Source organism: Aptenodytes patagonicus, chromosome 16 (assembly GCF_965638725.1).
Source record: "Aptenodytes patagonicus chromosome 16, bAptPat1.pri.cur, whole genome shotgun sequence".
Classification (NCBI taxonomy): Eukaryota; Metazoa; Chordata; class Aves; order Sphenisciformes; family Spheniscidae; genus Aptenodytes; species Aptenodytes patagonicus.
Window position 1 is genome coordinate 4,857,690 of NC_134964.1, and position 110,807 is coordinate 4,968,496.

The following is a 110,807-nucleotide window of genomic DNA, read 5'->3' on the forward strand; positions in this document are numbered from 1 at the left end:
ATCTCTATCGTATCAGACCTGGCTTTTCTATCTCTTCTCCCTCTGCCTTTCCCTCTAGGTCTCCTAAACGCTCCTCTCCCATGTAACACAGTCAACCTTTACATGCAAAGGGAAATGTGCTATTCTGGTAACCCAGTGCAATAAAACCAGCAAGCCACCCAAGTGCAGGTTGAAAAGCCAGCTGAGCTGCGCCTTGCATGGCGCAGACACAGCTCACACTGGTGTCAGCCTGGAATCGCTGCACCGAAGCCAACGGCACTGAACCAGTGCAACCGCAGAGCAACAGCTGCTCCCGGACTGCATCTAGAGCCGCGTTTCCCTGGGGTTTGAGGGTGCTGCAAAGCCAGACGCAGCTACTGGAGAGGGGGCTAGACTTCTTAAAGCAGCATTTCGCTGAGTGGGGAACACACCATTGTGTGCGGTACGCGCGACGGCATTGTCGGGGGAAGCCAAGACCGGTTCCCAGCTCTCCACCAGCTGTGCAGGGAGTGCACAGTAAACACCTAGAGAAACAGGTGATTTTGTGGACTAGAGGATTTTCACTGATGAAAAACAGGCACTATCGACCTATTTATCCCACCTCATCTTCTGCATCCTTAATATACAAAAAATAGCATTTTCTCACGTTTCCAGCACTGCTCCAATGAGCCCCTCACAGAAGCTCTGCTACCTCCCCTCTGTTTAATTTCAGTATCATCTCCAAATCTGCTCCTTATTCCCTCTGAGAAATATTTAGGCACACACTGGTCCAACCTGCCCCTGCAATGCAATTTTACCAACAAATGGTCATCCTGTCAGTGACTATCTCCGTGCATTTCACCTCGCTCTGGAGCAAGGATGAGATGAGGTCCTGCTGCATGCAGATGTCCTCCCGCCTCTTGTGTGGGTGACCTGACCTCAGCCTGGGAAGCCTGTAGCAGTACAAAGTCCCCATCACTGTCCCCAGCTTTCCCTGGGCCTGGGCATGCACATGCTCCTCCCTCCTATGGGCACAGACTATGAAGTTTTGTAGCAGTAATGCAGGTAAGCAGCAAAAAAGGGGGGCTGAGCAGATTTCCCTTTGCAAGAAGGTCTCCCTCTCACCCCGCCTTTGCCAGGAGCTGTGGAGGGATCTGCTGATATTCAGCCTCTTTGAGGTTTTTCTTGGGGAAGGGCGGGGGGAAGCATTTGTTTCCCAGTTCCAGATTTTCTCCTGCACTTACATGTTTGTCCATGGAAAAAAAAAAAAGTCCTCTATTGTAAAACTTGTCAAATGAGACCACCCAAGTGGCTGAAGGGAGGGAATTGGGAAGGAGGAAGAAATGCCTTGAAAACCATTTTCTTTTTGATGGTTTAGAAAGGGAATTGAATGTTATTGTCTCACTTGAAATATGTTCTTTATGAGGAGGTCATGTAGCAGACACATCATTTTCTAATTATAACCATGCAGATAACACGGAAACAAAATATATGGAGATTTTCCAAAACAGAGGACGCATTTTCAAACAATATACTGTACAGTTCATCTTCCAAGTCTCAAAATAAAGCAAAGAGCTTTACTCAGAAGGAACTAGATATAGTTGTAAGCTGTTAATCACTTCCTTTTACCCACTGTTTCATTGTCAATGGGAAACCTAAACTCAGTCAGTCACTGGATAATAACTGGAAAATGTTGTCTAGGCTTTGACGGAGTTTTCTCAGGACATGCTGGTGCTGTCCATGGAAACAGCCCTGCTAAACCCACTTACAGGAAAGGAGGAATTCAGACCCACTGTAACACCACCAAGATCTGGAGAGTTTTCCCAGAAAAGCTTGCTCACAAATTGTGTATTAAGGGAACTGCATGATCAAATCCCATTAAATTGACAGGAAATGAGGCTTAAGTGAAAACTAGTGTTCATTTTTAAACAGCAAGTGCTGCAGAGAAACGAGGGGACCTGGGGCTTTTTTTCCCACACAGAGAGCAGTGGAGCCATGCAGAGAGATGCAGGGTGAGTGATGGAGCCCTGTCCCCCCCCGAGCCCCTCTGATGCTCCGGCTCACACTGCAATCACCAGGGCATGCACCACTTCATGCCAACCTTCACTTGGGCTTCGGGACCCCCTGTGTGGCACTAACAAAGGCAGGCTTCTCCCTGGGATGCTGTGTTTTCTATCCCTAGCTTGGGATGACATGAGACCCAGCGTCTTCGCAGCTGGCAGATGAAGTGAAGCGTGGATAAGGAGGGGTACCTGCAGGGAAACCTGCCCCCTGCACAGCACCCACCACTTTGCAGCAGGAGAACGAGGTCAGATACGCTTTCAGGATGGAAGGGATACAGCAGCATCCAGGGGTGACTGCTTTTCCACCAGAGTTGGTGGGGCTGATTTTCCCCACCACCTCTCTGGTGCTTCGGCTCCCCAACCCAGGTTTACCTGAGGTGTCCTGCACCATCCACATGCCCTGGAACACCTGCAGGATCACAACCATCAGGCTGGTCAGCAGGGTTAGACATGCTCTGGACAGGACCCATTAGTGCATGGGCCCATCGCAACGCCAGTCTCTCCACAGAGATGGAAAGCAGTGGGAAAGGGCTGGGAACATGTCCCCAGGATGCCCTTCTTGGTCTGTCCCACCTGCTGAGGTTGAAGGAGGGGATGCATTTGAGTACAAAATAGGGTCACAAATTATCTCTGCGGTTTTATCCCTCCCCAGATTTGCCTCCACTAGAAAAAGCATCCTGCGAGCTGCAGTATTGATAACAATTCTGTGCAAAACATCATCTCTGGTGCAAACAGGGAGAGTCACATCAAGGCACATCAGAAGGCCCTGGTGAGCACCAGGATGGAGCAGGACAACTGCCGACCCATCCAGGATTTCTTCAACAGGAAAAACCTTCTCCACACGAGATGGCACGGTGACTTTGTGTGTGTGTTTGTTCATACGCTCTCCAACGTGCATTTTCCCAGCAGACAAAAAACTTAAAGTGTCACTCTGGCTCCATCCAGCTGAATTTGACCATAATGAGTGATCAGGGTTTTCCAAAGATGGTAATTTAAATGTGTTTACACTGCCACTAACCCCCCTGCTTTGTTTGTCTAAGATGCTGAGCATTCTGATAAAGGGATGTGTCTCTGGTCTCTTTGTATCTGAAGTAAAACAGCAGCATGTAATTGAGTGGATCACTCTTAGGCTAAACTGTTCTGGTTACAATAATAAGTTATTGTGGAGCGAAAGGGAAGATGACAGCCTGGATTCTGAGCTCCGGTGCATCAGAGGAAAGCCTGATTTGGGAGAACCCAAAGATGCCTCTCAGGTTTCTTTACTCACAGCCCTCCCTGTGAAAAGTAAACCCATCCTTCTCCTCCACCACATCCATTCCTGATGCTCAGGATTGCAAACTTAATACACACAGCTTAAGTAGCTGGGAGCTTCTGACCAAGTACAGAATAACCCCTGAAGTAACCAACCTACCTGGTGCAACCAATACACCTACTGCTCTTGCTGGTTCCGGTTACAACCCCGAGTAAAGCTCAAGCAGCCTGACTTTCCTTATGGCCTTTTCTTTAGAAGCATGAACCAGGAATACAATTCCATAGATTTGCCCCAGGATGCAAAGAAGGAAAATGCATTGAATGAAGCAAGAGGAACCCGCATTGATTGAGGAAATAAGAAGAGCAGCAAAGGACAAAGGGAAGGCAGGAACACACTCCAGGCAAAGTAAACTGCTCTTTTTGTTTATCTGTTTTCTGTCCAAGCCTGCCCAGCATGAAAATCCCCCTTTTAATAGGGGACAGAGCTGGAATTCACACCTGTAAGCTGGACCTGCTGCTCCTGGCATCGGGATGGCCACAAAGACCCAAGTCAGCTCAGATCAGTGTCAGTGCAACGGGTGCATAAAGGGAGCTGGGCCCTTCCCTTTACACTGGATTACTCCAGAAGAAAGCTGCATTTGTTTGAGGTGGTCTGAATAGGCTTTGGGGTTTTTTCGGGGGGGGGGGGGGGTGCTTTTTGGTTTGGGTTTTGTTTTTTGTGGCTTTGTTTTGTTTGGGGTTTTTTTTGTTGTTGTGTTGTTTTGGTTTGTTGTTTTTTTTTTTTAAATATCCACTTTGTGTCTATTTCTATCCCCAAAAGGGAGAGCAGTTCTGTAAATCCACATTGAAGATTCCTTGGGCAGCAGCGAGGAGGCTGTGCTGTCAGTGGGTTCAGCCCCCTTGCACAGGAGCACAACCCACCACGATGCTCCAGTAAACCGCCCGTCCCCAAGAACCAGCTTCAACAGATTACAGTGGATCAGCTGCTGACTGACTTGATCCCAAACTCCATTCACTGGTATCGCACAAACACCACCCAATCCGTTCACTAGAAACTATTTCTAACCTGGAGATGGTACTGTGTCCAAGATTCCAGAAAAACTGCTGCTTTTCTAACACTTCACTGCCCGTTTTGGGCTCCATCCTGGTCCCCATCTCAGCCTGGCAGTGCAAGTTCAGCCCCTGGCGCACAGCAAAAATATATGCAATTAATACCACGTGATAATTGCAGGAAAGAGAAAGCAGTAATGCCCACGGTGCTGCACTGCTCTCCTGTAACACCCCCGTCAGAGCCGACCTGACGAGAACAGGGGTCCACCATGGGGAACTATCACCCCACATGTCACCCTGGCTCTGGGGAACAGGGTTTGAGCAGCCGGTGCATTTATAAAGCCTGCATTTGGGTGCCGATCCTAACCATTCTCATAGCCAGGAACCCACGAGACCAGTGCTCCTCTCGCACAGCCATGCAGCGACCGTGCCGGCTGCCGATGCTCACGCTGGGTAGAGGCTTTTCTTGCCCACGCACTCACCCACAGTGGGAAGAGGGCAGCAGGAGGCAGACGCTCCTTACACAGCTCCGTGGAAACACTTAGGAGGATCCACGTCAAAGCACTCACCAAGGTGTTTTGATATCTTGGCATTGTACATCTTCATGGATTTTGGCTGTCATGGGACTGTCAGGTACCCACAAGTCTGGTACCCCTCAAGGGCAAGTCATTGAGCATACGCTGTGCATGCACCCCCTCCCTCTGCAAGGGGGAGGGCTGGGCTCTTCCTTTGCTACCTCAACCTCCCACCCAAAGCCATGATGCATCTCAGGATGCATCGTTTCCTCCTGATACTTTACAGCAAACAACTAGACTCCCCCAAATCACATTCAAAGTCACTGTGAGTAGAGTCGCTTCTCCTCCCAGTCCTAACAAACCACCACAGGACTTAACGACCAATAGATCGATGCTGTAATTTCTGTCCTTAGTTTGGGACAATTTGAAGCCCAGCATCTTCCTCATTCTGCACATTTCTTTCACCAGGCAATTCTAATGAGGTCAAAATTATTTTCCTTCCTTTGCTCTAATCTCTTCAAAGAACAAAAAGAAGTATGAAAAGAAAACACAATATTTATTGTAAATCAGTGACTTCTGCATTAAAATGATCAAAGTGTGTTTGCTGCACACTTGAAGTTCAGATGCAAAGGGATTTCCAACTTAAATAAATAAAAGATTGTTTTTCTGTAATGCAAATTGAGAAGGAGCAATCCGTGCAAAGCAGTCAGACATGCTCTGCAGAAGGACTGTCCCGCTCCTGTACCCCACATATTTTGCATGGCTGATGCTCTTAATCTTTTCAAAAGAAACACCATTCCACCAGGGCATGCTAATGTGTGCCAAGGGGGGGGAAGTGGACTCTACTTGATGTATGATTACAATATGCAGCTTAATAATATAATTTCTCAGTTCAGATATTGATCCTTGGAAGCGAAGCAGTGTTGGGAATAGAGCGAAGCAGGGGGTGGAGAAATATCTGCCGCCTGTTTTCTCATCTAACAACTCCCCAGAGAGACAGAGCCTTACCCATCCCACATACCCAGGCGTGACAAGAGATCAAAACTCGCTGGGGACACGCACTGTGCCTTTCAGGTAAGTTATACTATTATTAATGATCATAAAAGAAGCTATCAAGGTATTTTGCATTTCTTTCATCTGGCAAGCCTGCGAGCACGTTTATTAATTGAGGAAGCCTCATTTTTCTGCAAGGTAGATTTTAGTATTTCCTTTCTACATCCAGGAAACCAAGGGACAGGGACCACGCTGCTTGCTGAGCACAGCCCGGGCAGGGGCACAGCACAGCCTGGCCCCGAGCCCAGCACCATCATGGTGCAGCATCAGCCTCCTGCAACGGGGAGTAAAGCAGCTGCCCTGCTCCCCCCAGATGGAGGGCAATACCCTGCAGTCTGCACCCAAAGCTCATGCACGACAGCAGACTTGAAGCCAACCTGCTCAGGTGCCAGGCTGGTGTAAGCTAAGCAGCACTGCTGAAATTTGGAAAATACTCCATATTCCTGAAAAAAACAGGTATCACTTGTCATCCAGCATTGCCTTCCTTCAGCCACCACCCTCTGCCCTGCTACCATGCTGCACAACATTAGCAGTCAATATATTGAGGTGCAGCACACCAGCACTGTTCTTTTTCCAAGGACAGACAGCTAAAGCTGGGAAACTTCTCATACGTGGCAGTGGCACTTTAGCAAACATGGTGCTTTCTCCCTTCATGTGTTTTCGGAACTTGTTCTGGTTAACCCCATGACCACCGCAGCTACTACCATCTCATGTGTCAGGAGCACTCATTCATCTCAAGGAGACATATAGAACGTGAAGTCACCGGAAAAAATCCCCACTGAAGATTAGGGACATGCTCACATCAATATGTCCAAAGGGCAGCAAGGAGATTAGCGTATCAAAGTGACTAATTAGGGTAGTGGGTTGTTTCTCAAACAAGACCAGCTCCAATTCGAGGGATGCGAAAAGGAAGTTGAAGCTGAAATACTTGTGGCAGACTCTTGGATCCTGTGAAAACCGGTACATATGTTTAACTGCATCTAAGTGAGTACTCCTGTTAAGTGTGTGAAGCAAAACATGTGCTTAAGTGTTTGCAGAATTCAGGACTAAATCTAAAACTGATGGGTAATAGGGGGATCAAAATTTGAGGACAATAAGTTCACTTGCCCTCCACAGCTTCAAGCAAACCATTTCCCAAGATCCACTAAGAAAGAGCAAAGTTCAACCACAGCATAGTCCAAGCTCACTTGTACAAGTCCAAACTTTGTGAAAACTACACTAGGTTTTTACAGTTTTTTCACAAAACCAGGACAAGCCCAGCACGGCTCCAGGCCCTGGCCAAGGATCATGCTGCAGAGCTTGGATCCAGACCAAAACTTCTCCAAAGTTCAGGACTCTTCTGTCCTCCATGGTTTATAGCCTCCAGCTCCACAACACCCTTGCAGAGACCTTGCTCAACCCAAGGACAGTCTGAGACAGCCTCGTGGTGTGTGCTCACTCTGTAGGTGACCACCACCACGAGCTGAGCACAGACACTGAATTTTTAAGTCAGCTACAGCATCATCTGCTGTATTCCAGCTGGCAGGAGCAGCGATGGACTCAGCTCAGCAGGATGCTGTTTGTTTAGCTGGAAGTCTAGAAGATGTCTTTTACTTATGCATCTGGGTGAATGACTATATTAACGTTTAATTTTTTTCAAATAGAATAAAAATAGACACTCGTATACAAATTAGACATTGCTCTATGTATATTGTGTACCCCATAATTAGCAGGTAATATTCACTCTTTAATTTTAAAAAATTGTTATGTTAAATAGAAGGATTTTTGCTTAATTACAGGCTAATCCTATTTCCTCAGAACATGGGATATTTTCTTATCTCCCAAAATGGAAAAGGCACATTTGAATGGGAAGTACATTTGTGTGTTATCCTATGACATACAGATTTACAGAGCGATCTCGATTTTCTGTAGAGCTGTTTACTGGAAAACAGCAAGGCAAGGTCTAAAGCATTACAGCCCAGGGGGCGAAGGAGGCACCTCGGTTTGGCCAGTCCTTGCTCGAGTCTCATGGGTCTGCCTTACATCCCCTTCAAGGCCTCCTACGTGACACTAACCATCAGCAAGCCTGGGGATGATGGCTCCTAAATTAGATGCTTTGACCATTATCTGAACGGCTGACGCACGGGCCCTCACGCTGCAAAATCTCAGTCCCTACCAGCAAGAAGGGGACAAAAGATTTCAGGGGAAGAAACGTGCTGAGGACCGTGCACTGCTGCAGCAGCGGAGATGAGGTGAACATCCCTCATCCCGGTGCTCACCGCAACCTTGCATCGGGTACCCGAGGTTGGCATCCTCGGCACTGTGTCCAGGCACGGACAGGGAGGTCGGGCAGCCTAGTAGGATTTTCATAGACACATTCATGACATCTTATATCTTGCAGCAAAGCGTTGGCTGCACTTGAAGACAGGCGCTGGGGCAGGTTACGTAAGACATCCTACTTAATGTCTGTTATTTCTCTAAAGGCCCAAGGAATTGAAAATTATAACCAACTTAACCTGACAAAGTCTTTTGGCTGTAAGAGTTATCCTGCCAAATTATAGATAAGAGAAACCAAGGTCCAGAGAAGTGAGGCAGCAAACCTCGTGTTGGATCAGCGGCGGAGCTGAAAACAACACCCAGGGACCGGCTGCCAGCGCCTTCCTCTAACCACTGGACTCGGTGGCTTTTGTGTTTCTCCTTTCCATTATGCATACCCTTCCCTTTTCCCTTAATGATTTAGTGATGTTTGTTCCCTCACACTGCGCGCAGACCTTGCAGATCAAAATAGCCAGTCATCTAAAAAAAATTCTTTATCCTTTGTTCTTCAAAGAAACCAAATAATCTCAATCCTTTGAGAAAACTCAAAGGGTGAAGGCAAAGCATCAGGACTGACGAGAACAATAGTGGTGTATCCCCCGATGAACGAGCATCTCTAGTGCTGTGTGGTTATTAAAAAAAATCCTTGTAGTGAAAATTCTTGGGTCAATTACTTGTTGCCACAGGGAGATTTCCTAGGAGTTTTATTGTTATTATCACTGTTCAATGATTATATGTAGCAACACAAAGGTGAATTTTTATGCGAAGAGATGCAGTGTTTGGTAAATCTTAAACAACAGAAAGTAGAAGGGGGTGGAGTGATGGGGGATCAAAGTCCCTGCAATTCTTATAATGTTTTGGAGCCAATGTTAGCCATTTACTGCTGCCTTCGGTGGTCTGAAGTATTTTTCCTCACTTTGGAAGGTTAAACAGTGGGACAACAGCAACCGGACATATAAGCACAACATTTCTGCAGCAAGCAGCATCCGTTTCGGCCAGCGCCAGTCTCGCTGCTCTGTCCCCCACTTCAAGAGGGTGGAGGAAAACCCTTCAGCTCCCAGGGGACAGAAAAAATCAAGCCACAGTTCTCCAAAGCACACACCATGTTGCCATTTTGAGAAGGACACAGATCTCTCTGGACCGAGGACGCCATTTCTAACCATCACTTGCCTCTGGCTTGGTTTTTGCCCATCACATTTCGGAGTGCTTCACATTCTCAGCAGCAGCATTGACAGGAGAGGCTGTGGTCCGCACCTCGGACCTCAGAGCCAGCTCCCGACCACACTAGTTACGCTCTAGTGGACAGGAAAAATGTGAAATGAAGCTGGACAATGCTCCTACGGATCGATCCCCTCTCAGCAGAAAGTGCCTTTTGGATCCAAATACAAATCACCTATAATTCCCTTTTTAATATGGGTTTGCACACAGGGAGCACTTTCTTTGCAGAAACTTCCTCCAGGATGCGGCGGGGCAAACGCTGGTTTGCCTTCTCTTTCTGACTAAAGACAAAAGGAAGTATCAGAAAGGGAAGAGGCTAAAGCATTTCCCCCACGCACCGTGGACCGGTGTCTTCCTTCGACAAAGTAAGGAGAACGTTAACTCTGTCTTTTTAAAAATGAAAAATAAAATACAATTTCTTTCTCCCTGTGATGTGAATTAACATGTGCTTCCCAACCAGCTACAGCAAAATGCTCTGATTCGCACCTGGAATTTGCATTGAGAGCAAAGTTTTGAGTCGAAGCACTTACTCCCTCAGGCTCCTCTGACAACCCCACTGAAGGATTTGCAGGTACCAACTCCTCCGGCGTAAGGGACGGCCAGGCACCAGCCTGCTTGAACACATGGCCTCCGTCTGCACAAGCCCTTTGCCAGGGCAGGTGGCTGCTCCCCCAGCACCGCACCATCACACAGGGACTGCACGCACAGAGATAGGATGGACGATTTGCGAGGCGTTTACCCCATCCTATTTTCCGCATGGCAGGAGATTTGGATTTTGCTCTGTTCACACTACCATGACGCAGGACTAACGCTTTTCCCAGTAACTGGATCCTAATCCCCCACTGCTGCTCGGAACAAAATTTGCACATCTGAATCGCGTCCCGGGGGACCCCGTGGGTGCCTAGAGTTACTCACAGAAGCAAAGGTACTTGCCATCGCAAGTCTGGCAGAAGCAGGGTCAGAAGAAGGAATGGCTCCCATTTAACTGGTTGCCTGAAGAGAATTAATCTGGTAAATACATGCTCTGAAAAAGATACGTTTGGATGCGAGGGCTGATACGAAATGCCATCTGGGTATCAAATAGGAAGCTGAAATATGTCTATCAAGCCAGTAGTCTTTGATCATCAGAAGTCACTCATCATTTGCACATCACAGGAGGATGCTCAACTCCAGAAGGCACACAACCAAAAAGGAAGAAGGATCAGCTGAGTATTTGTGTCTTAAGATGTGCAGCCATTAAATAAATACCAAAAAAATAACCTAGTCAGCCTCCCAAGGGCAGTGGCATCTTACACTCAGACAATTTATACGTTTTACGCAACTAATAACTCTACTGTTCACCAAAGAGTTAAGAGGTGTTTTTATTCCTAATGTCACAGAGTAATCTCACTTCTGATTCCTCTTACAAAACCATCCCGCAGGATCTCTCCTGCATTATTTACAGCCTCTCAAGAGCTGCTCTATAGCTGAATGGCAGGACAGTGCCGCAGAGACACATTTTGTGTCTAGGGACCTTATTCTCACCATTCAGACCATGCTTCAGCAGCACGACCGCCTGTAGCTCATGGGACAGCAGCACGCTGGTGCCAGGCTGGCACTGCAGCACACAAACCAGCTAGGGGCTGCAGAGAAAAGCTTTCTTACACCTCCTCAGCATCAGGAAAGCCAAGGAAGAGTGTAAAACACAGACTCGCTTTGCTTACACGATCAAAAGTGAGTGCCACGCGAGGGATTTTTAGACTGTGTGGTTAAAAACACCCTCAGACCAACATCTTTTAAGGTTAAATAGAGCAGCAGACAACTCAGAGGAGAGAGGAGTCCTCTGCCCGCTCTCACACAGGTACCAGGACACAACACACGCTCTGTACACGGCAGGGGCTAGGCTCTGCCTGCGCTCCCAGGGGTGTGAGTGGACGCCCACCCGAACACAAACCACTCATGCTCTGCCACAAGCCTTTGCAGCAAGCCCTCGCACACCTCCACGCGCACAGCTCACCTGCACGGCCATACGGTTGCTTTTAGCCTGACATCAGGCACCCACTGGTCCTGTCATCCTTTGGCTTCACAGAGGATGCTCATCGGAGCAGCGACAGCAAAGGACTCGCTACCACCATTGTCACAGCTGAGCAGTCAGGTGGAAGGCCGTGATATCGGGGTTCTCAGCCCCCCACATCCCAGGGAAGGAGCCAGGCAGTGCTGCAGCTGCTTTTAAGAGCAGGCTCCCTGGGAAAGGCTGGGGCACATGCTCGCAGCCCCGTCAAGGCAAAACAAGAGGCACCTGCGCTGCCCTCCCCTCCTCACCTAACGTGCCCACCTGAGCTCCCTTCCCCTCTCGCCTCCCCTCTGGGAAGGGAAGGGCATCCCTACCCACACCGTCCTCCTCACCCCCCACCGGGCATGAATCAGCTCCCAGCACCTCTTTGTTAAAAGCACACCCCTGGGAATTGTTCAGTACAAAACCCCACGCTCACTTGGCTCGTTGCAAGTTCAGTGTTCAGCCGAGCTTTGCCCAAAGCTTTTTGCTCAAGTTTGCAAACTCATTGAGCAAACCTGGTACCAATTTCAAGCTGGTTTGAACCCAATTTGAGCTGATTTATAGTTTGGCATTAAAAAACAACAACAACAACTGTTCTTTAAAATGGCAACTTTGACCATAATTTATGTGAGGCCAGATGGAACTTGGTGTTTTCAATTAAGTTTCAGCTGGATTTTGTAATTTTAGTTTTTTGTTCAGAGAGTTAGAGCAAAACACGGAAGAAGGAATGGAAAGCAGCAATTAATTCACATAAAACTTAATGGGAGGATAAGTATATAAATGTCTTGCAACACAGAGTGGTGTCCTTCCATGTGTGTCTAGCTGCAAATGAAAGACAACAGTGGAAGTGTTGCTTTGAGCTTGTCCCTGTACTGCTTGGACAGGGTTTCATTCCACACGCCAGACCTGACTTTGTAGCCCCCTCGGATCAAGTGTGCCATACACAACACTGTAGTCCAAGCCGTTTTGACACTGTCTTGCAGCTACTTTCCTTGAGATCCCAGTATTTTAATAGCTAGGATTAGATCACAGTAAAAGCTGAACCTTTGACATTTCTTCCTAGCAAGTAACTCACAAATTGATGCTAATATTTGACTGTACTCAGTGGAGACCGAATCAATACTTAAAAAATTCACTCCTCCATGAGGTACCGAGGCCGGGTATTTTGTTTTTGCAGGGGAATGTCTGGAACCTTTTAATCAATTAAAAATAAGTCGCAGTTGATCATTTGTTTGCGAGACAGAAAAGGCTTCAAAGATGCACAAGCGGATTAAACAGAAGTGTTCAGATGATTCACAAGCTGATACAGGCCACCAGTCAGGAAGCGTCTCAAATGACTTGCTCTTTTGTGCCCGCATCAAAGCACCACCGAATGACTGGCAGCCTCCCTTCTGGCCGGCCGCCTGGGGAGACCGAGGTGGCAGCAGTGTCACTTCAAGGAGCGAGGTGTACATGGTTTGGGGAGAAAGAAGAGAATTTGCCTCCTTGCTCAACCGGGTGCATTGTATCTGCAGTTTATAGGAGAAGCTAATGCTAAAGTGTGTTTTATAGCCGTAACCTTCTCCTCCCATTGTTTTTCTGCCCTGCTTGTTCTTTCTTTGTCTTCTCATCCCTGCTTTATCCTTTTTTTTTGTTTTGGCTGAGCAAGAGGAAGCCATGTGAATGTAAAAGTCTGCAGCTAGACCTACGGTTCCCTCTTTGTCCTTGCCTTGTAGCCAGGGCTCCTACGCCAAGAAATGCCATCCCAGAGGGCATGGTGGGGTGCCTGGCGCCGAGGCAGGGCGCAGCTGAGGGTCACCTTCAGGGAGCTGGATTTATGGCCCACTTGGAGACAATGGGAAGAACACCACTGACAGAACTGGGTTGTGGATGAAGCCTTGGGCTGACCGATTCGTGAAAATATAAGTGAAAGGTTGGAGAAGGCAATTATCTTAGTTGTAAAAGTGCTGCTGGCAGTCCTGAATCCATGATTGCTCTCTTCTTCTTTCTTTTTACCCTTATTCTGAAGCTTCTGGGGGGAGAAGGAGCTTTCTGCAACCTCAGTCCTCCAAACCTGGGCACAGATGAGCAATGGCAAAGGTGTGGGATAATTGCTAATTGCAGCTACTTGGGAGCGATGACAGCCTCGTCGACCCAAGCAGGCTGTGGTTCAGGGAGAGGGTCCTAAGCTGGCTGAGGGACACCTCCTGGTTCATTCACCTTGAGTTTCTAGGATTTTGCATTTCCCAAACTGGAGGAGGTCAAAATTTTGCTCAAAGGCTGCTGAGGAAAAGTTGGACCACAGGGTAAGAGGCAGAGACAGCTCACTGGAGGGGATTTGTGTGTCTCTGGGGCCTGATTCTGGAGGCGAAGGATTAAGCCCATTGATCTTTGCAAAAAGGCTGCAGGAGGTGAAGCCCGTCCGCGTTAATTCAAGGCAGATACACAAGCAGCAGCCACATGTACCATGTGGCAGCAAGAACCTCCAGAGTTCACGGCAAAGGATGGCGATTTAATGGAGTATACTGTGAAATTAGCTAGGAAACTCTACATAAAGGGAGGAGAGATATTGCATATACAGTGTGTGAGATCATTATATTACAGAGACCTTCAATGCCATCTCATAAGGAGACACTGAAAAAGACCTTACAAGAGACTAAAAAAATCCTGCACCTCTTAACATCCTGCACTTTTAACCAAAGGCTTAACTTGCACAGAGAGCAATGCTTTTCATATTTAAATCCTATCAGCATGATGGCAGGCCAGGAGGAAATATATCCAGGCTTTGGAGCCCAGCTATGAAGGGGGAACATATAAAAATGGGGTCAGCTGGGAAAAGAAGCTGACAGAAACCCCGGTGCGGCCACCAGTTCACTTTCTGGTTTTGAAAGGCAATAAGTTACTCTGTTCTACGAGGTCTCCTTCATCCTAATGTGGATCTGGTGCACCAGCTGCTCTGTGAAAGAGCAGGGGCTGCTCCTCCACCTGCCGTTAGCAGGGGAGACTTATGCCCCAGACCCCTGTGCTTCATGACAGTTTGTAACAGAACTGAGTGGAGCTGTAATGGTGGTGGGAGGTCGTGTAGGTCCATGACTGTTCCCTCCCGTGTCAACCAAAGTGACTTCTGCACTGGGCAGAGCAAACAAGGGTGGCCGTGGTCCCCTTAGCTGCCTCTGACTGTCAGTGCCTCTCCCCCCTGCAGCCTGCCACGTTGGTGATGGTGCTCATGCGAACCCAGCACAAGAGCTGGCAGGTTCTTCGCTTAGCAATCCCTCTGCCAAGCACCCCAGCCCTTCTCCTTTTGGATTCAGGCTCACAACGTTCTCTCCTATATTTTGGCACTCCAGCACACAGGCGGCTTCCAGCTACTGTAGCTGATACTCCTTTCATTTGCTGCCAGAGAAAACTCTCAGCCCGCAGCTCTGACCAACCATCGGGCTTGCAGCTTCCCAGCTCTTGGAGGTCTTTCAAAGTAGCTCTTTCTTCTGAGTTTGGTGAAACCACTGGCTTTGGTGAGATCTGCTGCTTCTCTTTGGATCTGGGGTATGTCTTCGAATAAGCATGACTCCCTCTGCTCATGCAGACGGTGCTCACAAATCAGCAAATCACCCATTAGCATGCAGGCAGCTGGGAGAAGGCTGTCCTACCTCCCAGTCCTGCACTTGGGCTCTCTTGTGCACCTTTATCCTGTGAATCACAGTAAGGATAAGGCACAGAATGAAGATGAACGCTTATTTGGTCCTCAGGTGGAGTCAAAGCTGGGAATCAGGTCTGGAACTCCACCTCCCTGAAGCTCTGCAAGTCCCAGTCCTGGCAGGTTTGGTTTGGATGTGAGTCCAGGTGTGCAGCGACCAGGGAGCTCCCAAAGTGCATGGACAGCAAGGGAGGCGGAAAAGGGCTCACAAAGGAAATTCCAGTTTATGGAATTATTCCATTTTAGTGTTTCTATACTAATTGTTAATTGAGCATTGTGAATAGACCCACCAGAGAAGTGACTGGGATAGGTACTATCCACCTGCAAACACTCCATGCGGGACAGAGTGTACAAGCAGAAAATATCAGTGATGGACATGGGACTGTGGTGACACAGCCTCCTCTAGCTTCAGGAACTGGGGAGCTCTTGAGAGAAACAAGCTTGCATATATTCATCAAGATCAATTTTCCTAGAGACAGTTTTGTTGTAAATCCCCAATACTGGGCTTTAGGAAGGCCAGCTCTGTCACTGCATGCCACAGCCATTACTCCTAAGGAAGACTAATGAACAAGCCCTAAAGAAGAGGTGTCCTGGTGAGGTAATCGCTCAGGTTACCATGCAAAACCAGCAGCACTCTGTACCTCAAATGTGAGGATTTGGGAACAGAGACCTCGTTCAGGTGACCAAAACTTTCAACTGTGGAAAGGAAGACTGACTCACTGAACAGAAAAGAACCGCATGGACTTTTTCTTGCCTGCTCTTCTCCTTTAGTCTCCCAGCTTCCCTGTGCATGGTGAGTATTGTACATCTTGCTTCAACTCTGTACACACAGAGACTTACAGACATCTTCCTTACCCACCCAGGGCGGCCATCCAGGAGGGTGCTGCCAGCTCACCAGAGTGCACAGTCAAGGGTCAGGTAAGGAACCTGTCTCTAATATGTCTCAAAAGTTTACTTTTCCTAACAAGGTTAAAAAGATGGCATCTTAATTAGATGGGAAAAGTACATCAAGCTCATTAACTAATTACGAGGGAAAATCCCTGCAGCAGATGCCTGGATTGCCTACAGTACTGCTTACTCTTAACTACTAACTTTGAAAAAGGATTCTGCTATTAAAGCATTATTTCGTTCCAAAAGCACAACAAAGTCATTTATTTTTTATCATGTCTATCCAAACTAACCCCTTACAGCTTTTATAAAGCATGTTTGTGTTAGGCACGGGGCTAGGGGCATGGGAAGACATCCTTACAGCTTCCTGGGACCATTCACAAATGGCACCAGCTGCCTTTTGAGAGACCATCCAGTACCTGACACACACTGTCTGGGCTTCAACTGGTGTCTCTACAGCTCTGTCAAGAGCAAAATATTAAATGACCTGAGGGATGAGGGCTGAAGCATAAAGTTATCAAGCAGCCAAGAATAAACTCAGCCAATAACCTCCCTATGATCAGCGGGAGACCTTCCCCCTTTCGTTTCTAGCGGGAGCTGATAAAGCAGGAGAAGGAAATTAATCTTGTGGCTACTCCTTGTTGCACCAGATAAGGACTTGAACTAGAAATATGATTTATACCACTGAGCACCTATCGTTGCTTCTGAACCAGCCTGTGAGGCACAGCTGTAATGTTAGGGCTTGACTGGAGACATTTGTCTACAAGGACTGAGACTTAGAGGTCATTTCAGGTAGTCCACTGAATGGTCATGCCATGGAAACAGCTGTTGATCACCAAGAAACCTTCACCAGGATCAAAATGGTGGCAGAGGGAGTAATTCCCAAATAGCACTGCAGGGAGATATAGGTGCGTATTTTAATACGTAGTTCCCTTTGTGCAGTACAGGTGCGTCCAGGCGAGTATTAGAAATTCAGTGGCTAAATTCAAGTGGAGGTAAAGCTGTACAGACTGGGAAGCCAACAGGACTTTTTCATTCACCTCGTGAGTCAATGCGAGAGTGTTGTGAAACCCATCCTTGCATGGCGGGGTTAAACTGTTCAGCAGTGTGATCTTGCAATGTGCTGACAAATTGAACTCAGCAGAAATGTATCGTGCTACGCAGAAATATTTGCAAGAGGTGGGCTCACTTCAGACATTGCCAATTATATTTTTGTTCTTTAACTGATAGTAATTGGCTTGCAACCTGCAGTAATACACTCTCCACTTTGCTTTGCAGGGGTATTTTCGTGTTCAGAGAGCTAGCACAGAAAGTAGGAAGAAATCTTGGCCAGCAACAAAACAGCAATTGTTACATAATCTCCAGAAAGTTGCACAAAGCCTGGGTAATGTGAGCATTTCTCACCTCTGTAAGAGGATATTTTGCTAATTTCAGCGGGATTTTTAACAGAGTAAAGGTGTGACTCAGAGAGAGCAGACATGGTAGAGTTTGGCCAAAGTGTTTAGCTGTAATGGTGATGGCTCCATCATGGAGCAGGTCCAGATCTAAATCCTGTTTACCATCCTATGTGGCACAGGGCTTTCGGGCACTTACAGACTAATTTCTTTCTCCCAGTGTGAGGGAACAACTGTGAGGGCTGCAGGGGTGACAGGGAACAGTAGCACCAGCAATGAACAACACGGCAGAGACGAAGGAGAGGCTGCTTGTGGAAAACGGAACTTTGAAGCCGGGATCAGCTCTTTGCTGTGGGGTTCCTGGGCACTACAGTCACCCCAATAACACTTCCTCCCCAGTAACTCCTAATGAGAATCGGGGAGGTTTCAGAGAACGGCAAAAAAGGACCCAAATTTTGCAACAGCCTGTCCTCCCAACCCAAACTTCCCAAAGCCTGAGGGACCTTGAATTCTCTGTCAGGAATGGCAGCTTGAGCTCACCACTGCCTCCCAGCTTCATCCCTGGAGAAAGAGGCAACACCCTCCACCATCACCCCTACGTAGGAGAGCTCTTCAGATGTTTGTTTCCTGAACTACAGACAGCAAACCCTAAATGTTTTCCCTCCTCCCCTCTTGAGGCTGAAGGAATGCCTTAAAACATTTCTAATCATGTAATCTCAGCTGTCATATGACCTCAGCGAGAGAAAACGGCCAAATTCAGAGGAAACTCTTTGCTTAAACCTATCATTAGCTCTTCCCCCCCCCCCCCCCCCCGTTTTAAATAAACAAACAAACAAATGAAAAAACCCACAGCCTGTACGGGTGTTGTTGTTTTCCTTTCCCTAGAAAGCCTGAGGAATTGCATGGTCAGGGAACTTCAGTTATTCGAAGTCGCCATGAAACCCACACTGCTGGCTAACAATCCATCCCTCTGCTTACGGGAGCATTATCAATAAGGAAAGTCATAAATCGCCCGCTGAACAGGAACTCAAAGACCAAAGTCATGTAACTCAAACAGGCTCAAAGCAAAAGAGTCCCTTTAGTGTGAGGGTGGTCTGTGTAAAGTTAGGAGACACCTGCTAGCGAGTCCTGAGACACTAGCATCTGTGTAAACTTGCCCCCTCCCTGTGCCCGCAGCCCTTATAAGGTGTTGAATGAAGCAGTTTCATGAAAAAGGCTCTGTTTGGGGCAGTTCTAAGGCTTACATATACCTAAGTAAAACAGAGCCAGTGCTGTGCAGTCCTGGGATGGATTACCAGGGACCACAGGGAGGCCTATTAATTATTGTGACAAGCTGATCTACTTGCTGACTGGTGGCTTGAGTTGCATGCGGAGAGGTGGGTGTACGTGCGATAACAGCCCTCTCTGTGCGAGGGTTTCGGGAGAGCACAATAAAGTCGAGAGGATCTGAGGAAACTGGAGCATGACGGGGGGAACCCGAAGCTGAACGAGCACGTCCACCTGGGGCTGAGGGGTGAGAGCCGGTGGGGTCAGCCCCAGCCTCCTGTGGATCCCTGGACTAGGAGCGGTACCCCTGGCCCCGCTGCAGCACCTCCCGGCTGCGGCACCGCGGGCAGCACGGCACCGTGGCAAGGGAGTGGGTTGGCAGAGCAGATCTTGGCCATCCAGATCGTGCTCCTTCGTCCCCTCAGATCAGCAGCAAGCAGGATTTGAACACTAATTTATTTTTAATTGGAAAGCAAAAGCTAAACAGTGAAACCTCTGTATACAAGGCCATCACACTTCCTTATGAATTACAGTGGAAATATTTTAGCGCTGGCAAAGCTGAAGTTTGGAAATACCAATATTTCACCAAACCAGTTTTGTAATATGCAGAAGTGTCATACATATTACTCTGAAGTTTCTAGCTGTAGGTGAAATCTTCTTATCATCAACTCTCAATATAATATGCGCTTATCTTAAAGGACATTTACTTTCCTGTGCTTACTGACTGTATTTGAATTGTCAAATGACACTTTGCTGAAATTATTAAAACCTAGAGGTCACAGAGAACCTGACTTGAAAGCGGGAACATACATTCTTTCGTCTGAGCAAAAGTGCATATTTGGAATTTTAAATGCAAATTTTTTGGAGGAAGAATCGCTTTTCTGGCAGTCAAGTACAGACGGAGCATTTGAAAGAAGGTTCTGCTTTAATTTTTGACAAGTGCTGTGAAAAGATACTCGGCTCTGCCGTTAGAGGGAAGGGACAGAGCAGAGCCCCGACCGCAGCGCAACGCGGAGCTGGGGAGCCCGGGGAGGGTGAGCAGGGGCCCTCACACGACCCTCTCTGCTTATGTTTCTGGTCGGTGTTTTACAGCAGGTCCTCCCAGCTCCACAGAGCAGATCGCAGGTGACCTGGCAGCCTGGTCCCTCGGGGAGGGTGGCAGGAGAGGGGAGGGCTGTGCTGGGCACTGTCATCCACCAGCCCTGCGACCTCTGGCTCTTGTCCTAAGCCCCAGCAGAGAGCCAGGCTCCGGCTGCTGTGATACCCGCATGGCTCGGGCTGAAGAAAGGCAGGGGGTATCTGGCTTATATACTCTGACTGCAGGAATGTTTTCTTTCTGAGGGATAAGGCTTATCTGTTCCCCTCATTCATACTTCCTTTTAGGGTGTTCGGCAAACGGATAGGAAGGGGAAAGTAAAGATGTTCGGCATCTTTCCCAAAAAAATCCTCGAGTAAAACCACCTCACAGGACATTTGCAGATTAGCTGTAACCTTCCTGTTCTGTGGTGGCTCTCCGCAGGACGTGCCGCAGTGCATCCCAGGACATGCCTAGCTGCGAGGCCAGATGGTGCCAAAAATGCTCAGGCAAGGAGCGGTGAGCCAGCAAGCTTGAAAGAGGATGAGAAGCAACCTTGCCCGGGTGCCGAGCCAGGTCTGTGCCTCTGATTGCGTGTTAGATTGCAGCGCGGGGAGCAAACCCTGCCCGAGCAGAGCACGGAGTTGAAAACAAAAGCCTCAGGGCTTTTGAGTGCAGAGTTTTCCCAACACCTCTCAGTTACCCCTGTGCTGAGCTGGTTTTAGGTCTGTACTGTATTGCACCAAAGCTTCAGAAGCTGCTTTTATTCTGACGAGGCTCCACTTGTTTGAGAGCTGCAGTGAAGAACAGGAGTAGTAACGTGGGGATATGTTTGTAATTGCCTCTTCACAAGCCTCACCGCTGATCGACGAGCTCACGTTTCACAGGTGGGGACACTGAGAGCTGGAGTCGAGAAAAGGTTTCACAGGGGAGTCCAGACAGGGTTTGGAACACGTGCCCTCTCACTGCCTGAGTGCAGCCGAGTCCGTAACCACCAAGAGCCACCAGCCCTTTCAAGCCTCCTGGAGTCACAGCAGGGCTGCTGACCTCCCCTCCCTGCCTGTCCTCTCCCACGTTACACCGCTCAAATGAAGGAGCAGAGAGATGCCAGAGTTCAGATGTTCAGTATTTTAGCTGTGCGTAGCTAAACATGAGACACTCGAGGCAAAGGATGGAGATTCCGCTTCCTACAGCCTTGAGATGAGTGTCTGGTGACTTCTGCTACTTCATCTACAGGCTCCATGAGAGGGACTCGGTGTCAAAAAAGTACTGCAGCCCCAACCCCAACACTTGAAGGTGAGTACCAACAACGTAGAGGTCACTGAAGAAGAGGGGATGGAGGAAACCTGCACGTGATGGCAGAGAGAGCTAGGAAGACATTTCCCACCATGAAAGGCCCTTCCCTTTCCTCCCCTTCCTCTACTACAAATAAAGCCGTGGTTTGAGGTATACAGACTCCAGCCCTACCTTGCTTCAGCTGGTAACAGAGGGCAGTGACATTATCATCACTACATTTACCAGTGCGCTTGCAAATATACTCCATTTTCTAGCCCACGCTGAAATCCAGGTTGTTCACCTCCTCCCAGGTATTTCACCTCCACAACCTGAATTATTTTGCATAGATGTGCTCACCCCTTCATTTCGCTGTGAATCCAGACCCATCTTCACTAACATAATGCAACCTGACTTAACTATGACACGCTTCATCCTAGCGCCTTCCCAGCGAGTAGGAAGGCAGTCACGCTGCCTGCCAGCTTCACACCCTCCTCGCAATCAGCAAAGCCTGCTCCTCGGCTCCATTTTCATGCCTCCTGGAGAGCTCCTCGGTGCTGATCTGAAGTTTGGATGCAGTGCTGTTTTTATATATAAATGACATTACGACAAATGATGAAGGATTAAATTACACTTCAATCAAATCAAGCCAAACCAGTAGGGATCGAGGTCCCAGTGGAAAGTATACATGGAGTTCCTTAGCTTCCTGATTTGAATGACTTTGTTCTTCTTCCAGAGAAAGAGGGGGGGGGGGGGGGGGGGATGAAGGAGAAGAGAGGGGAAAGGGAGAGGAGGGGGGAATTTGGCCTAAAATGAAACATTTTCCTTTTAAGTTGAACATTTGAAAATGGCTGGGAGGAAAGAACTGAAACACTGTAATGGCTGATACTGAAGAACAGCCTGGGACTTTTGCTTTTTGAGAACAGAAGCCAGGGAGAGAGCTGTGGTGTGAAAAAGGCAATGCTGTGTGCCTTGAAGGGGAAGGTGTTTGCAGCAGCCCATCTCCTGCAGACACTGAAAACCCCCTGCAAGGCACTAACCCAATTAGCTTTGCAAAGAGCTGTGCTGTGAAAAGGCAAAGGCACTGACAGTGGTTTTGGTAAAGGCTAAAGACAGCTTCACTCTGCCTTGCACTCCCATCAGAGTCACTTTATTATCTTTGTATTACCAGATCTTGCAAAGGTTGGCTCAAGAGCCTTTAGCTCTGCATCTCTGTCCAGCTAGAAAGCCTCTCTTAGCATCGCGCTGGCTCGCAGCACCATTTTGAACACGGGAGCATTTCTAAACACTGCAGAAATAGTCATTCCATGAATGAGTCTGCCTGAAGTAGGTAGGTAGATAGACAGACAGACAGATGGGCAGGCAGATACTGTGCTCTAGAATTTGCATTAGGTACTTTGCTCTAGAGGTTGTATTAAATACTACCCACTGTGTTCTGATTTCTGGGTGCAAATCTTGGATATTTTGTACAACAGATCCCATCGGTGAAAGTCCAAACAGGTGAAGCAGAATACATCAGGGTCTTCTTTGGCTTGATGGTTGTGTCTGAGAGACAACCCATCAGGTTGACTTAGCTGTGACACCCTTCACCCTCCCCGGATGGTGGCTGTTTGATGAGCTCAGACAAACCCAAAACCTTCCTGGCAGATGAGGCCAACATTTCAGAAAACATTTCTTAAAACTTTGGCACCATGTCTGCACGTGAATCACATGCTGTCAGAGCCAGAGCGGGTAGAAGACCTTTTCCCACTTCTTCATTTGATTATTACTGTCCTCAAACACCACGCACTACCAGCACGTGGTATCCGCAGGTCATCCATTAATCTGCAGGAGGAGTGATGGACAAGTTCCCCTCTGTTTACAGTGCAGTTTACGTTATTCTGGTCATAAGATGTGTGTCAGCCATGTGTGTACCTGCTAGAAGACCCTCTTCCATTTCAGAAATGAGAATTTTAGTCTCACCGAAATGAAAGGCAAGAAGAACACTTCAGCAGGGCTAGAATATCCCTCTCAGTGCATGGTAAAGCCACTTCCACTGAAAAAAGAACAAAGCCCACAAAAGCACACACATGCACAGATGTGTACACATGTGCTCAAGCACACGCTCCAGCCTGCAGCTTGACAGGATGAAAAGCAGAAGATAACCCCTTTCTGAAAGTCTTTTTGCTATGAATTTTCTCCCTGTAGTAATAGGCTTTGCAAAGTATTTTAAAGAATAACTTAAGCAATAATTCCCAGGAAACCATTTGTTACCTATGGTTAACGTCCAATCTGTTCACATTACATCTCAACTTTCTGACACAGAAATCAAGGAGAACACTTGCAGAAATCAAGATCCAAATTGGTTCAGCCTCTGAGGATAATAAAGACTTAGAAATATGTATAAATTTAAGTGGTTTTGAATAAGGACAGCATTTCAAAAAGCAGTCGAATTGTTACTTTGAAATAAGCCATTATTTTCTGCTTTTTTAAATTCCAGTCTTTAATAGGGGATGAGATCCAGACCGCCAAGAACCAAGGAGGGTTTTTGATGCAAATGAAAAGCAGCATTTAAGAAGTGCAAGTATCCCATAATAGAGCCCACACCAAATTGCCAGCTCCCAGACCTGCCTGGAACATCCAGGGGTCCATCCAGCCCAGGAGATCAGAGCAGGAGGGTTTAGAGGCCCCATCCTCTCAAGTGCTGACCTTGTGATTCACCTTGTTTCTCTTGGTGAGACCCTGGGGCTCACACCACACCCCGTATTCAAATGTCTCCAGCCAAAGAGTGCAGAAGGTCTAACCTGGAGTCAGACCCAGACATGCAACACGGGCAGATGTTGCCATGTCAGGGAAGGGATGGGAGGAGAGCTCCTGAAGTCCCCTTGGACTGTTTTTGCTGATCCTGTCCCTGTCCAATGTCCCAGGAAAAACATTGAGTTTTACTGGAATTTATGAAAGAAAGCCTTTCTCTCCCACAGTGCCATACTTGGTGACAAAACATCTGGCAAGGAAGCATCGCTGGCATGAGCATGAGTGATTCACACACCCCTGAACAAGCTTAGGATCTTCATGCTTGAGAACCTCCATGGACACCCACTCCTGGCACTGGCCAGATCTTTGCAAACCTTTCTGTGGTGGGTGAGAGGAGAAAGAAGCCATTCTCGGCTATGGTGCAGCCGGAGAAGGCAGCAGCAGGACAGCAGGTCCTCTCTTTCTTCCCCACGCAGAGGGAAGTGGAGCAGCATGGTGCCTCCTTCACTCCCAGCCACGCCAGAGGGTCTTCTTCAGTTGCAGGGACACACCTCTCCTGACCTGGGAGAGCAGAGCCTGCTCCACCGAGAGCATGGAGGAGCTGGAGTGGCGGGGATGAGATGGCAGGTGGGGGACGAAGGCACATCCAGCAGAGGATGAGGCTGCCCCACATGCTGGGGCAGGAGGAAGGTGGGGAGCAGGGAGGAGACCTGCTGCAGCGGAGCACGGCACAACGGGAGAGCGTCAGCGGAGCGAAAATAGGAGCTGGCCCTCGACAAAAGGCCCAATTAGCCGTCCTCCCGCAAACAAACAGCCCCTCATCCCAACTTTTTCAAAGATTGCTCAGAAAATAAAAGGGCCACAGGATTGGAGGGATCAACCTACAAGTCATGTACATCTATTTAACAAGAAAACTCATTGATAAGCAAACCACCTGATGCTTGCACAGCAGAAAAGAAAACACCTGGCTCTGCCTGTGGGTTGATAAGCCAATATCTTTAATCTTTTTTTTTTTTCTCTTGATGACTGAAGTACACACTCTGTGCGGCCCTATGCTCTAGCCACATTGGTAATAGTAACAAAGCTTTGATGTCCCCCTCATTCAACAGAATGTTGTTTAGTTCAAAGCGAAGAACAGAGGCAATTCTTTGCTTTTAAATTATTAGCTCCCTAAGTCTTCTGTAATGATATAGTTTGACTGAAGTGTGCAGTTTATTAACTACATAAAGACGATATTATTAGAGCGGAGAAAGGCAGCCGAAAGTTTTGCCTTTCAGCTCAGCAGCAGGGGTTTTTGATACTTTGATCTCAATCAATGCTAAATGTCTTTGTGAGATAGAGGGAGCAGCAGAAATTACCTTTGGCACCATGACTACATCAATTATTTAGTTCTTTTTCTTATAAATTAAAGTGTTCTTCAACTTTTACCCCAATTTTTTCTTCTTCTTCTTTTTTTTTTTCCCTTCAGTTGATTGGGGGAAAAAAAAAGCTGACTGGAAGAAGTCTGGCTGTGAACATTAATAAAAATCCCACTGACCTTTCCCAGTCCTGGTCTGGAAGGGTCTTCTCTAGGGCGAGGAGATGGATTCATGTGAACAACAACAGCAGAAGGGTAGCTTGGAGTAATGTGCTGTTTAACCAAACGACTGCGTAGGTTGTTATTGCAAATTTGTCTATGTCTAGCCTAATTTCTTTTTTTTTGGTCTTTTCTATTGCTAGCATGAATGTCGCCAGAAAAATGGGACACCCGATGGAAACAAAAGGATTGCTCTAAGCGGAATTTAAAGTGTTGGTGTTTATTAAATTTCCTTCCATTGCTCCCAGCACAATGTTACAGAGGGAAAGTTTAGGAGCAAGAATGAGGCAGCCCCATCTTGGGTAACAACAAGAATAAATGCAGGTCTCCTAAGGCTTACAGCAGAGCTTGCGAAGAGCCAAACCACTGTACCTGGGACTTGCAGCAGGTGCCTACACGCTCTATGTTGGGTGCACTGTCATTAAAGCCACTGGCGTCAGGTAATCCTACCCATATATAAGCTGTCACCAAATCCCACCCATATATAAGTTGTCACCAAATCCTACCCATATAGAAGTTGTGTCCGGTCTTGAGTTAGTCTCCTACAGCCAATGGAGGGAATAAGCCATTTCCAGAGTTGATTCGTCCCATCCTAAGCCTGGTGACCGACTCCTTCCCTGGGGACAGAGGGAACCCAGCATGATGGGACTAGAGGTGAGCGGGGATAATGCAGCCCAGTGCTTCTGCTGGATAACAACAAATGGATGGATATTTCAGGGGAATTTGTGCTCTTTTAGTATTCCAGGGAAGAGACTAGGCTGATGGCCAGAGAGCAGAGCCAAGGGAGGAGGGTATTCCTGCAATTTTGGGGACAGAAGTCGGTGGCTGGGCTTCAGTGCTGTGGTGTACCAGAGTGTGTTAGAAACCACTGGAACCAGAACCTCGTCCGGGAACATGAGCAGCAGGACCACAGAGATGCTGAGGAGCCTGCTTTACACCAAGACTGAGCCCGATGCAGCTCGAGGATTTAAAATACTGTCCTTTGGCCAGAGAAATTTTTTGTGAGCAAGAAATAAAAGAGGTCTTTGCAGAGATGTTGAAGCATAAACTATGGGAACTCCAATATATTTATATGTAAAACATGTTGGAGAACAACATAATTCTGTTTTCATGGTGATCAAAGTTTTGCAAGAAGGAGGACTTGAGACAGTGTGCTAAGCTGCTATGGCAACATGAATTTTAAAAAGTAAACTGACTTGCAAGAGCTTATCTTTTCCTCTTTAGTGTAGCGCAGAACAGATCTGGGAACCTCTACCCTAAAAGGGATCCTGCGAGGTGCTCACCTCTGCTTCTGGGCCAGGCGTATCGCAAAATGCATGAAACATATCTCTTGTGGCAAGGGGAAAATTCCCCTGGTGACTGGGTTTCTTCCTGCATCCCTGATGCTCCTGCACCCCAAAAAGCCAAGCCACGATGACTCTTTCATAATATATTTATCATAATTCAGATATTCAGGTGTTGGGGTGAATGTACCATGAACCACTTCAGTTCGACCAACATCCTATTCTGGGACCCCAGTAGGATGTAATGCGATGCAGCCCCTGCACAGAGGTGAATTCAACCCACAGAGCACTGTTTCCAAGAGCATCATGACGTGGGCTCGGCTTACATCTCGGCTTTCAAGCCACCCTCACAAGATGTAAAGGCAGCGGTGTCAGGAACGTTTCTGACGGCTCCTTTCACAAGGGGATGCTGTGAAGAGCTGTCATGCTCTGAGTCAGCTGTTCTGCCGCGGCTGGCATTTCAGGCAGGAAGAGCCTGCTCGCAGAGCTATCCCAACCATGCCGCCTGCCAAAACTACACTGGGAATCTCATGGGAACAAGCCCTCTCCTGAGCCAGCTGGTACTTCCTGCTCCTGAGGCCTGATCCTGCTGGATGCTGAGCATTCTTTGTTCCATTTTTAAATTAACGAGACTTGAGCAATGCGCAGTCCAAGACTTCAGAGAAAAAACAGGCCCTCAGTGTTTTTGGCACTTTGGCTGTACGTCCCAGCTGGAGAGGAGAGAGTGAAATGTCAGATTTAAAGGGAGATTTGAGAGATGCCGATAGCCTGGAAAACAGATCTCTAATTTTAATTAGGTTCACCGAGCTGGCCGTGCCCCCACATACGCCTCTCCTTCCACCCTGCAGGCCAGGCGCAGCGTGGCGTGTACCCCAGCACCACGGCACAGCCGCAGAGCAGCCCCAGCCGCAGTTCAGCAGCACAGCCGGAGCGGGGCTCGCCCCAAAGCTGGCAGCCCGCGCCGCAGGATCCACCTCCTGCCCATCGCTCCAGCAAAAGGCTGAGGTTCACGAGCACGGGACTCTCTCCCATCCTATCCCAACAGTGTCCCCTTGAGGTTGATGGCTGAGGCAGCCTGGGAAGAGCCTTCATGGAAGTTTGGGGGAACCCCAGAAGCTGCTCTTGCTTTTCAGGCTGGCCCACTGCTGCAGAGTGAGCATGCAAACAAATCCCAGCAGCCGTGGGTCAGCCTGAGCCCGAGCAAAGGATGCTGGAGGAGCCCACCCTAACACGGGGTGTGGGAACCCCACAGGTGGGAGTGGAGCACGTTGTAGAACCACACGGCTAATTAAGCATCTTCCTTCCAGGTTCATTCAAACAATATCTGAAGTCCGACCATTGCGTCCCCTCCTGCAGCGCGTCAGCTCAGACCTGGAGCATGGGGAGCTCTTCCAGCACCAACAAGCCGGAGCGGAGCCACGGCTACTCCATGGGTCTGTGCCAGCCATGAGCCCCCGCAGCCGCAGGAGGCAGGAGAGCGGAGCTGCTGCGGTGAGGGCACGGGGCTTCCTCACTGCTGCTGGAGTCTCCTTTCTTCTGTCAGCCAAGCAGCAGGGAGTTTTCTGAGAAACTGCCCACAGGGAGCGATCACTTTTTCCAGTCATTAACCTTACACATCCCTCACATTATCGGAATACCTTGGATGTCTAAGTTGCTGTAGCGAGCTAATTCTTCCAGGTGACTCCAGGCAGCATTAAATGGGCTCCTGCACAGCGAGGGGATTTGAACTGCGAGAGCTGAAAGCACTCCCGACTCCAGCATGCCAGGCCTCCAGCGGGGGCGAGATCGTCAGATGTCACCGTGCGAGCGCAGCGCAGTGGCAGGAGGGATCTGGGGCCTCCGGAGCAGCGGTTTTCAACCTGCTGCTAGCAGGCACCTGGGGGGTCCGCGGGTGAGGGGAGGAAGGAAGGCAAGCAAGGCACGGGCTTGAGATGCATGACATGGGGGCCTGTGCCCCCCAGGGGAAAAAATTATAGGAGTCCTCAGGTTGAAAGATATTGGGGAAAAAAAGCAGTGCCCTGAAGGGATAAATGTTGGAGATTCCCAGTGCTGACCTCTGGGACACGTACGTATCTGACTGACTGGATGGAATTGCATCAGGGTGTCCAAGCCCTGACAGAGCAGCCAGTTTTAGATCCTGAAGTCCTTTCTCTGGTTTAGAAGATGAGCATGAGGCCAAGGCACTATTTAATTCCTTGGCAAAGATGGGGACATCTTCACAGTCCATCCCCTAAGGAGCAGAACAGGTCACCAGAGAGCGTGAGCTTTCCGTCACCCGCGTGTGCACCACTGGAGAGCCAGCACAGCCGCATCCTGGTCTCCGCTCAGCAACCACAAAGCTGTGTCTGGAGATGAAATGCTGATTGCCCCGGGTCACTGGAAATAAACCCAGTGATATTTCCACAAATATTTCCCTCTGTGCCTCTTTGCAGCGGAGGAAGAGCCTCCCCTCACCAAGGCCAGCGTGGGTGAGACCCACCTCTTTGACAAGAGTTTCTTGGTGCGTCCCCTCTTCCCTGTGGCTAGCAGACTGTACACTGCTAAAAAGAGGTTCTCATGGTAGCTGGGTATCATATAGCACCAGCTACGTTACTCTTGCTAAGCACAAAATAAATAAGGGTAGTGCCCAAGTTCATCATGGAGAATGCATGTGTTTGTCAGCTTGTGAAACTGAGACAAGACGTGCGTCTTCCTCAGCAAGCTGAGGACTTGAGGAGCCGAGGTGGTGAGGAAGCCAGCCTGGGGAGCCGGTGTTGAGCGCCCACCCCGGCTCCATGCACATGGATCGTGACCCACGTCCGAGCCCCAGACACTGCTGACCCGCGGCTGCTGTTGGCTTCTGGAGTAGAAGGCAAGGAGGTGCACAAGAGGAACCGCAAACCAATGTAGAATAGCTCTTATAATATGTATATAATATTAAATATAATATTATTAACTCTTGCACATCACAATGTCTCCCTGTCTTGTTTCCTGGATTATACATTATCAGTGTCTCGTCAGGAGCAGCTGAGTAACAATATTAACAAAACCAATCACAAAAGACACCACGTTTGTCTCTCGTGAGTAATAGGAGGCCACCACTAGTGACGGCCAGAGCAGAACCAGATCCTTCCGACAAAGCAAAGCCAGTAAGAGCAAACACGCATTCATACTAGAGTAGCATCATGGGCAGTGTGGGGCGGCACCCTCCTGCTCGACCTTTGCTTTGGGGCAGTGCATCTTTCTGCTCCCCTGGGAAAGAGTCTTTGGGAACAGAAACAGCCTCTTGATTTTCCCAAACTGCCTGTGATTAGAAGTGTTGTCCCAGACCTGGGGGAAACGGGGACCACCGAGCATGTGTGAGGAGAGACTTTAAATCCAACAGTAGAAGTCAGCATGGTGAACCACCTCAGCCACACAGGCAAAGCTCCATTTACAATCAGAAATATAAAATAGAGACATCAAAAGTCACAGGCCACGTGGCCAAATTACAGAATAATGACCCACATCACACACATCAAGGAAACCCCTCCACACTTGAACAAAAAAACCGTCTTCAAACACAGACATGACGTAAGGAAAGCAACCTTCTAACGCTCTTGATAACAACACAGTTAAAGACTGTGGCAATGCATCAATCTAAGATTGGAGAGGCCCAAAACACCAACAGGGATTTGTTTTGGATCTTCCCAGGTGGTGTCGGGTGCAGTTCAAGTCATGGTTTCAAAACCCATCCTGGCACTGAGAGGCCACAAAAGGGAAACTGGAGCTAATGCAGCAGTGCTCTGGAGCCTTTGCTCTCCTCCTGCACTGCTTGCTCTTTGGGATCATTTTTGGCTTGGATTAAGGAATGATGCTATGCTATACAGTACACAGCTTCTCATGAGGGGTTTACTTTATTTTCCCCAGCAATCAGCTGTCTCTTAATGAACTTGCTTTAAAATTAAAAAATTGTTATTAATAATAAGAGGTGGACCCAAGCTGGGGACACAAACATGCCCCAATCTTGGCGTTGAAGTCTAAGTCCTACTCTGAAAAATGCCTGCAAGCTCTGCTCCAGCTGTGCTGTGTACAGTGTGCTGACACCTCATGGCCAAGCAAGTAATTCAGATAAGACACCATTTCCCAGGAGATATATATATATACACACACACATAAATTCTCCATCTGCTATAAGGCAAGAAATGAGGATCATTTATCAAGAAGTTTGTAATGAATAGATCTGAATATAGCAAAGATAGGAAAGAAAACCAGTCCAGAAATGCTCCAAATTCTTGAATTACAAACAGATGGGTACACCAGGGTCCGTTATTCATAGCTGTGGTAGTCTGAGCTTCCTTGATGCTGAACGATGACTCTAATGCACTTCTTCAACAGCATGGCCCACATACTGAACCATACATGGCAAACCTTGCGGTCTCAGGCCTGGAAAGAGAGGGTCCCTGTCTGGGCTGCTTGTTACCCAGCTCTCCCCTCTTCCGTGGGGTTCTCCCAAGGGCAGATCACCTCCTTCGCAGAGTCCTTACGAGCTCGGTGGCGGTTGTCTTCTCCCTCCTCAGAGTCTATGGGGTAGATTCTGCTCTCCAAAGGAGCATCCATTTTTATTTGGAAGAAGCTGCATTGTGAAATAAAAACTCATCACGCATACGGCACTTTTTGATGTGCTCTCTGAGACAGCGAACACGCAGCACAGAGTATGGCTTTGAGTTTTCCACTGTTCAAACCCCAAATCCCAAAGCAAAACTCCTGAGCACAAGCCCACAGAGATGGAAATCGAAGCAAATGTGCACTCCCACCCCTTTGAAGCAAAACTGCTGTGTGACACAGCGCCAGCACAGCCGGAGCGCAGAGCCAGGTGGAGAAGGAGCCCTCAGATTTGTGCTTTTGAATTTATAATGTGGACTCATCCACTTGGTCAGCAGCAGAGGTGGATTAAAAGAGGTTGAGGACACGTTACTCTTAGTGAGGGACATGGGCAGGATTTGGTTTCAACAGTGACAGCCTCTCCAGGCAAAAAATCCCCATTCTTACACATCCTGCTCCAGAATGACAAACGTTTCATGGCTCTCCCTCAAGATTTCTCCTCCCTTGTTACTTCTGGGTCTCCTCTGACTTTCAAATCATTAAACGAAACCTAAACCAATGCTCGAGAGCAAACACAAATACATGAGTGGTTTTCCAAATTCAGGGATCAAAAGTAAAACCTGGGGGCTTTACACCATGAACGGGAGGCGTAAGCGCAGCAGAGAGGAACTGCCAGCGTAGCCTCTTGCCTTGTTTCTCATCAGAAAACACATCCAATACAGAAAGCAAGTGCAAGGAGCCAAGGGGAAGAGACGCTTTTAGAGGCCTGGCCATGATTTGGGGCAGGCAGCACAAATACCAGTGGTGGTTTTTAGATGCAATTGCAGGAAAGGCAACCGTCAGCCGGGCTCGCAGCGCCGCACAGCCTTGCGGGGAGGATTCTCAGGGATATACGGGGTCCCTACCCCAGAGCACCTGAATGTCTCACTGTCTTTGCTGGTGCAAAGACCTTGAGCTCGTCTCCAAAGTCACCAAAATAACCGAATCGGACAAACAACAACTTCTGCTAACGCACATAGGGCAGCAAGGCCCCCGGCCCGTGAAGCCTCTTAATGTGGACAATTTACAAACGTAAATGTATCTTCACGCTGAGCTGGGGCTGTCTCGTGCAAGGGGGCCGCCACCTCCTCCGGCCTGCTCCAGCGTGTGGAGGCTCAGGGACACGGGGCAAGAGTTGACATGGCTGCAGGGGGACAGGCAGTGCAGGTGCCTGGTGTCCCCAGGGGGGAGGAGAGGCCACCGTCCCTGGCTGCGCCATGCCGCACCCCAGCAGCCTCATGGCCCGCTGCTCCCCGGGGCCAGCGGGAAGGTGCAGCGCCTCCATTTTCTTGCCTGAGGCCAGGGAGGAGCGAAGCCGGTGCCCACTTCTGGCAGCCACCATCACATGCGGCCCCACAGCAGGCAGACGTGGGGGTGAGATGGTGACAGCTGACTGGAATATGAAACACAAGGCCCACTTTAATGGGCTCAGCTGATACTATTTCAACCTTGGGCTTATTACAAACCCAGTTAGTCCCAGAGGCGAGCCCTTCATGAGGGCATCCAAGTGCCTGGACGGTCCTTACCTGCTCACCGCCTTGGTGTCCAGCTGGAGCCGCCGCTCCCGCCCGCCCAGCGGCTGCACCTTCCCATGGGGCATGGCTGGGCACTTGGGCGAGAGCGTGGCGAAGACGGGCGAGGTCCAGCAGCCCCTCTTCAGGAACCGGCCGAAGGACAGGGCGGCCGCACGGGATTTCCCGCCGCTGGAGGGGAAGGGGCCGGGGCCGGCCCCCTCGGGCTCCCGCTCCCTCTTGGTGCCCACGGTGCTGTCTAGGGCCACGCTGATGGGCGAGGGGCAGGCGGTGCTGTAGGGCAGGGCTGGGGGGCCGGAGGAGGCAGGAGGCAGGCTGCCGGGGCTGGGGGGCAGGCAGGCAGGCGGCGATGGCGGGGTGCCGGTGCCAGCGTAGACAGCCAGGCGAGGGGCTGGGGAGGCACGGTGGCACGGCTGCGGGGAGGAAAAGGAGAGAGGCTCAGTCAGGCCCGGGGGGGCGGCATGCTGGTGGCTGGCCTCCCCAGGCTTCGTCAGGAGGAGAAGGGCCGGATGCCGCCTGTGCTGCCAGGAGAGACAGGGCTCAGCTGGGAGGCAGCCGACAGTCACCCCAGCCAAGCCTGGGCTGGTGCCCCCCTGTCCTGCAGCTCTGGCCACCTCCCTGCCCTCTCACAGCAGGAGAGCAGAGGCATCATGATTTGCCCATGGAAAGCAACAGGGTCGTTGCTACCGGCCTCAGCGGGTGCTGAGGGATCCAGCTCCACACCCGCTGGGATGCTGTAGGAGACACCAGCTTGTCTCATTCCTTACAATGATTAGCTCCAGGCACAGAGGAGTCTGCTATCCCAAGAATGTGATCTTGGTTATAAACGGTGTAACCATGTCACACCCAAAGCACCAATGTGCTGGCTGCTGTGGTGGCCAAGAAACAGGACACTGAGCTCCAAACCCTGATGACTGATAATACAAGAAGCCACATCTTGTACTGAAGCCCCCACTGTCCCTGGCTGGTGCTGTGAAGCCTCCAGCTCAGCCAGTTCAGCCCCCAGGACAAGCCCAAGCGCAGATTCATCAGCAGAGGACATGCTGCATGCCGGGGTGTCCCCCTGCCATTTCCCAAGGACTCACTCCCAGCAGAAATGAAATGCAACTCAAGTGTCCAAAAAGAAGTGCTGAGAGCAGAGGCACATACAGAAAATGCATGCACGCATGGCAGAAAGATGACACAGCAAAGGATGAACACACTGAGACAAGACAGAGAAGAATGAACTCGGTTCTTTTTTCATTTTCTACATTTATTTTTATTAGACAGATGAATGCGTGAAAGCGATGGCCAAGAAATGAAACAACATATTGCTCTGATTTCCAATGGAAACAAACAATTTCTTGGCTGGCACAAAGTGAAGTTCAGTTTGTACCATGGTCACACTTTGTACGAGGCGACCTTCCTCTTCAGGGACTGAACAGCAAGGGACCAAGGAGCGGTACACTGGGTGGTGCCAGCTTATTCAGCCTATAAACAGAACAGAGCCAGCTTCTGCCTGCAAGTGTAGGACTGGTGTTTCACAAGCGCAGTGACTCCAGAGCATGCAGTATTAACCCATGTCAGGGGGACAGCAATGCGAAGCTGAGATGATGAAAAATCAGAGAAAGGAATGGATAGAAAGAACATAAAAAGCAAAGCTGCAGACAAAATAGAAGTAGAATCAGAGGGACTGACTGGAACACACTGATTTGTAATTTATTATTTATACCCTGACTTGATCTTCCACACGTTACTTCGTACTGGCAATCCCAACATGCTCAGTGCTCCATGTTATACAAACGCTGAAAAGACTTTAGAGCTCATCCCATCCAAGTAGCTTTGGACCAACCCTGCCAAGTTCTTGAGTATCTTTCAGTGCTCTTATGTCAAGGTAGGTTGACGGTGCTCAGTACCTGACGTAACAAAGTCTTGTGGTTTTAAGCAGAATTAAAAAAAAAATTACGGTCTGAGCCTGCTCACCCTTACAGCGTTGCAAAATTTGCCATTGCTTTCACTGGGAATAAGAGCAGAGACTTAGCAAGCAGACCTTGACATCAGAGCAAAAGACTCATGCAACTTGGTTTCAATTCCTCTAAGAAGGTTTATCACCATTAGGTTAACGGAGGTCACGACAACCTCCCTAGCTCAGCTGCGAAGCAAAGGAGACTAGTTCTGCAGTGATACCAGATCAGACCGTGTAGCCCTGATTCTGCCTCTGATAACACACACAGGGAGGGCAAGAATTGGTGTTCAAAGCTGTTCGGGACACAGCTATCGCCCACTACCTCCCTGTTCGCAAGGGGTTGGTCTTGCATGTACCCTGGTACCTGAGGGGTCCCACTCACATCCAGCTTTCTCCATCTCCCATTTCCTGTAAAATCACACCACTAGTAAAAACGGATGAACAATACAAACAGGAGTGAAGAAGCTTCCCGGACCTCAGTCCTTCCCACTCAGTCCCTCTACTTCCGCTAAATTCTAACAAACAAGGAAGCTTTTCTGTCCCCCCAATTCCCTTTACTGGGCTTTGCAGGAATCTTCCCACTTCTGGTAATCATTGGCCTGGTCCAGCCACACCGGGGTTTCCCAGCAAAGCCTGGAATCTCCCTGAGCTCTTTAGCACTAACGGAGTTGTTTAGGTTGCCTCATTCTAAAGAGCAAAAGAGACTGAGCAAATGAAAAGAACACTAAAGTTGAAATCAGCTCTTAACACCTCTGCCCTGGTTCTTCCTTGCCTCTGGGCTACAAGCCAATGACAACTGGAACTACCTCCTGTTAGGTTTTTTTAACAACAGAAAATAGAAGAGCAGGAAAAAGACAAGAAACACAAAGCCATGGCTGCATCTCTCAAGCCCTCCTGCAGGCTTTTGCGAGAGACGGCTCTCTATGCCTGCACACCTAGCTCGTCATGCAGGGGAGTCACGGGGGAGAGCAGAGCTTTCCGCTGATCATCTCCAACATGCCAGGGGGCACTTGGGAGCATCATTAAAATTCAAAGGGTCACCCAAACCTTCAGAAATGCTCATCCTACTGTTCTCACAAGAAGTCTACCCCGCTCTTCTGCCTGTGGCTCCTTTGCACTGGCTAGGAGGTGCAGGATACTTGAAGTGAAGGGTGCGCTCCTCTCAGGGGCTGCACAGGGTGCACCCCTTGGGAGGGTGCACATCCCCCCGAGAGGATGGACGCCAGCACAGATGTGCTCCAAGGTGGGCCACCTCACTGTACTCCCTGCGGGGTTGCCCACCCCTGCTCCGGGGAAGGCTAATTTGAACTCAAAGCATTGGGACTGCAGAGCTTTATTCTGCCTTGTGCCATCCCACCTCCTGGAGGAGCATGAGGCAGGGAGAGGTGGCCAGGCTGCCCAACCTCCGGAGGGGGCTCGGGGCAGCCAGAAGGCATCCCCCCTCTGAGATGTGCAGGGAGGGAGCCAGGGCCCTGCACCCCTAGTCCGGCACAGCCAGCAGCCTGGTTCCGGCAGCACTCCCATGCCTGACATGCCTGGGAAGTGACATCTGCTGCTCCAGAAGCCATAGCAACATGCAGGAAGCAGGGTGCTGGCAGAGCCGGCCTGGGAAACTTAAAGCAGCACTGACACCTTCAGGAAGGGGAGACGAAGCTCAACACCAGCCTCGGCTTGTCTCTTCCCTGCGCTGTGCCCTGCGGGGCTCAGAGCCTACTTGGGAGGTTCATTCTTGAGCTGGCTCCTGCGATCCAGCTTGCTCATGACCTGCGTGATGTCCACGGTCGTGGCGGCTTCTTTGGCTTTGGCCTCTTCCTCTTGCTGCCTCAGGATGACAGGGCTGGGGCTGGAGCGGAGGTGACGGCGTCCGAACGGGAAAGTGGAGCTGGGCAGAGAGTGAGAGAAAGAAGCAAGGCGTTACTGGAAAGTAGAAGGGCACCAAAAACTCACCCCTGGTAAGCAAACTTACCAGGGGGGCAAGCTCAGACACAGAGATGGATGTGCCGCTGTCACCCGCACAACAAGGAGGAAGCACAAATGCGTACGAGATGGTTTAAAGCAGGACTTGGTGACTCAGTGTCACACATCAGCTACAGAACTGCTAAAAGTGTAAAGTCAGTCCTGTTCCTGGTCCTTGTGAGGAACTCCAGGGCCAGGAGATAGAATGATAGAATGATAGAATCATTAAGGTTGGAAAAGACCTCTAAGATCATCGAGTCCAACCGTCGACCAGTACTCCTTTTCTTTCCTGTAAGCATTTGCACGTAACTAACCCTCAGTGTGAACCCAAACAACTGCCATTGGTGGAATTTTTTCTGTTCTCCTCAGTAAGATCATGATAGGGACCAGTATGTGTGTTTCTGGTGTCTGTGATACCCCAAAAAACACCTGCTACCTGCTTCAGCAAAGCCATTACCAGCAGCAGTGGAAACACGTGTTAAGCCACCTCTGGATGAGGTACTAGCTCTTTAGCTTACCCAGGATGCTGAGTATTGTGTCTCCAGAACAGGCACTGACAAACATGAAGGTAGTCACCAGGGGTCAACCAGGATCTGCCAGCGACCTTGTGATGTGTGGCTCAGGGAAAAAGTAACCAAATCCCAGGCAAGTCAGCAGGAGGGTTTTTTCCACTGACTTGAAATGGTCTTTAGATGAAACAATAGTGTGAAAGTCCGTGATTCCTCTTTCTTGCTTGCTAGGTTGACGAGTGGAAGAGGAACAAAGCAGCACACCACCCAGTCTGGCTCTGACATTGCACGCTCAGCTTTAAGAAGCAACTGCAGTTCAAATGGCCTAAATTTGCTATACAACCTTCATCTTGGTCAGGAAAAAGCCGTTTCAAGCCTGCTCCTTCTAAGTCTGTCTACCTTCTGCCAGCAGTCACTCGCAGGTAAGATGCTGTTTGCTCCCATGTGGCTGCCTGTCACCTTCACTTCGCAGGGGGTAAGCGGCTCTGTCCAGGCAGAGCTGAGCAGAACCCATGGAGGACCCTGCGGTGGCTCTGTCTTCTCTGGCAGCCAATGTTTCATGGGTGGGAGTTGTCCCATGCCCAGTACATGGTGCTCTCTCCTTCCAGGAAAGGAGCTATAAGTAACTCGACAATCATAGCCCTTCTAAACAGACCCATCGTCAAGTCAATTCTGACTGCACACAAGCCACTTCCAAAGGGCTCACAAACAAACAGCATAATCAGTCTCAAAGCAAGGCATCTTCTTAGAAAAATTTTATTTAATTAAGCAAACATCTAAATCATAGTAATTTTGCTGCAACTCAAGCTTTTTCTACCCTTGCTACAACAAGAAAAACAAACCGCACAATTACATCCCGTTTCACTTGCCTTTTTTTGACAGCCTCTTGTGGCACAACAGCCTTGGCCAGCATTTCCTTGTATACTGGAGACTTTAAGTAGCGACCATAGGAGTCCTACTAGGAGAAAAAAAAGAGAAACTGGTAGTTATGGGCTGCAAACACCCTTATTAAAATCACCACCAAATACAGCTGCTCAGGAGCCAGGGAGGCTGGGAACTGGATTATCTCCCCCAGCAGCCCAAGGGACTTTGCATCTTTCAGGCAAATGTAGCTATTTAAACCAATACCCTTTCATCTTGGTGTAAAATTCCCAGGATTTTCCATCTCACAATAAAGCTTCCCAGGTAAGATCCAGACCAAAAGGTCTGAACTGAGCTTAGCCCAGGCCAGTGGTGTCTCACAGTCATTGCAAGGTGAGGTGCTCATGTTTCAGGAGACGAACTTTTCAGCAACTGTTGAAAGTCAGCATAGTTCTGCTGCTTTCAGTGTCAATATGCATTAGAGGCTGCTCTGGCCCATAATGCTCCTTCCCGCTAAGTGTATTTTGTATCACTCATAAGGAGGAGTTACGGGTTGTTTGTCGTCACCGTGATCTGAGAAAGCCATGACGTACTGTACGGTGACATCAGCCCGCAGTCTGCTGCACCAGTCAGACCTAAAAAAGGGTGTCCATCAACATAACTGCAGAAAAATGTGTGAAAAACCTCAGTAAAATTTGAGATGGGCCACGTCTGGTTATGGTCTTGGTACAAAACTCATGCAGTTATATCACAATTGCTACTACCTTTCCCATCCACTGCTGAAATCCAGTTGGATAAAAGCATCCTACCATAGGGATACCTGATGTGGCACACAAAGTGGTACTAACTGAGTGAAGTTAAAAGATTTGTTCAAGCTTTGAATGAGCTGGTGACCAAGCTGGCATTAGAAAGTAGGACTTCCAGCAGACACCTGACCTCCACCACCTTGGGGACATGCTGCTTTAGAGGGAAGAAGCAGCAGCAAAATACAAAGGCCTGAACCAGTGCTTGCTTAAGTCAGCAAATTTGAGGGATTTTCAAACAAAGGCCACTTGAAAGTGACAGCTGATTGCACACAAAGGCATGGAAAGGCCCAGAGAACTGGAATCCCCCTAAGGCTTTGGAAACAAATAACAAACCTTTTTCATCAGCATGTAAATGTGGGTCTGAGCAGCATCTAAAACATAACGATGAGGGTGCTTGAGGCCTTTGACCGTGATGCCCATTGTTGTGCCATCAATGTTAATCCAGCGCCTTGCTCCTGGAGCCAGGAAGAGCCTGCAAGGAGGAGTAATCAACAGTGCCATTAACAACTGGAGAATTCCTGGAGACTCCTCTGCCTGTGCATGAAAGGGAAAGTTCCTTTAGCTCCCCACTACAATTTGCTGTCCTGATCTTGGGCAGTCAATCTCCTCTTCGACAGTACAACATGCAGTCACTTCCTCTTGCACTGTTAACACACAATATAAACCAAATTTTAGCCCACAGGAAGCAAAAAGGGTCTCTCCACTCTCCTCGTGGCAGCCCCAAGATCTTTGCTATTCCATACTTCTATTTAAATTACATGCTAAGGCCTAAATGTAATAGTGGAGAAGAGAGAGGAAAAGTAACTATATAACAAAACAATACCTACGGTTTCATCTTCACAAAAGCTCCTTTCCTACGTGGGGACATAGGACAGCCACGTTTGATGACAGCTTACAAAGAAAAGTCTCAGGAATAAATCATTTGGAGAATGACAACGTGTGGAAGAAGGTGATGGGACTCACGTACAAAGAGTTTAAGAATGTAAAATTATCACACTCACTTGTAAATTTCCTCTGCTTTTTCTTTGACCTTGGATTGGTCTCCATACTTGAGATCCTCACAGGCTTCCCAGAAACTCAGATTCTCTCCTGCGAAACAAGGACGCAGTCAGCAGAGAGCGAGACTGAGGAAAACGCAATCCCATTTATTAACTCCTAAACTGAGTTTGTTTGACTCAATATGTGTTGGCCCCAATTCAGTCTCTCCAATTCTTACAGCCACCTTGAAAATCCCCTTGGGACTGAAGGAGGAAAACGGGGAGAAACAACACCTGTAAGAGCTTGTGAATTCAGCCAGTTCCAGCTTGCCTGGGAGCCGTCCCCCAGCACAGGGAGTGCCCTGGACTGTATTTTGTGTCCTGTGCCACTAGATGGTGGCACTGGCTGCGCAGCCATTGCCTCCAAAGTCACTTCTACTGCCTTTACTTTGTGACTTTGTCATTGTCTCAGCCCAGCTCACAGCACCTACTGCAAAGGCATGGATTTCCACCACTGCTCTGTCTCAGCTGTGCAGCATCCTGCTGTATGGCCTAGGCAGGGACAAAGATAGAGACACAGCAGACCCACCGCTGAACTCCTTCTTCAGGAAGAGCTGGAAGTTCTGCCGACCTTTCGGGTCCTGTATCAGCTCACTGAAATTGAAGGCCCATCGCTCCACACGCATTCTGGTGGGGATTTCCACTCTGCACAGGTTGAAAACAAACAGCACTGCCAGTTTCATGTGGCCCATCTAATTGGCAGATTAATTAAAACCAAAATGCCCTCTGCTGGAACGCCAAGAGACCTCTCAGCACTCTCTGTTTTCCAGAGTGCTGTAATGATCTCCTGAAGTCAGCCCACTAAGTAAGCCATAATTAAACAACTTGGTACACAGTGGGATGAGGATTTATCTCGGATTTATGCTGCTCTCACAATGACAGCCCAGCTTTGCCGGAGGTTTGACTCAGTCCCGTTCTGGAGGAGGCACTGGTTGTTGCCCAAAGCTTTGCTTCTCATAAAGGCATTCTGTGAAGGTATCCTTTGGGGCTGTCTAATGGGTTATTATCACTCTAACAGGATTGCTGGTCTCAAATGAGAACCAGTAATATGTTGTATGCTTCAAGCCCAGAGATGCCACTGTATAATTAGCAAATACTATCTGAATGGAAAACCAAGGGAGACCTCAGAGAAGGGATGGACCACCAGTATGTGCCTCCAACTCAAACTCTCTCCTAAGAAAGCAGCCTGAGGTGTGTGCAAAGACCAAGGGCCAGTAGTTGAACCCTGAATTGCTACACCATTGGCAGCACCTAATTTAGCAAGGTGAACACTAAACCAAGTGCTATACCTGAGTGTAACTAGTCATGTTCCATTCCTGTGCTAGTAAAAGTAGACTTTACTCATCCAAGGGGAGGATTAGACCCATTCAGCAGTGGCTGAGTGCATACTCCCATCATCAGTTTAGGAATTTCTGTAATGTTAAGGAAGGCTCCACTTGAAGAAGATAATGCTGGAAGTTCAGCATGGAATATTCCCAAGAGACAGTTTCTTTAGCATGGCCAAGCTATGTCAGAAAGGGAACGCTTCCCTGCTCATGATCAGAGACCAGATATCATGACGAAAGCAATGGTTCCCTTTTCTGATTTCTATCAGCATAAAGGTCAGTGTAAACCACAAGCTGGCAAGAGAATACAAATACATACAGTTTTGCATTGAGATCCCAGAACTCAGGGTCATCTATTATCCAGGGGTTGCCTGGGAGACATCCAGACAGGATAGGATCATTGGAGAGGAACTGCTCAGAGTACTTCACAAGCCTGCAAGTAAATCCAACAAAATCAAAATATTAATTCGCAAACAGAATTGCGGCCAGCCCCATTGCAAATAAATGGTCGCACAGACTATGGATATCTTCAGAGATGCAGCCCTCTCAGCACGGGGATCTGGAATGTGGCCCCTGCCTTACTAGAAAAACTGATTCATTAGCACAGTTAACCTTTTCCATTTCCCAAACAGTAATCTCCCAGTTGTCTTCCAAAGCACTGATTTTGCCAGCTCAAGTGCTTGGAGAGACAAGACTTTCTTCCATCACCTCCTTTGCCTCTTCATTTCAAGGAAGTGGGACTAAGCTCCCAAATGGTTTCTGTCTCCTTCTCCAGCCAACTGGCAAAGGCCTGATCCTGCGCTGTTTAGTGCCACACATTACAGAGAGGAAAGTGCCAGAGAAGAGGAAAGCAAGCGCTGTATTCGCTCAGGGTGGGTTCTCCACAGCCTTCCTGTAGGGCGTGGGAGAGCACAGGGAGCTCTGGGAGAGGTGAAGGAGTGCTGAGGGCACATCCCAGCTTCTCCTTTCCTCTGCTCACCTACTGCACGGCTCATTTCTCTGCAAATGCGTTTGAGGGCTCAGCACAAAGCAAAAATGTCTCTATCCTAGCAGGAACCAGACAAACACTTCTCCTACCTTCTAAGTTGGCCAGACTTGTAATTACAACTGATTTCACTAATGTCCTGGAATTTTAGCTTTCTCCTCCCTTTTTCATTCTTGAAAAAAATCATCTGGTTTCTGTGTTTAAAATTCCTTCCAGGCCAAACTGCTTTCATGTGCTCAAAGCTGGGAGGACACTGTCCAAGGGCCCGTTGCTAACAGGCACCTTGGCATATATCCTGCAATTATACAATGCTACTGCACAAAGCATACCACAGGTTTGGCACAGAAGTGCTCGATCCTATCTTCTCACTGGAAATGCCAAGGCATTCAGCACCTGCATAATTCACTCCAATCCATATATTCTAATCGAGCTACAAATCTAAACCTGTCAACTCAGGTAACGTTACTCTGTCTTTTTAATGATTAGTGCTTTGCAGCACCTCCTAAATCAATACAATGCTCTGATGCATGCACACTATCTAGTTGCTGCTCTTATCCTCATCAATAATAATTTGATTTGGACCCAATCCTGCAGCTGAGATGGAGATCCAAATTTCCTGAGGATTTTTTGATCTAGGTGATACGCATTATCTGTCAGAAGACTAGGACTAATGTGTGAAAAGCTCCATTGCCAAACAGTTAAGCACCACAAAATTCCTGGAAGGTAGTCAGATGTCCCCAGCTCCAGCTCACAGTCTGGAAAATTGAGGCAGAAGAGTTTTAAGTGGCCTGGGAGTCAGTGACAGGTGAAATGAGCAGAACCGCTGGTGCCTTGCAAGTTGTGGTTCTCAGAAGACAGCACTACTTCCCAGACTCTTCCTCCCATTTAATTCATCCACAACTCTCTTCTCCCAGGGAACAGGCCTGAGCACCTTATTTATCTCAGATTCGATATGAATCTCTGGGTGGCAATGACTATGTAAAATAGGCTGGTGGTGTGGACTGCACCTCTAGGCAACTGGCCAGCACATAAGATTCCAGGTAAGAAATGCCTGTGGCAAATGCACTAATGGCTAATGCTAGGACTGGGAGCTTTGCACTTAATTGGCTACATCAAGAATCTGATCAGGAAACACTCCCACTGAGAAGAGGAATTGCTAATTAATTGCTCGGACATTCATGGAGAGGTGTGTGTTCCTTCATAATACAGAATAACCAGAGACTCCCCCAGCTCTGCTGCCTTCTGATGAGCATCACCATACAAGCAAGAACAGTCACTGGGGCTGAATCCAGCCCAGCAGGCTGGGGACCAGGGACAGGAGGGTCAGTCTGTCTCTGCTGCTTACTCATCCCGCACAGGAACAGGCACAGGACGGACATAGCATTGCATCCTCGCAAAGCAGCCTTCACACAGCTGCTTTTCCAGACTGCAGAGCTGTGCTGGGTCCCAAGCGCCACAGTCCGGTTCCGATCAGTCTGAACATCTCTTGATTTCAGAGGGAATCTCAACTGTGAGGCTGGCACTGCTCTACAGACATTCATAGCAAAGCTCCCCTTAGCTCTGAGGGAGACTCTTCATCATGACTGGGACTCTGACCCATCCTCCGCCTTACGCCTCCTGGCCCAGGCAACACACAGCCCAGACAGCACAAACACTGCGTGTGGCCACCACATCGATTGCCCTGACTGAGCCACCAGCTGCCAGAGCAGATAGCTTAATCATCTCATTAGGAGATGAGCACTGAAGACTAATTAATGTGTGGACAGAAGGAAATCAGAACTTACCCTCCGAGAGAGACAGAAGATTTCACTCTGGACTTCATGATGGCCTGCTGATAGTACATGATCTGAGAGGGATCAGACATGTCCATGGTTAGGAGCATGGAGATGTGAAGACAAGGCCACCTCTATCTGAACCTCAAACATGCCCTCTCCCAGGTAGTGAGGCTAACTACAACAAGGGCTGCCTCTTCCCTAATTATTGGATGTCCAAGGAATCAGAGAATCCCTAAACTGTCTTAGTAAAATGGCTGTTTTCACTGACCTTATTGCAAATGTCAGAAGAGCGTTTTGCAATGTGCAAGTAACTAAAAAGCACTCCCCATGCTATATAAAAATTGGATAATAGCTACCATTCTAGGCACCTACAAATGCTCTGGATGATTTAGCATGTAATTATCATTGATCCTTGGCTGTCTCTGCACTGGCACCGCTGGATGTATCTCCTATGATTTCCCCACCGCTAATTCTGATCTATTGGATTTTAGCCCTGGTGTCTGTCCTTGCTTGAGCCTTCCCGTCACTGGGAGAGCTGCTGGCTGCCTGCAGTGCAGAGGCAGGAAATGTCCTGAAAGCACACTGACCAAAAGCTCCATGGAGCAGAGACTCTGCCAGCCAAACCCAGGCGTTTTCGAAACTGCTCATTCCCTGTAAAGGGGGCTTTAAGCCTCCATGCAACACTGATGTAAGCAATACATACAGGATAAACGCCTAGAAGTGAGGGAAGGACCACTTACCTCTCTCCTATAAACGTCCATAGTTTTTTTCTGTAAAATAAAGAAACAAAACCCATTAAATTGGGGTGGGTGTTTTCACTTGCCTTTTTTGAGACATGAAAACACCGTTGCAGGGCTGCTGTTGTGCAGCGCTCTCCCATTAATTCTCATTACAATTAAAATCAAACACAGCAGCTCAGCTAATCAGGGTATCATCAAAGTTAAGAGCATCCACACACCGTAAATCGTTCCATTAGCTGTATTTACTGTTTAGCATTGCTTCTTCCATCAGAGGCTGCCTGTATGCCTTCAATTAAGGGGTTATTCTAATGGAGCTAAAATAGATTCGTTTACGAGACACAGATTAGATCATTCAATATAAGCTAAAGGAGACAGGAACCAACACATTGCAAAATATAAACACCACAATTAAAAGCCTCAGAAGCAGTATCTGCTGTGCAAAGGGTGCTTACGTTGTGATTTGAATAACTCAGACTATGTTACATGTCATCCACAAATGAGCAAGCAATTGAAGGCAAGAAATTAACTGCGGGGTGTTTATTCACACAGCTTCCTTTGAAGCACAGTTACTTTGTGTGAAATAAACTTGAGGAGGGAGAAGGAAAGACAGGCTAAGTCAGGGATGCTCTCAGCAAGCCTTTAAAGGCTTATGCAGCGTTTCAGTTCTTCATCTCCCGTTTTAGCCAACAAGATCTGCATCCCAGAATTATTCTATCAAACTAACCCTGTGGCAGACATGGGTCTGCAGAATGCCTTGGTGAAGTGCAGTTTGTGAGCGACGAGGGATGAAGCATCTTGTATCGAATGCCACGGGCAGCCTGCTTCTCCCATCTTCTCACCAGAGAACCTGCACCCTGAGGTGCCCCTATTTTGGGAAAGGCAAGACGCTCTCCCAGGGCTGCTTTGTGAGGGGACCATCGTGGGGACACTGGTGCAGATCTGCTTTTGTATTTTAACCATCATCACTAGTCCTGCTCAGGAGGGAGAAACTATTCTCTATATGGAAGAAAAATATGCACATTTTGCTGAAACTTGGTTGATTTTGAGAGGGCACACTCACCATTTCAGCAGCAGGAGCCAGATATGCAGCAGATCAGCCAATCTGTACAGCACTACCATGAAGCCAGCCCATCTGATCCTAACACAGACCTAGCCTGGCCAGTGTAGTACTAACAGAAATCCTTGCTGTCGCATTGCAAAGGGAGGAAGCTTTTTCTGCTGGAAATATCATGACCGGCTCTGAATGACTGCAGTGGGGACAAACTCTCAGCAGGGACAAACAGGAAAGCAAACAGTAGCTGCACCAGCAGCAATGCTCTGCTGGCCACACACAAGGAACTGCGTGCGAGGGGGTAAGGGCTGACACATCAGGGGGAGGAAGAAGCTCTTGGACAACAGGATCATTGGCCACAGGACTGTACAGCCTCACTTGCTGATTCAAAGCCTCCTGGAACATCTTATAAGTGATGGAGGACACACGGAGTAAAGAACAGCTTTTCACCCTGTAGCTGTACCCCTGATGCCAGGCCAGCTTCCATGCAGGCACCATTTCTTCCCCCCATTTCTACAGTGTCATCATTGTTTCAGATAGACTGTAGAAATGGGAGGGAAGAAAAAAAACAAATCACCTGCTTGTGCAGAGAAACTCGCTGCATTTACTGTCCTAGAAGTGCCCTCTTTAGAGAATTTTGTTTCTGTTTCAGGCCAGCTATTTCCTGCACAATAGGAGTTCGCTATCTCCTTGGGGAAACCTGAGATACAAACCAGGCCCCATCAGATTTATAAGTGCCAGCTGAACTGGCACTTCCATTTGATGGAACTTAAGTGTGGCTAGGGCATTTACTTTAGGTAAATCAACACGTTAAAAATCATTAGATGGTTTTAAAAGGCCCCTCATTTCTTCCTCTGTTTCGTCAAGTGGGTGCCTCAGACAGGCCTGGTACAGTGGGGCGAGGAGGGGTGGATGCTGGCATAATGGCTTGAAGGCAGCTCACGTGGCAGTAAAGTTGTGTTATCTTCTACAGGGGTCTTAGAGGCAGGCAGCACACCACACACACACGAGACAAACAGCTGGTGGGAAAGAGAAAAAGAACCCAGTAAGTTAAATGATATGTAGAGCAAGGAAGGCGTGAATTAAACTGCCATCACTACAGAAAAATTATATGTGGGCAAGTAAAAATCAAAGCTAATGCCATGTCTGCAAACAGGGAAAGATTTTTTTGAAAGTGCATCCTACACCCTGCCACAGCCTGAGCACGTAGGTCAGCGCTCTGGACAGCTTGTCCTGAGAAAGCCAAGGGGCTTTGCTGGGGTGCTCCAGGGTGGGGAGGGGATTTGCAAAGGCTCGCACAGAAAAGGGGGCTATGGCATGAGAAGGGCTGAGCATCACTGAGTAGTGGCACACACTGAACTGGAGTGGAATCAAAGAGGAGCCCAGCGCTGAACACCCTATTGAGGGCTGCAGGTGCTGGCTGTGTTCAGTCCTTTCCAGTTCTCAAATCCACAGTAACTGGGAAGGATCTCAGCTATTTCACCCCAGGGCCACACATCATTTAATTTCCCTTTCTCCCACAGTGCTCCCATGACCAGTTTCCAGCTTTGCTGCTGGTACAAGGGACCCTGAATACTCCCCGTGTCCTATTGAGCACTGCCAGTTGTCCCCGCCATCCTAGCCATCCTTACCCACTGCTACTGACAGCAGCAATGCCAAACTGCCCTGTACCACCCACCCACCCTCCCTCATTTGGAAGGAAATAATATTTGGAACAAGAGAGTCATTTCTTATAATGAGATTAATTTTGCAATGCCCTTAACGAGTGACTTATCACAATTACCGCGGATAAGCTCCCCAGCCCTGCAGGCTTCAAATCAAAATGGCAATTAGTGAGAGACCTCAGTCTGTCTCAGGCAAGTGCCGTGAGCTGTAAACATCCTCCTCCCCGAGACACACAACAGCACTTGGACACCCTGCACGGCCTCGTCACACCCCGCTGCCAGCAGCTGAGCACTCCCCATGCACACAGGCAGCGGCTGCAAAGCTCAGCTGGGAGCCAGCCAGGACCTGCTCAAGAGCCCCGTGTCTGGAGCCGATCCACATGGCTGAAGCCACGAGCTCCTACAAGAGCTGGGGCATCTGCTAATTTCCAGCTAACCATTTGCATGGACCTCCTCTGCTCTCAGTGTGGGTCTTCCTGACCACATTGTGGTCATTATGTTTTTGCCTGTCTGGCCACCATTCAGTGTTTACAGAGGCCATAAACAGCGGGATAACAGCTTTTGTGTGTATGCCTAGATGGAGCTTGGAGTGAAGAACAAGCACAGGCCACTGTTATCCAGAACTCATTTTGGACCAGGGCACTGCAAATCATGCCCACACTCTGCCCTGAATGCCACAGTGCTCTCTGTCTGTGCACACAGCTCGGCAAGCTGTGAGGATGACCACGGGGATCCTGCACAGAGCACCAGCCACCGAGCACGAGGCAGTGCCAGCACAGCTCGGCCTCCCTCTGCAGCTCCCTTTATTGCAAAAACCTGTGGGCATTGCCTCTCTGACACTGCAGTGGCAAACAGCACTCTGGCATGCACACAACTCTGTTTCTGTACACACGAACACCTCTTCTCGGGTGCAGGTGTGGGCCTTTCCCTACACACAGCCAGCTGGGAGCCCTGCACGCCAGAGGCAAATTCTAAGTCTAGCATAAGATCATCTCAACATGCATCTCTACTGTGCTGGTGCTTCCAGCCCAACAGCTGGAAATCAAATCTGTAACAGTCCATACGCCCAGTTTCATTCAAATTGCCGGTTTTCCCCTATCTTGTTTATCTGCTTCTGACCCTGTTATTTCAAAAGATGTGATGGATGCAGCAGAAGCTATGCATTTATCAGGCAGCCAAACTGACGGAGACTTATGAAATTAAAGGCCAGCAATGACTACGATGATCTGTGGCTGATTTGCTGCGTACAACAAGCCAGGGCATTTCATTCAGCAGTCCCTGAATCTAGCGCAGTGATTTTTGGCTAAGCTAAAGCACCTTTCAGAAAGACTCTCTGGTTACAGAAGGCGGCAAAAGCCGAGTGTGTACCTGCAGGCGAGTCAGCAGGCTCTGGCAGTTGCCTGGTAACTCTCTAAGCAGTGAGGCCCAATCATGAGCCTGAGACCTGGGTAACAAAAGGCTAAAGCATCCCTTAATTAGCTGTTCAAGGGATGGCTACTTCTGCCTTATTCCTCCTGCCCAACTACAACTCCTAACTCATTATAACCAGGAGGGATGCTCATGGGTCAGTAATAAAAGTCTCTTTCAAAGGAGTGCGATGTTTGGCTGAGCACCTGTTTATCCCCAGAGGACTCTATCAATTAAGGAGGGAGCAGCCCACCAAAGGGTCTGAGCCAAGTGAAAGAGAGATGTTCATGCCAATATCAGCTTCAAAGAAGTCATTCTGATGTCAGAAATTAATTATCACCGGGAATATTTTCTTTCTCAGCTGTCAAGATAAAAGAAAACTAATTGGCCAACAAAGTGAAGCTAGATTGAGCATGAACAGACAGAAATCAAATAAATGGGCACTGGATTCATGCACTCATTTTCTGCTCTCATCGTTTCACCTATGTCTGAGCCAGAGGCTGGGCCCACAGAAAACATCAATAAAACTCCACACTGCCTTCAGCAGGAGTAAAATACGGCCAACAAAGCACAGTCCAGCTCAGCATTTACCGGCAGAGCTTGGGCCATCCTTTCTGCTCACCAAAGGCTGTTGAGCCACAGGTGTTTGAGAGAGCAGCCTGCAGAAATAAAAAAAAAGCTCCTAGTCCAAAGGTGGCTCTACGTGGGCTTTTGGCTGTCTAGTGTATTGTTAATCGCTCTTTCAAAAGCAAAAAGAGGAGCAAGAAGAACCTTCCCTCTTCAGCTCAGCCTCCAGAGAGGAGGCATAACTCAGAGATCAGCTTAAAGGAGAAAGGCAGTGAAGTCACCCCAAAGCTGGTGTCCTTTGGCTCATGCCCTCCTTGGAGTCTCTGCTGACGGGAGGAATCGACCATCTCTCTATGTCCAGGGTGGGAACTGAACGGAGATCCCTCAGCTCACTTCCTCTTTGCTACCAAGCAGCTGGCAGATGGCTACGGGCTTTCAGACTGTTTGCAAACCTAAAATCTCCTTCCATGTCAGCTGTAAAACTGTGGGCGAGAAGTTGGCTTACTCCTCTTTTCCATCCCTCTCCCTTTCCTCCACTCCTTTTCTCTTAAAAAATAAAAAAAAAGAAAAAAAAGAAAAACAAAAGGCTTTCGGCAGCTGCTACTTACAACAAGAAAAAATAAAATACACCCCAACCCTACATTTTGCTCATTTTCAGTCTCTATAGCAACAGAACACAGTTGGCCAAAGCAATTATCCTGCCTCTGGCTGTTGAGATGTTTAAAGGCTGTTACAAAAATGAGAAGTTGTGGGAATACAGTGAGTGCGATTGCAGTAACATTTGCATTTAATTGCTGAGAGACACTGACTTCACTTCCAAGTGAACACCATTAAGTGCACAAATGCAGGATTGCTGAAAAGGATTGATGAAGAAAGAGACGAGCAGCTCCTCATCCACTGACTGCATGTCTTGTTGTGGACTCTGAACCAGTCCCACCCAGTTAACAGCCTCCACGGTCTCAGTTCATTAATTTTGTTTCTTTATGGTCTAGCTATACAATATGCATTTTTAGGCAACGTTTTGTGTCTCCTATCCACCACACCAACTTCTCCATCTTCTTGCCACACATTACCCTTTTGGAGGTATTCTGTTATTTTATTGTAAACCCGGATCTTTCCTCTGATCCTTTACACTCCACAACCCCCCACAGTCCGTTCACCACTAATAAAAAGGCAGCAACAAGCATCTGGAGGTAGAGGATTCCTTAATGCAGCTTCACCAGCAGAGAAAACATGTCCTGTAGCTAAACACTCACACTAACTGGTGTGGCAAGAAAGCTGACAAAGTACTTTCAAGCCAAAAGATGCTGCCAAAGCCTATTTCGAGGGCCCCACCCCCCGGACAATGAGACAGCTTCAACTTCTGGCCTGACTGGCTGTCACGGCTGAGCTGACTCGCTCAGCCTGCGGTGCCCAAAAAACCACAGTCCCAGGGACATTGTCTGGGTCCTCCCGAACAAATTCAGTAGGTGTGAAAAGAAAACCTGTCTCACCTGGTTTACCTTATTTTCATTGGGATCTGTTACGCGGTCTAATCCATACTCTAGGACATCTAGCATGCCGGGCTGTTATGAACAAGAAACATCAATAGCTTTGTAACTCATTTGTTTTAAAGTTTGTGGTTCACACAAATGCACGAGGAGACCCCTGAGCCCCGAAGGGCTCCACTGCCAGCAGCTCTCAGCCAGCAGTGCCCCGGGGGAACTCTGCCCTCCGAATCTGGCAACGCTCCCCTCCGAGCATGGGTGCTACAGCCGGACCTCCCTCCCTTGCACCTTTGAGAGCAACCAAGGAGAAAGGTGTGGACTCAGGGCAGGCCTGGGCTGACCCCTTCCCCGAGGAGAAGCGACAGGGTGCACAGCCCAGAGGCCATGTCCACAGCCATGCCCTTAGCGTGCGGGAGTTTGTCCCAGGTGGCTGCAGGGAGGCACTAAACCCACACGACAACATCCTCTACTTACAGGAGTTCGGTTCACAAGCCAGTAGGCTCTCTCCTGGCAGTCCAGAGCGTACCTGTCTGCCTTCTTCCGCTCCTTCCCTGCCCTGCAAAGCCAAGAACAGGATTTAACTCTACCAGGGGAATTCACCAATTTTCCTCTCCTAAAACCAGTGGGATGAGAAAGGGGGCACACCTCCAGTCTCCCCTGCCCCGTGGGTCCCAGCCTGACTGCACGATGCTCTGTTGCAGCCTCCTTACCACACCTTACCCCGGCTAATTCTGGACTGCAGATCATGCTGTTCACATGGCCACACATGACTGTAGCTTTTGAGAAATCATCGTCTTCCTGAGCTCAGCTGGGAGGAGACACATCCTCTTTTGATTAGACAGACAGCCCTTTGGTAGAGTTTTACACTAACAACGCACTACTTGTGGTCAGTCCTGCTGCCTCATGTTTATCCATCTCTGATGTCTCCGGGCAGTGTCTGAGAACTGCCACACAGAGATACATCCCGGACATGTCTTGTACCCGTCTTGCAGTAAAGGGGGGGCATTTCTCACAGAAATGATTTGGAAATGGGGCCAAGCAGTGTTCCCAGGCACTAAAACCCAAAGCACCTCTACTATTAAATAGAAGAAGCACCAGCATGGTTTGGGCTTGGACCAACTAATTCTTTCCCAGACAAGTCCGCAGCACAATTTGGGACTTAGCATGGGCAAGGGAGTATTCCCAAAAGGCTGTTTGCATGTGGCCACCCTGCTGTGGTTAACAGGGTGGATGCGGGCTGTTCTGCACCAGTCTGCCCCAGTATCATCATCAAACAGCCTCAGACGTGTTTAATCTACTAGTTCAGACAGTGTCTCGGTATCTAACTTTAAAACTGCATTTGGCATCTCTTAGCCCATGTCTGACCTCAATTTACAAGAACAACAGTCTCGTGTTTAATGAGACAGTTATCTGATGAGCTGTATTCTGACGACTTGGCTACCATCCCAGTGAAGACAGAAACACTGCTGACAGCAGAGGCAGTGCCTGCTGTGCTGGGAGGCAAAAAAAGGTAAAAGGAATCCACAGAAGTAGGAAAGATCCTATCTCCAAAGGAGTAATCCCATCTCACATGCACTAACTTTCCTGGGAATTTGAAGGATTCAGCTCCTAAAGTCAAGTAATTTTCACTGGGTGCCTAAGTATGCACTTCAGGGTTTTCTCCAGAAGTCCCTGCTGGGAACATTTACTGTTCTTGATTGCAGTAATTGAACCAGACCAATAACAGGTCCTAAGTCCAGTGGCCTGATCCACAAATGCTCATGGACAACCCTGAGCTAAAAGAAACTGTCTCTAATGAGGGCCTGCACGCTGCAGCATCAGACCTCGGTTTCTTCAGGGAGTGACATCAGGTGCAAAATCTAAACCTCCCCCTGCACACTTATGCATGTGCAAAAACCATTTGCAAAGAGGTATGCACATGTGTCGGCAGGAAAGGCACCCACCCCCGCCTGTGCTCTCACAAACCACACCGATTCCACGTCTTTGGCAGACAAATGCCAGGTGGGGAGAGAAATGCAGGTGCAGCAGGCGAGGGTGAGGCTTTGCAAGTGGGTGTCCAGTCATTTGAAAATGTCTGAAATCCTTCACTCGCAAAGTGTGAAGTGAACAAAGTTCACTTGGACGAACCCTAAGCTGATATGAAAGGCAGGTTTGTTTCACAATCTTGAGGGACACTTGCAAGTTATTTTAAAGCTGCAGTTTATGTTTTTAAACTGTTAATTTAACTGTGTACCAAGACACTGAAGCTCTGCCTCCTCATACCCTCCCCGATGATGCAAATAAGGGAATGCAAGTCAACTCACTTATACTGCTCTTTGGCCTGCATAATAACAAAATCCCACTTGTAGTTTATTTTTTGATTGAGCATGTTGTAATGTTCCTGGAATAAAAATAAAAAAGCTGTTAGTGTGAAAGTTCTGGACAAGGCGCTCCCATGCCAGGGTTTTCTTGACTCTCTATAGCTCAACTAGGCCAGGCTGGCAACCAAGCCAAGAAATCTGGATTGTTCTGAACGTAATTACATGAATTGCAACAGTTCAAAAATACCACTGCAAGGAGAGCAATTATCCCCGTTAAAATTATCAATGACTTCAGAGTATTTTCCTGTACTGGCCACTTTTTCACTTCCAAAATTTTGGCTTTTGACATTGCTGGAGTAACGCCTCATGCAATTGAAGAGGTGATTTTTTGCCACGCTCCATTCATTAGCAACAGAGGGCTAAAGCTATAGCAAACGAGTGGCTTGCAATGGAACAAGTACAACATCTCCTTACCTTTTCATATTCCTCTAAAATCCCTTTCCTCTTAATGTTCTTCTTTGCTAGGTAAATTGCTGTGGAGGGAGAAGCAAATAAGCAGTCAGTTATACTTAGACCAACAAATCCAAGAATAATTAAAAATTTACCCACAGGAATCTTCCTCTGTTACAGTATCTTCCCAGGCATGAGCTCCAAGATCACGAGAGCTCACTGAAGAAAAATGAACTTGGTGCTTTCACTTTGTCGCTGATGCTTCACAAGCCAGTGCCCAGGCTGGGAGCAGCCACACAGAACACACAGTGTGTGCCTTCTGCCAGCAGTCACTCCTCCTTTGGGAACTCAGCCAGGGTTTTACAGGTCAAAGGATACTGGACCAAATCTTTAAGATGTTGAGGTTCTTCAGAGTTTGACTTCCAAGTTTTCCAAATACAGGCCAATGTTTTGTTCCAAGTTCTATTAAAAACATTCTAATCTAAAATGGGCTGTTCTATTTCCCCAGAAGATCTACAGCATAATGTAGGTAAAAGCCACAGAGGACAATCTTGGTATAAACAAATCAGTCTGTGAACTGCACAGCCCACAGGAGCAAACCAAGCTGATCAGCCCAACTTTCATGACCAGCCTTATAATAAAAAGCATTATAAAGGCAACAGAAGATTGATATGGAAAAAGCCATCAGGAAATATTGGGAGCCACTGTGCATTATATAAAGAAAGAACTCTCTCTGAATGCAGGGCTTGATCCAAATATACAGGAAGACAGTCTTGGGCTCAGATCCAGGAATACACTTAACTATTCAGGGAAATCTAACCTTATGTTTAAAGTCTTGCATACCCAGCAGAGTATTTCAGATGGATCTTAGTGGAACGTAAGAGAAGCTTAAGCACTTTCTCTCATCAAGGCCACCACAAGGCGGTCACATCCAGAGCATTCCCTCAATTCAGCATTACCAGGAATTATTCACAAAATAATATGAAAGAAAATGCAAGGGCGGGTCATCGCATGTGGATACACAGCACAAAAAGATGAACGGCAAACGGTGCAGGACTGCATGAACACAAACTGCTTGCACTACGCCTCCTAAACACGTACAACGCTATCACTTACCATAGTCTGTGTCATCAGCAGGCCAGCTCTGCGTGGGCCAGAAATAGGGGGTCTGCAGAAAAACAAGCCTTTCGTTAGTGCACGGTAGCCTTGAACTCATGCCAAGAGGCGCACAGCACCACCTACACTGGAGGGAGATGAAAGTTCTCCTCTGCTATACTCAAAGCCTCAGCTCTGCATGTCAGCTCACACGATGGTGCAGGCCAGCTACAGCAGGAGAACTGAAGTCAGCAGACTGCCATTGTCAAATCCACTCCTGCTCTGCAGTTGGTTAATATGGCCAACCTCTCACTGCTGCCTGAGCATTCAGACTGAGATGCTGGAGCCTAATTTGGCACTATGTGGGAACCAGACTCCTCATTCAAAGTACGAACGAGGATACCCTAATTTGCCATCGTAGTGAAAACAGTCCAACCATGAATCTTGATAACATCCCGTTATTACTGTGCTTTTTGTATATTCATTATTCAGTCTCCCCAGATCATTCTATTTTCAACCAGCAATTCCATTTGCTACTTTAAGACCTGGAAGGGAACGCACATTTGGAAGAAAGCACAGCTATTTTGAAGTTGAACAAGTATGCTAATTTAGCTGAAGGAAGTATATTAGTTTGCCTGTAAACTGTAATCTGACACACAGAACTGGGGAAACTGGCCCGAGGCTTCTCTGTGGATCCCTTCCTCCTGCACATGGAACGATTAGCACGGTTACACAGCATGGCCTCACGACTACAGCTCCTGGGGAATTGCCCCAGCTGCCTGTTTTTAAAACTAGTGCTGAACTCCCTCTCAATGGCTTTAGACAAGGTGCAACTCACTTGAAACCTGTACAGGCTGCCGTCTGTCTTAAGGGTGAGATTCTTTGGCTCCTGAAGAGGGTAGATGTATCCATATTTGACAAACAGGTCTCCCAGGTGGAGTGCCTCTGAAAATGAAGAAGGCAGACGTTTTGATTGCACAGAAACACTGCACTGGAATTTAAAAGTGAGCTGCTACTCAGGAGAGAAGAATTCATCTAAAAGGTTTTATCTATGGAGACCTTAAAGTTTTACAACTCAAAGCTGAAAAAGCCTCAATTTTTACATTTCTACCCACCTTCCTCGGTGATCTGCCAGCGTTGGAGAATCCACTGCAATATATCATTACCTGTAAAGCAAAGAAAATGTCAGGTGCTTGAAATTGGGAGTGTGCCAAAATCCATGGGCCAAAACGAGACCTCTCCAGTCCTCACCCCTCACTGTGCTCTGGATCCCACCGAGTGCACAGACCCCTTCTTGCAAACATGCTTTCAAACGCACCACACAAGAGAAGCAGCAATAAAATGCATTGCCGGTCTCTCACTGGCCATGCTGTCATTCAGGCTTCCTCCTGACCAAAGAGGCATCAGTCCCTGTGAGAGGGAGCCCGAGGCAGGCAGTGACCTCAGGATGGCACAGCGTGAGTGTGCAGAAGCACACATGGCCTGAGCAAGACTTAAACCCTCATCATTGGCTTAGAAAGGACTTAAGCAATGCAACGGCTTCCACGCCCAGCGAGGGTGAAGTGCCCCTTGTTTTGCACCGTCTTGTCTTGAAAGATTCACTGCAAAGTATCTCAGATTCACAGAGCACGGTCCTGTCTCAGTTTTATTAAGAGACCAGTGACTGGTCCTCTTGAGTCCTTTAAGAGACACGACTTTCAGTGCAGAAGGGATGCCCGAGTCTCAGATCCAAGTTGTAGTGGTCACAGGACATATCAAAGGGAAACAAGATTTCTGCATTCACAAACACTTCATCTCTCCCAGTTCTTTTGGTGGGGTGTGGCCAGTCGTACCCATAATCAGCATAAACTTCCAGCAGTTTTAGTTTTATGTTCTGCAGGGGGAAACATCATGAACCTCCTTCCATTTAAACAGGGCAAAAATGCACTCATTCCCTGATCAACTATTGGTCTTTTCCTCCAAATGTCCCCTAGGATTGCAGATTGAGGTGTTGACCTTTCTTGACATTGCAGTGATGACTTAACTTTCTAATAGGGGCTCAGAGCTCTTATCCTACCGCCTGCTTCCTGAAATAGATTAAATTAGAGGATTATCTCATCACTCATTTCTAGACAGCTCTCTCTGTAAGCCTTTTCCCCCAAGGTGCGCATTTAACATGAAGGTTTATTTGCCTTTTCTGTTGTGAGCCATTTTACTGACACTGAATTTAACTAGTTAGCTTCCTGCACATGAAGAGCCAAGCTCTCTTCAGTGGATCTGTATCCACTGCTCTAATGTCTTCACCATTCCCTCACTAAACATGAATCAATCTCTTTTGCAACACCCAGAAGCCAATCAGTATATACGCAACTTGCGCAGCACTACAAATACCATAGTTTAGAGAGTGATGACTGCCACGCAAGGAGACTGTAAGTCCCTTGCCTATCAGAAGTTGACTAGAATTTATGACTTATGCAAGAGGGAACTCGTAGCAATTCCAGCTAAGGAACCAGAATAAAGCAGACAGCACGCAAAGAGGATGAACACCAATAGGCATCTTCCCTCCACATCACCTAGCCACGGACTTTTAGGAAGTGGTATTTTACACTGGCCAGACATCAAGAGAAGTACTTGTTCCCCCTGCACTTAATCTAGTTGGCACGTTATCTTCAGTACAGGGGAAACTTTTCTGCAGTGCTGCCTTAACTATTCGCTAACAGCTAGGGGCGGCAAGGCCAGATCCTTTGCAGATGCAAAGCACTCCACCAAATTCAGCTGCATAATAGCTATGTAAGCCAGGATATGGTTTGTACTGTAATGCATGGAGGGTGCTGCTGAGAACGAGCTTCAGATGTCATCTAAGTTCTCCTTACCCTTTCACTGACTGACTGTACCCATGGGCAACTGACTTCATCTCAGTGCCTCTGCTTCCTCATTTTTTAAAAAAATTGGGGCAAACACCACACAGGGCCTACTGGGCTTTGCAAATACAGTGGGGAAAAATTAATCTATTTGGCTAAGTTGTCTCCTGAGTTGCCTGGAGCAAGCTCACTGCTTTCAGTGGGAGTTTGTGTTCTGGATTTCAAAGTGCTGCAGAAAGACCAAAGCAGGAGGAGGAAACTTTGGTACAGTGTGTGTGAATATTTATAGCAGAGGATGCTTCACAAGAGCTTTTGTGGAGGTTTGGAGAACAGGGAAGCAGAGGTACTGATAGTGCCCTGTGAAAGGAGCTAGCAGGCACAAAGGAGACTGCGATAAGAGCTGCCTGTAACGCCATACGTGACACAGCGCAGCACAGCTCCCTGTCTGTTTCTTCTTCAGCCTGCTTGAAGGAAGAAAAGCTGTCATTTAGAGGCAGAGAAGTGGGTTGGATATTTTGTTCTTTTCCTGTGTACCGAAGAAAAATGATTATTAGCAGAAAATGTTAAAAGGGAGACTAATTGTTTGTTGTTCATTTCTGAAGTTCAGTTTGACTCCAGTCTGCCTATTTTAATCGGATTTTAATATTTATCCTTATTTATGATCCAGCCCCACCAGGAATACAACAGGTCTGGAGGCTGAAGCACCTATTCACCTGTATGCTAAGAGAAAGCAAGGTCACTTGAGTTAAACTCATGTGTGACAGCTAAAAGTGCATGATTATCAATCTCTGTGTGTCTGATACAAAGAGCTAGGAGTGAAATGACACACGAGTGAGAATGAGATAAAAGGAGCAGGTATGTTTCAAAGGATGTACGGCAAATATTTTTGGGAACGCGGGCTCCAGTATGCACCCAGGCAGTGGTAACCCTGGGGTGGCCATGGGGTCCACACACAGCTTTTCTTTGATGAACTTCCTTGGCCCAGTCCCTTTCCCCGGCGAAGCTCTTACCTGCCACAGCGTGTGGGATGTTTGTGATCATCACCCTCTGTGACTGCGTCTTGATGCCCGTGTCTGGATTCTGCATCTCCATCATAAGTGCTTCAATCTGCAAAGCATGGCAGGGACAGGACGCATTACAGGAGTGGACAGGAGGGAGCCCCAGGACCACCGCAGCTCTGGGCAGCATCCCAGAAGGGTGTGCAGTGGCATGCCACTGGAACAGATGCAATGGCCACAGTCCTCTCCAAACCTCCCCTTTCCATTAGAGATGCCACCTCCAAACCATGTCAGCTTTCACACTGACTCACAGTGTCACTCCCTCCTACAGAAGTCACACACACAGCCGGGGTTAGCAGACAAGGGACAGGATGTAACCACTCCGTGAGAGCTGAGCTAAAAAAAAAAAATATTTAATTAAAAAAAAAAAACCCTCTGCTACCCATAAATGTGTTTCTCTGGCTCAGTGGGCTATTTGCTGGGGCAATAAGAAAGAAAAAGGGGGGAGGAAAAAAAATCTTTGCTTCTATTGCACAAATACCCCAGCTGTGCACAGACTTGTAGATACTGCACCACGCACCAAGAAAATAAGCTATATTTTGGCTGGAGACCAAACAGCAAAGGTTCTGTTTCTGGTCTGCAGATAATAACCAGACAGGACTTTAGAAGAGCAACAGGAAAAGCACACCGCTTTGCTCCAGGGCTGAGCAAGAAGCTCAAACCCAGGGGAGATGAGAACAGCCCGCCCTTTGAGAAAGCACAGCCACCACCCGAGCCAAGGCTTTGAAAAGCTGGCCAAGGACCGATTACAGCGGGGACCAGAATTTGCGTGTGGGAAAGCAGACTGCAAACACAGAAATAGAGCCCAGCTCGTAGGAAGGAGGTGTCCAAGGGACTCTCCGGCCGTTCTTGTGGACGGATGCACCCACCCAGGGTCTTAGCCCCATCTGTGGGCAGCAAAACTAAGTCCCTCTGGGGATGGGGCAGAGACACACGATCCGGAGAAACTCACTCACCTATCTGGCAGCATCTCCTGCCTTTGATTTCTGAGGGATGCCAATGACTCGTTTGTAGACTCACTGCCTAAGTTTTTAACAGATCATGTTACGGAGGATGAGTCTCACCCTCAGGGCCAGACTTTGTCTTTTCTCTTCCCCCCCCCCCCCCCTTTTTTTTTTTCTTTTTTTTTTTTAAGATTAAGATTTTCAAAGATATTTTCCTCCTCTTATATTTGACTTCTTGCTAGCACTATCCTAAAAGTGCAAGAGCCTCCTGCTTGCACTCGGGATCCTCTACTCAGATGGGTGGGGTTGGGCACGCTCCTCATCTCCTTGGTTTATATTATCTGAGTGCCGTGAGAGCATTCGCTTTATGGAAGATGCTCTTTTTTCTGTCTTCTGCGTCCAAAGATATTCAATCAAAACTGGTCCAACAGGACCAATTTGGTCTCTCTGCACATCCATTTTGAGTGAGGCTGTAGCTTTTTAACTAGGATTAGAGGATTAATGAGTGTGACTTGATGACACTCACACATAATGAAGGGTATTGTCTTCACAGGCACCACAGTGACTTTGGTCCTAAGTCTTGCCAAGTTCAGTGAGGATTTAAGCCTGCAGTGACAGGATGCACTCTGGGCTTGACAGTAAAAATGGATTTTCAACTGTTTTTAAAGCCAGTGTCAAATTAATACTGAAATGGAGAAGCCTGGTAAAATTTCACACAAATATTTATATAAATACTTATATAAAATATTTTAAAATAGCAAAACCAGACCCAAAGCCATGGAATATGAAGACTTTTTTAGACTTTTTAACTGAACCCCCAGTATCGGCCTCAGCAAGTTCAAGGTTGGGCGTGGAGAGATGCCCATGTAGCTGTGTGAGATGAGGTGAGGCAGGATGGTCCAGCAGGCAGGGCACTAATTTAGGGAACTCAGATTCAGTTCCCTCTGAGCAAACGCGGGTGATCTTGGGGAAGTCACCTACTCTTCCATAACTGCATGCCCGCTCCACAGACATGCCTCATCAGCACACAGTGCTGCTCATCACCACCGTACCGCAGTGCCGTGACCACTGGCCAGGTCCCACCAGGCTCAAGCAGGACTTGTTCCCTACAAGCAGTACAGCACACCCTGCCCCAGCACGGGGCTGCCGTTCGCTCCCTGGTGGGCTTGAAAGACGGGTCTTTACTAGCCAAGAGCAAGGAATTGGCTCAGAAACCCACACAGCCTCCCAGCACAGCATGTTCCCTTTCTTCAACGAGCAAAGAGCTCCAGACTATTGTTGCATTCATACCCCACCAGGCTCCCTCTTGTCGTTGGAGAAATAACATATATTAAAAAGAAACAAGTGAGATGAGCCAGGGAGCTGCTGTTGGGGGGTGCCTGCTGCTCTGGCTGCAAACCATGCACTTTGCTGATCAAAACTCAGCCTGTCTCTTCCTCTTCTCCTAAGGGAACATTCTGCTGATTACAGGTTGCTGGCAATTAGGAGTTGCTGTCAGCACCAGCCTGACTGTGGGAGGCCAGGAGGGCTGGTTAAAATACAGTGGGAACATTGCTTGCTTTGCTAAGGGCTCTAGCTCATTTTGTCACACTTTCGGCCAGGGAAGCACTATCTGATTTGAATTTTGTAGAGCCAGAAGCCACTTCCTGATGCTGGTTGATGGGTGGAGATGTGCGCTGAGGTAAATATCAGCAGGAGGACTGCTAAAGGAGCCAGGCTCTGGGGTGAGCTCACCTCAAGCACAAAGCCACCATGAGGCACGAGCCCCACTGAGGTTTCCCTTCAGATCAGCCAGAATCTCTGTACAGAGGTGACCTTACCCCAAAAGCCACAGAGGAAACAACAGGAAAACTGTCTGCCCCCCATCTGATTGCAAGAAGTTACAGGGTTCACTGAGTGCAAAGCAAAACTCGAACTCGCAAACGATAAAAAAAGCATCCCTGCATTTCAGGAGCACATGGGAAGCCCCAGGGAAGGTAAGGGTCCTCTCTGCAAATGATTAGTGATTAACAGGGCGCCCATAGTTCTGGAGGAGGATGGATCCAGCATGGATGCTCTCCCATGGGAGGGAGCAGTGGGGGCAGATGACCGCTGATGGATTGCTTGGATGAGTTACCGCGGGTACGTTTCCCATCCTTGTTCCTCTGAGCTTTACCCTTTGGGCACCACCAGCTCCCCAGGCTCAGGGCATCCGTACTGCAGAAGCATCAGGCTCTGGGTGCTGAGACTCTGACATGCAACAGCAAAACACTTCCGAGGTAAGTAGTTCAGCCCCTCTCAGCATCAACCCAGACAGAGGCATCTTTGCTTCAGATGTAAGAAAGACAAATTTTTCCAGCATGGTCCAGCTCACAGCCGAGTGCCCACTCCTGGTGCTACAATTAAACATCTGTTTTCTCCATCGTGAGTATTTTCCCAGTTCTAGCCCCCTCACTGCCTGGTACTGTTTGCAAAGATCATCCCTCCCTGCTCTGATTTCCAAGGTAGCAATACAGTCCTTCATCACAACTCTGGCCTCAGAAGGCTAATTCAGTTGTTTTCTAGGTCTACAACTAACAATCCTGCTTTGTACATTCATGGATGATCAGAAAAAAGAAGAAATGAAAAAAAAAATTAATTGTTAACCACCTAAAACTTCCTGCTTTTTCTTAATTAAAGCTGAGAGGAGGAGGCCTGTTCCCACCCAGTGCACAGCAATCCCACACCCAAAGGAAGTAAATCTGTGAATGGGGAGGGCAGGGCTCTAGCTGGCTCTTTCCACATGCTCCCTCTTCCCTCACTGTGCTGCCATCACCTCTCCGGCCAAGTCTTCTACTTAAACCCACACAGCAGCAAAACCAAACCTAAGCAGTCCCGCCTGGCTGGGCCCACTGTCTCTCACCAGGGCTGCTCAGAGCATGTCACGCTCGATGCAATGCTCCACAGAAACGCGTAGCACCAGCATCTCCCCATCTGGAATAGGGAAAGGAAGGACGGGATGAGGCTGAGCTTGGCTTAAAGCTCAACTCGAGCCATATCCAGGGCTGCACTTAAACAGAGAGCACGAGTCCGATGGATAGCTCCTTCCAGCAAAAACACGATTCGGATGCTCACACACCTCGAGAAATATCCAGGCAGATGAGGGCCAGCAGCTGCTGGAGAGTGTAAGCCCAGAGAATTGAAGCCAGGCTGAAGAAGCCCCCAACCACGCTGCAGATCCTGGGCCAGTCCCTCCCCGGTTGCAGAGCTGCCTCGGGAGGAGCCATTAGGGACCAGAGTAAGGAGGAGGCAGAGGAAAAAGGCGAGTGGCATCCATCAGCCCTTCCCACGAGGTATGAGTCACGATGCAGCTCATGTAGCACAGCAAGGAAAAATACACAGCCCAGCAGCCGCTCGAGAGCACAGCCCTGCCCAGCGCTGCCTCCTGCTTTGCCAGCTGATGCCCAACGGAGGCCAGATCCTGGCTGCTGGGGTAGGCACAGGCACCAAGAGCTTGGGCTGATTTAAGCTCTCCCAGCATCTGGCCAAGCGCATGTAGCCAAAATGCATTTCAGAGGCTTCCTCCTGTCCCGACAGACTTTTGTGCCAATATTCTTCTTACCAAGACCGTTTAGGAGGGGAAAAAAATAGAATAAAGCAACCTAAGCGTTAGTCGTGGGTATTTCATGGACTAGCAGGCGTTGCAGGGCCTTGGAGGGGGCTCCCTGATTCCCCCGTGGTTTGGCCATGAAGACCAAGCTCTGCATCCAGCTCAAGTCATGCAGAGAGCAGCCTCACAGCAAGTACACAGCACTGCCCACCACCCCCAAAGCAAACCCCTTTCCTCTCCCCCTGTCCGATGGCAGGATTGCTGTGGTCACAAGATGCCTGCTGGAGAACCAGCACACGGAAACGCATCACAGCTGCAAAGGTGCAACAGGGCCAGCAGCCTGACAGCACAGCAGGGATCCCTCCGTGCAGCTGGAGCAAACCCATGGTTACAGCGTATGTGCCAGCTTGAGCACAGACTTAAGCAATTAACAAAGCCTCTCTCCAGGATTTTAGCTCCTCGCAGATCTAAGCCTGCAAGGCGCTTGCTGGATGCTTGCCGAGCATCCTCAGCTCCCACCACAGGCAACCAGTAAAGACGCTCGGTATGTCAGGGGAGCTCTGAGGACACGGCCGTCCGCGTACAGACCACACTGCCATATAAGAGCCGAGGCTCCATCCATGGCTTCCCTGAGGTCTGAAAAAACCAGAGGAGGAATGAAAACAGAGATGAGAGCCAAAGCCTTTCTGCTGACCATCCAGGAGCTTCCTTTCCTCATGCTAACAGGTCTTAAGACTTGCAAAGCACTAGAACTACTCAAACCCTCTCACTGCTCACAGTGTGAGTGGCGCATGCTCCGTAACTGTGGTTTGCTGTATTTTAACAGATCTTCCCACCTGAGGAACTCAGAGCACTTTGCAAAGACTGCTACGCTCCTATGGAGCAGCTAAAGCACAGCTGCTGGAGGTTGTTTTCTCAAAGCACACAGCTTCTCTTCTGCACCCCCGCATGCAACCCCACGGAATATTACTCAGTGCAGAATTTGGCCCAGAGTATTTCCTTTGGCAGGGCTCCCCAGCCAAATTTACCTTGAAAGACACAGCACCAAAGAAAATACCTTCTTTACTTCCTCTAGTGTAAAAAGTACAGTGCTTGTATTGCCAGGCTCATACCTTAGCACTGAATAGCCCCAAATTTCCCCCCTTCTCCCCCTGGAATCCTCCTCAGGTCGTGGGTGTTGCAGGAAAGCTAACTATGACTTGAACAGCAACTGGCTGGCTGTACTTGTCACTGAAAATTCAGCTAATTCCACTCAACAGGATAAGCCACAGGCAGGAGAGGTGGGTGGGAGAAAAGCTAGCTTAACACTCTGTTTTTAAAAATCTGCAGATACCAGTCATACTAAAACCGGCTACGCTTTTGAATGAACGCTACAGAAAAAAAAACACCGAATGCTTTACAAAATTACGCATCACATCCAAAAGTGTAGGCATACATCTTCCCACTCTTTCAACTGTTTCTGGTCACAAACACGCTCATTTCTGAAAAAGTGGAAAGAGGCAGAGAGCAGACAGTTGGCCATGATACCTCCTCCGAAAGCGGACATCAGGTAGAAGCATTGGGAACGTGTGCGCTGGACCAACCATGGTCCAGAGCTGAACTGAGCGGCCTGGCACCACAGGTGATGTTTTTTTCCCTGGGAAATGACACAGTTTTGAGGGTCTTTGAGGAAAAAGATGGGAGAGGGAGAAAACATGTCAGGAGAATAATTCAGCTGAGGCTAAGCTACAAAAATAAACAAAATTACAGTTTTATTTCCTCTGTGACTTCAGTACATGTTGCCCCTCAGACCCCCAGCCTGAACCCCGGAGCCAGCTGAGATCCACGAGGCTCCGCAACAGGTCGCAGCCTCAAACCGCTGGGGATGGGGCTGTCAGCCCTCGGACCCCACACGCCCAGAGGGGCCCCGGAGAGCCGTGGCCGGGCAGGATGCTATGAACACGGGTCCCCCCGCCCGGAGCACCGGTCAGCGCTGCCCCAGGCACGGCATCGCCCCGCCCGGACGCCGCCCCGACGTGCCCGCCGGTGCTGATGCCCAGAGCGGTGCGGCTGTCCCCCGGCGCTGCTCAGCCCTCACCTTTTTCAGGAAGGCCATCCGCGGCCGGTGGCGCTGCCCCTGGTCGAGCCGTGCGACGGTCATGGTGCCGGGCCGGGCAGCGCGGCGGGCGGAGCGGGCTGGCGGAGCGGCGGCCCCGACCGGGCGCACCTGGCTACGGCCACCCGCCACCGCCTCCTCTCCCTGCCGGGGGCGGCGCCAGCGCTGCGCGCCTCAGCCAATCAGCACCCGCCGCCCCACGCTCATTTACATGAAGGCGTGGGGCAGCGCGGCTGCCGCCTCGGGGCGCTAGTGGGAGCCCGCTCGGCCCGCGGCGGGGCCTGGGCCTGGGCCTGGGCCTGGGCCTGGGCCTGGGCCTGGGCCTGGGCGAAGGAGGGGGCCGGGGCCGGGGCTGGGTGCAGGGGCCAGGTGCAGGGGCCAGGCCTTGGGGTTGGGAACAGGGGAGGGGGCTGATGGAGGTATAACATGGTTCTGGAAGGTGCTGGGTGCCTGTAGCTGTCCGTGTGAAGCGAGCTTGGTAGTCACACTGGAAACGGTCCTTACAAAAGGAGGGTGTTTGCGCAGAGCAGGCGGCGTTAGGGAGGGGGAGGCAGGAGCTGGCAGAGCCCCCACTCGCTGCTCTTCTCCGGAAGGAGGAGAATCCCTCCCCAAAACACTCCTAGTCTGGAGCCAGGGTAAAATCAAGGGCACCTAAGACCAAGCTGTTGTGACTAAGCGTTGTGTGTGTGCAAGAGGTAAGCAGTGCTTCAGGCACCTGCTCCTTGAATGCCACCAGCCTTGCTAAGCTCAGCTCAGCTCAGCTCAGCTGTGGATGCAGGAGCCAGCTGGGTGGTTTTTGGGGAGTCAGCTTTGCCATGAGGGGAAATTGTGACTTATGGTGACCAGAGGAAGACCACGGGGTTACACAGTGCTTCCTCACGATGGAGCTGTCTCATGCCAGTGGGTGGGGGAACAGTACCCGACTGGCAGCACTGGAAACCAAGAGCTCCGTTTCTCTGGTTTCTTCAGAAAACAGTGGAATTTCCTCCTGCTGCCCAGGGCTCGGCCTGCCAGCGCAGCCGGGCAGGAGGAGAGGAGTGGGTCCTCGCTCACGCAGAATCTAATTGTGCCAAGGCTCGTATGAGGCATTCCCAGGAATTCCTACCGGCCATGTGGGCATGTTGCCTTTTGCACATCGCACACCTACACATGCTGTGTGCCTACCTCCCTGCGCACCACACAGAGAGTAAGCACCCGTGGGAGCGTGCGCTCACACCTCAGCGTGCACGGAGTGCCATGTGTACGCGTACTGAGCAGGCACTGAGACCACGCTCTCCATGAGCCGCAGATCCCACCCAACGCTGCCAGCATGCTCCCGTGCATCCCATGGACACGCAGGCACAGGTCATGCAGGCACATTTATACCCCTCCATCCGCGTGCACACCACACGCTACACATCTGTGTTTCCAAGTCACACAGGGAGTGCCCACGCTTCCCACACATGTGCATAGCTGTTTCTCGGGGCAGTGCCTTCCCCGCCACGGTGTTTGTGACTGTTCTGACATTACAATCTGTGGTTCACACACTTGAGGAAAGCACGTTGGCTCTGAGCTCAGAGCAGAGCGCTTTTTCCATTCATAGTAATACCCTGAAGGCACAGGCTGCTTCCCCCGTTGCTTTGCTGCCCTCATGGAAGTGTTTTATCTTTATCTCTGCTCTTTCATAGTATCTGTGCAAGCCAGTGCTTTGGAAGGCCTTTCTCCTGTGTCTGCTCGGAGTCATTCCCATGTGAAATCCCCCCGTGAGTCACAGCAGCCACTGGATAACAGACACTCCTTACTTTCCAGAAGGCTTTTCCACCCTTCTCTGCTCTGTGCTGCTGACTTAACGATTACGAGTAACCTCTGTCATTCCACATGCTAGTATCAAAGTTATCATACCTCATGCTTCAGGGCATCAGCTGGTGGCCAAAAGGAGCAGGAGGAGAGTTCTCCACACGTTTGAAGTCTCTCATAATTCAAGAGTTGAGGTGCTGTTTGGTTCTTCATAACACAGCTCAGATCCCGGTGGCCCTCTGAAACTGCCAAGGTGACAGAAACTCCAGTAGCACAGACGGTCCTGGAGGCAAACAGCAGGAGAGAGGGGATATCAGAGTGGAGTCAGAAGAAGCAAGGGAAAGAACAGTGAAGGCACGCAGGCATTTTGATGATGCTAGCTAATAAAAGTGATTCCATCTCTGTTTGACAGAGACAGATATTGGCAGGAGATTAGGATGTCTATACTTGTAAGTAATTCTTTTGGACATAGTATCAGGGTAAATAGCACACAAAAAGATGTAGCTTCATTTCTTGGTTTGGTAGGCAAACTGGGAAAACTTGTTACAAACTACGAATGGTTCCTCTGAACAGCTGTTTTCCTTCCCCCTTCCTGGGTGGTGGAAGGACTCAGAAGTGCTCTAGGTGAGGTGCAAACACTGGCCTAAGAAAAGGATCAGTCGCCACCAACTGCATGTGCCCCACATACTTAGAGGAGCAAAAATGGTCATTTCACCCCAAAATACTGATTTTAACAGTTCCACAGAGGGATATTGGTGTCTTATTAATTAGAAAGATTTGAAAACTGGGTCTACAAATGAATTCGGAAAGAACAAAATTTCCTTGCAGGAGATACAGGAGAAATAGCTCTGAAGAGCTCAAGCTGAGGTGTGAACTCTTCAACCTTGCTGAGCTCCAAAGCTCCCGGTAATTTTAAATCCTGCTGATACACCACAGACACCCCCTCATAGATCAGGTGTGGATTTTTTTTGTTTCTAGTCTTCTCTGACAAGCTAAAATAAAGCCTATGGGTATTTCTCTCTCCATTATAAAGCTGCTTCGTGTCTTTGCTATAGAAGATGTCCAATGTAAATTCAGCTATGATAACATTTGTAAATGACCCAAACCACCAAACACAAGATCAGAGATGAACTGCATTTCACCTGCTGCCCAGGTGAACTACCCCAGCAGTTAATGTGCCACGGCAGGTCTGCCACGTGAAGCACAAGGCATTTAAATCAGATTATACAAGCTTGTAAAGGGCAGACACTCCTGGGCCTCTAATCACGAAACCTGCACTTGTGGAGAGCTAACAGTTCTACAGTCCCTGACACAGTCTGGCAGTTTTATGTGTGATTTTGTCGGTCAAGAAAGCAAGGGACTTGAATGGCGGGGGAGAGCGGCAGAGAGCGCCGGCAGCAGCTATGCAGACTCCCTGCTGATTTCTGGCTCCGCAAGTTAGTCCTGGCCTTTTAGCACCCCAAATACAGTGCTATTTACGTAACTGCAAGTTCATACCCTGCGCAGGAGGTACATGACGCTATAGTGAAAATACACTTGTGGTCAATGCATCAGAAGTCAATGGTGCAAGCCTGTGTGCTCTCCAGAGCCCACAGATCCCTCTCAGCCTGCACCCGAGGCCACGGATTGTGTCCCGGCCGGGGAAAGGTCTGGTGAGAATTGACTTTTGTCCCTCTGTTCTCCTTGTGAAGCCCCCGTAAGCCGTGATCATTCTCAACAAACCCGCTCACAATTCTCAACAGTTTCTCTTGTGGAAAGCACTGCAGAGGGAATCCCCCCTTTTTTTAAAGATCACATTTCCTACGTGGTTGCCCCTTCTTCACACATCAGAAGTTGAATCATGTAACACAAAAGGCATGTGGTGAGTAAACTACCTTTCTATCTAAGGAAACTGGGGACAGCCCTGAGGGGAAGGAAGGGGTAACATAAATGAAGCAACGAGAATGGTACTGTGAGCGTGGCAAGCTCAGGCTGAATTTCAGTACGCAGTTCCTTCCAGGAGGATTTCAAAGCAGTTTACAAAAAAAAAAAAAAAAAAAGTGCAAACTGTGGCATAGAGAAAGACATGATTTAATCTCAGGTCTCCCAGCAATGCAATAGTTAAAGCAATATCTCCAGAGTCCATTGTCCTGTCTGGCAGGGCAGGAGCACTCAAAATGAGAAGCTTCCTTAGCAGCCACATGGGAAGAGCTGTGAGCACGAATGGGCAGCATTTGCTTCCCGTCACTCCTGGACTTTCCAGGGACAGGAAAGCTAAGGAAAGAAGTGGCAAAGAGGAAGGAAAAAAGCAAAAGAGAGAAAGACCTTACGCACCCTGCCTTAGAGATGAAGCCTGGCTGCTGCGGCGAGAGGATGCAGCTGGGTTAACACCTGACCCACGACTGAGCTATTTGGCTTCCCCTGCTGAGCTGGATGACGCTGAGCCCACTTCAGTGTCCTCTCCAGGGATCAGCGTCATCCTCAGAGCAGGAATAGCCCTTCCCGCTCTGCAGCACACTGAGGGCCATGCCCCTGTGCCAGGAGATTGGGAATGGCATACCTAGGAGGTTTTGGAGGGCTCACCAGCCGCTGGGAACATGAAGGGTAGAGGAGGTAGGGCAGCGCTGGAAGGAGGCCAGGGACTACCCAAGACTTAGGTGACTTGGGCAGCTGGATATGTGGAATGACAGTATTTGAGAATGAGGTGACAAATCTGAGAGATCAGGGTGGCAGGAGGCAGGAGTGGCAGGGACCTGCGCCAAGAGGGACAGCAGGAAGCAGATGCCTGGTGCGTGATGGTTATGTGAGGCAGCTGGAGGGAGAGGCCAGAGCGAAGGGAGGCTTTAGCAAAGTCACCGGGTAGGCGAGTTCATGTGGGAAAGTGAAGTGAAAGGAGGAAAAAGAGGAAGGAAAAGGGCAAAACTGAGACTACCAGGGAGACCAATGGGAGATGGAAGCTGCCTTGAAAGGAAGCACAGGTAGCCCTAGGAGACACCTGTTTGTCCTGAAGCAGTTCTGGCCTCTGGTGAGGGATGCTCTGGGTTAGGAAGGTGATACTGCTGTTGGCAGACACCAGAAAACAGCTTTTACTCTTCATTCATTCATCCTTTATTGTTGAAGTCCGGGTTCAACATGATGAAGGTGCATCTCACTGCTGGCCTGGAAGGCAAGGACTCATTATGCCACCCTTGCGCAAGCTTGTCTGTTTATCATCTTCTCTGCTGCATGATTATGATTTTCTTAATCTGCTTCTACTGCTTACAGCATATGTTTTTTTGGTTATACTTCACTGGCAGGTGTTAATTAGCTTCTCAAAAAGTAGGCAACCAATATTGTTTCTATGTTTTGTTGTTGGCTTCCCTGTTTTTAACTCTCTCCTTCACTAAGAGGCAATAAATGTTCATCTTCCCTTAGCAAGGACATTAAACTTTTTGAAGGAAAGCGCAAGTGCTGTTACCAGTTTCACTTTGCAGGCAAGAAGCACAAAAGGAAAAACACTGGTAGGATTTTTATTCTCTGAAAACTACTTAACTCCAAGAGGAATTGTAGAAACTCGGGAGTTTCTGCATCTCTGAAGGTGAGATGAGAGCTGTGTGAAGTCAGCAAAGATCACTGTTTTAAACCTTGGACTAGAGCTCAGAAATGACTGGCTTCCACATCTGTACCCAGACCACCAGGATGTGCTTGTTGGATGACTATATTAATTTTATACCACATCCTGCTCTCCTATGAGAAATGCTTTTTTTTTTTTGTAAGGCAATATGGAATAGTTCATGTGGAATTTCTCTCCGTGTGGGGCCATCCTCTGTCTGAGGTGTGAACACCGATACTCGATCGCAGATTTTGAAGGAGGTCCTTCCAGTTGAGGCAGCGTGACATTTCCTTGTGCTAAACTCACCTCAAGAGTTTCCTCGGTCACTTCTTCCTTTTTCTAACTTAAGATTATTGTTAGAAAAAAAGCAGAAAAACATTGAGAGAAAAAGTCAGCAGGTACCAAAGGTAAGGAGATGTAAGGAGAACAAATGTTTAACGTAATCTTTGCATATGTAATTGCACGTATGTGATTTCCACACTATAAATAGCCATGTCAGGAAAGCACGACATGGACATACGTGCTTGCAACTGAGCTACACCACACATCTGTGTCCTTATGCCTACAGAACATAACCAGTGTGTCGGCGAGCAGGTACAAGACCACAGGCTTGCTGATCTGACCAACACATCTTACCTAACACTTCTCTGAATAGTTTTGAAAAATTGCATCAATAACCAAAGTAATACAAAAAGTTACTGTATCTTTTTGCCTTTCATCTTACGGACCGCATCTTCAGTCAGTGTATTTCTGTGTGGGGAGCAGTTGTATCACCTTGCAGTATGCTGGTGTAGTTGATGGCAAGTTAATTTTTTGCACAAATAACAAACAGGACGATTGTGCTCAGGGATGGGTCACACGAAGAGTCAGATTTTCAGTCCTTACTTATTATTTGCTCTACCCCTCATGTGAAGGGTTGCCAATATTTAGGAAAATTTTACTATTAAGCACTTGCAAATACTGTCTTTGTTTCTTTTAACTTAGTAACGGATAAAAAGCTCCACTCGCTTTTTATCACTCTGCCTGCATACAGCCTCCGCGTGAGGCCCAGAACCGGTGTGTTTGTTCAGCCTGGCGCCCTGTCCCAGCAGTACTGGAAGCCTCTTCTGAGAGGAGCAAAGAGGAAGTACGTGCCAAATTGTTCAAAGCGTTTTAGCGAAACTATTTTCTTTTTGTACCGAGAACAAAAACTGCTTAGCTGGCAAGCTTCATCCTGCCCCCCTGACCGAGAGCTGACCTCCCCCGGCCGCTCGCCTGTCAGCTTCCCTGCAGCGGCTGCGGGGCCGTGGCAGAGGTGCCGCCGCCGGGACCGGCTGAGCCTGGGCCTCATCTTCCGTCACGCGAGCCCACGCTTCGGTCCCGTTACGGCTGCGAACGCGACCCCGCCGGTAACGGAGGCCAAGGCAGCCGCAGCCGCCCCCTCCCGCCATTTCCTGTGAGGCGCCGCTCGTGGGCGGGGCTCCCGCCAAGGGCGGGAGCGAGCCGCTGTCACGTGACACCCCCCCCGGGCGGGCTGCGGGGGGAGGGGTTGGGCGCATCACGTGACGCAGGCCGCGGCTTGCCGGCGGGCAGCGGCGCCCCGCGGTCACGTGAGTGGGCGTGTGAGGCGGGAGCGAGGGCGTCACATGGCAGGGCGGGGCGTCGGGCGCGCATGCGCGGGCAGAGAGCGGGCTGGTGCGGGCCGGGCCGGGCGGCCGCTCCCCTCGCTGGCAGTGCTCGCTAAGATGGCGGACTTCCTGCCGTCGCGCTCCGTGCTGTCGGGCTGCTTCCCCGGCTGCCTGCTCACCAGCGGCGAGGCCGAGCAGCAGCGCAAGTCCAAGGAGATCGACAAGTGCCTCAACCGCGAGAAGACGTACGTGAAGCGCCTCGTCAAGATCCTGCTGCTGGGCGCGGGCGAGAGCGGCAAGTCCACCTTCCTCAAGCAGATGCGGATCATCCACGGGCAGGACTGGGACCGGGCGGCCCGCGAGGAGTTCCGCGCCACCATCTACAGCAACGTGATCAAGGGTGGGTGAGCGGCGGCGGCGGGGCCGGCCCGCCCGGCGAGGCACCGGGCCGGCGGCCTGCGGGGGCACGGCCCGGCCGGGGGGCGTGGGGGGGTGGCGCCCTCAGGGCGGGAGCGGGGGGTGCGGCGGGCCGCTGAGAGCCGCGGGGTCGCTGCCTCCTCCCGCACGGTCGGCGCTTTCGTTTCGGTCGCCTCACCCTTCCTCCCGCCGAGGACGGGCGGCCCCGCGCTGCCGGCGTCAGCGGCCGGGGAGCAGTCCCCCTCCGGGCCCGCGGGATGTCACTTCTGCCGGGACGGGGCGTCCCCCGCGGCGGGCGCTGGCCCGGGTGCGGCCCGCCGTGCTGCGGAGGGCGGCTTCGGCTCTTGCCGTGGGAGCAGCGGTTTCAGTCCGTAAGGTCCCGAGCTTTGCCATTTCCTGGTAACGCGATCGCAGTAATGAGCGGTAATGGATGGGGGAGAGGTGCACCTGAAGGTGCGTGAGGATGAGACGTGTCCTGTGCCTGAGGAGGAAGCGCTCTTTGCATTTCACTTCAGTGGAAGAAACGTTGCCATCGTGTTGGAAACTAGGCTGACACATCAATTAACAGAAACCCGCACACAGAGCCACTTTTCATAGATGCGTTGCCAAAACCTCCACACATGGTTTAGGAGCCGGCTCTGATTTCACTGCTGTCATCCGTACTTAATTGGTCATCCTTACTTATTTTCTCTCTCTTACCTAAATCGCTCATCAGATTTTCGGTTTGAACTGTGTAATAGTTGGACAAAGTCTTAACTAAGTTTCTCAAAACAGTGGAGCGTTGTCAGACCTCGGCTCTTGAAGGGCGCTGAGGTCCAGTGATTCTTAAAGAGAATTGCTTTACAAAACTGTTTACAAATCAAGCCTGGAAAAACTATAAATAGCAAGGCAGTAGGAATCACAAGCATGGACGTTGACCAGGTTATAGTTTATTAATACAGTAAGGTACTTCCTACTCTGTGAAAGTATACACGTAGGAACTGCAGATCTCTTCTGGAGGCTGCTTTCCTGCAGTCATTGCTTTTGACAGAAAAATTATGAAAAGAGAATGAAGCTTGAAAAAAATACTTTGGCATTGAACAAGTATATTGTTATACAGTCATTTGTTACTACATCATAATCTCCTTATGCCTTTACAGTTGCTTATTCTTACTGGATTTTATTTCTTTTTATTTTTTCATCAGTAAACTTAGTACTAGAATTCATTTCCCTGCATTTCCCTTATCAGTATGATCACAATGTTGTTTTTTTTTTTGAAGTCCTGTATAAGAGAAGTTTAAAAATACTCTGTTTCTCCTAGAGAATATTTACCAAAACAACAACAACAAAAACTGCGGGGAAGTCTTTAGGTGATACAACTCCTTCTGCACTTAAGCAGTAAAAACATACTTTTTAGAAAGTGCTGTGATTTTAGTAAATGTCTTCGTATCTCTGAAAACGTTAAAGGCAGTGATAACTCTCTACAATTAGATATAACTAGATGCCAAGTTAATAAGAATACAAAGGCTAGGGAACCTTAAAATAAGCCATCAGATGGTTTAACATATTCTGAAATAAGCTTTTAAACATACTTCATTTGTCTTGTATTTGTGCTAGGTAAATTTAACGGCTGTAGAATGGCTCTGGAGATCAAAGGGAAGTATAAATACTGGTAAAAGAGTTGGTAGCACAGATTGGGGATTTAGTAATTAAAAATACCACTTTTTCAAGAGTTAAACTTGTGCTATGGATATTATACTGTTGATCATGGCCATGTTTTTCTGATAGCAAATATCTGAGTTTTGAAGTTACCTGAAAACATAGTGCTTTGAGTCGATTTTTCAGACGCTTTCTGATTTCCTACTGGGTGGATAGTTCTATTGAGCTTTGACTGTACAGAGTAAGTGCATTGTTTGAATCTGCAGATTTGTAGGCTAGTGAAATAGTAGAAGCTGAGAAATTCTAATTGCAATGCTCTTTCATGTTGTTAAAGGTGTGAGAGTCCTCGTAGATGCTAGAGAGAAACTTCATATCCCTTGGGGAGATCCTGCTAACCAGAGTAATGGAGATACGATGATGGCTTTTGATACTCGGTCAGTCACGGTGGTGCAAGGCATGGTGGAGACGGCAGTTTTTTTACAGTACCTTCCAGCCATAAGAGCTCTATGGGCGGATAGTGGTATCCAGCACGCGTACGACAGGCGCAGAGAATTCCAGCTGGTAAGATTTGTGTTTCAGTGTTTTTAATTGAGTGTGTGTGATTCTTGTTCCTGTGTTGCTTTTCCGTAAAACACTGATTGGGCGGCCCTCTTCTGGATTGTAAGCACTTTTGAATGGTAGACTGTTACACTGTGGTATTGCAAACAGATGCATTTAGCTCCTTTCCCCCCCTTTTTTTAAAACCAAGAATAATAAAGAGCTTCTGACATAATTGCCCTCATTTTCATATGTGAGAAAGCTGAGGTGTAGAGGGCTTTTATGTTTTGTAACAAAGCTAGTACCTGTCTAATGTTTTTACCATATGATTATTTTTACCCTTTGTTAACTAGTGCATCGACTTAAAAAAAATGGTTTGCAATAAAGGAAATCTTAATAGTGATGTGATTTTTAAGAAAAGATATGCATGGGTTAATGAGAAGAATTTAAAAACCACTCCCTTCTCTATTCCAATTTGAGCAATCTAGCAGACATTCCCTCTGTATACTTCCTGTTTAATTTTAAATGTCTATGTTAATACTCATGTAATGAGATTTTTGTTATATTGGAGTTCTCAGCTGAAGATGGAGTATACAATTTAATAGTGGGGTTGAGATGGAGTATACACTTCAGTAGTGGGGTTGGAAAGGAAAAGGAAACACATCTTGATTCTTGAGCTGGAGCTTTTAACTGTCCGTGTCAGCTAAAATCCCTTTGCTCCATTTCCATGCAAATGCCGCAAAAGGAAACGAAGAATTTAAGTTAAATTTGCTGTTTATTGGTTCATAGACTTGTGTAGTAAATGTCAGTGTCATAGGGTTTTGTGGGGGTGGGGGCCGAGAACCTTAAAATAGATTAAATCTGTTCTTGTAGGTCTCTTATACCTAAGTGGCTTTGTGTTTTTATGTCTTAAAAATAACCTTTGTGTTAGTGTGAATCTGAACAATAGCTGATGATGTCTCCTGTTGAGCTATTATGAATGGTTGTGTAATCATACTCTGACTTAAACAGGTTGTGTAAATACTCGATAAATATGTATTGCCCTGATCACGGAGTGTCTTCTAGAGATTGCAGAGTGGGCAGGTGCTTGAGTAGCCTATCACCTGCCCAACCTAGTTCGGAGCTATATAAATACGTTTCCAATGAGACCTGTTGCTTCTTGCATTTTGCCTTCAAAGTGATCATAAAAGGGTAATTGCTCTACTGTAGTCAAGATCCTCTTCTGGTGCAGATGTGACTTCTAGTGACGTAATTGCTGTGCTGGAGTGATCTGTTTTAAAATTTGTTAAATAAAATTGTTTTGTCTTTGATTCGGCATGTTTAGTGACTTCAGGCTAAGTAGCAAAGGAAAAGGGAGCTATTACTATTCTTTCGTCTTGAGTCTCTGAGAAGTAGGTTCTTTCCATAACTGAAGCATGTGCAGAGTTTCACTTTGAGTAGGATTTGAAGAATGTGTTCTTCTGAATCTGACAGAAAAAAAACTATTGCTTTCTTTTGGAAATCCCTAAATCTGTATAATGTCCTCTGCAAAAAATACATGGATCATGTTGTGTTTTAGGCAGAACTCAAGAATATTTTTTTAAGTGGTCTTAATAGTTGAGTACTGTCCTAATGCTAATTCTTGGAAGTAAGGTAACTGCTTTATTTATACTTACGTTGCTTTATTTCCTAAATCCTTTCAAAATCTCAGCCCGTGATATTTATGCCGAGTTATAAACATGAAGGAAAAAAAAAAAGTTGAATGATGTCATTGTATTGAGTGCAAGCAGTGTGATCAGTGCTGGCCAAGCGTGAAGTCTCGGTTTTACCCCAGTAAGCTTCCAGCTTAAATTATGAGAGAGTTCCATGTGGGTGGCAGAATGGCGGAAAACTCCTGAAAGCAGTATGTATTTTTGCTGTACCTGCTGACAGGCTTTGTAGAAGAGTGTTTAGAGAGTTTAGACACGTGCCAGAATATGGAAGGAAGACACAAATGGTTAAGGAGGGAGTGACAGGCGTACCTGAGTCAGGAGGTAGAGCGGGGGGAAGTTGGAAGAGGTGCAGACAGTTCGGTCGTGTCGAGTACTGACTCTTGAAGTAAGGATTCAAGACTGAAAATTGTTAGCATTGTAGAATGGGGAATAAGAGGAAAATACTGTTCTACTTCCAGTTCTACTGCTTGTGGCAAAAAATGTAATGAAACAAGATATCAGCAATCACTTTATAAGTAGGAGAGAGGGAAAAGTGGCATTAAAAAAAAAAGTGTAAAATGCTGGGACTGAGCATGGTAGAAGAGTATTATTTGACGGTATATACTCTAACTTCTTTTCAGACTGTTGAGTGAGTTTAACTTTTTTCACTGGACCAAATTTGACACTGCACTGAAAAACATGGTTCATATTAAGAGAGCACAGGCAGGAATGCTGGGAAAGTATTGTTTATCATGGGAATAGGACACTTTGGGGCAAAGGTAGAAGTGAGCAAATGAAGAACAGAGCAGTGATGGATAAGGAGTGAAAAATGTCAAAATTTACATAGAAATTCTGGAGGAAAGGAAGCAAGAGTGTGTAGTTCTAGAAGCCATTTGTAGCTTGGACATATCAGAAGTACAGAGAAAGAGGGTTTAAGATGAACGTTTCTGCATGGTTAAAACTTAAAGATACATGTCCATTTGTGAGAGATCATTGGGCTGTTCTTGCCTTTTTCATTTTTCTCCGTCATCTTTCACTTACAATGCCAGAGATGATGCTAGGAGCCTAAAGAAACAATGTGGTCTTTTTATAGCAGCGTGAGAGGGGAAAAAACAGAACTTGGTTATATTTTAATGGAATTAGAAATCAGCATTTCCATGCCTAGTTCACTGGAGTGTCCTTCCTCATTTTGTGAACTTAAGTGGTCATGGGGATAGTCAATATGATTTATTTTCCTTGGTATAAAAATAGGGGCCTTCTGGCCACTAACAACAGTATTCATGAAAATTCATTAGTTCGTGCTTGTGTAGTGCTTTAAAACTGGAAAGAGCTAATTACAGCTTAGTACAATATATGCCACTTCAATGCTTCTCAGGTGATTAATATTATAATCCCTCAAATTTTATTACAGACCGAAGTAGTTCATGTGATAGTTCGACTAACACGGTTAACTAAAGACTATTTTGGCTCTGTAGCTTAGTTCCTGTAACTTACACTTAGGATTCTGGTCATCCTCAAGCTTTCTCTCCTTCATCTACCGAGCTTATTTCTCCTACAGCCTCTAGTCAGATGGCTAACGTGGATTAGTTACGGAGTTAGTCTGTATCAGCCTAACGCTTTCTGACATCTAATTAACATTTCAGATTTCTCATCGCAAGTTGACTTCTGGTAAAAGTCTCCTGAAATGACTTGGATAAACACACCCATTATCTTAATTCTACAACATGCAAACCAATTTAAGTAGACATTTCCTAGCTTTTATATTTATACTCGTGAGCTATTCAATTACGTGGTTGTAAAGGTTTGCTGTTCTCATTGAGATTTGCTTTGAGGCACTGGCAGCTGAGGAGTGTCTAGTGCTGGTGCTGCCTATCTAGTAACACTGAGGAAAGCACTTCTGTGTCAGAGTACTGTTGTACACTGTCTCTCACTTCAGTGCGTTTGCTGTGAACTTGCATTTCTTCAATTTGCTGCAAGAGTCATTAACAGAGAAGTAGTCTCCAGGAGTCTTCTAATTCTCTGAGAATGGAAAAGTGGGATGAGAGCTGAGTTGCTCAGATGCATGATAAGCTTTAAATGTGTTAAAGGTTTGTTCTTGTTAAAGATAACTTTCGGGTGGCTTTGGATGTCTGCTACCAGCAATTGTTGATCTTAGATAGATATTTTGCCCTGCTTGCGAATTACACTGAATGTTGTTTGGGTTTTTTTGTGCCACGAACCTGCGTTGCGTAGGGGCAGTGATGCCACTTTATTCTGTCCGCATTTGCATAAAACTGCAGACATAGATGATACAGTAAGGATGATAGGATATGCATTTACCTCTGGATCCTGTTTACTTCTGTGACATGTCTGCAAGTGCTAGATCAGATTATAGAAGACAGGAAAAGGCGTGTTCAGCTTGAAGTTGTACTGCTAGTTTTGCTGCAGCTTCTTTGTAGCGTTTCTCTATTTGGAGAGTGTTGTTCAGTTTACTGGAAGGTTGTATTGTACCTTACTCTGGTTGGGCTTTTCTGGGTTCTGTCTCCGAGTATTGGTGGGGTTGTCGTACACAGGAGAACATTAAATTAGCTCTACTGGAAATAATGGGTCCTCAAATGGCCACTGCAAAGTATTAGCAAAATTTATCATTCTTTCAGGTGCATAGGCAACACGTCCTTGAAATGTGCTTGATTATAGAGTGGTGATTCTGTGGAGGTCAGTAGTATTTGAAGCTGGACTAGGCTGTCGGATGTTGAGGTCTTTCTCTGTGTAAAGTGTGGATGCCCATCTTATGAAACAGTTGTGAGGTCAGTACTTCAGTGTCTCTCTGAAGTCACAAGCGTAGAACCTGGAAAAAGAGTATCTTATCTGTCATTCATTAAAAGAGTCTGCACCATGTTTATGACACTGAATTTCAGAAGCCTTTCAACAGCTTGTGCCCTCTGTAATGTGTTGATATTCCTCTCACTGTTCATCCTCTACAACCTCCCCACACCCCTTAGTTGGGGAGTAGAGATGTCTTTCCCCCGCTCCTTTTCCCAGATCTCCTCTTGGTTCTAGGATTGGGTGTTTGGTTGTCCTGCTCTGTTTCTGCTTGAAGTATGTAGGTGGTGATTCTCTTGGGACACGCTTGAGTGCATAAACTGTTGGTAGAAAGTTTCTCAGACTGATAGAAGAATCTTCTTCATTACGGATATGAGATCCAATCGCCCAGAGTTTCTGTAAACAAGTGCATTAACTATTTGGGCACCTAATCATATAATTCAGTTACTTTATTTAAATATAATGTTGTAATAACACTGAATATCGCTTAAATTTTTGTGGAGAAAACCAAAAATCTGCTGCTTTGTCTGTGTTGAAATATGAATTATTTTCCCCTCTTTCCCCAATCATTAGGTCTGCCAAACATGAATGACAGGATGGCTTGTGTACAGTAAGCATGACTCCTTAAAGCTCTTGGAAAGGTTAGAGCTACTTGCCATCTTTTAGTCTTTACGTGAAAAGGATTTATCAAAGCTTGTTGCTGTAACTATGGAGAGAAAAGTGCTTTACAAGTTTATACTTAAAAATGAGTCATTCAAATCCTTAGAAAAGACTCAAGGTTCTTGAGGATTTGCTGTTTTTCCTGCGCCAATGACAAGATAATGCTAGCTTTGAGTTTGTATTAATACGGCTCTATATAGGGATTAACACTGGACTCAAACAATAAGGAGGCTTGAGTTTCCTTATTCTTGGTTTGTGGCCAGAAACCCTTCAAGTGTACACTAGTGCTTTGGTACTGGGGATTGACCGTAATATTCTAATTGAGCTGAATGATCTTCAGGTGAACTTTTATACTAATTTAACACAAAGTGCCATTTTTTTATCGTTCTCCAAATTGGGATTAGGACTTCTTTTTCAGCCTCTGTGAGTTATTGTGCTTTGTAAGGCTGTTTCTGGGACTGCCTTCTTCCCTTTCCACCATTCTTCCTTTCCTGCCTGCTGACTTTTCTTGTTAGCAGTAAAATATTGAAGTGTTTGGAGAGCAGTGGTCTTGTATTGCCAGTTGATGCTGTAGTGCAAGCTGGTCTGGTTTTACTGAAGAACATCTTTGCCATATTTTTTTCTGAACGTTACTATTTTTCTTTTTTGTTACTATTACTTTTAAGCACAGATGTGGCTCTGGATTGGGGGGGCTTTCAATGGGAGCTGTCTTGATGTGGACATGTTATCCCAGCACACACGTGCCAGACAGAAGCATGCTAAGTTGTCTTCCAACCAAGAATGCTGGCAACTTTTTGGAGGCCTGTGTGCTACACTTAGCTTGTACAAGTGTGTCTTTTCTGTGTGGCTTCAGTGCAACCTCTGAGGATGGAATTCTTAATCCAAACTCGATCCAGATACCTATTGATGGGGAACCACTGCTTTTAAAATGCAGACTTTCACAATACAGTGTGGGAGCAGAACGATGTGGTCTTATACATACTCTGTCTTGAAAAAGCTATGTTGTATTGATCATTGCATGCCTTAGTTTCCTAAATGTTTTGTTGCAGAAGGCTAAAAGGTGACCTACTTTTTGCAAAAATTTGGATTTCTATAACTAAGCCTTGATTAAATAAAGGTAAAATATAAGTGCCCTTCTGAATATGCTGTGCATGCCAGCAACCTCTAAAGAGTTCAGAGGAAGAGACTTTCTCAGCCTTTTGCATGTCTTGAATGTGTGAACCTGTTCTCAGCAGATTCTTTTAAATTGGCGCAAATGTGTTAGATGAGCTTTTGCTGCTTCTGCAGCTTACAGTGTAATGTGAGACCTTGGTACAAACATTCATTCAGAGCCCATTTTCTTGCTGGCTACTAACCTGCAAGATACTACATGTTAGTACCTGTGGAACTGTCTTATTATGTTACTTCACAGAATTTAAATGTGGCAATGGCTACACCGTTCTCTGTCCATTTCAAAATGACTTACTAAATATAAGCCCAATCTACACCACAAAGTCCTAGTATTCATAGCTGTCAGCAGATCTGCATGCTGGTAAAACATGTGGTATGAATGCAGCTGTGATCTTCCATCTATGTAGGTAAAATTAATTTTGCACTTGAGGCAAAGAATATGGTGTGATCTTTTTCATATGTAAATATGGGATCCTTTAGGATTAAGGTGCAATGCCAGGGGCAGTGTTGATTTGTGCTGCTGTTCCCTAAGTTGAGTTTACTGTAACAAGACTTCAGCCTTAGAGGCTAGTTAAGTCTGCTCTCACTGAGCACATATTACACTTGGGTTGTATTTGGATGACTGTTTTGGATGTCTTTATTGACCTAAACTTCAGTTCATGATAAATGCTATTTATATTTTCTGAGCTCATGCAGTACCTCTTATGCAGAACTAGGAAAGTGGCAGGAAACTTCAGCTTGTGGTAGCTGAGGAAGTTGCTTAAGAAAATGTGAGAAAACGTAAGTGCAGCTGACCTTATTACGTAAGAAAAGCAACAGAATAACTGTACTAGTGTTTCACATAGAAGGCAAGATAATCTCCATACCAGCATTGTGTCTATTGGCACTTTTTTTGGTAAGTATCTAAATTTACCACAAATCAGTTGAGAAGTTCAGAATGTGCAGAGCCTGCCCTTTTGCAGAACAGCGAGCTGTATCGCTGATGGTGCTGATGGAGTCCAGCTGATACCAAGTGGTATCTTGTATTGCTCTGGAATAGGAAGCATTTGTTTATATCTTAAAGGTGAATAAATGGGTCATAGAACACAATATTAGTTAACTCAGCAGCCTCAAACAATAAATGTATTTAATCCAAATAAAAATCTCAGAATAATCCTGGAGACTAACCCTTATACTCTACAACCAAAGTAGTTTGATGGGTCGAATTTAAATGGTGAATAAAGAAAATGTTTAAGACTACGTCAGCAGCTAAAGAAAGTCCTAAATTATTTCCAGTATCTTCTCCACTTGCATGTCTGCATTAACAATAAACATCAGGTAATACAGCTGGAAAAGTTGAGGAATTTTAAATACAGAAAACACCCTGAATTCTTTGTCATCACAGTAACTGACAACCTCAACTATTTCAGAGAAGAAAATTTTTGGACTATAATAGGCAGTGAGCTGACTTCTACAGCCCTTAATTCACTGTACCATGTTGTACACTTCTCCGTCATGGTCATTCATGCCTTAAGTGTTTTCCCAGTACTTCATAGTCTCCTCAGTTAAAATAACTGGAATATCATGCTCCTCTTCAGTGACTTAACCAAGGAACTGAAAAGACCCCAAATTCTTTTTATGGATGAGAGGTACAGGAATGCGTAATCACACATGAGTTTCTGTGTCTTTTTCCTTTGTTTAATGATGCCAGAGAAATCATTTTAAAGAAACCGACGGGAGTCTCGGCAGACTGCCTGGAAGTGCTTCTCACTGGGCACATGACAGTATTTGGTCACCCGCTGGTGACCAAATAAAGAGGATGCAGAATTTCCAGTGAGGAAACACAGCACTGACACCATCTGTAACTCAAAATATCTATACAAAATAGTGTGTAAATGAACTCGGTGCAGGGTGATCTACTAAAATTTTACATGTGGATGGTATTGGGACCTTTAACTGTTTTCACTAGCAAACAGTTATATAGTTGCTCCAGTAATTAATTTCTAGTTTTTCTATTTTAGTTAATTTCTAGTATGAAATTCTACAAGTGATGTGAAATGTTTGCAGCCTCTTGGATGTTGCTGCTGTTTAGGGAGTCTTGCGTACTTTACTGTTACTTTGAGTGCTTTAGGCACAGCTTTTACTAATTTTTAAACCCACTAACGTTCATCTAATGATACATGTAGATCGTTCACAAGACCTAGTAAATTATCACTGAGTCTTGTCAGATAGCTTGTAACAAGAGCTGATATATTAGTATGTCACTGTTTGCAAACAGAAATACCAGAAGTTAATTGAAATGTGTTCTGCTAATTGAGGCAGAGGAAGGAACTAAAAAGCATTTGGTCATCTGGATTTCTCATGAGGCTGAAATAGGAACCAAATGTACTTTAAAACTGAATCCTAGGGATACTTCAGTGCATGCATTGGTATCTAGTTTAGGGTTCAGCTTTTGAAATGTTGTGATTTAGTTTGCAGAGTATGCAATAATGGGCTTTTCAAGCATCTTAAAGTTCAATATGGCCAGTTTTAGTGCTGATATGTTTCCACATGCCAAATATTTGTCATGTTTTTGGGAGCCTTTGCCGGTCTTGTACAACTTGGAAGCAAGTAAAGCTCTAAATGATGGATGGCAGATTTGCAGACTCACTACTGCTTCAGTGTTAGATTAAATGCAGTTTGAGTTGCAAACACATGAAGTCATGGAGCCAGTGGGTCAGTGCACTGAAAGAAGAGCAAATGTTTACAGTCTGGTTCCAGTCTGTTTTGTGTGCAAAACATCTGAAGTTTATATAGATGCTTCCTAGAGTGTAAATAGTAATTGGGAGGTGGCTGTTTCATCTCGGTCAGTGCATGTTTTCATGTGACTTCTAGGTCTGTGTGTGTGCCTTGACTTGGAAGATGTGTTTCATCAATGAAATTTGAAAATCTTTTGCAAGGTATCAGTGTCTTTCCTAAAGTAAACTTTCTGGAAGAGGAGGTTGGATTGTAAATACTTACTGAGGGACAGAGTAAAAAGATCTTTGAAGCAAGAAAGTGCACCTGATCTTGTGGACAGCATATCCTAATTTGCTTTCATGGATTAATTTCTGTTCAGGTTCTGGCAAACAGAAGCATCTTTGTTAGATGCTCTGGTTCTGCATGTGTTGTATCCCATATGTCATTTATTGCATTTCTTAACCTGGCTCTGATCTCTAGAAGGGGCTGCAGTAGACTTCAGTTTGCGTCCTACTTGGAAGCATTGGTGATCCTAAGGAAAATTACATGCCAGGATAAATGCTGTATATTCCTAGGGTTTTTAATTGTGGGAAAGTGTGTCAGCAGACTTTTGGGTTTTGCTCTTGAGTTGTACAAACAGAATATCACTTCATACAACTCAAAGCTATGCAGTTTCTTAAAATTCTCAGCTGTTTATGGAATATGGCACATCCCGGTTTCCGAGTAGTCAGAGTGCCTTGCATGGAAGAAATTGTTGATCTGTAGGCTTTAATGGAATGCTGTTTCATGCCTAAAAGCTGTAGTGAATTTTCATATTTTTAAGCAAGTTTTGTTAAGAATCTGGCAATTACCTCCCTCCTTCAGGAGAGGGGAGGGATACCTAGCTAAGAAAAATGAAATTGGATTTCTTCCCTCTTAGGAAAGTAATTCAGAACTGGAACAGTTTGCTCTGTGGTATACTAGTATGCGGATTAAGTTCTGCTTAGTGCTTGATCACATCTTCATTTGGTTAATTGGGATAGCATGTTATATCTGAAACAGTGGAAATGCTCTACTGATTGGAGAAAATCCGAGTCTGAATTGTGTAAGTGAATGAGGCACTTTGAAGGGTAGTGCAAAACTGAATTCAGGGCAAGAAGGAGAAACAGCTGATACTGGAGCCTTATTTGGAGTATTTAGTTCTAGACTGACTTGCGCATGGCTTGGCTTACCTCCCCTCTTTCACTCACAACTGTTTGGGTATGGCAGCAGTAGCAGATGCTCCTGGGTACCCAGCAGCTTGCAGATGCTGCTGGGTTGTTGTAGTGCAAGAGCTCAGGTCGGCGTGCTCTGTCTTCCTCCATTTGTTATCCACATTTTGAGAATTATGGATTAATTGGATTACACGGTAAATAGGGGATAATAGATTAAAGGGATATTACTGGGTTAAAACCCTTCTTAAACCCCTTCACCTTTCTTTGTTAACGCCATTATGCAAGACAAAAATGTCAGTCATGAAATAAACTTAGTGTGACTCTTCCCCTTCTTGGTGCTTTTGTAGCTTCATGCTGTTGAGCACCCTCCACCCAGTGTGATCCAGCTGTTCTGAATACAAATTCTGCTCTGCTACCAAAAGGTTTTACAAATGATTACTTCTATGAGTCAGGATTTCAACCTTTCCTTTTTTTACAAGAGATACTCAGTTTGTGTGACCGAACATGAGACAGGTTTCACTTCTACACTGCATGATGCGGTTCTGATTGCTTTGAAAAAAGTCAAATACAACTTGAGCTGCACGCAGGAAGTGCTGAAAAGAGGAAATAGGATAGTGCTCTCAGAGGTGGGATGAGCTGTGACGCATTTGTGATGTGTATTGGTGGAGAACAGGATTATTTTCTACTCCTGTATAAGCAAATGCAGCCTGTGTCTGAAACTCTCCAGTCTCACAAAGAAGCGGCAGTTAATCCCAATGTACTTAAATTTTATCTTTGAAAATGGGCAGATCAGATTTAAATGACTATTCAAATGGTTGAGCTGGAGAGAAAGAAGCTAGGAGATCCTGAAATGTCTGATCTTGACATACAGTATCTGTGCTTTAGCCCTTTTAAGGCTGGTCCATTAATGCTTCCACTGGCAGCAGTGCCATTTTAAAGCAGTTTGCCCTCCCTTCTTAGGGAGGGAGCGATTAGTTTAACACAGAGCAGTTGGCTGGTCTGCACATGGCTGCAATAATGCTCCTGTGGGCATAAATGGGGACTGCTTTGTTTTGGCGGGAGTGCCAGTTTGTGCTGGTTCTAACATAACTTTGGCCATAATTAACACTTAGAGAAAGGAAACATACTTCTCTCCAGGAAATGTGTTTTCTGTTAGCACACTCTCAAATATTTTGACCCAGACTTGCAGGATGGTAAGTAAATATACTGTTGCTTACCTCGACACTTTTCCCGAAATACCTTTAGCACCCTTATTAAAAAATAGTTATTGTATATGCTTATTGTAAACTCCTGAAATGCTGCTAATAAAATTGCCGCTTAAACAGAGTGCACTATATCAAGTGTTAGAGCATAGGAGTGGCAATTGGGAAACAAATTGTTTCCCCTCACCTTAGGAGATACCAAGCAAGTTGCTGAGTTGCTGCTATAAAATAGGGAAAGTATCTGGTTTAAAAATTTAGTTCTTTGAATAAACAAGTTGCAGGTATGAATGTGTAGAAGTTTTGTCCTATTCTGTTAGCTGGGGCGTGTTGGAAAGAGGAATCCTCATTAGAAAGCACTGGGAGGAGTGACTGGTGAGAGAAGTTAATTTGTGGAAACCTGAAAGCTGTGAAGGAACCAAGATTATTTTATTTACCTCCAAGTCTGAGGCCAGTAAAAGAAACCAAACCAATTCAGTGTCTTGACATAAGACTTGGTTCCACTTCTACTGGTCTAACAATCAAGACAATTGTGGATTTGAGCTCAATAATATAATTAGGGCTAGGTGCATTCATGGCATAAATGTATCATCTGCCTCTCTTGTGTAATGATATGGACATCCCTCATTTGGGTGGAGGGGGAGGAGGTTGTAGTGCTCTCTAATACCTCTCCCGCTAGGAAATCTGCATTGATTTGACTAAAACATTTCTCCGTTAATTATCTCTGTGCTTATTACTGAAATTTCAGAAGACATCTGGTGAAACTTCAGTAGCAGCAGTATTGATTTGCAGTCAGTCGTCTTTTGAATCAGCTTGGGGTGGGGTGTCCAGAAAATAAAGGTTAGAGATTCTTTTCTCTGGATTCTTTGCCAAAATCCTCAAACATGGATTTATCTGTGTTAAGCCTCTAACAGAAAAAAACTATATATAATGAAGTGTATGCTATAAGGATTACTAGGGTCTTGTAAGATGCAGAATTTTAAGGCTCTGGTTATTCCTCCATCTTTCTTCCTTCAAGCTGCTTTTCCCATGTTATGGATGGTTTGGTTTGCTTGCCAATTTAGGCATGTACATGCCAGTCTAAAAACATTGTAGTTACCTGTTGTTATTCTAAACTAGGCTTTTAAAAAAGCTTTTTTGTTGTTGTTGTTTTTGTTTGTTTGTGTTTTGTGGGTTTCTTATTAAATAAAATAGGAAATCTTTGTTTCTCTTTTCCTAGAAATTCAAGTGAGGTCAGGAGGAGAAAATGTTTGGTGTTTCTCTAATTCTAATCTAGAGTTACTAAGTTATATCTTCTATTTTCTTTAAATACCTGATTTATTCTTTCAGATACTTAATAAGTCTTCTTAGTTCAGTGGAACACACTGAACTTGCAGCCAAATGTAGATGGTTTGATAAATTGTACATTTCTTTCTTTAAACCTTGTGATGACTAAATCTTTGTTTGATGCTTTCTCTCTTTTTTTTTTTTTTTTTTAAGTGATTGCTATTGGAAAAAATGTAGTGTCTGTGTTCCCCTAGAACAGCTAAAAAGCCATTTGGCTATGCTAAGGTTTCAACAAGTCATATTTAGATTGCTGACATTGTTTTCATGGAAACCAAATAAATTGGTGCCACTTCCTGGGTTTAAAAGATGTGTTCATCTGTTGTGTATTTCATGTAGTCTTTTTTTTTTTTCCTCCCCCAAAATATTTTTGTGGTTAGTTTGCTTTAGGCAAAGTAACTAGCAACATTTCAGACAGTAATGTTTCTCTGTGCCATATTTTGTTTATAAAAGATAACTAATCTGGTTTACTTCAGAAGACCACATGAGCAGTTACAATACACTATTGTCTTATAGGTAAATGACCAATATGTGCTGTAATCCTGTCTTTGTAGAAAGACTGCATTACATAAAACTTGAGAGATTTCATTGTACAGGCGTGAGCAAGACTAGTTAAAATAAATGCAGTGTTGTAAGGGAAGCTGTTGTTGTAACATCAAGTACCTTGATAAGAATATGATTTAGTCGTGTTTTCTTGTAAATCACTTGTAAGTTCACGATGAAATGACTTGGCTTGGCTTTCTTCAGTAAGGATCACAAGACTCCAGGAGGCACACAAGCTGTTTTGAATCAAATATTTCTGAAAATGGAATACTTGACAGTTATGAATAAAGTTATTTAACAGTCAACTTCCTGTGGTTGGCATGCATTTCTGAATCAGGAGGAGGCTGAAGGGCTCCAGCTGAGATGTGTATACTCCATTTGAACAAAAAAGGTCATCTTCTACAAGCAAAGTGATTGCTTAAAATCTGATATTCTGATATGGTTTATTTTAATACTGTATTAAAAGAGCAAAAGCGCAGTCACCTAATACTGGAAGATCTTCGAAGCTAATGTGTAGGCCGTTCATTCTGTTGTATTGGTGTGTGTTCAAGAAGTTTGCTTTATTGCAGTATGTCAACATGCATATGAGAAATGCGCTCGAGCCTGCGTTTGACTTTGTCACTTTGTTGGCATCTTTGGGCCTGTGCTTTAAGTTAAGGAGAAGGAAGCGGGCAGTGGAGGAGTAAGGCTCAATGGTATGGTTCCTGCAGCGTAACAGGTCATTGGTAACCTTCAACCACACTTCAGAGGTTTACAGTTCAGAACTGCTCAACTGTAAAAATGACTTTAAAGGGTTCACCTGCATTTAAAAGAAAAACCTCAAAAGTTTACCTGTGACTAATTTAAGACTTTCACATCACTACATTTTTCTAACTAGATCTTTTATTTAAATTCCATTGTATGTGCTCACAGAACATGGGTGTGAAGACAACAGGAATGTAATGGAGAACTATGGAGTTTTTTGGGGGTAGATCCTGCCGTTTCTCAGTCTCCTATTGATTTTGTCATTGGTGTGGCTCCTTTGTGGCATGACTGCAGCAGATTGACTGCTGTAGCAGCCACGTGGTAGGGGCTGGACGCGGTGAGCCACACTGGAGTTAGTGGAGCAGAGTGGGGAAACCCAGTTTCTTTTTTCTAGTCATCTAGGGTAAACCAGAGAGTTTACAGTTTGTCTAAAGGGAAATTTTAGAATGCGACAACTGTCTGTTGAATACAGCCATTTAAATATAGCCACTGTCATCGATTTACCGAGTGAGATCTAGTTACTCACTTTTAACAGTTGCTGGCGTTAAGGCTTTCCTTGGTTGTTGTCAGTGGGTTTCTCTTCGTTATTGCATAAAATACATAGGTTCACCCCTTTGGAAAAGGATCAGCAGTCTCGCTTGGTTGCTTTGTAATGCTGCCTTTTTGAAGCTTGTTTAAAATGGGTCAAAACTCTTCAGTTCTACAGTAGTGCATTCTGATAACAATCTGTTAGTCGTGGTAGTTTGCGGTTCAAGAGTATCTGTAGTTAGCAGAGCTTAGCCTGCTAATATGAAGATGTCCAGGTCAGATAGAAACTTACCAGTAGTCAAGGCACTGGCTTGTAGCTGTATGATACGGAGGGGTGTCTGGAACGTGATGGAAGAACAGATGACGAATTTGAAGCTGTTTTAAGTTCTTGATGTCATGCAAATTGATAAAAGCCAATGATTGAACAACTTTTATCCTTAAATACAGAGTTGAGTCATGTTGATGGCACTTGCTTGGTATGTCTTTATTAGTTGTCTGAATAGATTTTCGTAAGGGAAGAACCCAGTGACTGAGCCGAAGATGTGGAGGAGGGAAACTGGTATGTCACTGCTTATAACTGTATTATGCTTGTAACTGGTTGCTTTTATAGTTTAATCTCTTGAGTTTCAGAATGGCCACCTTGATAGTTGTCTGCCTTTGACTTTGATACATGACAGCCTGCAAAGCTAAGCGGTCTTCTCGGTGTGCTTTCTGGCAGTTATTTTACTGTTGGATATGTGGCTCTAGAGCGTTGCTGTTGCTGCAGGCCGAAGTATTTTTGTGTTCGTGTTTTCAGGAAATCCCCTCTTTTGAGAAGCTGCTTCTTAGGGTGTTTGTGACCTTTACAGACTGTGGCTTACTTGTCTGCTCCAACTGCTCAATCCATTGCAGTAGCAGTAAGCCCCAGGACTTAAAGGAGAGGTAGTAACTCATCCATTCCAGTACTGTGGAGTTAATGCTTCTTTAGGGAGTAGGCATTGCCGTAAGTTATATAAAAAAGAGCTGTCTAAGATTAAAATATATGTATGCATGCACGTGTGCGCACACACATGCACGCATACTTACAGCCTCTGAGGCCCAGGTATTCTAGAATAAGTACCTCCACTTAATGAGTCTGAAATCTGGCTGATTTGTACGTAGTCCTGTGGGGGAAGGAGGGTTGCCAGCTCCTACTAGGACCTAAAAAAGAAATTAAGTCTGACCTTAAACTTTATTTTGTCTTAACATTCAGCTACAGACAGTGGTCTTAGTACTTGGAAGGCCTGAATTCTGATCCTGTTACTTCTGCTTGGGAAGCTTGATGGATTTGTGCATCAAGGTTGTGCATTTTTATTTTCTGTGAAATAGGAATGCTCTTCCCCCTACACTTTTCTTACAGGATTGAGGCTAGAATGGATTTCTGAAGTGCTGAAAAAGATGTAGGTGTAAAATACTGCCATCATTGCAAGCAGTTGCTGCTGTGTGCCGCCAGGCTTTAAAATGGTTAGTGTTACTGCTGCAGTTTGTCACCCTAGAGAAAATCGGTAATGTTAAGCCAAATACAAGGTAAAATAAGGTAGTACAACTGTGTTGGACTCTTTCCCTGCAGGTGTGTCGAGCACAAGGCATGTTTCAACCAGAGTCCCAGTCTTGCCTAGTTAAAAGTTGATGTTCAAATTGCACACTTAAAGGTGCGGTATCTACTTGTATTATGTAACTTTTTTTAGTACCTGGAAACTTGCAAAGATACCTGGCTTATATGTCTGCCAGAACCCTTTTTGGACTGTTATTTACCCTACCCTACTTTACTGCTGCTTAGATGACACAGTTTAATATTGAGGTTTGATATTCTTCCTAGATAAGTTTGCAGAGTTCAAATTCAAGTGAGGGGAAGTCATTATCAGGGTGTAACTCCTGTCCTAATTGACTTGTCTGACTTAGATGGAGTCACCCCAGCCTTGGATGCTTCTTGAATTTCTCATCAAGAAAATTCGGTCAGAATTCTTGCTCTTCCATCCGCAGAGTGAAAACACAGATGGTTTCTTTTCTGTATTCACTTTATAGTAAATAAGTTACAGTTTGGTAATCAAGAGCTTTCAAAAGGAAGCATGTTTCTGCTTCTGTGATGATGCTGAGAATCCTAAAAAGGTACTACTTTCCTTTGCAATAAATTCAATCAGTACATTACCTATTGCAAGTGAACTCAGGTTCAGCAGCATCCTTGCAAGAGTTCGTCCTTAATCCCAGCACCCTAACAGAGTTCTGGAGAGTTGACTGTAGTTAAGGCTTACAATAAAAAAATCGTTAGTTCCGCATTACTGGAGGGATTAAAAACTGCCGTTACTATTTGCAAGGACAGTGCTGGCTTGAATCCAGAAGATAACCTGTGTAGTAGATGTGGTAGCATGCAGTATGGCAGTGTGGGGCTCTGTTCGTTACTCTCAGAGTAAGGAGTTCTTGTCCAACTTGGTCTCTGATAGGAAAGTTTAGTAAAATGCTTCATCTGTTGTGGTTTCTCATGCTCCATTCTGCTAGTCATTTGCTGCGCTCAGGGGAAGTACCTGTATGAATGGGATTGTATGGCCATGCAGTTATAAATTAACTTATCTCCAGTGATTAATCCCTGTACCTGAATGCCTGTATGTGCAGACTCTTCAAAGGGTTAGAAGAATTGAATGTGTCTTTTCATAATGAAGGTGTGGGTGCTTCGTTGATACTCCCTGTAGGATTTATTTAGCAATTCTAAACTTGGAAAGAATTTAACTATTATAAATGTGCCTACCTATGCTTTTAAGCTTAAATATTAACTGGCCTAAAAATAAAATGTCAGTTGTGTTCTTAGGATAGCTGCTTTAAAAAATGGTAGTGATTAAAGCTTACAACACTTAAATCTAGGTTTTGGTAAATTAACTGGACTTCAGAATATAAACTATTGGGATCAAGTGTGCCACTTACTTAAATAACTGTTTGCTTTGTTTTTAGGGGGAATCTGTAAAGTATTTCTTGGACAACTTGGATAAACTTGGAGAACAAGTAAGTGGTTTTGGTTTTTTTTTTTTTTTTAGTCTTGAGTTTTAAGTAGTCTTTGTGATATCTGGGTTTTAAACAGATGAAATGTAGTTAGTGGCTACTCAAATAACTTTATCTTTAGTTAACTTTGACTGTCCCATTATCTCAGCAGTTCATCACTGACATGTCAAAAACACAGGGCAATGCAAGGGCCAAGAGACTTTCTGGAAATAAAACTTTTGTAGAAATTGAACAAAAAACAAGTTACAAATGCTTGTTGAGTCGGAAGACTGTTAAAGTAGCACTTCAACACTAATTGATAACCAAAAATGACTGCTTTTGTTTTTACATATCCAGTTAGGAACGCTAAGTTAAATCAGTGCGCAGGTCAGTGATACCTTTCTGTAGTATCTACTTTAAAATAAACAAACTTGGCACAGAATAAAATCTGTTTTCTTTGGGGGAAAAAGCTGAAACTTCTGTAGAATACTTCTTGATAGCAATGTTGGTTACTGCTTCAATAATGAAGTTGTATGGCAATACTCATTAGTTGTGTATTGCAGAAATGGCATGTGGAAAAACTGCCTTTAAAATGGGATGCTAGCTTGAACTCCATGGGGAGGCTATTTCTCCATGGTCATTTCCAGCTGATGGCTAACAAATGATGAAGGAATCCAAACCACTTCAATTGAATCCTGTTACATCATGCTTAATTTCATTTTTCTTTTTAACAGATAAAAATTTAATTTTAAGCCAGACTATTTTTCTGCTTTGAACTGTCATTTTTCTAACTAGAGCACTGGTGATCATCGTGCAGAATGCATGCGCTTCCCAGATATCTTGCTTGAGAACTCCAGCACTCGCTCTCTGAATTCTGATTGGGTCTTGAGTTACAAGGCAATACCAGAACTGTACTCACTTTAATGAACTGCTAAACTTTCTGCTAATGGTGGATTTCTCATTGTCTTTGAATCCAATGCCACTTTAGTTTCGAAGGTTTTGGGGGTTTCCCCCCCTCCCATGCATTTGCGCACATTTGGGTAAAGATTTTTGCAGCTTCTTTTCAAAGTTCTTTATTTAGAAACCTTGCTCCATTCTTTGATTAAAGTGTGAAACTTGAAGTCACTATTTTTTTTATGTTTTTATATACACAAACACACTTACTGTAGGTCTGATGTTGCTGTGGGAATGCTGAGCTCTGAATTACAGCTTTTCTGGTTTGAAGTTAGACCAAATGGTATTGAGGTACAGAGGGACTCTTCAAGATCTGCTGTCATAGAAAATGTTAGGTCTTGTGGAAAAAGTGCTAGCTAAGTTTTGTAACTGAGTGAAAGATTTGATAGGTTCTTCTGGTTTATTCTTATCTATATGCAAGATTTGTCTAATGATTATTTCCCCAAACTGTATTAATACAAAGTATTTTACTGTTCTTATCTGTTATCTGATACAACTGGGCTGGCCTGCAACTAAATTGCTTATAAACAGATAGTCCTGTGATCCATGTGCCTCTTGCCAAAAGGGAGCTGATGATAACAGTGCGTAGGGAAAAGAACTTAATGTTCAGATTTAATCAGATCAGCAAAATAGGAGTAGCTGGCTGGCACATACATGTGGGATCAGCTGGATTCCTTGCAACTGTTTGTTGTTATTTCAACTGCCAGTGCAGACTATATGTATTCAAATATCTCAGAGAGACATTGCTTTCCATGTTGTGATTGGATCTTATTCATGCCTTAAATTCTAATTTTAACTAGGCAAACAGTGATGTGATAGCCAAAAGAGCTACCTGATAACCAAAAGAAGTCCTTTAGAAGAAAACAGGCTGTAGTGAATTTGAGGAAGGAGGTAATTCAGGAAGAAAGCACATGTTCCGAGTCAATATCAATATGTATCCTTGGGAAGAGCTGCACAGAAAATAAAACAAAAAAACAACAAAACTCCCCCCCCCCAAAAAAAAAAAAAGGAAGAAGGTGAAAAAGAAAACGGTCAATGTGGAAGATGGGGTGAAATGTGGAAAAGGAAGAGTGTGCTTGGGGATGCTTGCAGGAAAAGTACCGATTGACAATGGTGAAACATTGAAGGGACTTCAAAAACAATACTCAGTGCCGTCCAAGGAGAATATTCACCTAATGCTGCGTCTTCAGATAGGGAGAATGGGGTCAACAGTGAGAAAGGAGCTAGTTCAGAATTGCTATAGTGGCAAGCTGCTAGTGTCCCAAGGATCTGGGCATGAGGGAGAAAACATAATCATCCTTCAAAAAGATAACTAAAATACTGGGAGATTTCTTAGGAGTTGTTGTATTTAGTTTCCTGTAGCCAAATGATGGCTGTATACCAAGCAACTTGACTTCCAGTGCACTCATTTGCAGACTGTTGCATCAGAGTAGCCATTATCTGGTATAAAACATGGTGGGTCTTCTGTGCATGTAGAATTTGGAAGCACTTGAAAGGATTTTATTTGTGGTTGCAAGTGTGGAAGGAATTTTAAATGAGTAATAATACTCGAGAGGGAATTTGTCAGGAATTCTACCGATAAGCTCCTTGTTCTTGAAAGCTTTACTGAATAAACAGTACAGGCCAACTCCCAGAAGAGTTTGCTTTGTGCTCGTTTCGATGTTGAAGGTATATATGGCTTTGCCTATTATATGAATTGATTTTATTTATTTACTTACTTTAATAATTTGAATCCATCCTGAGCTTTCCTAAGACTTTCTGGTTTTGTTCTGAGAACTTGAGACTAACTACCTGAATAACAAAAGATTATACATTCCTGTTTGAAAGATGGAATAAGCGATGAACCTGCGACATTCTCTTGCCTAAATGTTAACAGTCAGCTTTACTCAAAATCCCTTCAAATGTGCCGAATGACATTTGATACAGCCATTGCTGTATTCCTCTGATTGTTTGCTCTAACAATTTTTGGTAGAAAAGACCCAAGATAAATGTAATATGAAGAGAAAAATCTTCTTACCCTTTAAAGTTGCTTCTTTTAATCAGACAAGGGAGTAGCAGCACATCTGTTGCTCAGTTTGGAGAGAACATAGTACTGTTTTAGCAGTTCAACTCTCCTGCAGATTTAGGTGGTGCGGGTTTTGGATGTGTAATAGTACTATAGCAAAAAGTGCAGGGTGGGGAGCCTGTGCTTCAGAGAGCTGCTTTGTAATTCGTGCCACGATAAAAATCAGTGTCTTAGTCATGGGCAGCTTGAATACAGAAACTGTGGAGTTCAAACAAAACAGTCTCTCTCCAGCTAGTTTCACTTTTGAGCTTACATAGTAAAGGAAAGTGATCCTTGAGTTTTTGGAACATTACGCTCACTTAATGATTTTTAAAATTGCTTTCTTAAAGGCTGTGGATCAAACTTGCCCAGCTGCCTTAAATTTGGAATATCAGTATTTGAATTGCCATGTAGTTGTGTGTTTGTGCCCCCCCACCCCAGCTTACTAGTTGAATCAGACTTTCTGGACCATGGTCTTACACATCGTTATAAAAGCTCCGAGTCTGGTAACTGGCACTGTCAAAGGAAGATCGTAGATCATTCACTAAGAGGAGACTAAAATTCCAACTCTGAAACCTAAATCACTCTCTCTGAAGTTGTGAGAAATGCTGGAAAAATGTAAGGAAGAGTTTCTATAACAAGTGAACAACAAAGCTTCGAACTTCAGCGTCAGCCAGCTGTCTGTTACAGGTGCACTTTTTAAATAGCAGAAAGACTTGGACCATATGCAGAAGTGTAATACTAAGAATGAAGAAATCCCCAATACGAGTCTTGAATTTCATGCTGTCGAAAGCTGACTAATAAGAATTCCTCTTCCTGCATCCATTCATGATGACTGTTCATGTAACAGTCAAAAAAAATAGTAAAAAAACCCCCACTTATCCTGCCTATTTAATTCTGGGAGAAAAGGCAGGCTGGAGAACTTCAGGGTACGGCCGTCTTGGGTGTCCTCCTAGGCTGTACTACTGGGAAGGGGCTGCTGTCCTCAGCTGCCTGTTTCTTCTCCTATTCTACTAATTGCACAGTATGTTTTGGACAAAATCGGGCTGTGAGCTCACAGGTGTGGCACACAGCTAATAGAAGTGACTTTTTGGACCAATACAGCTGGATGCAAAAGATCCATGGCACAAACACAGTAAGCTGCTTAGCTTTCGCTTTTCTGGCATAATTGATTGCCTTCAAAATTACTTAGTGGAGCAGCTCTTTTTTTCTAGAAGCAGTTGGGCAGCATGCACGAGAACATGGGAGTAACTGAGTGCCCACAGTTAGAATGGGATACTGCCGTGGTTACTGATTTGAGAAACCTGTTTTAGACCCCATTTGCTGCATCGCAGTGTTGGCAGCCAGTGTCTTTCCCAGCTTTGTGGGAAGAGGATGAATGAAACATAAAGTAATCCAGAATGAGGGGAAACTGGCATGAGGAATTGATGGTACACCTCTGAGGTTGTTTATGGATCCTTGTCATGTGGCAAACAGAAAGCTTCAGTTCTCTGGGGTACATGTTTTGATTTAATATTGGGTGTGTTTCCTGCTTTGGACTCTAGGTCTTTCCAAAATGCTTCAGTGTTAGCATATAAATATACATACATGTGTATGTTATTCAAAACATCGGGCTGTTTCTCTGCAAGCTTTCTCTCGATTGCAAGCTACCATGCCTGTGACTTGTATCCTAATTGGCAAACTCTCCTTTATTTTTTTTTAGGATTATCTTCCCTCACAGCAAGATATACTGCTGGCACGAAGACCCACAAAAGGGATTCATGAGTACGACTTTGAAATAAAAAATGTTCCTTTCAAAATGGTTGATGTAGGTGGCCAAAGGTCAGAACGGAAACGTTGGTTCGAATGCTTCGACAGTGTCACATCAATACTCTTCCTTGTTTCCTCGAGTGAATTTGACCAAGTGCTTATGGAGGATCGGCAAACGAATCGCCTTACGGAATCCCTGAACATTTTTGAAACAATAGTCAATAACCGGGTTTTCAGCAACGTCTCAATCATTCTCTTCTTAAATAAGACGGACTTGCTTGAGGAAAAAGTACAAAAAGTGAGCATCAAAGACTATTTTCCAGAGTTTGAAGGGGATCCCCACTGCTTAACAGATGTCCAAAAATTCCTGGTGGATTGTTTTCGTACTAAACGCCGGGACCAGCAGCAGAAGCCCCTCTACCACCACTTCACCACTGCTATTAACACAGAAAACATCCGGCTAGTTTTCCGTGATGTCAAGGATACCATCCTTCACGACAACCTCAAGCAGCTTATGTTACAGTGATGTGCAAAAAGACATTTTTATTTGAGTAACTTTTGTGTGTTGTTTTTTTTTTTTTAACTAGAAGTTTACAGCAGGAGTAGAGAAATCCAGATCCTGTCAGACTTCTTGATATGTGGCTAAAAGCTGCTGCTGAACACATTATTGCCAATTTCTGCAGAAATTCAGGCTTAATCTCTTCCAGTGTAGCTTCAAGTTGACTCAAGTTGTAATTTTATAGCAGACCTTTGTCTAAGTTACCTGTAAAGTGATAAATTTGACCTTTTAAGAACGTGTATATTATCCTAGAAAATTCATTCCACCTTCAGAATTCCAAGTCTAAACTTCAGTGAAATTGTTGCAATTGTTAGACTGTGGCAGTAATTTAAGGGGGGGGAGAAACTTTTTAGATCTAACTTCATTATGAAGACTGTGATACCATAGCTGACTTACGATTTCTCAGGTCTATTGTTGGTTAGAAATCCTATAAATCCCTTGCTGGAATCATCTATTTGAAGCTAGGATTCCTGGGTGTAACGTACTTCCTGTTTAAGTATAAATCTTTGCATGGGGTTTGACTAGGAGATGCTTTAAAAATACTTAGATTGGGAGCTTCAGACATACCTGGCAGGAAGTACTAACGCAGGCAGAAGTCTAGTGACAAGGAATTAGTGAATGGCACAGTACACGGTTTCACTCTATTGCATTGTACGTATGTCTTAGAGCCATGGCAAAGCACAGAGCACTATGATACGGTCCTCTTGAAATTCTGATATGGGAAGGGGGGAGCAAGCTAAACTTGTATTTCTTATCTTCACTGACCAGATGTTACATGTAGGTACCTTACCTGTTCTTGAAGCGCTTTAATATAGCACTGGTTTATTTTTACTTTCTTCATGATTTCTTACAGTGTGCCTCATCTTAATCAGTAAGCATTTGGTGATGGATAGAAGTACTTGCAAACCTAAGTGCCTCCTTGTGTTCTGTCCTCCTGCGGTATTTTCAGTGGCCTTATGTGAGCATATGTGTTCCCAGCAGAGGCCTTGTGTAGCTGACACCGTGAAGGTGAATGTTTTCTTCTGAAAAAAGAGGTTCTTTCTGAGACTTTCCAATTGGGTCTAGCAATCCTAAGTGTACTTGAGCCAAATATGTTGCACAGCATACTCCAGAGTGCTGCATGTGACTAAGAATATTTTACCAAAAGTTCCATTGCGGTTCCTCTTTTTTTTTTTTTAAAAGGGGGGGTTGTTACTGTTGCCATGTGATTAAAAAAAAAAAAAAACCAAAAAAAAACCAAAACACCACAAAAAAACCTTCTTGCCCAGAAATCCTCATATACCACACAGCATACTACAAAATGAGAGTAAGCTTGTGAGCTTGTGTTTTAAAAAGTAGTGCCGTTACCAAGTTTCCCCCGGACTGTAGTGTCACGTAGGCAGTTCAGTTTGCCACTTTGCCCCATGGAACCAGCCAATTCCTGTGGATCATGATGCTGGCCAATACTTTCTTAAATGAATTTTTATTAACGTACTGCACATGTGGCAAGAGGTGTGACACAATATTCGCACTGCTTGGAGCAGTGTCCCTGCTCGAACATAGGAAAGCTGCCTGTCTTCTGAACTTAGCCTTTTACTTACTGTGATTGTAAGTTGTATTAACATCTCTGTACCTCGTTCGCCTGTCACTAGAAGGGGAATAGTGTATTTTTATTTAGTTAGGTGCTTTGAAAGACCTCTATTTTTTTATATCATCCAATGAGTAGTCATAGATTAGTCTGCGATTTCTGCGATAAGGCACTATTTTGGGAGGAAAGAATTCTGAAAAGAGCTTGGGAGAAGTCAGTGCATAATCTAAACATAAAGTCTGGGTGCAATGCTGATGTCAGGAGGATTAATATAATCTTTAGATGGGGATATTTAATGTAGATTTTTGCCTCCTTACTGGACATGGATACGATTACTTCTGGTTTGACGTCTTCAGGTCATATGTGAGCAGTTCCAGAAGGATCATGAACTAGAGACCTCAAAAAAGGCTAATGAGGCTATTTAAAGGATTGGACAACATGCCTGTAATGGGAGTCCAGAAGTTCTCCATTTCAGGTTGATTTGGTTGAGCTATAAATGCTACATGAGCAGACGACAAACCTGTCTAGTAGCCTCAAAGTCCACTGTTGGAAAGCAGAAATTGAACAAATCCATGCCCTTGTTAGTCAACAAGAGGAGTAGTAGGTCTGCTTTTTTCCATTGCTGACAGTTGTCTGAACAAGTTTGGGGTTTTTTTTTTTTTTTTTTTGAAAAGAGGCTTCTCTGCTCTGATTAAAATAATTAATTTGGAGAGGGTCTGTAGTATGTGTTTTGCAGGATGTCAGACTAGATGATTGCAGAAAAGACTAAAGACTGGATAGTGGATGATATGAAGATTACCAGGAATTTGTCTAAACAAATTTGTGTATGTAAAATGTTGATGAATTTTGTGTCAAGGGACCTGTTCATTTACTAAAGATCCTCAAAACTGATGTCAGTCCAAGGTTGTAGTTAGTACCACCAAGGCTCTGGGCACTTCTGACGTTGGCTAAAGCGGGAAAAAGACTCAGCAGGCTTCTCCCCTGAACCAACACAAAAAACCTGTTTTTAATCCTTTCAGATCACTTTCCCTGTGAACACCAGGGCCTGTAAGATAGCAAGGTGGACCCTGCAATGTTGGGTCACTTCTGACAAAGTAGGCCCTGGTAGATAAGCACTATATGAATCTCAGGCAGAAATGAATTACCTTAATGAAATGACTGAGTCAAATCACTCGCTTGCGTTTCCCACTCCCGCTTCTTTCGAGGGGGTGAGACAACTAACCTTGATGTAACTGTTTACATGGTTCCTATGTTAACATACTGGCTAAACAAACCGAATCAACGTTTGGCCTTTCCATCTTCAAACTTGCTCTTCATTAGCTACCTGAAAAGGAGCACAGCGTGTACTGTTGTATTTCTTTTTAGATTTGTTTCTAAATATTATTTCTTTATAGCAGGATATAATTTTGGTACAAGAGCTGAAGGATTGATGTTTTGAACAGACTGATTTTTATCCTGAAGCAAACAAATGAGTCACAGTTGGCTAGTAAGAGTGAAGCTTGTTCATGTAAACCAGTCTGTGGTACAAGGTCAGGACGTATTTCTAGTGGAGGTGGGAAAGCAGGTAGAAAATCAAGTTTCCCAGAACTTTCTTAGTTCTCTTTGATGGAGTGAGCTCTGTTAAAAAGATCACTGACCGTATGGAGATATACCACTGTCTTGTACAGCCTTCCTGTACTTGAAGGTGAAATTGGTGTTTTAGCGACTGTTCCCTGCTGCAGTGTGTTAAACTGAGTTGATTGATACCTGAAAACTGTGGCTGTTCATCAGGGCTTTAAAAATTTTACTTTTTTTATATATTGTATGTGGGAGCGTAAGCCATCAGTTTGTGTAAAACTTAAGCTTTCTTCTAGAATATCTGCTCTTAAAAAAAGTCAGGTGGGTTCATTGATCTCAAAGGCTGTATATTGGACTCATTTGTCTAGTAAGTAGCTTTAAATTTTGCCCATCAGAATTACTCTAGCAAATTGCTCAGATCAAGTGGGTGTTTCAAGCATCATGACACTTGGTTAGTAACAGTATTTATCATCAGTCCCAGATAGCTTGGTCAAACTGCATCTGCTCACCATGTTTGGGAGCAACTCACTGCTTAAAGGCTGAGAACTGTGCATGTTTAACATGTCCATTGCCATCGGAAGACTTCTCTGGTTATTTCTCTTTAGGGATGGTTGCAGAAGGTTCATTTTCCAACAATAACATTTCCTGTTTCAAAATGATCAGAAGTTTCATGCCATACCGAATTGTTCACAAGTTAACTTTACAGGTCTTGTCTATTTGATGGTACCATTAACATAATTTTTTAATTACACAGCATTGCAATACAGTGCCATTTTGCAATTTCTTTGCATTGTACTTGAAAATAAGTTGAATTGCAAACTATTTAAAACCGCTTTCCTGCGCTTTCAGTAGCAGTGAGAGCTTACCTTACGTGAAGCCTTTATGTAAAAATATATTTTGTAACAACCTCATAGATCTTTAACAAAACCAAGATTTGTATTAGCTTTGTATAAATGTTTGTGGCTTACAATTTTATATGTTTAACTTTTTATAAACTTTCCAGGGACTACTTTTTATTGTAAATTTTTTTTTTCCTCCTTGCTTTAGTTTAAGATTGGCAATAAATTATTTCTAAGGGAGGTCTTAGAAGAAAAAGCATCACTTCCTTTTTATAAAATGGTTAAATTGATTAATAGTTTAAAACCTCTTACACTCGCTTGTACATTGCTCTGTACATACTCTCCAAAAGTGTTGCCTTTCAGCTATTAATATTTGCCTTGTGTACAAAAATTACTGACGATGAATAAACATATACAGCCTCACGTTGGTATTATGAAATTATTTTTTCAAATTAATAACGTGTGGAGGCAACCAACTGATTTTTTTTTTTCCTCTGTTGGTTGGCTAAGGCCAGCTGTTTTGCTCCTGCCACATCTCGTGTGTTTCAAATAAAATATGTAATAGAATTAGTCTCAAGCAAGCTCTTTGCTAAAAGGGCTCATCCAGATTCTTGTTCAGCCTGATTGCTTCCTCTCCAGTAGAGAGGCAAAAGGAAATTGCTGACTTGCATTTGACAACCAGTTGGTACTCAGTATTTAAAATACTGATGACACTTGTGTGTGTTCTGGTGTAAGTGGCAAGCCTCTGCATAAATTATGTATCTCAGTATTGCAGAGTTAGATTTTTTTTTTTAAGCTGTTTTCTGAATAAGCCAGCCTCTGCCTTCTCTAGAAATGGATCACTGGATGTTTTGCAACCGGCTGCAATATGAAGCAATGTTTTGCAGCAAAACATTGATTTCTCCTTGTCAGTTTTTATAGGCCTGAGATGCTTCATTTTCCACAGCAGCCCTCGGAAAGCTGGCATGCTGCGGACACTAAATGTCTAAAAATACTCAGACCAAGTCATGCTTGTTTATAGAGTCAGTGCTCAACATTAGTATTTGTCTTGATAATCAGAATACATAAACTGTAAAAATTCTTAGTGTATGTGAATGTTGCTGTGGATTAATAGGAACCTGCACGCTCTCCCCCAGCCTCTGCATTGTGGAGAGCAGAGTTCACCGTGGGAAGGAGCCACCTCTGCTCGCTGAAATTAGGAGTTAAAAACCTGTCGCATGCCCTGAAACTTAACCCAGCTCCGTGGTGCAGTTTTGATTCCGGGCCCTGCCTGTTCCTAGGGTGGTTGTTTCTGAGGAATCACAACCTCATCTCTTGACCACTTTTTTGCACTGAAACAGTTATATCGAATGAACACCATTTGTGATGTTGTTCTTTGGAAAGCAGTCTCTTTAGGTTTTTTTGAAAGCTTTTTTTTTTTTTTTCTTACATCTTACTTCCTGACATGCAGTCAGCCACCTGAGGAGTAAAACTAACAACATCTAGAACGCAACAGATCATGTTTGGTTTTTTTTTTTTTTTAAGCCCAATATTACAAATGTAATTGCATCAAGGTTCACCTAGGCTTCTAGTTAATCTCTTGTTGACTAAAGCTCTCATTAGAAATAGGTTAGTGGTGGTGTACTGTTCAGCAGTAACTCGCAGGCTCCGATAACCTCACCACACTGATGTGCCCGGTGTCTGACAGTGCTGGGGAGAGCCGAAGGAGGGGCGGGGAAGGAGCGTGTTAAAGGATTTATGTGAGCAAGTGGAAGTTTCTTCACTTTCACAAAGCTCTTGATTTAACAAAACACCTCATTGCATGTACTACTGAATGTAGGTTGGGTTTTTGAGCCTCTTCCTTCCTGTTAAAGTAACTCGGTGATTACACAATAACTGACATAAGGGAACAAAAATGGGGTGAAGCTCTGCAGAAAGAGCTTCCCTGGCTGCCCCACCGGTAGCGGGAGCCGGCTTCAGAGCTGACCTTAGGAGTCCTGTTTCTGCGGTGGACCTGACCTGACTGTTAAGCTGTACAGCAGCTGAAGGGCAAAGTGCTGGAGGAGCGGCTGCCAAGTGAGCAGGGCCCTTCGGGGAACACGGCTGGAAATAGGACAGGAGTCTGCGCTGGCGCAAACCTGCTGGTTTTTTCTCTAAAACAACAACAACCAAAAAAAAAAGGTGATAGCGTCAAGTTACATCTGGCCAGCCCACCTAATGCACTGCTTGGCTGTGTTTTCCACGCAAGCTGAAATGTTTTCACTGTGTGTGGAATGCGAATTATTCAATTAAATTAATAAGAAGGGTCCCGATAGATTGAGTCCCACAAGGTTCTGCAACAGTGTTTTATTTGTGCCTAACTTTAGATAGTATTGGATTTCTTTTCTCTGCTTTCTTCCCTCGTGTTTCTATGCACGCTTAAAAATGAGGGGCAAGATGTCTGTTCCTGCTGGAGTGCAACTTCCACCAACAGCAGCTTTGTGGGCTCTGGGATTCTTGCTCACTATTGCTCCTAAGGGAAGCTCCTGCAAGATGACAGAGCGAGGCCTGCTCTGGCCTGTGAAACGCACCGTGGCAGAGTCAGTCCTTACGCCCGAGTTCAGTAAACAAGCGGCAGATGACTCGAAGATAAGGAATCAAAACATCCAGCAGAAATGAGATGTGCGCTGAGATGGGAGACGCGGTCCCCGCCCATGCGTGCAGCCAAGCTACTGCCTCTGCTTCGCGCTGTGGAGGAAGCCAAGAGTTTGATTAATTGCTGAGCGCTAGATCTGACAAACCTGGAACTGGGTTGGGCTGTTGTAAGCAGAGGTCCGCTTCAGTGCTTGCAACTTCATACGAAGGTGAATTATTTAAAGCCTGTGTCCTCCCAGCTGTAAGCAGCGAGCTGTGCGTTTGCTGTTCCTCAGGCAATGAGGGCTGTAAGGTGCTGGAGAATAAGGTAGGACGTGTTTGGCAGCAGACACAGTAAGTGAATAAATCTCATTTCTCTGCCTGGATGGTTTGAAACGTGGTGACCCAGTATGATGACACTGATCAGCGCAGACTGTTTTCTATTAATTTAGGACTTACAGAGCAGGAGGAAGCACAAGACCCTATGCATCCAGCAAAGGGAGTTTTCCCCACTCCCTATTCCAATATTCAATATAGTGGATCATGCCTGTATAGAAGATGCTGACTCCCTTCCCAGGCTTCTTCCCATTGACAGCAGCAATGCTTGGAGCCAAAATCCCTGCCTGATTTCCATTTCTCTCTCCTATCCAGCACCAGGCCAAACCTTGGATGGCTTTTAGCTACGTTGCAGGCTCTGTCCTGTTTTCTCTCTGTCATGTTGCCAGCAGCCTGGAAGACAGTCAACTTCTCTTAGGTAGAAGAAAGCCACCCCTTTATCAGATTCAAAGGGGAAGCAGTAGTGGGGGGGGGGGGGGGAAAAGGGCATGTATTTTAACGTTAACACTCCCCCAGACAGCCTTCTGCGCTGATTGAGAGAATGAATGAGTGTTTCCATGTTGACCGTATACGATGTTTGTGGGATGACACCAACCGTGAATAATTTATCTCCAGCAACTCACCACGTCAGGCTGTTATGGCAGTAAGCACTTCCACAATTAGTAGGTGTGATCACCGGCCCTGACATGAGGTTTAACTCTGAGTGCTCTGCATATCCACAGTCTTTGCCTGGGAGTTGTTCTTTGTTTTCAGCTTCTATAGAAAGAAAAGGCAATATCTGTAAAATATACAGATCTTTATGTGATTGCCTAGGCATAATATTTTGCACTTTTTCTGTATGAGCTGGATCCTCTTATATTAATCCAGACTAATGGTGGGAGCAGCTGTGAACTGGTGACTGTTTCCTGTTGTAGCCTCCATTTTCCCTGAAGAAGAAGGAAGAAAACAAAAAAAACTTAAGTGAAACCAGCATTTTCAAAGAGTTATTAACATTAGGATTTGCAGGGGAGCAAGTTGAGCAAGCCTTCAAGCAGCAACAGCCTTCTTACATCATGTCTGGCATTTGCTAAAAATTGTCTAGAATTAAGGGGAAAACTTCCTCTTTTATTCATGCAGATGACCCAGGCAGACTCTCCTTCCCCCTCTCTCCCATCCCCGCTTACAAAACCTCAGGAGAAAAGGGGATGTGATGCGGCCCATGCCCAGCAAAGTGCCGGGCGTCAGACCTGGTGCAGGGCAGGTGTGCTCAGGCTGGCTGCGGGCGCTGTACTGCACCGGGAGCGTGCAGAGCGATGGTACCAACCACTCAGGGAATTCCTGCTTGATGTAAATCTGTGATGCCCTTTATAAAACCACAACAAACCAACCTCAGAATTTCTCGTCGTATCATCTGCTGTGCTCCACAAGCCTGGCTGCTGCCTGGGAAGGGGACGCCAGCCTGACATGACTCCGCCAGCTCCGCAGCCAAAGCCACACCAGCTTCCTCCTCTGCTCGCGATGTCTCTCTCTGCCGATGGCATTATATCTCTGCTCACAGCAGGAAATCCTTCTGCTGTTCCTTCCCTCATCTCTGCAATGCTCGGGGAGAAATATTACTAAATGCTTTTTTCCAGCACGTAGCAAATGCTAAATCCTCCTCTTGTTTCCAGTGAAATGTTGCCTTTCATTGCACTTGTAATAAAGCAGTGCACAATCATCTCTACTATCTCTTATCTGGGGATGCCACTGGGGTAAGAGAACATTTTTACATGTACAAATGTCAGCAGCAAGTCACCGTGGCTGTTTCCTTGTCATGCCAAAGCACTGATTGACACCGTTGCAAGATTTCTTCCTTTAGAAAGGCAACCCCAATTGCCTCAACTGGTAGGTTAGATACATGGAGAGTATTTACACATTTAATATTCAAATTAATTGCCAAAGTAGCTCCTCTTTAAGAGGCTAGCAAGGTAAAGTGTTTTGTTTTTCCCTCTTCACAGAAGCAGGGATCGAATATGAAAGCATCTGGATGACAGCCAGCTGTTTCGCTGGAGCCAGGCTCTCCACTCTGTGTCTCCATGCCCCGTCTCATTTGCTTGCAGCAAGACGAATGTGTGTGATTATGCCAAAGTCAGGAGAGCAGAGGAGGAAAACTGAGTCTGGCACGGTCATTTACTGCCGTGGCTCTCCTGGGAGGCAGAGGTTGGTGATTCCCTGGGCAGGCGGGGAGCCTGCTGTCCCTTGGATGAGAGTCGCTGCCCACATTTAGGGAATGTTTCTCAGAGCTAGCAGCTTCAAGGGCCATCTATGATCAGTAGGGAGAAAAAAGCACCTCCAGAGAGCAATTCTCAGCCTGAAACGGTGTCCCAGGTAGGTCGGGTGAGTCACTCCCCAGAAGTGACCAGCCCAGACTTGGTCTTTGCACTTTCAGACACCTCCAGTGAAATGAAGCCACCTCCACCTCAGCACCTTTGTGCTGTATTCCCCTGATAAAGAAAGGCGGTACGGTGTGAGCGTGTTAGTGTAGAGCGCTCTTGAGATCCTTGGAGGAAAGGTCTAGTGTATCTTCTTGCTGAGGATTATTTTCAATGCAGGGTCCTCCAGTAGCTCTTTGTGGCAGGATTTCACTGGTCCCATCTCCACATTCCCTTTTTAACAGTCACAAGCCATTGCAAATAAATGGCTCCAGATCTTGGCAATGGTGTAGGAAATAACCCCACATGTTTTACGGTTCCTTAAAAGCAAAAGAATAACTAAATCCTCATTTAAATTCCCACTTCCATAGCTGGAGTTCTTTGGATCGCACATTTCTTTAGCATGGGCTGATTTTTTCCTCCATCTTCTGGTCAGACAGGATTTCTGTTTGTGCAGACACGAATGTCACCCCATCTTTATGTCTCACCCAGCACAGGTGAACTGCCTGGGAAGAGCTCCTAACGTGATGCTGATGAAAAATAGGCCAGAGCTGAAAATATTAGTAAGAGAAACAGCAGATCTGCAATGCACAGCTCGTTTGTTTCACTTAAATGGCAAGATTATTCACTGCACACAATTCTGTTCGAGCCCCGTAACATTCTGAAGTAAGCTCGCAGCGCGATGCCAGCCTTACGCCATGCATGTGCCCCAAAAAGTGTCAGAAACATCTGAGCTGTCTCTCTTTGCTTCAGACCGAACCATCGCAGAGGAGCCGCGAGGCCGAGGGAGAACCGCCGCGACCTGAGCACAGGACTGGATTCCAGGAACATCTGAGCACTAAATATAGCAGCCGTGCTCGCTCAGCGGCTTCGGGTCCGGCAGATAACATCCTGCTTCGGGACAAGGCTACGGGAGAAATCGTATCACCCGACGGGGAGGTGTGAAATTCAGTCCCTAGCACCGCATCAGCAATGCTTCCTGGGAATCCCGGGATCCCTGTCTTTTCGCTATTTTATGTCTCTTTGAAGTGCTTGAGAGAATAATGAAATTATCAGGGGAAAAAATAGAACATCAATATATGTATTTTGGAACCATGGGCTAAACTCTTCCTCTGTCTGAACATAGTATCTTCCAGAAAGCCTCACTAATGTTTGTAAAAGCTTCTGAACACAAAAAGTATCTCATGAGTGTAAAATATTAGAGCTTTTGTTTGTTTGCTTGTTTTAGAAGAACACCAAAGAACTATTAGGTGTGTTGGGGAAATGCTGCTTCTGGCAGGGGAATAGAGGGGACACACCTATACAAACCAGTAAGCCCAGGCATACCTCCTGCCATAAAGTTTCAGAGAAAAAATATCTCCTGGTTGCATGCATGGAGGCAGGCAATCCCCTGAAGGGTGTCAACTCCATGATGAGAGAGTGGTCACAGTGCCTTGTCACTCACGACGCTTATTTCACCCCGTTTTTGCAAGTTCTACGCACATTCTCTTCCAGAAAGGGCGATGCCCTGATTACAAAGACCACGAAGGTCTCCTTCACTTGCTGCTGCTTTCACGCAGGTCTTCTAAAACTTTTAAATTAGCAACTTTTAAATTAGCTGTATTAATAAAATATTCTCCGTCTCTCTCATCCTCACATTGTAAATTAATAATTGCAATCCTGTTGTAAATACACGCTGGAAAAAAACCCAAATCAGCAACAAATGCAGCATGCAAGTCCCGGCGCACCTATTTGCCTCGTATTTGATCAGGTGTTTTGGGGGTGCGGAGCTCCTTTCTGAACCGAAAGCTGAATTACAGCTCAGTGTCACGGTTTTGTCCCACACTGATGGTTTTTTCGGTGCTGCGGGTTGTGGGTAACGTCGTGTTTGTGTGTTTTAGCCTCATGTATTGCCTTGCTTGGATGCGATGGCAATAAGCAAAGCCCTTATTCTGTGGCAACAGAAGATACCCAGCGTTACAGTAGTTATTGCAAACATCTGTATTGCTGTTACGCATTATTTTGGACCACTGCTGTGTAGTTCTGTTTTCCTTTCTTTAGTGGTTAAGGTGGCAAATATCAATGCAACAAACTCACGGAATTACAAGGAATTGCAAAAGGTTACCTGTATAGTGGGGGCATGTTATAAATGCCATCTAGCAGCAAGTGCACGTATTTTTCTCCTGAGAAATTGATAGAAATTTGAAATTCATTAAAAACTGAAATAAGTGGGACTATTACAGCTCCGAGGAGGAGCGTGAAGCGAGTCGGTTGACCTAACTGATGAACAGAGGGGACTTGAGGCTCTTTGTCGCTCATCAGCGGAGATGTCGGATAGAAGACGGTTCCCAGTGCCTTGTGCTGCAGAGAAGGGCTGTGAGGGCGGTTTAACGCTCCCTGTCTCGCCAGCCCCAATCCCAGCTCCAGCAGCTGCCGGATTCTGTAATTTTTATTCGCATAAGTCATTCCCTAGCAGCCAGCAGGATGATCTAAGAGCTGCAGGCTCCTGCTTCAGGAGCTGGTTGAATCACTCTGTTATAGCTGCAAAGTCCGAGCTCTGCCAGCCATTGAGGCTGAGGAATAAACTCCCCACGTAAATGCAATGGTCAGCTGGAAGTTTTGCCTTTTGTTGAGCATAATTATACAGGATTTAGGCTCTAGCTTCAATAGTAAAGATCAAACTCTTGTCAAGCCTGTTTAAGACAAATTTTCTTTGGGTATAGTAATAAAATCTACTGTTTGGGCATTCTTAATAATATTTTTACCTGATGTGGTCTACTCGGAATTTTGCTGAGGCCGCTTAGTGTCCATAGGGCTAGGAAGACTTTCTCCCACTAGCAGTCAACAAAAGATTCAAGCATCTAAATTTCTTACTGTCCTCTCTGCTTTTGTAAAGTAATATTTCAATGATCCGTGAACCGGAAAAAAAAAAAATCTGGGCTGGTTTGTCCTGGTGCCCAAGTCTGCAAAGAGAGCTTGGTCTTGAAAGTCTCTCTTTGGAATATGATTGTGTCTGAATGCTCAGGCTGCCCAGCTCGGTAATGTGCACTTACGTAGGTAAAAACAATCCTGCGTGTTCACATCTTTTCTGTATATTGCTGCTTGTTTCCTGTAAATAGCCTTTTCATTGGTGGCTTGGTGGTTTTTTTTCAGGGGACCTCTTGAAATAGCTAAAGAAGAAAAAAGCCCAGAGATGCTTTTGGTATTGTGGGAATAACCCTGATGAGTCTTGGAATTTCATCATTGGATGAGCTTCTTTGAGAAAAGGTATTTGTTTTACAGCACAACTTTTGTGTCGAAAACTAAAATGACTTTCAAAATATGAACAATCAGCTTAATAATAGGAAAAACGCCAAATCACCCTTGCTGTTGCAGTGTGGTGGAAGGTGGGCAGGGATGCTCCGTGTGGTTTGCTTTGTGCAATTTTTAGAACACTGATGAATTTCCCACCCATTAAGTTCTAGGCCATTTGGAAAAGGCAGGGACATGGGAAGTATTGATTCACTGCGCTGCTTAGGCACCCTTTCCTTTGGCAAGTTTCCCAAGCAGATAAAACGAAGGAGGGGAATTCCTAAGAAATGCCGGCTGCCCTGTCGCTTGCAAGTGAACTTTTCTGTTGTAGGGGGAAAAAAAGTGTACTGGATTGTTTTTGCATACTGAAAATCGTCATTACGTGTGAATGACTGGATGCAAGATATTATTTTGCTGTAAACTGAAGGCAAAGAGTGTGAAAAGATAGTAGGGGAAAGAGAGCCAGGCCCTAAGTGACTTCAGGCCACGTTCAGAGCGTGAGTTTGCCTCCCGGTCGCAGCAGGATTCTCTGATGCCTGAACCCTACTAGACATAAATACGCTCTTTGGTCCTTCCCTCACAAAACAGTGGCTGTGTTCATTAAAGCTGTCATGTATTAGGCTTTCCGAAAGACATCATCCTTAGACAGATTTGCATAGTGGCAGGGTGGCAGCGCAGGCTCAGCTAGGA

At 46.1% G+C, this 110,807-nt stretch overlaps 2 protein-coding genes across 4 annotated transcripts; one reads left to right on the plus strand and one right to left on the minus strand.

Annotated features, from left to right (window-relative positions):
• Positions 1 to 29,482: 29,482 nt before the first annotated feature.
• RGS9 (regulator of G protein signaling 9) lies at positions 29,483 to 65,269 on the minus strand. 3 transcript variants are annotated; one of them, XM_076353637.1, is made up of 19 exons: positions 65,180 to 65,269; positions 58,543 to 58,639; positions 55,808 to 55,858; positions 55,531 to 55,637; positions 54,714 to 54,765; positions 53,622 to 53,680; positions 53,151 to 53,227; positions 51,322 to 51,403; positions 50,863 to 50,925; positions 44,672 to 44,701; positions 43,941 to 44,002; positions 41,491 to 41,604; positions 40,376 to 40,491; positions 39,811 to 39,898; positions 39,143 to 39,281; positions 38,012 to 38,097; positions 36,442 to 36,559; positions 32,727 to 33,145; positions 29,483 to 31,192 (listed from the first exon to the last, which is right to left on the minus strand). In XM_076353637.1, exons 1-19 carry the CDS (start codon positions 65,240 to 65,242, stop codon positions 31,036 to 31,038), a joined length of 1,980 nt encoding a protein of 659 aa, XP_076209752.1. In that variant the 5' UTR covers positions 65,243 to 65,269; the 3' UTR covers positions 29,483 to 31,035. The 3 variants fall into 3 exon arrangements, with proteins under 3 accessions (XP_076209752.1, XP_076209751.1, XP_076209753.1); XM_076353636.1 differs by having other exon boundaries at positions 50,854 to 50,925; XM_076353638.1 differs by lacking the exons at positions 29,483 to 31,192; positions 32,727 to 33,145 and having other exon boundaries at positions 34,406 to 36,559.
• Positions 65,270 to 72,225: 6,956 nt separating this feature from the next.
• GNA13 (G protein subunit alpha 13) lies at positions 72,226 to 101,952 on the plus strand. Its single transcript, XM_076354110.1, has 4 exons — positions 72,226 to 72,551; positions 74,541 to 74,767; positions 92,234 to 92,284; positions 96,961 to 101,952. Exons 1-4 carry the CDS (start codon positions 72,269 to 72,271, stop codon positions 97,531 to 97,533), a joined length of 1,134 nt encoding a protein of 377 aa, XP_076210225.1. The 5' UTR covers positions 72,226 to 72,268; the 3' UTR covers positions 97,534 to 101,952.
• The last annotated feature ends 8,855 nt before the right edge of the window (positions 101,953 to 110,807 follow it).

Coding starts and splice junctions, on each gene's coding strand:
- GNA13 (XM_076354110.1), top strand. CDS start 72,269: ATGGCGGACTTCCTGCCGTCGCGCTCCGTGCTGTCGGGCTGCTTCCCC. Junction 72,552..74,540: donor CTACAGCAACGTGATCAAGG/GTGGGTGAGCGG, acceptor ATGTTGTTAAAG/GTGTGAGAGTCCTCGTAGAT. Junction 74,768..92,233: donor GGCGCAGAGAATTCCAGCTG/GTAAGATTTGTG, acceptor CTTTGTTTTTAG/GGGGAATCTGTAAAGTATTT.
- RGS9 (XM_076353636.1), bottom strand. CDS start 65,242: ATGACCGTCGCACGGCTCGACCAGGGGCAGCGCCACCGGCCGCGGATG. Junction 40,492..41,490: donor TGGGATCTCAATGCAAAACT/GTATGTATTTGT, acceptor CAACCTGTGCAG/AGTGGAAATCCCCACCAGAA. Junction 39,282..39,810: donor AAAGCAGAGGAAATTTACAA/GTGAGTGTGATA, acceptor TCCTCCTTGCAG/GCTCTTCCTGGCTCCAGGAG.